The 122,961-nt window shown below is 35.5% G+C and overlaps 6 protein-coding genes across 9 annotated transcripts; 4 read left to right on the forward strand and 2 right to left on the reverse strand.

Annotated features, from left to right (window-relative positions):
• The first annotated feature begins 1,151 nt into the window (after positions 1-1,151).
• On the forward strand, positions 1,152-14,472 carry zdhhc7 (zinc finger DHHC-type palmitoyltransferase 7). The gene is made up of 8 exons (XM_048168131.1): positions 1,152-1,377; positions 2,395-2,471; positions 5,693-5,986; positions 6,074-6,198; positions 7,476-7,572; positions 8,048-8,129; positions 8,588-8,718; positions 11,028-14,472. Exons 3-8 carry the CDS (start codon positions 5,699-5,701, stop codon positions 11,205-11,207), a joined length of 903 nt encoding a protein of 300 aa, XP_048024088.1. The 5' UTR covers positions 1,152-1,377; positions 2,395-2,471; positions 5,693-5,698; the 3' UTR covers positions 11,208-14,472.
• Positions 14,473-16,265: 1,793 nt separating this feature from the next.
• nip7 (NIP7 nucleolar pre-rRNA processing protein) lies at positions 16,266-21,387 on the reverse strand. The gene is made up of 5 exons (XM_048168140.1): positions 21,248-21,387; positions 20,727-20,813; positions 20,067-20,205; positions 16,879-17,019; positions 16,266-16,772 (listed from the first exon to the last, which is right to left on the reverse strand). Exons 1-5 carry the CDS (start codon positions 21,301-21,303, stop codon positions 16,653-16,655), a joined length of 543 nt encoding a protein of 180 aa, XP_048024097.1. The 5' UTR covers positions 21,304-21,387; the 3' UTR covers positions 16,266-16,652.
• On the forward strand, positions 21,358-28,462 carry cog8 (component of oligomeric golgi complex 8). Its single transcript, XM_048168116.1, has 5 exons — positions 21,358-21,787; positions 23,256-23,463; positions 25,392-26,210; positions 26,843-27,011; positions 27,116-28,462. The coding sequence occupies exons 1-5, from the start codon at positions 21,459-21,461 to the stop codon at positions 27,514-27,516; spliced, it is 1,926 nt and encodes a 641-aa protein (XP_048024073.1). The 5' UTR covers positions 21,358-21,458; the 3' UTR covers positions 27,517-28,462.
• Positions 28,463-28,841: 379 nt separating this feature from the next.
• Positions 28,842-34,369, reverse strand: nob1 (NIN1 (RPN12) binding protein 1 homolog). Its single transcript, XM_048168125.1, has 9 exons — positions 34,254-34,369; positions 33,551-33,683; positions 33,296-33,429; positions 33,146-33,217; positions 32,827-32,964; positions 32,456-32,740; positions 29,651-29,748; positions 29,402-29,546; positions 28,842-29,224 (listed from the first exon to the last, which is right to left on the reverse strand). The coding sequence occupies exons 1-9, from the start codon at positions 34,341-34,343 to the stop codon at positions 28,943-28,945; spliced, it is 1,377 nt and encodes a 458-aa protein (XP_048024082.1). The 5' UTR covers positions 34,344-34,369; the 3' UTR covers positions 28,842-28,942.
• A 24-nt stretch (positions 34,370-34,393) lies between these two features.
• Positions 34,394-58,023, forward strand: wdr59 (WD repeat domain 59). Of its 4 annotated transcripts, XM_048168096.1 has the most exons (27): positions 34,394-34,473; positions 35,075-35,124; positions 36,106-36,241; positions 36,387-36,472; positions 37,656-37,736; positions 37,817-37,854; positions 38,737-38,825; positions 39,106-39,222; positions 39,326-39,403; positions 40,407-40,563; positions 40,672-40,751; positions 40,830-40,962; positions 42,510-42,634; positions 46,412-46,576; positions 46,662-46,763; positions 46,865-47,009; positions 47,940-48,009; positions 48,136-48,289; positions 48,771-48,827; positions 49,598-49,731; positions 49,901-49,982; positions 50,881-50,993; positions 51,985-52,135; positions 52,367-52,445; positions 54,083-54,206; positions 54,299-54,441; positions 57,385-58,023. In XM_048168096.1, the coding sequence occupies exons 1-27, from the start codon at positions 34,420-34,422 to the stop codon at positions 57,618-57,620; spliced, it is 2,979 nt and encodes a 992-aa protein (XP_048024053.1). In that variant the 5' UTR covers positions 34,394-34,419; the 3' UTR covers positions 57,621-58,023. The 4 variants fall into 4 exon arrangements, with proteins under 4 accessions (XP_048024053.1, XP_048024054.1, XP_048024055.1 ...); XM_048168097.1 differs by lacking the exon at positions 48,771-48,827; XM_048168098.1 differs by lacking the exons at positions 54,083-54,206; positions 54,299-54,441; positions 57,385-58,023 and adding an exon at positions 52,868-52,915.
• Positions 58,024-63,328: 5,305 nt separating this feature from the next.
• glg1b (golgi glycoprotein 1b) lies at positions 63,329-114,151 on the forward strand. Its single transcript, XM_048168092.1, has 26 exons — positions 63,329-63,864; positions 77,834-77,863; positions 79,841-79,927; positions 81,134-81,349; positions 84,727-84,930; positions 85,236-85,307; positions 85,579-85,765; positions 87,213-87,427; positions 88,005-88,126; positions 92,902-93,003; positions 94,380-94,533; positions 95,584-95,721; positions 95,802-95,888; positions 97,457-97,519; positions 97,603-97,716; positions 98,512-98,600; positions 98,895-99,012; positions 99,187-99,279; positions 103,415-103,552; positions 105,602-105,725; positions 105,949-106,091; positions 106,549-106,650; positions 108,330-108,437; positions 110,971-111,091; positions 111,510-111,616; positions 113,118-114,151. The coding sequence occupies exons 1-26, from the start codon at positions 63,532-63,534 to the stop codon at positions 113,283-113,285; spliced, it is 3,435 nt and encodes a 1,144-aa protein (XP_048024049.1). The 5' UTR covers positions 63,329-63,531; the 3' UTR covers positions 113,286-114,151.
• Positions 114,152-122,961: the final 8,810 nt, after the last annotated feature.

Raw genomic sequence — 122,961 nt, forward strand, 5'->3', positions numbered from 1 at the left:
TGATTATATTGTTGTCTATGGAGGAGACAGATACCTCTCAGATTTCATCAAAACTATCTTAATTTGCGTTCCGAAGATGAACGAAGGTCTTACAGGTTTGGAACGACATGAGTGTGAGTAATTAATGACAGAATTTTCATTTTTGGGTGAACTAACCCTTTAAAGTAGTCTACTGAGAGATTAGGAGGGAAATTGTGAATACTGTGTCAAAAGTTTATTTTATTAAAAGCGTGTATTCAAAAACTTAAACATGCTTAAAATTAACAAGTAAAAAAATGAAAAATTATTAGAGTTTTGAAGGAACAAACAATTTGATCTTGACACAGGACCAACCAATATTGCTGGCCTTGTGACGAATTGCTTGTGTTCCTATTCTGCTGTCGTATTAGATTCTAAATGCATAAATGTAGACCTAGATTTAGAATTGAAAGATAGCCTTCAATTCTCTGATTTAAATCACTTTTATACACAAATAACTATAAAACAACCTATTTAATCACAAAATAAATGTCTAGACTATAGGGATTCAGGAAATGTATGCTATCCCGAGACCAGTTTAGTGAAATTGTTATTTTATCATTAGGCTATCTATCTATCTATCTATCTATCTATCTATCTATCTATCTATCTATCTATCTATCTATCTATCTATCTATCTATCTATCTATCTATCTATCTATCTATCTATCTATCTATCTATCTATCTATCTATCTATCTATCTATCTATCTATCTATCTATCTATCTATCTATCTAATCTTTTATTATTATTTCCAACACTGGCTGGGCTTTAAACAATAATTTATTGCTGCATCCAAACCAATATTTATAACAAGTTGGTCTGTATCAATTGAAATGCAATACTGAAATAATAATTAACCTTTTATAATTGTTAAGCACTGGTAGACTGTGGTAGAAAATATATTTCATAATTTCATATAGGCTAGTTGAAGATGTCTCCTTGTCTTCATTTAATCCACATTACAACACATTTGGCTCTCTTGCACACTTGTTCCCATTGAGGCCCTTCTCTTAAAAATTAATCCTCGAATTGCCACTGAGACAGAAAGTGAGCAGAGGGCACCTGAGACCTCCCTGGAGGTCCTTATTAAATTAGGAGCTTCCCTGATCGCTGCAGTTCTCCGGATCCGCCGGTAGGGGTCAGAAGTGAGGCGGCGTGTGTTCGGGCCTGTCACTCATCAGACAGCAGAAGCAGCAGAAATGATCGCACTGAACCCCGGAAGTGTGTGTGACCCTCATCATTATTTCTCACCTATGAAACCCTTTAAACAGTCTGAGAAATGAAATGATCTCTTTATATGTGCCCATCGCTCACCTGAGAATCACAGCTGGTGAATAAAATCTCATTTTGGAGGCGGTAAGTAAAAGAAAAAGCTCTGTATTTCGGTAAAGAAAGTAAATCATGATGATGTTTGCATGGCTGCGATTTATCAGACGGATTTAAATGTGATTTAATAAGACTGTCAGAATAATTAAATGCATATTGCTTATATATTAGTTATAATAAAGGCAAGTTGAAGATATAAAAATCAAACCACGTATTAGATAAAGGGTGTGCCGGGAGATTAGAGATTTGTTGTTATGATGGTTGCTATAACGTTACTGGTTTATAAAATAACAACAACAAAATCACAGTATACACACTGAATTTATGTCTTTTTATTATATTCTGCTGCCCGAAACTAATATCTGAAATCAAAACACATTTCCTCATAACAGGCCAGTGACACTTTCAGTTACAGTACAGTGTGTGAATGAGAGAGAGTTTGTACGATTGTGTCTAATATTTATTAATGATTGAATGTGAATCTTTTGATATAAGTGCAGATTATTATTCATTTACAGCTGACTGAAGGAAACTGGTGGGTTTTATCAGGGTTGAAATCAACCACAGCAGTATGTTATGTCATGGTGAAACAGGTTTTTATGTCAGATGATGGGCTCAAACTTGGATCTTTTCACACACACACACACACACACACACACTCACACATATGTATATATATATATATATATATATATATATATATATATATATATATATATATAAATGTATTTATTTTTTGCTAGACTTTACTATAAATTTAGCCATAGTAAGTACAAAATATGATCAATGACATATAGTTGAACCTGTGTTTTATATTAAGAATAGGGTTCAGGTTAGGCTTTGTAAAATTGAGCTTTTGTTTAACAATGTTTTTAAATGATTATTAGCGATGATGTGAAGGAAGGCTTATTATGTGTGAATTTTGAAATATTATGGCCACACACACAGTGCTATCTGCATTGCCCCGCTTACTGACACACTTTACTTTCTTGCTGTACGTATTAATCACGTATACAATGATTTTCTGTATGTGTTTGTCTTCTACAGGCTCCAGACTGTAGATGCCTTTGAGTTCAAACCCAACAGGGTTCGAGAGGATGTCATTGTGAGGGACGCTCTGTGTGGTGAGTCATTTGTACTTGCTAAGTAAAACATCACTTGAATAAATCCCTCACCTTAAGTATTACACTTTTGTAACGTATCCCACGCTGTCAGAGAAGTAAATACATGCAGGTGAGCATCTACTGTAAAGACTGTCTGATTAGTTCATGCTTTATGGTTTCCAGTCCTTTTTCTCCTTCAGAATGAGTCCTTGTCAGTTTTTTTTTTTGGCACTGACCATACGCATCTCTCTTTTGGGCTGTTTGGCCTTTTGTTTCGTAAGCAATTTGCATCTCAAAAGTATTTATGTAAATGGGATGCTAAGTTTCAGCCCATGTTGAAGGCTGAAACTCCTACTGTGATTCTTTAACAAAAGACGTTAGTGATGTTCCAGTGATACTAGGATTGAAAATGGTTAACAGCTCCATCACTATAAGAGAGCCTCTTTTTGAAGCTTGTGCCTTTTACATACTGAAATTTTAATTATGAATATGAAGTTTCTTAGGTTTTCACTTTCACTTTATTTGTGTCTGATTCTTGTAGTTGGATTTGGGGAATTTAAAATATTTAGTGGGTTATTATATTATTTAGATACAAGCTCATGCTTGATTCAAAGTAAACTTTTGTTCAGAAGTTTGGTGTTGGTAAGTTTTTATGTGCACTAAGGCTGCATTTATTTGATCAAAAAAATAAAGTAAAAACAATAATATTGTGAAATATTATTACAATTTAAAATAACTGTTTTCTAATTTAATATATTTTAAAATGTAATTTATTCCTGTGATGCAAAGCTGAATTTTCAGCATCATTAGTCCAGTCTTCAGTGTCACATGATCCTTCAGAAATCATTCTAATATGCTGATTTGGTGCTATTCCTCATTGTTGAAAACCGTCGTGCTGCTTAAGATTTTTGTTGAAACTGTAATACTTTTTTTTTTTTTTCCTCAGGATTCTTTGATTAATAGAATCTTGCTGAATAAAAGTATTAATTTCTTTAAAAAAAATAAAAAACAAAATCTTACTGAACTTTTGAGTTAGTTCACCCAAAAATGAAAATTATCCCATAATTTACTCACCCTTGCCTCAAGCCATCTTAGGTGTATTTGACTTTCTTCTTTCAGTCGAACACAATCTGAGATATATAAAAAAAATATTCTGTCTCTTCCCAGCTTTATAATAGGAGAGAATAGTAATTGAGATTTTGAAGCCCAAAAAAGCACATCCATCCATCATAAAAGTAATCCATATGGCTCCAGGGGGTTAATAAAAGCCTTCAGAAGCAAAGAGATGCATTTTTGTAAGAAAAATATATATAATTAGAACTTTATAAACTATGAGAGAGAGTTGAGAGTTGAGTTCCGGTGAATGACGTAGGATGTAGTAGGAGTATTGTAAACTTATGTCAGATTAGACGCCTCTTCTGGTTCAAACAAATAGGGCTGGGCAACAAACTCCAAGCATTTCTCTTTAAAACTTCTCGTTTTAGACTTTTAATTCGTGACCGGTGTTTTGTTTTGCTCTATCCTCTGCGCTTCCACATTCGTCAGTACGTCATGTGTCTGGTCAAAGTTCAATGAAGCTTGTGATTATAGTCTATAAAGATATAAATAAGGATATTAACCTTACAAAAACGCATTGCTTCGCTGCAGAAGGTTTTATTAACCCCCTGAAGCCATATGGATTACTTTTATGATGGATGGATGGATGTGCTTTTTTGGGCTTCAAAATCTTTTTTACTAAACTCTCTCATTATAAAGCTTGGAAGACCTAGAATATGTTTCAGTATAACTCCGACTGTGTTTGACTGAAAATAGAAAGTCATATACAGCTAGGATGGCTTGAGGGTGAGTAAATTATGGTATAATTTTTCATTTTAGGGTGAACTAAACCTTTAAAGATAAAGTGTTTAATTTCTATGGACAGGTTTTGCGTTTTTAGAAGAGAATTTTAGTGGTGCTTGAACTCACTGCAACAATTCTATTGTGTTGCTAGGTGGTTGCTATGATATTCTAGGTGGTCGCTTGCTGACACAAGTCAATAGATCCTCTAAAGTACCTATGATATTCTGGTCTATAGATATGGCTTGAGTCCTTCCTTTAAAGGCGCTCTAAGCGATTCTGAGCGGAGTAACTTCCTGTTGACGTTCGAAGTGTTGTCAAACAAAACAGAGGTTAGCTAGACCCTCCCTCCTACTCCTCCTGGCCCTCCCCTCCGTGCTTCCTGAAACAGTCATGAACGCGCATTTAAAATGTAAGTAGCTTGCGTATTGACGCTGCTTGTCGGTTATTGGCTGGAGCATGTTTATTATGTTAAGTGGTCCAGGCTGCACCAGTTTGTTTTTATTGCAGTTTTCAGAGCTTGTGGCAACTACAGAGACTGTGTTTTTTTTACAGTGTGTTCAGGGGACAGGCAGCTAGCGCATAGTGAGGAGATGTTTGCGGTATGTGACAAAAAAAATTGGGCCTAAAAACGCGTCAAATCGCTTAGAGCGCCTTTAAGTTTATTTTAAAACTTGTTTTTTTAAATTGCCATTGAAAAAAAAAAAAAAAATCATACATTCAGACATTTAGAGAAATAATAACACACCTCTCCTCAACAAACCGCACAATTTCAGGTATTATTCGTGTCCACAGCACAAATGTGACACAGTTTAAGTTCTACGAAACCCTAACACGTGTCTGTTGGCATGTCGCTCCACAACAGCTAGAAGCTGTCTTCTCTGGACACAACAAAGCGACTGTTGCGAATCCATTTGTCCTTCCTATGAGAAGTATCACTAGTGCTTGGAGTACATCATAAAATGAACAAAGCATCAGTTTACTGTCTGGGGTTTGTCATGTCACGTCGCGCCGCATCCAGCGTAGACAACATCACTAATTGTAATGGATTCTCTTGTCTTTTGTCGCATCGTGCCACTCGTGTCCGGTGTGAACGAGCATGAGCAGTAGTAATGGTGATACTTGCCTTAGTAAATAGCAACATTAACATTTATGCATTTGGCAGACGCTTTTAACCAAAGCATTGAAGGTATATATTATATCAGGTCATGCATTCCCTTGGAATCAAACCCATTACCTTGGTGTTGCTAGTGCACTGCACATGTAGTATTGCTTTCCAATGCTGCTCTTTTATCTCTACAGTACCATTATAGATAAGCATGTGAATCAGTGTTATGTGTGGCTGGAATCGAGGTCCAGTGGGAGTCTCGCTCGTCCTGCTCACCCCTCTCTCTCTGTCTTTGCAGGAGAGAATGCAGTCTTCAGGACACCGGTTGAGGGATGTGGAGCAGCACCAGCCCCTGCTCAGCGGAGGGGAGGAGGAGGTGGCTGCCGGCCGCGTCTGGTTCATCCAGGACAGCTGCGGGATGGTGTGCGCCTTCATGACCTGGTTTCTGGTTATGTACGCAGAATTTGTGGTGAACTTTGTCATGTTGCTCCCCTCCAAAAGCTTCTGGTACTCTCTCATTAACGGCGTGGCATTTAACTTCCTGGCTGTGTTGGCGCTGACGTCGCACCTGCGAACCATGCTGACAGATCCGGTAAGAAAGGACCAACATTTTAATTGAATGTGGTAATGAACTTTTTGTGATGGATGTTATTGATGTGAAGTACATTGTGTTTATCAGGGAGCTGTTCCCAAAGGTAACGCCACTAAAGAATACATGGAGAGTCTGCAGCTGAAGCCAGGAGAGGTCATCTACAAGTGTCCAAAATGCTGCAGCATTAAACCAGAGAGAGCACACCACTGCAGGTAAGACCAATGTCTGATAAATGACTCGCAATCACGAGAGAAGCTTTTCCTTTTGCTGTCAGTATTTTTATCTGTATGCGGACAATTTTGTAGTGTTTTTTTTCCCCAGTGGAAGCCCTCTTAAAATGTCAGGCCAGACACAAAAAAAAGTTTTTGCTAGTGTGTACCTGTAAATGAATTATGCTGTGATTGGCTGATGCGTTTTGCATTTGAAATGATGTTGCTAAATACAGCGTATGCGCTGGTATGTAATCGTCGATTGTCTTTTCTTTACATGGTCAGTTTCGATGTCATAATTTATACTAGAGCTTTTTTACAATTTGATTTCGACTCACAAGCTTGTGATTCCATTCAATTTCGATTCAATTACATTCTATATCGATTCATTTTTGCTTATCAGGTACAGCACATGGCAAATTTCCTCAAGGAAAAAATATCTCTCAACTAATGCTGTAAACTATACAGGGAATCCCAGTTGGTGCATCACTATAATATTATAGATTAAAAATGAACTGATTTGTATGCTGCTTACATTAAATTTACATATAAGGAAGTTTTTATAATAATAATATTATAATAATACGTTTTCAATAACATAATTGTTTCTTCTCATTTTATATATATATATATAAAATTCATTTAATTTAAAACATTTAAATTGTTGCTGTCATAAAAACATGATAGATTTATTCAAAGTTACATTAAATATTGAAGTACAGGTTAAGTAAAAATACAATAAATATGCAATATAGTGCATATATATTGCAAAATGCTTCTCTCGAGAGTTGGACATTGAATGGCTTTTCTGAGGTAAATGTAACAAAATTACATGACATTGTTTACAAGATGTTTAATTGATGTCTTTCCGTGGTTGAAACACTGATTGAGCAATTGCATGAGACATGATGCAGATTTCGGTAAGTTGTACTGTATCTTCCAACATACCTTATGATGTTCATTCATGTTTATTTTGTGCTGTAGCTAGTAGTAAAGCGAAAGAGATTATCTGTTCACGTGCGTTCCGTGCTGCCGCTTCTTTTGAGGTGAAAAATCTAGTAGTGTATTGTGGACTGGGAGGGCTCTGTCATCAAAGTTTTTTATTATTATTATTATTATTTTTTCAATTTCAAAAGCGCAAGAAAAATTCTATTTTACATTATATATCTCTTTTGTAATCAAGACAGCTGTATTTAGAGCCAAGTATCAGTGACTGCTGAATGTTTAGCATCTTCTTTTAAAAGTGGTATGGCCTCTTCACCTGGTTTTGTTTGTTGTAGTATCTGTAAGAGATGCATCAGGAAGATGGATCACCACTGTCCTTGGGTCAACAACTGTGTGGGCGAGAACAATCAGCGATTCTTTGTCCTCTTCACTGTAAGTGTGTCTAAGACGCTGTGTCTTTTTTTTTTTTTACAGTATTTTATGGTGGAATTGCTGACAAAATCATCCAATTAAAAAGGAATGATTTTAGGCTCTAACATCTGATTGCATAAGCTGTGGGCACATAATTGTCTGAGTTCTGTATCAGTACAATTATTTGTTTATAGAGTGATCTTTGGCTGTTACTTTGCTTATGTACTTTTATTACTTGGTGTAAAGAAATGTGATCATTACTACTAATAAATGATTCAATTAGTTTTATTATTATTACTATTGTAAGGTTACATTTTACACAGTATATTGCTTTATTGCCTTTAACCAATTACTTTTGTTTCTGGTAAATTTTATAGGCATCAATATTTTGAGGTTTTCATCATAAGAATCAGCATTTTAAAGCATGGCAAAAGCATTTTATATTTGTTGAATTTTGAATAATATTTGACTTTAATGTGTTTTTCATTCTCCTCAGATGTACATAGCCTCCATTTCATTGCATGCACTGTGTCTCAGCGGTTTCCATTTCTTCACCTGTGTCAAAGTCCAGTGGAATGGTGAGTAATACAGATTTTAGATTTGCATTCTATTACTGGAGGAGAGATGATATTATGTCATATAAAGTCAAGGGAAAGACATTTATTGTGCTGTGTCATTGTCATCTCTTGCTCTCAGAAACCACTTTGTGCTAACAGTTTCTGATTTGTGTGTTAACTGCACTATTTTTGCTTACTGTATGTGGTCTATAATATTACAATTTAGAATTTATTTTTTGTAATTCTATTGTTCTATAATTTACAATACAATTATTATTGTATTGTTTTTTCATTTACTTTTTATTTGCATGTATAATAATATATTTTGTAGTTTTTATACTCTGGAATAAAATACTGTTGTTTTTTTGTAATCTGTACTACTGATCTTTTATTTCTCATACAAAGCATTTGTGAATTTGATTTCTAGCATTAGTTTTGACAGCATCATCTCATCTGTGTTGTTCTTCTCTGTTCTGTAGAGTGTAGTGATTTCTCCCCACCTGTGGCAGTCTTGCTGCTGATTTTCCTGTGTCTGGAAGCGCTGCTGTTTCTCACCTTCACTGCTGTCATGTTCGGCACTCAGATTCACTCCATCTGTAATGATGAGACGGTAAGTTGACTTACACAAACCTCCAGAAGTTCTCTCACCCAGTTACTACCATTACTTCTGATGGAACTGAACTTTTACAGCCATATTTGGTCTATTATTTATTGCAATTGATAAATAAATAAAACAAATAAACCTGCTTATTACGCTGCTATTTACCAAATAAATGAATGCATAATTATATATGTATATAAGGGGTGTGACAAGACAGTTAGCTCATGAGACACAAGAGTGAGTTCACGAGACAAGATATTTACACAGTATTTTTAAGAAATCATCAATGATATACATGACTAGAAGAACAGTGTGCAGGTGCATTGGAAATGTTTTAACTAATCATCTTGTAGTTAATGTCATTTCAGTTCTACAGACCCGATTCCAAAAAAGTTGGGACACTGTACAAATTGTAAATAAAAACAGAATGCAATGATGTGGAAGTTTCAAATTTCAATATTTTATTCAGAATATTTCTATTTCAATTGAGTCTCTTCAGACCTTGGAACTGTACATGAGCTTCTACAACTTTTGACCTCTTAACTCCTTTCCACAAAATGATCATAGAAATAAAACAGTATGAATAAAAATGAATAACAGTTTTCTCTTAGTATTATTAAGTGAAAACCATATTCAAAGTACTCTCTCAATATTCAAAGTGCAAATAGACCAAATTTTTCTTCAAGCATGATACAGAGTTAAGAGATGGTTACAATTACACTGCCCATCTTAAAATAGCTTTCATATTGGGAGATATTTGCATGTATTAGGGAGCAACTTTCAAAATGCGGGGTATTGAAATCACATTTGAATGCACGCTTGCGCTTTAATTTCACTTGCAGTTTCATGGTGTTATGTGACTCATTAGTGTTACAAGGTCTCAGGTGTGAATGGGGAGCAGGTGTGTTAAATTTGCTGTTATCGCTCTCACTCTCTCATACTGGTCACTGGAAGTTCAACATGGCACCTCATGGCAAAGAACTCTCTGAGGATCTGAAAAAAATAATTGTTGCTCTACATAAAGATGGCGTAGGCTATAAGAAGAGTGCCAAGACCCTGAAACTGAGCTGCAGCACGGTGGCCAAGACCATACAGCGGTTTAACAGGACCGGTTCCACTCAGAACAGGACTCGCCATGGTCGTCCAAAGAAGTTGAGTGCACGTGCTCAGCGTCATATCCAGAGGTTGTGTTTGGGAAATAGATGTATGAGTGCTGCCAGCATTGCTGCAGAGATTGAAGGGGTTGGGGGTCAGCCTGTCAGTGCTCAGACCATACTCCGCACACTGCATCAGATCGGTCTGCATGGCTGTCGTCCCTGAAGGAAGCCTCTTCTAAAAATGATGCACAAGAAAGTCCACAAACCGTTTGCTCAAGACAAGCAGACTAAGGAAATGGATTACTGGAACCATGTTCTGTGGTCTGATGAGACCAAGATACTTATTTGGTTTAGATGTGTCAAGGCAAGTGTGTCTTGCCTACAGTCAAGCATGGTGGTGGGAGTGTCATGGTCTGGGGCTGCATGAGTGCTGCCGGCACTGGGGAGCTACAGTTCATTGAGGGAACCATGAATGAGCAGAGCATGATCCCCTCCCTTTGGAGACTCGGCCGCAAGGCAGTATTCCAACATGATAATGACCCCAAACACACCTCCAAGACAACCACTGCCTTGCTAAAGAAGCTGAGGGTAAAGGTGATGGACTGGCCAAGCATGTCTCCAGACCTAAACCCTATTGAGCATTTGTGTGGGGCATCCTCAAACGGAAGGTGGAGGAGCGCAAGGTCTCTAACATCCACCAGCTCCATGATGTTATCATGGAGGAGTGGAAGAGGACTCCAATGGCAACCTGTGAAGCTCTGGTGAACTTCATGCCCAAGAGGGTTAAGGCAGTGCTGGAAAATAATGGTGGCCACACAAAATATTGACACTTTGGGCCCAATTTGGACATTTTCACTTAGGGGTGTACTCACTTTTGTGGCCAGTGGTTTACACATTAATGGCTGTGTGTTGAGTTATTTTGAGGAGACAGCAAATGTACACTGTTATACAAGCTGTACACTCACTACTTTACATTGTAGCAAAGTGTCATTTCTTCAGTGTTGTCACATGAAAAGATATAAAATATTTACAAAAATGTGAAGGGTGTACTCACTTCTGTGAGATACTGTGCGTATTTGTTTTTATGTATATAAATATGTACGTATATATAATGCAGAATTATTTCTCAGAAATACAATTCAAATTCACTGTATCTGAGTTTTGTAATAATGTGCTGATAGTATTAGCCTTAACTTTACATTTTTCGTTTGATGCTCACAGGAAATCGAGCGGTTGAAGAACGAAAAGCCCACATGGGAGCGGCGGGTGCGATGGGAGGGGATGAAGGCTGTTTTCGGTGGCCCACCCTCTCTGCTTTGGTTCAACCCTTTTGCTGGACTCCGGCTTCAGCGCCTGCTGATGGTTCGTGCCCGGAAGGGCGGGGCCGAGTTCTCAGTTTGAGTGAAGAATGCTGTCTGTAAAGGCATGTCCATCTGCCTTCATGCCTATTACCCCACTCACATAGGACATAGGAGTCCTTCCTTAATGCTGATGCAGGTTTGGAGATACTACAGTGAAAACCTGTGAAATAACTGATGTCGCCCTTGGAACAATGAGGCTACGTCTCGATACAGCCTGTCTGTGTCCACACATTATTACCTCGTTAGGCGGATCATACTTGTTATGCTCATATTTTCTTCATGAACATTCACACTCATGGGTTTTTGATTTGCTTTTTAAGTGGTCTATTTTTGTTATTTGGAAATTTATGGAACAGTTAAAGGATGTCAGTATCCGTTATCCAGCCTGATGAAACTACATCTTGTGATTTAAGTAGAGCTACTGTGTGATAAAAATAATGGCTAACATGCAATGGTTATTTAAAGAAATAGATCATAAACCAAATGAAATCCGCAAAAGATTTTTTGGGGGAATTTCACAAAAACTGTCAGGAAATGTCAGTGTTCATATATCACCTCAAAGTCAAAAGGGGAAAAAAAGAAGATAAAGAGGCCCATTACAATTTTTTGCATTAAAAGAAAAAATCTCATTTGCATTATTGTAATGTGAAAAATAGATGATCTATTATTTAAAAATGTAAAGTATTTATATATAGTATTTGTTGTACTGAATTTAATTTATGCTGATTTTAATGTCATTAATTCAATAATGACAATGAGATTTTTTTCATACTACATAAATAAGAATTGCTTAATTATAAAGAAAATGTCAAATTGCACAAAAATCTTAATGGCAGATAAAATAGGCTTTATTTTCTTTATGTAAAGTATCATTTATAGACTTTTTTTTCCTTTTGATGTTAGTGTGAAATATGAGCAGGACATTTCCTGAGATTTACTCTCTTAGGTGTTAAGTGCTTGCGGCTGGTTTAGTCACCTTATCTTTAGCGCGTAACCTAAATGAAGAAGTCATTTTAAAATCGTCTCGTCTTCATGTATTGTATAGATAATAATAGCCTCATTCCGTAGTCTTGAAATTAATGCCAATCCCACAAAGAACTTGAATGGATGATGTGACTATATATAATTCTTACATTGACCTTAGGTAGCTCTGTGAGATAAATAAAGACAAATCACATTATGGCATACATAATTAAAGGATGCCCTCCGTGCACACGAGGCCCACAGTGCTGAGCCAGGAACTCTAATTAACGTGTAGATCACAAATTTAACACACGGCAGTGACATTGGCGGGTACCATCCATGTAGTGGGACTTTGCGAACTCTTCGTAAGTCAAACGAATATGCTGCACAATTCACAGAGGCTGACTATCACTTTGTTTTATACTGTTTCTTGTTGCTTCGTGGTTCATTGTCCTCACTTTTATGCTTTTTACCTTTAGCTTAGAGAATCGTTTCATGGTGACCACTAAGTTTTCCTTATGGAAAATATTTTCATCATACAAAGCTGGAACTCGTTTGGCACGGTCGACACGATGTGTGTGTGTTGCTTCGATTTCAAGGGAATCTCACAAAACCTGTCAAGACCATCTTCGTGTCATTTTTATTCTTAAATGAAAAGATAAAAACAAGGAATTACATTTTGCATAAAGACTCAAATCTATTTTAGGCTATTATATTCTCAATATAATGCAAAAAACATAAAGTTAAACATATAGTTTTCAAATAATGAGAATAATGTCACAATGCCAAAAGTCTATATTTATGATAATAAGGATTTAATTTTCTTCATGTAATATGTAATTTTCTATTTTTTTCTGTTGATTTTGAAGTAAAATATGTCCTGGATATGCTCTCGACTGGCTTTGTGAGATTTGCCCTACTGTATTATTAGAACATTTATTGCTTTTATTTAAAAAATATATTCAAAATATATAAAAAATAATGGCAGTACATGAGAATTATATCACAGCACTAAAAGGTGAGTTTAGATGGGTCTAGATAGAGTTTAAGAGACTTGAAAACTACTCCATATTTACCAAGCAGAAGAGATACATATACGTGTTAACAGTCTTGGATATTATGTTTACAATACTGGCTGTTTTCAAGCATTCATACGAATATATGATGATGCTTTGGTTCTGGTATCACAGCCATCCAACAAGTCCAGTGTAGAAGATGAGGCTAAATGCATTTTTTTTTTTTATCACAAATGACTGGAGATAAAGGGATATGGAAATTTGAGCCAGTCTGACAATTGATTCTTTCATATCTATGATGCCAGATAAATGATTTATAGATCAAATAATACAACAAAACTAGTTCTAAATGTTACTGTTGCCATTAAAGTGTAATTCCAGCATTTTATTTGTTAGAAAAAGTAATGAGTTTGTGTGCCAATTTTGTTATGCATCATTTATGTAACGAATATGACAATGAAATCTTCTTTTACACATTCCCTTCGCATTATTATGAAGATAACTGGCTTTTCATACAAACCATCAGACGGTTCATGCAGTGGAATTTAGATTGGACTGAATGGTGTAATTTATTTTTTATTTTAAAGAAATGTTTCTACACAAAGTCTACCAGTCATTAATTTTCTGTAAAGGGAATATGTACTATATGCAAGCCCTGAAGATCATGTTTTGAAATTGATATGAGAGGACTTGCCTTTTATCAGCACATCACTAAGAATGTATCTCATGCTTTTTATACCTTGTTTTAATTGGGTAGAAGAGGGAGTTATTTTCTTTGCGTTAGAATAATTAGAGTTTTGCATTCTGTACTATTATTACTACTACTGCAACAGTATTTGCCTGACCTCAACTCTATTTTTAAAACATGCTTAGACTTCTAGATATTACTTGACTGTAAAAGCTGAGGGATGTTTGCTCTTAAATGACCTTCATTAACCTCAAATAGCATTAGGGATTACACTATTGCATATGTTATCAGACCTTTTGAAATTTCTTGGTTGTTGAACCAAGTTACCATTAACAAAAGCTAGAAACTTTGTCTCCAACTTTCACCTTTTCTCCACGTTAGATCTTTATAGTGCTGCAGATTTCACTGAAACGGGTCATTATAGCCCAAAATGTCTCAAAGCTTCAAGCTCATTTTAACAGTGTCTGAACTTGGAATGTTGGAAACAGGGTTTACGGTCACAAAGCAAAGATTATGAAATTATGTCTGTAATAAATGGTGTAAACAAATATTGTTCTGATACTTTCAAGTGTCATAAAGTTATGTTCTTTCTTATGTAAAGTTCTTTTACATAATAAAGTCATTAGATTTAAAAACTATTAAAGCCTAATGTGCAAATCTCAATTATTTTTAGAATTGTTTTTGCTCATTGAGGCTGCGTTTATTTAATCAAAAATACAGTAATATTGTGAAATATAACAATTTAAATAACCCTTTTCTATTTTAATATATATATATGTGTGTGTATATATATATATATATATATATATATATATATATAAAATATGTGTGTGTGTGTATGTATATATATATATATATATACACACACACATATATATATAATGTGTGTGCGTGTGTGTATATATATATATATGTGTGTGTATATATATATATATATATGTATGTATATGTGTATGTATATATATATATATATATATATATATATATATATATATATATTATATATATATGTATATGTGTGTATATATATATATTATATATATGTATATGTATGTATATATATATATGTGTGTGTGATGCAAAGCTGAATTTTCAGCATCATTACTCCAGTCTTAGGTATCACATGATCTGCAGACATCATTATAATGACCAATTTACTGAAAGGAAAAAAAAAAATCAGTGTTGAAAATAGTTAATATTTTTGTGGAAACCGTGAAACGTTCTTTTCATGATTCTTTGATGAATAGAAAGTTTAAATGCAGACACTGATGGAGAGCCTCAGGAAGAAGTTACAACTTAAAGAATGCATATGGACGTTTCTGAATGGTTAGTGGATAAAAATATATGTAGTTGCTGAGCAGTTGATTCAACTCATTGACTAGCATGTGCCGTCATGTTAATCTGTTGTGCAAATCCAGCGTTGAAGCAGTCCGGTGTAAAATGACGGCATGGTAACAACACTCTACTACAACAACTCTTCCTCTTCTCTAAAGCAGTCCATTGTGGCCTAACATGGCCTCAACCCCCTTTGTTGCGTGTTCTCTTGAGCAGGGTTTATATACATTTTGGGGTTAGTGATGTCATTAACCCGGAAAAAACTTGTAGTCCTTAAACAGCGAATTCTATAAAAGAAAATATCTCCCTTTGCATTGAACTTTGAGCGTCTTAACTTTACAGATGTTGTTTTGCTCATACAGCAACATTACACACGAAAGTTTGAAAGTGAAATCATAATCAACCACCCCTTTAAAAAACTGTCAGGGAGTCACAATATATGGGTTTTCTAAAGAAAAAATTCTTGTATCTACTTTAAAGGTGCTAAAGAGGATGTTTTGTTTTATACATTTTTGCAATATTACTTGAAACTGTCTTTACTAACTGATAAAAGACTATTTATTAGGTGCACTGAAAGGAATAATATTAATATACATCATCTGTGCACGAGGTGGGGCCTTAAAAACATCAGCCAATCGATCATCGCGTAAACGATTGGCCCTCTGGCTTGTCAATCACTGCCGTGACGTTCCTTGTGAGAGACGTGTGCGGCTGCGCGCTCCAGTAACTTTCCACACTCTACAGGCGCCGCATGCAATGTTTTTGTCAGGAGTAACAACTGCAGATTATGAGTTACCTGCAGTGAGTCTGACATAATTAATCCACTAACACGACACAGCGAATGCCGGTGGTAAACACTCGTGTTCCAATACTCGTGCACGAGTTTTGGGAGGCGTTCCCTCGAAATGAGCTGTTCTTACACATGCGCTCATTTCAAAAACTCACTAACAGTCTTTGGTTTCTCAGTCGACGAAAAGATCCTCTGTATCACCTTTAAGTTTCCACTGTCATAGAAAACCTGGAAATATACTTAATAAATCAGCTTCAGTATCAGAATTTAATTCGCAAGAAACCTTTTGCAGAAATAAGAAACATCTGAAAAAAAAATCACTTTAATTGTTCAAAAGGAATATGGATGTGTAGCAAGTCTGATTTTACTGTCAGTGTTGATTTGATCTAAATTATTCTTAAACATTTATTTTTAACTAGTTTGTGTAAGATGTAACATGGTTTGGTTTTGTATCCTGTTTTATTAAATCAGAAAATAATTCATAAATGCACAAGCCACTACATTATTTCAAACCTTTTTCATACAGAAATGGTCAATGAAAATCACATACAAAAGGATTTGTTTACACATTGAAAGCCGTCCAAAAGACTGTCCAACATTGTTGATTTGATTGAAGTTTGTCAAACTTGTGTAAAAGAACATCCAATAGCCAGAATGTAATGAACTGTCCATGAGTACTGCCGTTATATGCTCTTATGTCAGCGTGTCTTCACTTCTGATGTACTCCCCAATATCAGCCTGATGGAAAACCACAATGGACATGGGGTCGACCTTCCGACACTCCTGTGTGGTCTTCGCTGCGACTCCAAAGCCCTGAAATGAGATCAAGACAGTGAGTGCATTCAAAGGTCACTGAATACTTTTCTTAACATGACGACAGTTGTTCCACCTTGAAGATTTTTAAACAAAAATGTCTCACCAGCGGTACATCGGACATTGAATACACCACCACTCCTTGGTACTGCGATGTGTTTTCTGTGATTCTCCCCAGGCCGGATTTCATGACGTGGTTTCCATACAGGAAAGACTGCTCTGATCCAGGCTTCACCCACACCTTAAACTACAGTGGCATACATGAGGCAGATTACAGTTACACTTTATTTAACTACTGAGTAATATTAATTACCTACATGTACTTTAGGGTTAGGATTAGGATGTGGTTTAGGCTTGTTGCATATAATTAAGCACAATTTATTGTAATTACTATAGTAACTACATGTGATGTGTAACACTGTATAATAGCGTTACAAGTGTTACCGTTTATACTTGCAGCATTTATTAACCTTTGTTAATGTTGGTTAACAATAATGTTCATGTGAGTTCACAGTGCATTAACTAACTAATGTTAACAGATACAGCTTTTAATTTAAAAAAAATGTATTAGTAAAGAGTTGAGATTAACAAATTAAGTTTAAGATTAATAAATGCTGTAAGAAGTATTGTTCATTGTTACTTCATGTTAACTAATGTTGACAAATGAAACCTTATTGTGAAGTGTTACCAAAAACTTAAAGGGTTAGTTCACCCAAAAATGAAAATTCTGTCATTTATTACTTACCCTCATGCCGTTCCACACCCGTAAGACCTTCGTTAATCTTCAGAACACAAATTAAGATATTTTAGTTGAAATCCAATAGCTCCGTGAGGCCTCCATAGGCATAGAGCAATGACATTTCCTCTCTCAAGATCCATAAAGGTACTAAAAACATATTTAAATCGGTTCATGTGAGTACAGTGATTCATTATTAATATTATAAAGCGCCAAAAAAACAAAATAACGACTTACTTAGTGATGGCCGATTTCAAAACGCTGCTTCATGAAGCATCGGCGCATAAATGAATCAGTGTGTCGAATCATGATTCAGATCGCGTGTCAAACTGCCAACGGCTGAAATCACGTGACTTTGGCGCTCCCAACAGCAGATTCGACACACTGATTCATTTGTGCTCCAATGTTTCTTGAAGCATTGTTTTGAAATCGGCAATCACTATATAAATCGTTATTTAGTTTTTTTTTGTCGCTCAAAAAATATTTTCGTCGCTTTATAATATTAATATTGAACTATTGTACTCACATGAACCGATTTAAATATGTTTTTAGTACCTTTATGGATCTTGAGAGAGGACGTGTCCATTGCTCCCTATGGAGGCCTCACAGAGCTATTGGATTTCAACTAAAATATCTTAATTTGTGTTCTGAAGATTAACGAAGGTTTTACGGGTGTGGAACGACATGAGGGTAAGTAATAAATGACAGAATTTTCATTTTTGGGTGAACTAACCCTTTAACATTTATACATTTTGAAGCCTAAATAAAGTCGTCAGATATAAAAAGCTAACAGTAGGCTATAAACGGACTATAGCACACCATGGTCGCGGATCAACGTCACCACCACCAAGTTTCCTCAAACTTTATTTAAAAAACAACTTTATTTAAAAACATGCTCGCTGATTACGATCTGCGCTGTGTATGAATACTTATCCACTTTTTCATAAGAAATGCTGTGTCCTGTTTGTCATGATGACGTCTAAAGTCCCTGCCAAAGGAAGTAATCCCTTTTAGCAACTTGTTAGCAACCGCTGTTTTTAAAACACAATAAAGGTTTAAAAATAAAAAATAAAAAAAATCACAAGCGGGTTATAACTGGTGTGTTTTATGATCAAAACGTGAAAGTATTTAGAGGCTTTGTTAACCACAGACCTTATTTCAGGCGATTTAGCAAAAACCCATTCAAAAAACCTATAGACTTTTAGGGCGATGGAACCGGAAGTCCTAAAATGCTAACTCGCTTCTGGGTTTTGCATACAAAACAAGTCATCCCTGAGGTACTCTATTTGACTGAATTTGTTATTCATTATCTTGAAAGCGTTATGATCTAAAGGCTTCTGCTTAAATGCTTGAAATGTGTCTTTTAACAGATTAATATAAATCATCCCTACATGTGAGTTGTTGTTGTTTTTTCATTTTTTGATTTTATTTATGTTGATGTTTTTTGAGTCAGACAGGATACCAAAGGAAAAACAGCCAAAAGGTGTCAAAATAACAAATGTAGATATACAGTACAGTCCAAAAGTTTGGAACCACTAAGATTTTTAATGTTTTTAAAAGAAGTTTCGTCTGCTCACCAAGGCTACATTTATTTAATTAAAAATACAGTAATATTGTGAAATATTATTACAATTTAAAATAACTGTGTACTATTTAAATATATTTGACAAAGTAATTTATTCCTGTGATGCAAAGCTGAATTTTCAGCATCGTTACTCCAGTCTTCAGTGTCACATGATCCTTCAGAAATCATTCTAATATGCTGATTTGCTGCTTAATAAACATTTATGATTATTTTCAATGTTAAAAACAGTTGTGTACTTTTTTTTTTTCAGGATTCCTTGATGAATAGAAAGTTCAAAAGAACAGCATTTATCTGAAATACAAAGCTTCTGTAGCATTATACACTACCGTTCAAAAGTTTGGGGTCAGTAAGAATTTTTATTTTTATTTTTTTTAAAAGAAATTAAAGAAATGAATACTTTTATTCAGCAAGGATGCATTAAATCAATCAAAAGTGGCAGTAAAGACATTTATAATGTTACAAAAGATTACATTTCAGATAAACACTGTTCTTTTGAACTTTCTATTCATCAAATAATCCTGAAAAAAAATATTGTACACAAATATTTGGTACAATTGTACACATTAAATGTTTCTTGAGCAGCAGATCAGCATATTAGAATGATTTCTGAAGGATCATGTGACACTGAAGAATGGAGTAATGATGCTGAAAATTCAGCTTTGCATCACAGGAATAAATTACTTTGTGAAATATATTCAAATAGAAAACAGTTATTTTAAATTGTAATAATATTTCACAATATTACTGTTTTTTACTGTATTTTTAATTAAATAAATGTAGCCTTTGTGAGCAGACGAAACTTCTTTTAAAAACATTAAAAATCTTAGTGGTTCCAAACTTTTGGACTGTACTGTAAGTGAAATCAAAATTATTTATATAATGCTTATGTGAAACTTTAAAGCAGCGTCATAGTAATAAAAAGGAAAATAACAGTGTTAAAATTACAAAATATATAATCAGAATGAATATTTACCTTAGCATATGGTGCGAGGAAATCCAGAGCTGTAATGTGCAGACGAAACTTCAGTGTCTTCGTGAACTTTCCAAAACACGTGCCAACTGAAACCAGTTTATCTCGGGAGATATTGGTAGCCAACTTCAGGATTTTTTCACTAGAATGGAAAAGATGACAGTAAAGATTATTTAAATGAATGCTACATTAAAGACCCCATGAAAGCCAAACTGGACTTCAGTGGTTTTTATTCATCAAGTCACGTTTACTTATATAGTTCTTTATACAATAGATTGTTTCAAAGCAGCTTCACAGTAAAAAAATGGGAAAATAATGATTAATGATGCAAACTTCATTAAATATGAGACAAATTCAAATTCTGCTATAAAGCAGCTCTACAAAGACAAAATGTCATTATTCAGCTCAAGTTCAAGTTCAGTTCAGTTCATCAGTTTTATTTTTCCATGGTTTTATACCATGTCTGTTCATTATGTAATCCTAAAGGTTTATAAAATTAAATTCTTGCAGCCATATGCATTAAAAACACTTGTTTTTGGCATCAAAATAATGATTACTCGTCTTGCCTAGAGCAAGCTGCCTATTAAAAAGAATAGGAAATTTCAATAGGACATTTTTATGGTGATCACATTTAAAAGATAGTAAAATATAACAAGACTTTACCTCATATAATATACTCGATCATTATGAAGTCTGAAACAGTAAGTCCCATCAGGCCGATCAATAAGAAGTTTGATGTTCTCCCCAATGCTAGAAACAAAAAAATTGGGCATATTTAATTTAACTGGCATTAAAATATACTTCAGGTCTAATTTAAAATAGTCTTGGGCTCTATGGTGCAGCACATGTACACAATATTTCAACATAATGATATAAATAAGAGCTGTAAGTCACATCACAAACATTAAACCCATCAAATAAAAACCCTACAAAGATATACTATACTAGTGTGTATATATATATATATATATATATATATATATATATATATATATATATATATATATATATATATATATATACACACACACACAATAATACAAAGTGTATTATTAAAGTAAAGTCTAGAATAGTATAGCCTGTGTTTTTTTTTTTTTTTTTACACGACTTGATATAACAGTCTGGCTACACTTTTGTTAAACGATCCCTGCTCTAAATGAGTAAAACCGAAACATGTCACTTACTATTTAGAGAGTTTCTCAAACATTGTTTTTGTCTCTTCGTCTGTTAAAGGACGCATGGTGAAAAGGATAATTAGTTTTTCTTAAAGAAGCTAAAAAACACTGCAGCTCCTAGACAGTGCGCAAGCCACGTGGGTTCAGTCCGTCGCACATATGTGACGTCGTGCCTTTTAAATAAAGTTTATTGTTGAGTTTTGAATCAACACTTCCGATCATGGCTACCGTAGACGTGGAGGATGAGAGTATCCTGGCCTCGATATTTAAAGACAGCTTTCCTGAGAACTGGAGAGAGAATCCGGACTTCGCGGCGTATCTGTCGCAGTTGTGCTCGTGCGGTGTGGATGAGTTAAACCGGGAGCCGGAGCGTCTGTCGGAAGAGCGGGCTCAGATCCTGCAGCAGACCCGTGAGCTGGCCTTCACCAACTACAAGACGTTCATCAGGACCGCGGACTGCACACAACACATCTACACTGACTTCAGCACAGTGGAGAACTGTCTCTCTAAACTCTTGCACAAACTGCCCAGCTTTACTGAGAGATGCAGGTCTGTGCTTCACTCTCACTGTCAGGAAATAATGGATGGATGATGGACTGTCTAACTAGTCTGTCTGTCTGTCTGTCTGTCTGTATGCATGTATAGTATCTCACAGAAGTGAGTACACCCCTCACATTTTTGTAAATATTTTATTATATCTTTTCATGTGACAACACTGAAGAAATGACACTTTGCTACAATGTAAACTAGTGAGTGTACAGCTTGTATAACAGTGTAAATTTTATGTCTCCTCAAAATAACTCAACACACACCCATCAATGTCTAAACCACTGGCCACAAAAGTGAGTACACCCCTAAGTGAAAATGTCCAAATTGGGCCCAAAGTGTCAATATTTTGTGTGGCCACCATTATTTTCCAGCACTGCCTTAACCCTCTTGGGCATGAAGTTCACCAGAGCTTCACAGGTTGCCACTGGAGTCCTCTTCCACTCCTCCATGATGACATCAAGGAGCTGGTGGATGTTAGAGACCTTGCGCTCCTCCACCTTCCGTTTGAGGATGCCCCACAGATGCTCAATAGGGTTTGGGTCTGGAGACATGCTTGGCCAGTCCATCACCTTTACCCTCGGCTTCTTTAGCAAAGGCAGTGGTTGTCTTGGAGGTGTGTTTGGGGTCGTTATCATGTTGGAATACTGCCCTGCGTCTTCAGTATGTCACAGTACATGTTGACATTTATGGTTCCCTCAATGAACTGTAGCTCCCCAGTGCCGGCAGCACTCATGCAGCCCCAGACCATGACACTCCCACCACCATGCTTGACTGTAGGCAAGACACACTTGTCTTTGTACTCCTCACCTGGTTGCCGCCACACACGCTTGACACCATCTGAACCAGATAAGTTTATCTTGGTCTCATCAGACCACAGAACATGGTTCCAGTAATCCATGTCCTTAGTCTGCTTGTCTTCAGCAAACTGTTTGCGGGCTTTCTTGTGCATCATCTTTAGAAGAGGCTTCTTTTTGGGATGACAGCCATGCAGACCAATTTGATGTAGTGTATGCGGTGTATGGTTTGATCACTGACAGGCTGGCCCCCAACCCCTTCAACCTCTGCAGCAATTCTATTTTTCAGATCCTCGGAGAGTTCTTTGCCATGAGGTGCCATGTTGAACTTCCAGTGACCAGTATGAGAGTGAGAGCGATAATACCAAATTTAACACACCTGCTCCCCATTCACACCTGAGACCTTGTAACACTAACGAGTCGCATGACACAGGGGAGAGAAAATGAAAAATAAAGATGCATTCACGCGGCCTCGTAATTCCTGTAGTTACGAGATTCTAGATTGTAAAAAGCATTCACGTCCTCATAGAGCTCATAATTACAGCTTGTAAGCTGGGAGTTTTCTGAAAGCTCCCAGATGTACCACCTGACCGCTGTAGATTCATGAGGGGTGTACTCACTTCTGTGAGATACTGTCTGTATGTATGTAACTGGTTTCTCTCATTTATTTGCAGAGGTTTTATTAAGGAGGCTGAGGAGATCAGCGTCAGCAGGCGTATGAACAGCCTTACACTGAATCGACACACAGAGATCTTGGAGATTCTGGAGATCCCTCAGCTGATGGACACCTGCGTTCGGAACGGATACTACGAGGAGGCGCTGGAGTTGGCCGCTTATGTCAAGAGACTGGAGAAAAAACATTCATCACTTCCTGTCATTCAGGTACATATGATACTGTACTGCACCAGTAATTGAAGATGACTCTTTGTTCTTCACTATTACTGTATTTTCTGTTGAGAGAAAAAGAATTAGAAATAATGTAAAATACCTGTAATTAAAAAGAAACATTTACAAACATTATAAACACTATCATGTATTATACTTTCCCTCATTCCTCAACAAATCCTCTAAATTTAACTATATTCAGAACAAGAGTAAAAAAAATCACATTCATCACAAACAGCATCTATTATAAACACCAAGCTTAAACAAATTTATTTAAAATGAAACAAACTACCAGTGTTTGGGAATATATAACTGGTATACAAATAAACTCACTTAATCTCTAATTCTGCACAAATCCAAATGTGTGTGATTTACGCATATTTTGCATGCTTAAAGTTAAAGCCATTATGAAAAGGAAGTTGCAAAAGACTTTTATCCATTATTGTGAGTGAAACGACTTCTCAAACAAGAAAAAATGAAGGGCAAGATTTAATTTTGTCTATTGGGAATTAATTGGTTCATTGGATGGTTGTCGTTTGTTATTGGTTGATCTCATTTGAGTGACAGGTTGTCCCGCCCTTGTGCTATTAAACACATCATCAGAGATGTCCTTGCAAGAGGGAAAGGAAGTTATTTTGATTAAAGATTAAGAGGCACATGAATTTTTAAAAAAATATTGATAATGATGTGCACAGATAAATCATTCATGATAATGCAATATTCCATAATATTGCTGCTACTTTTCTAAGCGTTACTTTCTGTTTGAATGTACTAACACTTACAGTTTTCACATGGTGGACTATAAAAACAACATTTTATATTTAGGGGACAAGCACCGAAGGCACCTATTGCATCCGTTGGTCTTCTTCTTCTCCTCCTCCGCTCTGGAAGTCTATGGCAGTCCATAGAACCGCTTCCGGGAAAGTTATGAAATTTGGCACACAGATAGAGGACAGCATGAACTGTCACCATAGCAAATTCTCTTAACTCAGTCCCTCTTGTGCCACCAACTGTCCAAAGTTACACTCATGTTTATGTTAATAACTTTTGAACCATAAGGGCTAGAAACATCATTTTCCGTCATAAAAAAATACTTTTTTGAACTCCTTCTAGGCTGTTTCTGCGATTTTCACGAAAATCGGAATGGAATTCAAGTAGATTTGTCAAACCGTTTTCGACAAACGCACAAACGAATTTTATGTAGCACTTGAGGAAATAGATGTAATTCTGTATCTCCGCAACGCTTTATCATATTCAGACCAAACTTGGTACAAGCATGTCATCACAAGCATGACCTGAGGCTACATGCAGCATTTCAGCGCAGCGCCACCTACTGGTCTGGAGATTAATAAAAAAATATATATTTTTGCTTAACTTCTAAATGGTTTGCCCAAAAATCATAAAATTTGTCTCATTAGATTTGGGGCAGCATGCCAAGTCAAATGCTGATGGCATTTTGAGCATCAGCCATTTTGAATTTTGCGCTAAAATGCTGCATTTTATGAACTCATTAGCGTATCGTTACAAAACTCGGTATGGGTCATCAGCACAATGCCCTGAAAGAGCCTTAGAAGTTTCGGACCAAAAATTATTTACATGCTTATAACTTTGGGTGTGGTTGACTTATTTCCTTAGATTGCTTAATCTTTGCTGAGTTCAACGATACCAAACCTGCTAGGTTTCACCTTATGGCTAGTGCAACGTTGCGCTATAATTGAACAAAACATGAAATTGGCTCTAACTACAGTACCATTGATCTGATTGACTTCAAAATTGACATGCAGTGTCTTTGTCTCAGTTGCTATCATAGTCCATTATGACATTGTTAGTCTGCTGTTAGTTTCTTTGTTTGCTTCTGTTGTGTTTGGTCCCTTAATTGCTGCTTGCAGCTATATTATATAATAGTCATGTTTGTCTTCTTTTAGGGAATTGTGCATGAGGTTCGATTGTCAGCTCAACTCATGCTGAACCAACTTCTTCAGCAGCTGCGTAGCAATTCACAGCTCCCGGTTTGCCTGCGTGTGATTGGATACTTGCGCAGAATGGATGTTTTTACCGAAGCCGAGCTGCGCGTCAAATTCCTGCAAGCTCGTGGGAGTTGGCTGCGATCCATTCTCACCGCAATCCCAGATGAAGATCCATACTTCCACATTACAAAGACCATCGAAACCTGCCGCGTACATCTCTTCGATATTATCACCCAGTATCGTGCCATCTTCTCAGACGAGGATCCGTTGCTGCCACCCGGAGGTCAGGCTTTGAACGAGAGCGCCATTTTTCATGGCTGGGTGGTGCAGCAGGCGGCACAGTTTTTGGAGACCCTCGATCGGGACCTCCAGCGTGGGGTGGGAAGCCGCTTGGATTCTCTGCTTGGCCAGTGCATGTACTTCGGCCTTTCCTTTAGCCGGGTCGGGGCGGATTTCCGTGGACAACTCGCTCCCATATTTCAGCAGGTTGCCATGGACACGTTCCGGAAAGCTGTCCAGGAAGCGGTGGACAAGTTCCAAGAAGATATGAACTTGTACACGCTGATTTCTTTCCCATCGATACTTGGAAGCACCATTCCGCCAGCGGTCCCGAGCACCCAGCCGGGCACACTGCAGCCCCCCATGGCCCTGCTGGATTTCCCACCTCTAGCCTGCTTCCTCAATAATGTCCTGACAGCCTTCAATGACTTAAGACTGTGCTGCCCTATTGGACTTGCACAGGAAGTTAGCAGATGCGTTGAGGAAGCCCTTATCAAGGTACGCAGGGAAATGTAGGATGTTAATTATTGTACTACAGTAAGATTTTTAAATATAGAAGTCCTGTATGCTCACTAAGACTAAATCTATTTGATCAAAAATACAGTAAAAACAGTAATATTGTGAAATATTACAATTTAAAAGAACTGTTTTCTATTTGAATATATTTTAAAATGTAATTTATTCCTGTGATGTCAAAGCTGAATTTTCATCACCATTACTCCAGTCTTCAGTGTCACATGATCCTTCAGAAATCATTGTAATATGCTGATTTACTGCTCAAGAAATGTTTCTTATTATTGGCAATGTTGAAAACAGTTGTGCTGCTTAATATTTTGAATCATTTTTCAGGATTCTTTGAAATATAAAAATCTTTTCTTACTTTAAGAATGTCTTTGATTGACTGAATAAGTGATTTGATTGACTTTTGATTGACTGAATAAGTGTATTAATTTAAAAAAAAACAAAAAAACAAAAAAAAAAACGTATTGAACCCAAAACAATGAAGATTGACTGAATTCAAATTGACTATGAAAGGAAAAAGATTTAGATATATTTGCTTGGATTACCCGTACAATTATTCTCCCGTTTTGACATAATCTGATCTAACAATGCTGTTCGTTTCAAATCAGGTGACCAAGCTGATCCTGGTTTTCCATCGAGCTGAGGAATCTGCCTTCAGTAGCCGTGAACGGGAGTTATTCGTTCAGTTCTGCAGTGCATTTGCTGAGGACATGGTGCCTTTCTTGAACCGATGTCTACAAGTTCTCTTTCCTCCAGCCCAGCTTGCACTTGTACTAGGTAAACATCCACTGGATAAAATCAAGCACCAGCCAACATTATTCTCACATTACAAAAATAAAACATGATGTTGTCTTAAAATGTATTTTGCATTTGTATTGTAGGTGTCCCTCCAACCCAGGTTTATAAGTATGGCAGTCTAGGCTGCATAAATGTGAATATGGTTCTGGAGCCGCTGGAGTTTGTACTGCCCCAGAAGGAGCCTGTAACCCCTGTCCTGGATCTCTGCCCTGATCTGAGCAGCCTGACGACAGCTGAATCAGATCCCTCAACTTCAGTCAATCCATTAACTCCTCAAGAAGAAAAGCCTGTCTTTTCTGAACAAGAAAAGCCTGTGTCAGCATTGGATCCTCATCTTTCTCAAAAAGAGAACATTTCTGCTGAAGCAGTCACTACACAGCAAAACGACGAAACCCCCGAACCTGAAATCACCTTTGATGTACAGGACTTACCAGATGATTTGTCCGCAACAGTTATTCATGTTGAGGAGACGTTGTCGAAATAAAAAGCAACATTTGCTGTATAGCAGGGGTTTCCAATTCTGCTCCTGGAGAGCTAAATTCCTGCAGAGCTCCAACCACCTCCAACTATAGTTTCTGTAGACCTTGATTAGCTGGTTATGGTGTGGTTAATAAAGGTTGGAGCTAAACTATACAGGACAGTGGCCCTCCAGGAGCAGGTTTGGAAACCCCTGCTGTAAAGTGTGTGTTGAATGCTTTTAGGTGTCCTAAACAATAAAGCTTGGTTTTGATAGCAAATAACCATCTGGACATACTTAGACCAGGGTTTGGTTTGCAATATTATTGGCAACTTTATTTGGTGAAGGTAATAATGTAATATTATATATGGTTAATATTTAAATTGTGGAGAGAAAAAAAGGTGAATCAATTGAATCTTATGTTTTCTATGACTTGCAGTGGTCCCAAAAAGTATTTTGACACTTAAGTCAAACTTAAAATGTCTAAATGTTATTGCATTATAATAAACGCCACTTGCTTTTTTTTTTTTTTTTAAGATTGCACAAGCACTTTAAGCAAAACATTTCACAAAAGGCATGATATGCTGTACAAAAAGAAGACAAAATATATTGTGTAACTTTCTGTTTATTTGTGGTTATTGGAACATATTCTTAATGGACTTAAAACTGTTTTTCTACTAGGACACCTGTGAATTTGATAAGTTTAGACTTCACGCACAGACTAAAAGGCATGTGTGATTAAGTTGGTTAAACATTGCAAAAAAAAAAAATATATATATATATATATTACATACATATATATATTTCTGTGAAAAGCTTGTGCACCATTTGTCTACAAATACAATATTAAGTTTAGCTTAAGTGTTCAAAAATATTTGGGGTCTTCTGTATGTGCTTGTAATTTACTCTGTTTACCTCTTGAATGTTTTTGTTTACTCATTTTTGAGATTAAAATTGGGAGAAAAAATATATTCAGCTGTTTCTGATATTTTCATATTCATCAGAACAAATGTGTTATTTTTCCCCCCACAAAACCTGATGAACAGACTAAGAAACATCAGTTTGCATGCAATTGCTGCAATTTGACTTCTTTTAATCTAGATGAGAAAAGCTAGGTATTAAAAGTCAGGTAAATTGGCACAAAAATAAGATTTCCATATCACATTACAATAAGGTCTTGTTTGTTAGCATTAGTTAATGCATTAGCTAATATGAACTAGCAATGAACAATATATTTTGTAAAGTATTTATCGACTTGTTCATATTAGTTCACAGTGCATTAAAGGGATAGTTTACCCAAAAATATTCTGTAACAGCCTAAAACTTAAGGTTAAGAGAAAGATGAAACATGATTTAGATAAATCACTGTAAAACATTTTACTTCAATTTTCTTTTTCTGAATTCAACATTTCTGGCTTTCAGTCCAAATTCTGCAGGTAGTGTGAGAACACAATCACTTCTTAACGAATTTTTTGCGTGCTGCGTTCGGATTTGTCCGTCGTCGTCCTCCTCCTCCTCCTCCTCCTCCGGTCTGGGTGTCCCGCAGGTGTAAGTTGGCTGACCTGCTGTAGATGTCATGCTCAGAGAACGGTGAGCTGCCAGCCAGGTAATCTGGGTCAAACACATCAGTCTTCTGGCGAGCTTTTTTAGACAACCTCTGCTGGGGGAAACGTTGATCTTCCACCAGGTGGGGGTTGCTGGCATGTTTTCCTCCTTGTGGCAAAGGCAAAGAGTACTGCAGAGGACCAGAGAAGAGACAAGCCATAAGTACACATCATTAACATTAATTTATATGACGCTACTAATAATACAATAGCTTTGCTTTGATCTGTAAATGAAAACCAAATGAACATGATTTCTAATGCATTTAGCTCATAAACAACATTAAATTTACTGTCAAAACATAACTCACTCTCTTCCCCTTTGGATTCAGCACTTTGGGATTCCTGGAAAAATGCATCTGCATGGTTCCATCCCCATTTATGGTGACTGCAACCTTCCTCAAGGTGTCATGCCCACAATTTGGACAGAAAGATTTGTTCATGTTTGTTGTTGTCCTGAAAAGAAATGGAAACAATAATAAAATGATATTATTATAAATGTGTGTAATTATTGCTGCTACAAAATAGTTATTATTTACCGAGGTGAATCCATCACTCACTTGAAGCAGGCATGACAGCGCAGAATGAAGTTCCTGGTGTTTTTAATGAGCATGCCATTAACAGACAGCACATTCAGTCCAATCTGAATCAGAACGTTCTGTCAGGAAAACAAGAAGATTTAGGATTTTGTGACAAAATAATAGACATAACTTGTATAAAATAGATCTAATACATTTCTATGGTTAGGCTTTATTTTAAGGTGTCTATATTACAGTGTAATTATATATTTAAAGGGCTGGTTGATTATGATTTCACTTTTTTTAACTTTAGTCTGTGTGTGATGTTGCTGTTTGAGCATAAACAACATCTGCAAAGTTATGACACTCAAAGTTAAATGCAAAGAGATATTTTCTTTTAAAGAATTCTGTTTAAGGACTACAACAAGCTTCTTCCTGGGTTGGTGACATCACTAACCCTAAGATTTACATAAGCCCTGCCCCCGAGAACACGCAACAAAGGGATGAGGCCATGTTATTGCAATACAGTACGCAACACAAATGCAATAGCATGTCATAAAAGCAAGATGACAACATAAGTTATAACCATAATTAAATAAACTATACCTGTTCTATCTTCATGTAGCATATATTCTCTGGCTCTGAAGGCATCTTACAACAGTTCCCACACAAGCGATTTATAGATTATCAAGACAGAATATGCTTTTTTTTAAACGTTCCCTAGAAAAAAACATTACTTGTGTGCATCTTGAGACAAAACAATGGGTCTGACATATTTTAAGATACGTCAGTGCAAGTTTCTTTCAGTTAAAAATGCTCAAACAAACATTTTAGTCTCTGATTAGCTTAAGCCTTGTCTGTGAAAACAGGGGCATATGTAATTACTGAAAGGTTAAGATTAAGGTTTGTTATAAGGTTAGTTGCATGTAATTATGCATAATTTATATTTACTACTTTAGTAACTACATGTAACGTGTAACAAGGACACTGTAAAATAAAATAAGGTTAACACTTAACAATAAGTCCCATTTGTTAAAGAGTTAGTTGAGCCAAAAATGAAAATAATGTCATTTATTACTCACCCTCATGCCGTTCCACACCCGTAAGACCTTCGTTAATCTTCAGAACACAGATTAAGATATTTTTGTTGAAATATTAATATAAATTAATATTATAAAGCGACAAGAATATTTATAAATCTAAATGACAAAGCATGTCGAATCAGCGGTTCGGAGCGCCAAAGTCACGTGATTTCAGCAGTTTGGCAGTTTGACACGCGATCCGAATCATGATTCGACACACTGATTCATAACTCTCCGAAGCTTCATAAAGCAGTGTTTTGAAATCGGCCATCACTATATAAGTTGTTATTTTGTTTTTTTGCCGCACCAAAAATATTCTCGTTGCTTTATAATATTAATATTGAATCACTGTACTCACATGAACCGATTTAAATATGTTTTTAGTACCTTTATGGATCTTGAGAGAGGAAATGTCATTGCTCCCTATGCAGGCCTGACTGAGCCATCAGATTTCAACAAAAATATCTTAATTTGCGTTCCGAAGATGAACGAAAGTCTTACGGGTGTGGAACGGCATGAGGGTAATAAATGACAGAATTTTCATTTTTGGGTGAATTAACCCTTTAACGTAAGTTGATACATTAATTAAAGGGATAGTTCACCCAAAAATGAAAATTCTGTCATCATTTACTCTCCCCAAGTTGTTCCAAATCTGTATAAATATCTTTGTTCTGCTGAACACAAAAGAAGGTATTTTGAAGAATGTTTGTAACCAGGCTGCTTTGGGGCACCATTGATTTCCATAGTAGGGAAAAAAAAATAATACTGCCCCAGAACTGTTCAGTTTCTCACATACTTCAAAATATCTTCCTTTGTGTTCAACAGAACAAAGAAATTTATACAGGTTTGGAACAACCTGAGGGTTAGTAAATGATGACAGAATTTTTATTTTTGGGTGAACTATCCCTTTAACATTAACTAAGAATAATGCATTTGTTACAGTATTTATTAATCGGTTAACATTTGTTAAAAAATACAACTTTTCATTGTTAGTTTATGTTAGCTCAGGTCCATTAAATAATGTTAACATATACAACTTTTGATTTTAATGTTAGTAAATGTTGAAATTAGCATTAACTAAAATTAATAACTAAGATTAATAAATGCAGATGTGTATTTCATTGTTAGTTTATGTTCAACTATTGTAGTTAATTAATGTTAACAAATGGAACCTTATTGTAAAGAATACTTGTTTTCATAATCTATTAACTTTCTTAGCTTTTTTGGTAACACTTTAGTTTAGGGTCCAATTCTCACTATTAACTAGCTCCTTATTAGCATGCATATTACTAGGATAATTAGCTGTTTATTAGTACTTACAAAGTACATATTAATATCTTAGGTAACACTTTATTTTACACTTAATTATTGTATTAACAGTAAATTATGCATAATTACAAGTAACTAACCCTACACCAAACCCTAACCCTAACTGTAACTTTATAGTAAATACATGTAGTTAATTAATAGTACTCAGCACTGTAAAATAAAGTGTAATCATATCTTATTCTGCATGACCATATTATAAATCTCTTAATCCTACCCAATACCGAAAATTAACAACTACCTTATTAACTATTAATAAGCAGTAATTAGGAGTTTTAGTTAATAGTTATTCAATAGCGAGAACTGGAACTAAAACTAAAGTGTGACCGCTTTTTTTTCTGTCGATGTAAACAAGGCCCATGTTTAAGAAAATATAATGTTATAAAATCTGTGAAAAATTTGATTATATCCAATACGTCTAATCAATGATCACAAGTACCTGCATGGCAAAGTCAGTAGTCACGCAGCCCACTTTGACATCTGCTGAGAGTCCCCCGTTTCCAGCATCCATCTGGACTTGCTTTATGTTGCTGGGAGTAATCCAACCTCCACCATCCTCCTCTCCTTCCTCCTCCTCCTCAGCACTATCATCACTGCTTTGTTCTCCTTCTTCCTCATGTTGGTCTCCTTTAGTGCCATCATGTTCTTCAGATTCAGCTGCCCAGCTGTCAGTGGACAGATCAACAGACTCTAGTTTGTTTGTAACTGTGATGGCGTCAACCGCCTACAGAAGGAAAGAGAGAAGGAAAATACTTAAGTTTAAATATGTAATTTTGTCAAACATGATTGAAATGTTGTCTGTTTCCTAACCAGCATTTCCAGAAGATCAGCCTCAATGCTGGGCAGAGGACTCCTCCAAAACTGAAAGCTGTTGAATTGTGAACCGTCAGGGTCTCGTGGCTCATTCATTCTAGGTGGGCTTTGGACAACAGTACCTGGTTTACTTGACTTTTTTGGGAAAAAGCTTAAATTAGTAGGCGCCCTCAAGTTTAGCTAGATTTGCATTATCAATACACATTGTCAACCGGTGAGGCATTTCAACGGTTTGCTTTTTTTCTTTAAAGACATCTGTGGGATATCCCTTTTAATAACATTCAAATACAGATTGCATTTGCAAGTACTGGCTTACTTTTGATGGTAAATGGAAACCAGCAATGCCAACAGGAGTCTCAGGATGTCTTTGTGTACTGCATATTTGGACCTAAAATACAAACAGAAAACTGTGTCTTAAACCAGAACAAATGTGAATTCAAATCTGAAGTAATTAAAACATCAGTACCTTTTTCTCAGGTTCGTTCTTCAAATGGTCAGTTCCTACATTCTCTATTTCCAGTTGATAAGTCAGAGCCAAGACCTTGATGTCTGTTGCTGAAAGACTGGGATAGTCTCCCGTCTTTTTAGCAAATTCTGTCACTGTGATATAATAAGTAAATAAAAAATGATATGCATAAATCACCACCCATAACACACTTCCAGGACCCAAATAAAGACTTTTAAAGTAAGACGCATCAATAATAGTAACAGTTGTTATTACCAAATCGTACATGCTCTGGAAATGGTTCTTTGAAATTGAGCTTGTATGGTAAAAAAGCCAAGCTCCTTTTAGTTGGTTTATCCCTAATTTCATCAACAACATCCTTCAAGGTATAAATGTTCTTTCCAAATTCCTAAAACAAAGTAAAACACAAACAAACATGTGATAACAGATAAAAATGCATGGTTTCTTTTTGCGTCTGGTATGCATAACATACGCACACACACACACACACACACACACACACACACACACACACACAGCAATAAATGAATACATTCTATTAATACATTTATGTAGGCTATATCACTTAGAAACTTCATGTATTACTTGTTCAACTGGGAGCTGTTGTTATTGTCAGCATTCTCTATGGTGCTGAATGAGTGAATTAATTAGTGCGTCATGGTAAATTGTGCTCCAAAACATTTTAAAATACACTAATGTACTCCTATGGAACACTGTGCAAAAACCTGGCAGTACCATACGATATTTTGTAAGTGTGTCGCCTTTGTATAATCAAATAAACCACACTCGTGCCTACAATGCGTCAAATATTTATTCTTGAACAGCCAGTTCTTACTACACTAGCACGCACATGCCAGTTTCGTCATTTATCCAGTGTCCCAGTCATTAAACTGACATTTATGGACAGCAGTATTAAAATAATTTTAAAAAGAAGGCAACGTCACCAACAGTAACTCACTTGCAGAGAAGCCCTTTTAATAAATGCGCCAGTATCTGCCACAACATGCTCCGCCATGGTCGCCTCCATCTTGACAGAGAAGCGTCGCATCGAACATGAACTCTCGCGATAAGATACTATTGTCCCGTTAGTATCACGTAATTTGTTGACATTCTGGTGGGTGAAGATGGCGGCCCGCTGGAGTAGTGAGAATGTGGTGGTGGAGTTTCGAGATGCACAGGTACACAGTCATTACACATGCACGCATGCATTAGGTGCTTTAGAAGTGTAGTTTTCACAAACATTAAAGCAATAAATATGCCCAGCTGTCATGTCAATGCTGAGCGACGTATTTTAAAGTTTGAATTGAATGGCATTCTTTGTTTATTACGGTGTGATACCCTTACAAACTTATCATGGTAAACAGTGTACTTTCAGTTGTTATTATTATTCATTACAGTTATTACAATAAACGTGTTGTCAAAAAGACTTAAAATAAAATCATAGAATAACTACTCAGTATTAGTTATGAGTTCCCTTGAGTTACAGTAGTAACTGTTGTTCAACATAAGCAGGTGTTTAGTCATTTTATAAAGATCCAACATACATACAATGAGAATTACAGAGTGAAGTATTGCCATACAAAGTATTTAGATACATAAGTTACACATAAAATGTTTGAATGTTATTAGAATTACATTAGATATAAACTATTGGACTTAGTGTCATTTATTTTAAAACACTGCAATTACACTAGACAAGAACAATACAATAACTTTAGAGGGGAGATTTGTGGATTTGTAGTTTATGTGTTGTGTCATGACAGACTTTTCTGTTTTCAGGCTACTGCAATGTCAGTGGACTGTCTCGGCCAGCATGCTGTTCTCTCTGGGTGTGTACGGCTTTGTCTAATGTCACATTATCATGTGGAATTATTAACACACCCTTATGAACCAGTAGTAGCATAGTTTTATATGCTGCATCCCTTTTCTATGGAAGCCAGTTTCCGCCGCGTACAATCCCGCTATTGTTAATCATAAAAAACATAACATAAAAACATAATTCTGACCTAAAAAGTTGAAATTATGACATAAAAAGTGATAATCATAACAATATCATAATCATTTTTTTCACATATGAAAATGTTATCTTGTTAAATGTTACCACATAAGGAAAAAATAATGCTTTTGAAAATCATAATTATGACATCAAATGTCAATATTATGACAAAAAGTCAAAATTATGACATAAAACTTTTAATTTCATAATTACTTAGTATGTCATAATTTCATAATTTTATCTCATTAGTTCGACTTTTATCTCATAATTATGATTTAGTATGTCATTGTCATGTTGTGATGACAGTCATAATTATGAGAAAAAAGTCAAAATTATGGCATACTAAATCATAATTATGAGATAAAAGTCGAAATTATGACATACAAAGTCATAATTATGAGATTGAAATGTCAAAATTATGAAATAAAAAGTTTTGCCATAATTTCAACTTTTTATCATAATAATGAGATTTTAAGTCTTAATTTCTCATAATTATGAATTGTATTTCAAAAGTATGAATTTTTTTTTTTTTTTTTTTTTTTTTTTTTTATTTAATAGGGACAGTGTGTGTTAATGAACTGACATGATAATACATGAATGTAAACACACTGGATTGTAGCCGAAAGCTAATTTCCATCCGTTGTCCCCAGTTTTATGTCATAATTATAATTTACACAAGCATAATTTTTTTCTTATGTGGCAGAAATGGGTTTCCAAACTTTTCATTTCTGTATTTAAGTTTGTAAATGCCTTTCTACATGTATTGTTACACCATGCTGTATTTACTCTTTCTCTTGTCATTTTTTTTTAATAGGAGGCGATTCTTATATGTTGTAAATTTGGAGACGCCGTCCGAAGCTCCACGCAAAATCAGCCGCCAAAGCAAATGGGATGTTGGGACAGTTCAGTGGAATCCACACAAAACCGAGGCACATTTATTTGCTGCATCTGTACGTAAATTAGTTATTATCTATTGCTGATTAATGACAGTGTCATAATGATCATGAGTCATATTTATTGTTTCACATGTCTACTGAGTATTTATTTTATGAATTTTATATATTATAAATATACATTTTTCTTATCTTGGCAAAGAGTAACCAGCGTGTTGACCTGTACGTTTGGCGTGATGGATCCGGTGAAGCGCATACGTCTTTGCAAGGCCATACACGTGTTATAAGGTAACAAAGGTGACGTCATGCTGAAATGCTACTTATAAAATCTGAAGGTTTTGTCTCATCCAAACAATGACGAGACACTGTATATCCTCGCCAAAAGTAAACTATACTATAGTTCCGCTCTAAACTGCTAAATTATGGACAATTGATTAGTTCACTTTCAAATTAAAATGTCCTGATAATTTAATCACCCCCATGTCATCCAAGATGTTCATGTCCTTCTTTCTTCAGTCAAAAAGAAATTAAGTTTTTTGATGAAAACATTCCAGGATTTTTCTCCATATAGTGGACTTCAATGGAGCCCAAATGGTTGAAGGTCAAAATTACAGTTTTGGTGCAGCTTCAAAGTGTTCTACACGATCCCAGATGAGAAATAAGGGTCTTATGTAGAGAAACCATCACACATTTTCTAAAAAAAAATACAAAATTATATACGTTTTAACCATAAATGCTCATCTTGAACTAGCTCTCTTCTTCTCTATTTGAATTCCAGCAGTGTAGACGCTGCTAAGTGTATTACTGCCCTCAACAGGTCAAAGTTTGAACTAAATTGTCATATTCAATATGCTAGTGCAAGTATATAACAATTAGTTCAAACTTTGACCTGTAGAGGGCAGTAATACACTTAGCAGTGTCTACGATGCTGGAATTAAAATAGAGAAGAAGAGGAGAGCTAGTTCAAGATGAGCATTTATGGTTAAAACGTATACAATTTTAATGTTTTTTTAGAAAATGAGTGATGGTTTCTCTAGATAAGAGCCTTATTTCTCGTCTGGGATCGTGTTGAACGCTTTAAAGTCGCACTGAAACTGTAATTTTGACCTTCAACCGTTTGGGCTCCATTGAAGTCCACTATATGGAGAAAAATCCTGGAATATTTTCATCAAAAACCTTAATTTCTTTTCGACTGAAGAAAGAAGAACATGGACATCTTGGATGATATGGGGGTGAGTAAATTATCAGGAAATTTTAATTTGAAAGTGAACTAATCCTTTAAGCAATTATAAACATTAAAATCATGAATGCTTTTAAACAATGTTTATTGAGAGAAGGGCAATATAAATAAATTGACTTGATTGCACTATGTGCAATATGTAAGTAATGCATTCTAATATAACAAATAATACATGAATATAAGTTTTTATGTAGTTTGATGTTTAAACCAAAACTTTTCATGCTGTGTCAGTGATTTGGACTGGTCGTGGTTTGAACCAGAGTTGCTTGTCACGAGTTCTGTGGACACATACATCTACATATGGGACACAAGGTGAGCGTGACGAAAAAGAATACATGATAGAGAGTTTGTGGAACATTCCATGTTTTATGCTTTTCTTTCTTGATTTCTAGGGACACGCGAAAACCAACCGTGGCCTTGTCTGCCGTGGGTGAGTACAAAGACTATATGAGTCTAGATATAATTTATTGATCAGTTTATTTAATCTCTAAAATCGACAGGGATTGACATTAACTTTTTTTTTCTCACCAGCAACTGTGGCTATTGGTTTTCCCAAGTTACTGCCACTCAGCATTTTCACTGGCCACAATTTTGACATTGATAACATGGGGAAAACTGCCATATAGATATTTTTTAATATTATCTCTCATAATTTGGCAGCAGGTATATTAGGCTGCTGTCACTTTAAGATCTGACACACGGATCCATCATACTGTTACACATGCATTTTCACTCTCAACTGTTCATGTTCACTTAAAACATAACTGACTGTGTTTACATGAATACTCTCCCAGACCGGCATTTTGACATTATTTTGAGTGTATTTGACAGTTTAAGCACAATAATCAGCAAAGAAGAAGTCAATTTAGTACTGAGAGGCGGGTTTATGTATGCGCACTTTGGGAATAAGTAAAATTATGCACAATATGTGCAATCCCACGCAGAAATTCAAGCCCTGTAACTAATAATATTCATCCGAAGCAAATGAAACAAGTGAGTGAGGGGAGGCGGGTTTGTGTGTCAACTCACTGTCGGAGAGATGAGAGAGCGAGAAAGGCAGCTGGTATTGTGTATCTATTTTGCAGGAAAAGAGTATTGGAAGCGTTTCAGATATTTCAGTATCGAAGTATCGAAAAATCTATATTTTTGATATCCTCACCAAAGTGGCTAGGAGGAGTGAATGCGTAACACGCCACTGCTAAAATCCATCCGCATTTGGCGGGTTGGCGGGTGCTAATGTCAAGCCTTGGATGTCAGCACTTTTATTTATTCTTTTGACTTTTCATTTACTTGCGGTTTCTCTCTGTTTTAGCCGGAGCCTCTCAGGTGAAGTGGAACAGGCGGAATCACTATTGTTTGGCATCAAGTCATGATGGTGATGTCAGAATCTGGGACAAGAGGGTGATTATGTCATTCTGTTACTTACTACATCATGTTTACATCATCATTATTGGTGTTGTTTATCAATCAGATGTCTGTTTGCCTGTCAGTCTGTCTACTTAACATTTAAAAGTTTGGGGTCAGTAAGATTTTGTTACAAATGTTACAAAAAAAAATAGTGCACCCATAGCTATTTATATTAAAAAACAAATATGTTTTGATCAAGATGATTAGTATAAATTAGTATATAAAAGCTTATCTGTTGCACATATTGTTTTTGACTGATTGTAGTGTGTTTCAGAAACCCAACACTGCAGTGGAGTACGTAGCCGCCCACCTGTCAAAGATTCATGGTCTGGACTGGCACCCTGATAACGAGTACATCCTGGCTACTTCCAGTCAGGACAACTCTGTTCGGGTGATTATAATCGCAATTATTGATCATATTGTTCACATTCTATTGTTTTTGCTGCAGTTTAACTTATACCTGATTCTGTGTCTATACTGATTTACTCCAAAAGTTCTGGGATTACAGACAACCCCGGAAGTACCTCGATATCTTGTCGTGTCAGGTGCCTGTGTGGAAGGCCAGATACACGGTACAATACAAATGAATATCTAACTGTGCAAGTTTAAATATAATAATGTTTTTATCAATTTAAAATGTAGATAAATGAGTTTTAACCAAATTTGTTGATGTTGTGACAATTACACTACCGACTGAAAGTTATAATTAAGGAATAATTAAGATTTTGTAATGTTTTAGAAAGAAGTCTCTTATGCTCACAAAGGCTGCATTTATTTGATCAAAAATACAGTAAAAGCAGTGAAATATTATTACAATTTAAAATAACTGTTTGCTATTTTAATATATTTTAAAATGCAAATTTTCATCATCATTACTCTAATCTTCAGTGTCACATGATCCTTTAGAAATCATTCTAATGTGCTGATTTGCTGCTCAGATACATTCCTAATTATTATCAATGCTGAAAAAACTTATTAATGTGGCTTATTTTTATGGAAACTGTGATACACTACCATTCAAAAGTTTGAAAAAAATAAAGAAATTAAGACTTTTTATGCAGCAAAGATGCAATAAATTGATCAAAAGTGACAGTAAAGACATTTATAATGTTACAAAAGATTTCTATTACAAATGAATTCTGTTCTGTTGAGCTTTCTATTCATCAAATAATCCTGAAAAAATGTATCATGATTTCCATGAAAATATTAAGCAGCAAAAACTGTTATCAACATTGATAATAATAAGAACCATTAATAATAATTAAGCAGCAAATCAGCATATAAGAATGATTTCTGAAGGATCATGTGACACTGAAGACTGGACTAATGGCTAAAGAAAATTCAGTTTTGCCATTGTAGTATTTTTGATCAAATAATGCTGCCTTGGTGAGCATAAAAGGCTTCTTTTGAAAAAAAAAAAAAAAAAAAAAAAATCTTAATTATTCACATTTTTGACTGGTAGTGTACTTTTTTCCCTTATTCTTAGACCATTGAAATGTCATGTATAATTCCAGTAAAGATGAATTTTCATGTTGTAAAGTACTCACTGCATCCTCTTCCATTCCTTCCATTCAGCCCTTCTCTAATGGACTGGTTACAGTGATGGTTCCTCAGCTACGGCGAGAGAACAGCCTCCTCCTATGGAGCACATTGGAACTGAATAGCCCCGTTCACGCGTTTGTGGGCCATGATGATGTTGTGCTTGAGTTTCAGTGGAGGCCGCAGAAAGAAGGTGAGAGGAGCAACCAGTAGATGGTGAAAATTCTGGGAATGAGTGCTTCATTTTTACTTAAAGAACAGACAAGTATTATTGTCTTGCACTATCCATTCTGTACTTTAGGTTCCAAAGACTGCCAGCTGGTCACATGGTCCAGAGATCAAACCCTGAGGATATGGAGAGTAGATCCTCAACTCCAGAAGGTGATGCTCATGAACTCAATCCTTTCTCTACATCTGGTGGCTTTATGTTTGAGACTGAAGGTTTCATGCATTCTGTAGCTGTGCTGTGCCAACGACATCATGGACGAGTTGATGGAGGGTTTGACTCTCACCACAGAGACAGAGAAAACTCTGAGGTCCCAAGACACCGAACCTCCACTTAGTCCAGGATTTACAGCTGACAACTCACAAGGTGAAAAAGACGATTTGCATTATGGTTCATAATATACACTATATTGCCAAAAGTATTGGGGCACCCCTCCAAATCATTGAATTCAGGTGTTCCAATCACTTCCTGCACAAAGTCCTGACCTCAACCCGATAGAACACCTTTAGGATGAATTAGAGCGGAGACTGTGAGCCAGGCCTTCTCACCAACATCACTGCCTGACCTCACAAATGCGCTTCTAGAAGAATGGTCAAAAATTCCCATAAACACACTCCTAAACCTTGTGGAAAGCCTTCCCAGAAGAGTCGAGGCTGTTATAGCTGCAAAGGGTGGGACAACTCCATATTAAACCCTACGGATTAAGAATGGGATGTCATTAAAGTTCATGTGCACGTAAAGGCAGGCGTCCCAAAACTTTTGGCAATACAGTATAATTATTTCGGTTCAGTTCATAAGTATTTTCAAAAATATCCTGAAGAAATGAGTGTAATTGTGAGTACTGTCTGAATGCCTGTCTTACTATTTTATATTTAACATTTACATTATGTTCTGGTTATTTACATCTATTATATTTTATTTTATAGAATAGAATAGAATAGAATAGAATAGAATAGAATAGAATAGAATAGAATAGAATAGAATAGAATAGAACAAAATCTGCTCAGGAAGTAGATTGGGGATCTGATTTGGTGGATTTTTATGAATGAAATGAGTTGAGAATTCTATTTTATATAAAATATGAAAATGTCTCTGTCTGTCTGTCTTATATCTGTTTTAGTCTGTTTACTTATATCTATTATATTCTATAATATAATATGATAGACATACTGTACACTACCATTCAAAAGTTGGGGGTGAGTTGTTGTTTTTTTTAAAGTAAATAATAAAAAATAATAACAAATAATGTTTTTATTCAGCAAGGATGCATTAAATTGATAAAAAGTAACAGTAAAGAGATATATAATAACACATGTATCACAATTTACACAAAAATATTAAACAGCACCACTGTTTCCAACATTGATAATAATCATAAATGTTTCTTGAGCAGCAAAATCAGCATATAAGAATGATTTCTGAAGGATCATGTGAGACTGAAGACTGGACTAATGATACTGAAAATTCAGCTTTGCCATCACAGTAATAAATTACATTTGTATTAAAATAAAATGTATTAAAATAACAAACAGTTTATTTTAAATTGTTAAAATATTACACAATATTACTGGTTATTACTGTATTTTTATCAAATAAATGCAGCCTACGTGAGCATAAGACTCTAAAACATTAAAAAATTGTACCAACCTCAAAATTTTTAATGGTGTGTAGAATATAATATAAAAGATGCACAAAAATTAAATTGTGGATTTTGATTTGGTAGATTTCTGATTAATATTAAAAATGTATAATGCATTGAATATTTTTGTCATTTTAATTGTTTACTAAATCTCCTTATTCATGTATTGAATTTTCATTTTTGACCCCATTCTCCATTTATGGTGATGTGAAAAATGGTAGATGTTCAAGTCAAATCCTAGCTTTAATAAATGTAAATTACTGTCTGTTCACAGATCAGTTTGACGGCCCTCAGTCTAGCCTGTCATCCAGCAGTAAGAATGATGTACCAGGTTTGCCTCAGACTCTGCAGCAGGAGTTTTCTCTAGTCAACTTACAGATTCGCAATGTCAATGTGGAGGTCAGTCTCTGTCATTTCTGAAAATCTGATGCAAGATTGAATGTAGTAACTATTACATTAGCTGTCTGATATTTGGAGTGTCATTTTGCTGAATTGTAATAAATAGGATGCAATTATAACGGTTTTATATACATGAATAAGAAATATATATAGGTGCTGGTCATATAATTAGAATATCGTGAAAAAGTTCATTTTTTTATTGTAAATTATTTTTAAAAATTAAACTTTCATATATTCTAGATTCCCTAAAATATTAGAATATTTCCTAAGATCAATCAAAACATGGATTTTCAAAACAGAAAAGTTCAAGTTCTTTAAAGTATGTTCATTTGTGCACTCAATACTTGGTCGGCAGCACATATTACAGCAAATGACTTGCTCTAGCACAAATTACAGCATCAGTGAAGTGTGGCATGGAAGTGATCAGCCTATATTGTTGAATCGACTGTTTCTCATCTTTCTCTTGAAAATATCCCATAGATTCAGGGGTCAGGCATGTTGGCTGGCCAATAAAACACAGTAATATCATGGTCAGCAAACCACTTGGAAGTGGTTTTTGCACTGTGGGCAGGTGCTAAAGTCCTGCTGGAAAAGGAAATCAGCATCTCCATAAAGCTTGTCAGCAGATGGAAGCATAAAGCGCTCCAAAATCTCCTGGAAGATGGCTGCATTGACTTTGCACTTGATAAAACACAATGGACCAACACCAGCAGATGTCACGGCCCCCCAAATCATTACTGACTTCAGAAACTTCACACTAGACTTCAAGCAGTTTGGATTCTGTGCCTCTCCAGTCTTCCTTCAGACTCTGGGACCATGATTTCAACATGAAATGCAAAATTTACTTTTATCTGAAAAGAGGACTTTCGACCACTGTTCACTGTCCAGTTCTTTTTCTCCTTAGCCCAGGTAAGATGCTTCTGACGTTGTTTCTGTTTCAGAAGTGGCTTGGTAGTCCTTTTCCTGAAGATGTCTAAGTGTGGTGACTCTTGATGCGCTGACTCCGGCTTCATTTGACTCATTGTGAAGCTCTCCCAAGTGTTTGAATCGGCTTTACTTGACAGTATTCTCAAGCTCGTGGTCATCCCTGTTGCTTGTGCACCTTTGCCTACCCAATTTCTTCCTTCTAGTCAACTTTGCATTTAATATGCTTTGATACATCACTCTGTAAACAGCCACCACATTCAGTAATGACCATCTGTGACTTACTCTCTTTGGGGAGGGTGTCAGTGATTGTCTCCTGGACCATTGCCAAGTCAGCAGTCTTCCCCATTAGTGTGGTTTCAAAGAACAAGAGATACCCGAAATTTATACTGTAGGGATGGTCATTTAATGAAACTCAAATGTAAATATTCTAATATTTTGAGATACTGGACTACTGGATATTTTGGACTTTCATGAGCTGTACGCTCTAATCATCAAAATTAAAAAAAAAAAAAAACTTTTGAAATGTTTTACTTTACATGTAGGGAATCTAGAATATATGAAAGTTTCATTTTTAAAAATAATTTACAATTAAAGCTGCAAGCAGCGTTGAGAGGGCCCTCGCACCCGGGCTCACCGCCACCCGTTGGCCTCAGGAAAACAGTGAACAGTGGGCATCATGCATTTAAGTGAGTGAATACAGGAGAATTATGCCAAAGTCATTTCGAAATGCCACACTTCCTGCGGCCAACAGGTGGCGCTTTTACCGTAACTGAATTTTGCCATGTTGATGTCTTCAGGCCAGGACTATCATTGAACACGTGAAGTTTGAAGCAGATCGGACATTGTATGCCTGAGTTACAACAACTTCCTGTTTCTTTCGTGGCGTTAATCGCATACATTAGCACTCAGCCAAGTGTTGCATGATTTAACGTGTTTCTAGCATGTCTGGTACTTCGTGGCATGATGAAATGTGAATCTGGTAGTGAATTACAGTATAAAGCATGCCACTCCCTGTTGCCAGCAGGTGGCGCTATTACTAACTGAATATTATCATATAGACGTCTTGAGGCTAGGACTCTTATCACACATGTGAAGTTTGGAGCAGATCGGACATAGTATGCCTGAGTTACAACAGTTTCCTCTTTCATGGCGAAACATCAGACTTTGTCAGGCCGCCACGGACACGCCCTTCACCGAAAACTCAAGATCTTTGATATTTATCATCGCTAAGGTCTTAAGATTAGACTGACAACATATGATGTTGATCTGGTTAAATCTCGATGAGGAGTTAATCACAGTGTAAAACATGTAATTTCCTGTTGCCTGCAGGTGGCGCTATGACTGTAACTGAATATTGTTATGAAGATGTCTTCAGGTCAGGACTCTAATAAAGCATGTGAAGTTTGGGGCAGATCCGACATTGTATACCCGAGTTACAACAACTTCCTGTTTCATGGTGAAACATCGAACTTTGCCAGGCCGCCACGGACACGCCTTTCAGCGAAAACTCTAGATCTTCGCAATTTAACGTCTCAAAGGCCTTTAGATTATACTGACCAAATATGATGTTGATCTGATAAAAGCTCTAAGAGGAGTTCATTAAAGTACAACGTCTGGAAATGGCAAAAACTGCACAAATTTTGCAAAGAAAATTCAAAATATCTCACTTCTAGTTGGTTTTCAGATTTCACTCCAAGAGACTTTTTTGTAGGTATTGGGCTGCTAGATGTGTGTACCAAATTTCTTACCTGTACGTGAAACGTAGTGTCAGGGGCACTTCGTTGAAATTTTTTAGGTGGCGCTATCGAGCCATTTTGCCACACTTAATTCTGAAACCCATATCAGACGTAAATTTTCACCACTTCTGACGCATTTGCAAAGTTTCATGAGTTTTCGAGTATGTTTCGGCCCTCAAAAAAGCGATTCACCTTACATGGCGAAACATCAGACTTTGTCAGTCCGTCACGGACACGCCCTTCAACGAAAACTCAAGATCTTTGCAATTTAACATCTCAAAGGCCTTAAGATTAGACTGGCCATATATGATGTACTTCTGGTTTAATCTCTATGAGGAGTTAATCACAGTGTAAAACATGTCATTTCCTGTTGCCCCCAGGTGGCGCTATGACTGTAACTGAATATTGTCATATAGATGTCTTCGGGTCAGGACTCTAATAAAACGTGAAGTTTGGGGCAGATCAGACATTGTATGCCCGAGTTACAACAACTTCCTGTTTCATCGCGAAACATCAAACTTTGCCAGGCCGCCACGGACACGCCCTTTGGTGAAAACTCTAGATCTTCGCAATTTAACGTCTCAAAGGCCTTTAGATTAGACTGACCAAATATGACATTGATCTGATTAAAGCTCTAGGAGGAGTTCGTCAAAGTACAACATGTGGAAATGGCAAAAACTGCCAAAATTTTGTAGAGAAAATTCAAAATATCTCACTTCCTGTTGGGTTTACAAACTTTGCACATAGGGGCTTTTTTGTAGGTATTGGGCTGTTACATCTGTCTACCGAATTTCATAACTGTACGTGAAACATAGCACGAAGGGCGCTTAATTGAAATTTTGTAGGTGGCGCTATCGAGCTGTTTTGCCACACCTAATTCTGAAACCCATATCAGATGTAAATTTTCACCACTTCTGACGCGTGTGCAAAGTTTCATGAGATTTTGAGAACGTTTAGGCCCTCAAAAATGCGATTCATTTTGGAGAAGAATAATAATTGGCTGAGCAATTCCAATAGGGTCCTCACACCATCGGTCTTTTTCACGATATTCTAATTATATGACCAGCACCTGTGTATATATATAAATAAGAAATTAACATTATAGTTCTTGTAGATGGATGCCGTCAACCGCAGCTGCTTTGTGTCAGCTGACTGCGGAGCCAACCGAGTCCGTCTCGTGGTGAAGTTCCCTGCCCAATATCCCAACAATGCAGCTCCATCTTTCCAATTTGTCTCTCCGACAAACATCTCGTCTTCCATGAAGACCAAGATACAAAAGGTTGAAGCTAACACCCATCAAGATTGTGTTGACCTTCAGTCGATGTTTTGAACAATGCCATGTTAAAGCAGCATCTCTTTTGTAGATCCTGACTGATACGTCACTTCAGAAGGTGAAGAGAAACCAGAACTGCTTAGAGCCGTGTGTTAGACAGCTGGTGTCCTGCTTAGAGTCAGATGGAGTCATGGTGAGTGAATTTTACTTCTATACTCATCATTTCCAAATTGTTGAACTGTTGATGAATTTTTTAAATCGCTGTTTCTCCTTTGTCTCCAATTCGATGTCTAGGAGGATGGCACAAACCCTTATGTGCTCACAAACCCAGTGACTCCTGCTCTTCCTGCTTTCCCTAGAGTAAGCAACACTTATGGCTCATACCAGGACTCCAACATCCCTTTTCCCCGAACCTCAGGGGCTCGCTTCTGCGGGACAGGTGGGTTGCAATAACAACAGACCTTTTCCTTTCCATCTATGCATATTAATATGGGTCCACTGTTTATTAATTGTTCATATATATACAGTATATACAGCTCTAGAAAAATTTAAGAGACCACTAGAAAACTAGTAGTTTCTCTGGATTTACTATTTATATATGTGTTTGACTAAAATTAACATTTTTGTTTTATTCTATAAACTACTGACTACATTTCTTTGAAATTCCCCAAAAAATATAGTCATTTTAAGCATTTATTTTTTTAAAGAATTTCTGAAGGATTATGTGACACTAAAGACTGGAGTAATGGCTGAAGAAAATTCAGCTTTGCATCAAAGAAATAAATTATATTTTAAAATGTATTAAAATAGAAAACCATTATTTTAAATTGTAATAATATTTCACAATATTACTGATTTTTTCTGTATTTTTGATCAAATAAATGCAGTCTTGATGAGCATAAGAGTTTTCTTTCAAAAACATTAAAAATAGTAATTAATAGTAAAAATAGTTTCCAGACTTTTGACTGGTACTACAGTCAATTCATTCATTAAAACAGTTTATTCACTATAGTTTAAAAAATGGTAATAAAATATGACAAGATCTCAGAGTTAAACTGTGTCAGAAAAAAATAATCTTAATTATGTCAGTAACACTTAAAAGTGTCTGAATAATTTATATGTGTCTGATAATTTTTACATTTTTATAAATTTTACTGGTAGTCCACTGTATGAAGAATTTTTGGGTATAATATGTCACAGTTTACTTTATTTTGCTATCCTCACTTACATAAATGAATTAAAGTGTCCTGCACCCACTAGTAATATATATCAAAAATATAAAAAATGTCTGAATAATTTTGGTTTGATTGTATATATAAATATTTCATGTAAATTCAACACATAAATTACAACTTAATTTCCCCATTAGGTTCCTTAGTTTATTTCACACGGCCCATGACTATGCATCGTGTGGCCCCTCCGACTGAACCTACTCCCAGGTGAATATTTAATCCTGTTTGCTTGTTTTATCTTAAACATAATGTTATATTATTATTAGATTGCAATGTAAGACAAGTTAGCATGTGTAAGATGAATATGATCATAAGATCTTTGTTTATGTGCAGGTCACTGTCGGCTCTCTCAGCGTATCACAGCGGGGTGCATACGCCCATGAAAATGCGAACAGAGTCTCAGACCACCCTGAGGCTGTACAGCGGGAGCCCAACACGCACAGACAAAGATCAAGTGTCCATATCATCCTTCTACTACAAAGAACGGGTGAGACTTGTCACAAAGGACTAAAATTAGCTTGTCTTGGAAATTTTATTTTAGCTCAACAAGACTTTTTTTAGCATCAGGTGGTTTAGGTTTGTATGGTTAACAATGGCTTTTGTTTTGTTTTGTTTTGTTTTGTTTTGTTTTGTTTTGTTTTGTTTTGTTTTGTTTTGTTTTGTTTTGTTTTGTGAAATGGTCGTATGTTTTCCTGTCTGTAGAATTGTTTACACTTTATTTCTAAAATGTGTTTTGCTTTGGATATTTTCACTTCCATAACCCCACTATTTAGCTCCATAACATGTTTTTCTTGTTTTGGTTTAGTTCTGAGTTATTCTTGCTTTTCACTTCCCCTCATTCCACCCGCTTGATCCGTATGTTTAAAAGCACCATTTTCACAGTTGTTTTCTGTTCTGTCTTTTTCCTGTTGAGTTTTGGTGGCATGTGTCCCTCACTCATATTGCTGTGGTCTGTTTTATCCAATCAGAAGCCCCCTCTGTCTGCTCCCCGCCGCTGGTCAGTGCAGACTATACATGACTGTCCGGTATTGACCTCCGCCCCTCCCTCCCACTTATTCACTCTTTCATCTACTTCTTGCTCTAATGCCAAATGGCTTTTTTGCTGTCATGCATTTAATGTATGGCACATCACAGCTTACCATTTTGCACTATATTTTCTGCTTTGAAAAAAATCATTACTAATTTGGTGTTACAGATCATGAAAATGATCTGTGATACTGTCCGTGATGCTGCATGTGACACTGTAACCCATCAGTTTGTCACAAAATAAACAGCCATTTTACAGCCAATAAGAAAAAAAACAGAAAAAAAACATTTAATTATCAGGGATGACTTTAACTAACTTACTAACTGACTGACTAACTGACTAACTAACTAACTACATTTGATGTTTATTGATTTAATTTAATATATATATTATATAATTTAATCTATCATGACTGCTGCTAAATATTTTCATCTGGTAGATATTTTCCGTTTACCGAACATTGGCAAGTGAGGCAAATAACCCAGATGATATTTCAAATTGTGCTTATAATAATTTTTTAGTATGTTTACCAGATATGAAACATTTTGAAAATTGATTTAATAAATTTTATTAATTCTAATTGTAACATTACATCCATAATAATTTAATATATATAATGATTAATAATAGTGATTTAAAGGGGTTTTCTCTTACCGTCCACCCTGCATATTTAAAACTTTAATTTTTGCATTTCTTCAGTTAATCTAAAGTATTTAATAATAAGTAGTAGTGATTGATCCTGTGGTTTGTCATCATCACGGTGATCAGAAATCCCGCCGCTGGAAAGGCAAGCGAGAGGGAGGAGACTACAGCAGCAGACCCATCAAACTGGCTGGCAAAGTCATCATCCAGGAGATCTCATGTCTGCTTCCTGTGCACAAAGCCCTCGGGGAGACATACGTGTATGTTCTGTTTTCTTAGATAGCAAAGCATTCCAGGTCAATCATATTCAGATGATATCTCTCTTGTTAGAAACAGACATAAATTACAGCATCAACTGTCAATACCGTGACATTCTTTTGCTCAAATGTCATCTTGATCCGTGGCATTTTTTCATTTTTTTCCCTTTAGGCTAAATGTTAATGACATACAGGACACGTGTCAGAAGAATGGGGCGGCAGCCTTAGCAGTGGGCCGCAGGGATTTAGCTAAGGTATCTGATAAACACTACTAAAGTTTGGAATAATTATGTTTTTTTTATATATATATATATTTCTGAAAGAAGTTCATTGCTCATTTATTTGTTAGAAAATACAATAAACATATACATTTTATAAAAAGATACAGTAATATTATCAAATATTATTACAATTTAAAATAACTATTTTCTATTTGAATATATTATAAAATGTAATTTATTCCTGTGATGGCAAAGCTGAGTTTTCAGCATCATTACTCCAGTCTTCAGTGTCACATGATCCTTCAGAAATCATTCTAATATGCTGATTTGCTGATCAAGAAACATTTCTTATTATAATCAATGTTGGAAACAATTTTTCTGCTTAAGATTTTTGTGAAAACTGTGAAACACTACCATTGAAAAGTTAAAAATATATATATATTTTTTTTTTATTCAGCAAGGATGCATTAAATTGATCAAAAGTGGCAGTAAAGACATCAAAGAATCCTGAAAAAAAAAAAAAATCACGATTTCCAAAAAAACAAAAAAACTGTTTTCAACATTGATAATGATAAGAAATGTTTCTTGAGCAGCAAATCAGCATATTAAAATGATTTCTGAAGGATCATGTGACACTGAAGACTGGAGCAATGATGCTGAAAATTTAGCTTTCCCATCACAAGAATAAATTACATTTTAAAATATATACAAATAGAAAATACATATTTTAAATTGTAATAATATTTCAGAATATTTACTGTATTTTTGATCAAATGAATGCAGCTTTGATGAGCTTCTTTCATAAACATTTAAAAAAAAATGTAATTATTCCAAACTTTTGACCTGTAAGTGTATGTGTAAACATGATTTCCGTACAAGCCATATTTACTGATTAATTCCCATAATTTTTCCATGGTCAATCTTCTTTTAGGTATGGGCACTTGCCTCAGCAGCCACAAATGTTGACCTTAGTCCTGACCCTGACCCTGATGCTGGAACTCCCTGGGCCAAACATCCATTTGGGCGACACCTGCTGGAGACATTGTGAGTTGCAGCTTGTAAACTGGTGACACCAGCATGTATGCATTATATAGAGGTTTAAAGGTGCCCAAGAATGCTTTTTCACAAGATGTAATATAAGTCTAAGGTGTCCCCTGAATGTGTCTGTGAAGTTTCAGCTCAAAATACCCCATAGATTTTTTTAAATTAATTTTTTTAACTGCCTATTTTGGGGCATCATTAACTATGCACTGATTTTTTCAGCGCGCCACCCCTTTAATTCGCGTGCTCCCTGCCCCACGAGCTCTCGATTATATTACAGCACATTTACAAAGTTCACACAGCTAATATAACCCTCAAATGGATCTTTACAAGATGTTCGTCATGCATGCTGTATGCATGCTTCGAATTATGTGAGTAAAGTATTTATTTGGATGTTTATATTTGATTCTCTATGAGTTTGAGGCTGTGCTCCGTGGCTAACGGCTAATGCTACACTGTTGGAGAGATTTATAAAGAATGAAGTTGTGTTTATGAATTATACAGACTGCAAGTGTTTAAAAATGAAAATAGGGACGGATCTCTTGTCTCCGTGAATACAGTAAGAAACGATGGTAACTTTAACCTCATTTAACAGTACATTAGCAACATGCTAACGAAACATTTAGAAAGACAATTTACAAATATCACTAAAAATATCATGCTATCATGGATCATGTCAGTTATTATCGCTCCATCATAATGTTGGGAACATGTGCTGGCATATGCAAATATTGGGGCGTACACCCCAACTGTTACGTAACAGTCAGTGTTATGTTGAGATCCGCGTGTTTTCCGGAAGTCTTTTAAACAAATGAGATTTACATAAGAAAGAGAAAGCAATGGAGTTTGAAACTCAATGTATGTCTTTTCCATGTACTGAACTCTTGTTATTCAACTATGCCAAGGTAAATTCAAATTTTGAATCTAGGGCACCTTTAATTTATGAACGTGTCCTCGAATTCACATGAGCTTTGACTGTCTCTTTCCTCCACAGGCTTGAACACTACAGTCAGATGAGTGATGTTCAGAGTCTGGCCATGTTTTGTAGTGTGTTCCGAGGTCATGGCAGTCCTCAGGAATATTTCACTCTATACGGACATCAGCAACCACGACCGGCGATCTTCACGGCCCACCACTCTCGCTATGTATGTTTGTAAACCTAATTTATCAATGCATGAATTCTGTACTAATTTGACTTTGAGAGAAAGTTACACAGTAATTGTGTCTTTCAGTTAAAATATGAATGAGTTGTGTATTTCTCTCTAAAATGTGTGAAATATATATTTTTGTATATCATAGAGGTTGTTTTCAGCTTAATGTCTGTGTACCGCATCTTTGTTTATTTCTTTGATTTGGTAATATTATTGCTCCTTTAGCCCAGTATGACCTCCAGTTCTGTCACTTCCGGATCGTGTTCAAGTACCTCAGACTCTGCAAACACTCCGTGGAACATGGGTGAGAGATCATGGGTTTATTCATAGAGGTTATATTTTAATGTTCAGTGTTTATGAAAGAAGCAAAATGTACATCATGTGTAGTTCCATCACACTGATTTTTTTTTTTTTTTTTTTTTTTTTTGTGATTATTTTTCTGTGTGTATGTTTGACTTCAGAGTTGGTTGTTGCTTGGTTTAATGGTTATTGATTGACTGAAAAGTTTATGATATAAGAAAAATCACTTCTGTCATGTAACTAAATGCTGGTCAACACATCATATTTATCAATGTGCAAAACATCTTTATTAGGCGTGTAATTATTAAAATCAATTAATTAATTAAATATATATGTATATAATATATATATATATTGCCAAAAGTTTTGGGACGCCTGCCTTTACGTGCACATGAACTTTAATGACATCTCATTCTTAATCTGTAGGGTTTAATATGGAGTTGGCCCACCCTTTGCAACTATAACAGCTTCAACTCTTCTGGGAAGGCTTTCCACAAGGTTTAGGAGTGTGTTTATGGGAATTTTTGACCATTCTTCTAGAAGCGCATTACCAGGTCAGGCAGTGATGTTGGCGAGAAGGTCTGGCTCACAGTCTCCGCTCTAATTCATCCTAAAGGTGTTCTATCGGGTTGAGGTCAGGACTCTGCACAGGCCAGTCAAGTTCCTCCACACCAAACTCGCTCATCCATGTCTTTATGAACCTTGCTTTGTGCACTGGTGTGTAGTCAAGTTGGAACAGGAAGGGGCCATCCCCAATCTGTTCCCACAAAGCTGGGAGCATGAAATTGTCCAAAATGTCTTGGTATGGTGAAGCATTAAGTGTTGCTTTCACTGGAACTAAGGGGCCAAGCCCAACCCCTGAAAAACAACCCCACACCATAATCCCCCCTCCACCAAACTTCACACTTGGCACAATGCAGTCAGGCAAGTACCGTTCTCCTGGCAACCGCCAAACCCAGACTCATCCATCGGATTGCCAGACAGAGAAGTGTGATTCGTCACTCCAGAGAACACATCTCCACTGCTCTAGAGTCCAGTAGTGGCGTGCTTTACACCACTGCATCCGACGCTTTGCATTGCACTTGGTGATGTAAGGCTTGGATGCAGCTGCCAAGGAAACCCATTCCATGAAGCTCTCTATGCACTGTTCTTGAGCTAATCTGAAGGCCACATGAAGTTTGGAGGTCTGTAGCTATTGACTCTGCAGAAAGTTGGCGACTTCTGTGCACTGTGCGCCTCAGCATGCGCTGAACCCGCTCTGTGATTTTATGTGGCCTACCACTTTGTGGCTGAGTTGCTGTTGTTCCCAATTGTTTCCACTTTGTTATGATGCCACTAACAGCTGACCGTGGAATATTTAGTAGTGAGGAAATTTCACGAATGGACTTATTGCACAGGTGGCAACCTATCACGATACCATGCTTGAATTCACAGAGCTCCTGAGAGCGACCCATTCTTTCACAAATGTTTGTAGAAGCAGTCTGCATGCCTAGGTGCTTGAATTTATACACCTGTGACCATGGAAGTGATTGGAACACCTGAATTCAATGATTTGGAGGGGTTTCCCAATACTTTTGGCAATATAGTGTATATATATATATATATAAAATATGTATTTATATATTTTTTTTCTTCTTCCAGTTGGACGTGAATCAGATCATGCTCCTCCATGGGGAGAATCGTCCCCGGATGACTATCGCTATTCAAACCAGATCTACACGGACCCCCGAGAACGAGAAAAAGAGCAACATGACATGAACAAAAGGTAAACGTCCTGTTCAATGAATGACACTTACATCACATTAACGGCTTCACACGTTCAAAACTGGACTTTAAAGAGTTCCTTCTGATCCACAGATTATTGGACCCTTCCAACTCATGGCAGTTTGACGATTTCAAGAAGTGTTACGGTGAGATCTTGCACCGTTGGGGCATGAAGGACAAGAGGGCAGAGGTGCTCAAATTTGTTTCCTGCCCTCCAGAGCCACACAAAGGCATAGGTAAGTTAAAGGAATAGTTTAAAACGGCTTCTGGGTCATACAGTACTATCAGACTACCACAGAAAATGATTTCATCTCATCCCTCAGTTTGATAAAACAAGCAAAAAGTGTGTTTACCATAATGCATTTACAATAGAGGTCCAGATGTTTTAGAAGAGGGTGTAGAAGCATAAATGTGCAGCTTGTATTGTTGTTAAGGTGCTTATAATAATTTTTCAATTTGTTTAAATCAACCATTTGGTGGTGAGACTGCTGTTCTAGACAGTTATATTTAAACTTCTGCTTATTTGTTAGCAACATAATTCCTGTGAGTATGTATTTCCTAATTTAAACAGTCCCTTTTCTTATGGAAGCTTGTTTCTGCCAGGGAATAAAAATAAAAAAAGATAATGAGGGTCATGCGCAACAAACTTCCGTATTCTGTAAAACAGGTCGCATTGCTTCCGGTTTGGATCTTTTGTATGTGCTTTGTAAAATATAGAGTTGTTTTACTCAAGATGCCTTCAAAAAGTGAGCAAAGATGAGCATAACCAATGTCCCTCGCATATGCAGATTGATATCTAAAAATATATATATTTTTCTTCTTCTTACTTACATTTAGATATTTAAATTGAATAAAACAGCAAAAATAAAAAGAACTTGCTTGGTCCATAGATATTGCCATCAGTTCATACTGCCGTTAACACTTTCTCAGACAAATGGATGCGAAGAGACCAGTTTTCCTGTTTGTTCATATGACATTCAGCATAAAGCCTATTGAAAGGCGACTTGAAACATTTTATCTCAGTTATTTTTTTCTTGCAATTGCAAGGTTATATCTAAGAATTCAGATTTTTTTCACATTTGAAAGATTCTGTCTCACAATTCTGACTTTTTTTCTTGCAATTGAAAGTTTATCTCATAATTTAGCCTTTTTTTTTTTGCAAAAATGAGATTTTACATCTTGCAATTTGGACTATATAACTCACAATTGCAAGTTAATTTCTCACAATTTTCAAAAAAAAAGTCAGAATTGTGAGATATGAAATTGCAATATGTAAGAAATAAACTTGAAAAGTCACTTAACTAACTAAACTAATAAACTCAAAAAGTCAAACATCGCAATTCTGGCTTTTTTTCTCAGTTGCAATGGCAAGTTATAGGCCTGGTTTCAGAGACAGGGCTTAGGCTAAGCCAGGATTAGGCCTTAGTTCAATTAGGGTATTTAAGTAGCTTTTATAAACATACCCTAGAAAAAAACATTACTGGTGTGCATCTTGAGATCAAACAATTGCACTGACATATTTTAAGACATGTCAATGCAAGTTGCTTTCAATTAAAACAGCTCAAAAATGCATTTTAGTCTTGGACTAGCTTGAAAATTCTGTCATGTATTACTCACCCTCATGCCGTTCCACACCCGTAAGACCTTCATTAATCTTCGGAACACAAATTAAGATATTTTAGTTGAAATCCGATGACTCAGTGAGGCCTGCATAGGGAGCAAAGACATTTCCTCTCTCAAGATCCATAAAGGTACTAAAAACATATTTAAATCGGTTCATGTGAGTACAGTGGCTCAATATTATAAAGTGACAAGAATATTTTTGGTGCGCTAAAAAAACAAAATAACGACTTATTTAGTGATGGCCGATTTCAAAACACTGCTTCATGAAGCATCGGATCATAAATGAATCAGTGTATCGAATCATGATTCAGATCGTGTGTCAAACTGCCAACGGCTGAAATCACGTGACTTTGGCGCTCCGAACAGCAGATTCGATACACTGATTCATTTGTGTTCCGATGCTTCCTGAAGCAGTTTTGAAATCGGCCATTACTATATAAGTCATTATTTTGTTTTTTTTGGTGCACCAAAAATATTCTCGTCGCTTAATAATATTAATATTGAACCACTGTACTCACATGAACTGATTTAAATATGTTTTTAGTACCTTTATGGATCTTGAGAGAGATGTCATTGCTCCCTATGCAGGCCTCACTGAGCCATCGGATTTCAACTAAAATATCTTAATTTGTGTTCTGAAGATGAACGCAGGTCTTACGGGTGTGGAACGGCATGAGGGTGAGTAATAAATGACAGAATTTTCAGTTTTGGGTGAACTAACCCTTTAAGCCTTGTCTGAAACCGGGGGATAAAGTCAGAATTGTGAGATAAAAAGTCACAATTACCTTTTTTATTCTTTATTCCATGACAGAAACAAGTTTCTGTACTTTCTGGTATTCAAGTTGCCATGTTTACCAGTTTTGCACAGTCATGACAGTTCAAATTGGTTATTAATTTGCACAGACAAACTATTCAAATGTTTGTGATCAATAAGATTTTTGTTGTTTGAAACAAATGAATACTTTTATCCAGCAAGGATGCATTAAATTGATCAAAAGTGACAGTAAAGACATTTATAGTGTTACAAAAGATTTCTATTTCAAATAAATGCTGTACTTTTGCTTACTTTCAATTCATCAAAGAATCCTGAAAAATAAATTTCACACAAATTTCCACAAAAACATGAAGCAGCACAAACTGTTTTCAACATTGATAATAAGAAATGTTTCTTGAGTATACAAGAATTATTTCTGAAGGATCATGTGACAATAAAAATTCAGCTTTTCCATCACAGGAGTAAATTACATTTTAAAATTGAAATAGAAAACAGTTAATTTGAATTAATAAAATGTCATAATATTACTGTTTTTACTGTATTTTATCATATAAATGCAGCCTTGATGAGCATGATGAAAAAATCTTTAAAAATCTTACTGAGCAGAAACTAATTGACAAGTCCAAGCTATTTTCTGTGATAATCAAACCCAGAACATTCCTTTAGGGAGCAAAGCATTTGTCTCAAATTTCTGGGATGTCAGTCAACATTTTAACTCTTTAACAAATGTTTAACACTCACATTTCTGAGCCTATAATCATTTCTTTGCTCTCATACGCAGAGTTCGGCGTTTACTGCTGCCACTGTCGAAGTCAGGCCCGCGGAACCCAGTGCGCTGTCTGCAAGCGCTTCACCTTCCAGTGCGCCATCTGTCACGTGGCCGTACGCGGCTCCTCCAACTTCTGCCTGAGCTGTGGCCACGGAGGACACACCAGCCACATGATGGACTGGTTCCGCTCTCAAGAGGTCTGTCCCACCGGCTGCGGCTGTCACTGCCTCTTGCAAAGCACTTTTTGAACATTAAAAAGACTTGATCAAGATATGCCTCAGAAGTCTTGGTACTGTAGAAACTTCTTGGTGGAGAGATGTTGAAGAATGAGGACTAATGAGGAGCCGCAAACATCAACCTCATAATAGGTCAAACCAACCTAGTTATTGAGTGAAATTGTTATACAGTGCTGTTTTTTTGCACTTTTATACTTGTTGATTTGAGTAGAGCATATTTTTGCTCTATAAGGTGCCAAGGGAATTGATCTGTGAAACATTTGATGAAAAGGAAAAGGGAAAAGTTGCTGATTTTTAAGGTTATGAAACAAAAATATTTTTTCAAATGTATGTTTTGATCACTCTTTTCAGTTAAAGGGATAGTTCACCCAAAAATGAAAATTTGATGTTTATCTGCTTACCCCCAGCGCATCCAAGATGTAGGTGACTTTTTTTCTTCAGTAGAACACAAATGATGATTTTTAACTCCAACTGTTGCCGTCTGTCAGTCAAATAATGCTAGTGGATGGGAACTTCTACTATAAGAGTAAATAAAACTTGCATTGACAAGTAGAAGTTCCCATCCACTCGCATTATTTGACTGACAGACGGCAGCGGTTGGAGTTAAAAATCATCATTTGTGTTCTACTGAAGAAACAAAGACACCTACATCTTGGATGCGCTGGGGGTAAGCAGATAAACATCAAATTTTCATTTTTGGGTGAACTATCCCTTTAAGTAAAAAAAAAAAAAAAATTCCCTTCAAAGGAGAATTGTTGTATTCTTTGAAGGATTATCTACCATGTACAGTATGTGTGCCATAAAAATATTAATAAATTTGTCAATACAGTGATCATTGCTTCATATTCCACTTGATTTGTTGTAGTAATGTTGCTGGAAACATTTCTTTAACTCTTTTATAAAACAAATAAAAGTGTAATAAATGTCATCACTACCTCATAAATAAATGGCATAATATTACATTTAAAAAAAAACTTAAATAAAGCAAGATTGTAACAAACTTGTGAAGTTCTGTACTCAATTTCTGTATTAATTGTGGTCATGTGTGACAGCGGTGTTTGAATAGCTTTTCTACCTGCAAATGTTTATTTTACATTATATTAATCCACATTTCTGTAGAAATCAATAGTCACATAACTTATTAAAAAGTTTTCAACCTCCTGCATATAGCAGGACCACAGGCGCTGCTGATGCAGTTCTACTCAGCCGTCATTGAGTCTGTCCTCTGTACTTCAATAACTGTCTGGTTTGGCTCAGCTACAAAATCAGACATCAGAAGACTACAGAGGACGGTTCGGAATGCTGAGAGGATTATTGGTGCTCCCCTACCCACCCTCCAAGAACTGTATACATCCAGAGTGAGGAAAAGGGTTCAGAAAATCACTCTGGATCCCTCACATCCAACCTACCTTCTCTTTGAACTGTTGCCATCTGGTTGGTGCTTCAGAGTACCAGAACAGTAGGCACAAGAAAAGTTTCTTCCCCCAGGCAATCCTCCTCATGAACAGTTAAATGTAAATATGTGCAATACCACTTATATTTTTTGACAATACCCTACCTCTTCATATATACACACCAATCAAGCATATATATACCCACTTTTGCTGCCAAAACAGCCCTGGGGTGCGTTTCCCGAAAGCATCGTTGGTGAACCATGTTCGTAAGTCCCATTGAACTCTATTGGTAACGACGGAACTTGCGACCATAGTTCGCTTTGGGAAACGCACCCCTGACCAGTCGAGGCGTGGACTCCACTAGACCCCTGAAGGTGTGCTGTGGTATCTGACCCAAAGATGTTAGCAGCAGATCCTTTAAGTTCTGGAAGTTGCGAGCCTCCATGGATCGGACTTGTTTGTTCAGCACATCCCACAGATGCTCGATTGGATTGAGATCTGGGGAATTTGGAGGCCAAGTCAACACCTAAAACTTGTTGTTGTGCTCCTCAAACTATTCCTGAACCATTTCTGCTTTGCGGGAGGAGCATTATCCTGCTGAAAGAGGTCCACAGCCACCAGGGAATACTGTTTCCATGAAAAGGTGTACATGGTCTACAACAATGCTTAGGTAGGTGGTATGTGTGTCAAAGTAACATCCACATGGATGGCAGGACCCAAGGTTTCCCAGCAGAACATTGCCCAAAGCATCACACTGCCTCCGGCGGCTTGCCTTCTTCCCATAGTGCATCCTGGTTCCACGTGTTCCCCAGGTAAGCGACGCACACGCACTCGGCCATCCACGTGATGTAAAAAGAAAACGTGATTCATCAGACCAGACCACCTTCTTCCATTGCTCCGTGGTCCAGTTCTAATGCCCACTGTTGGCGCTTTCGGCAGTGGACAGGGGTCAGCATGGGCACCCTGACTGGTCTGTGGCTATGCATCCCCCATACACAACAAACTGTGATGCACTTTGTATTCTGACACCTTTCTATCAGAACCAGCATTAACTTCTTGAGCAATTTGAGCTCCAGTAGCTTGTCTGTTGGATCGGACGACACGGGCCAGCCTTCACTCCCCACATGCATCAGTGAGCCTTGGCCGCCCATGACCCTGTCGCCGGTTCACCACTGTTCCTTCTTGGACCACTTTTGATACTGACCACTGCAGACCGGGAACACCCCACAAGAGCTGCAGTTTTGGAGATGCTTTGACCCAGTCGTCTAACCATCACAATTTGGCCCTTGTCAAACTCACTCAAATCCTTACGCTTGCCCATTTTTCCTGCTTCTAACACATAAACTCTGCGGACGTACTTGGCAATAAAGCTCTTTCTCTGTCTGTATTATCCAAAAGGAATTTTCCTCTTTGGGTTTGAGAAAAAAAAAAAAAATTTTTTTTTTCTTTTTCTAGTCTTCAAGCATGACTTAAATGTTAAGGACCTTCATTTACCATCTTGAAGTGCACTTATTGTATAAAGATTTTTACAGACGCACATTACTTTAATCTTATATCGATCATTATGTGGCTTATTATAACCTTCATTCAACAGAGAAGGTTTTTATATTATGCTGTCTTGTGCTTCTTATTCATGCTAGCTGTTATTGATGTCAGCTTGTTTAGTGTCAGTGAAGTGGATTAATATGGACTCTGTCATTGATTTACGGTTGGTGAGCCAGCTGACCTGCCTGCCACCCTTTTCAAACAACGTCATACTGCAGAACATGAATTCCACAGCAATACTAAACATCAAGACAGACTTAAGATAATACTGTTGTCAAGATACACACATATCAGATGGGGATAGATTATATGAAATTAGATTATATGAAGCATTATTCGGAAACTATTTTAAACATGTTCACAGTATATATGATACAGTGGAGATGACTGAAGAGTAACTAAAATAGATACTTAAAGGAAATAATTAAAGTTAGTGACTGAATAGCAAGGGTACACTGTAATCACTGCAAAGACCAAGGCAAGACAAAAATTGTCAGCAAAAAAGGCAAAGACATGAGGGAAGAGAGCACCTGGGGCCTGATGTAAAACGTTGCGTACGCACAAAATGGGCATAGAAATGCGCGTACTCAGTTTTCCATGCACATATCATGATTTATAAAAAATAAACTACGTACGGACTCTTTTACTGGAGTGAGCGAAGTAATGAAGTAAACAGAATGATTTAAACTCTGTTTTACATCTGATATACACATTTAGATTAAATATGGCACTCTCATTAATGGAGTTAAGCAGTAACATTTTATGAAATCATTACCCAGAAGTTACAATATTTTTTATATTAATTAGTTTCTATTGAAAATATTTGTAGTGAATGCGCTGCTTTTGAACACTTTTCCTGTGGCATGCTGTGTTTTAATGTTTTAACTACAGCGAGGATTGCTTGGCACATGATAATTCCGCTTTAAATTGTGTTCTAAATAGCAGAACTAATGTTCTGAGAAAATATTTTAGCGCGAATAATGATCAATGATGCGCACTTGACTCCGTCTAAGAGGCTTACTCAACAACATCTTCCTGGATCAACATCTTTGTTGATCCTGGAACAACATTCCAATCAACCAATCAGATTTGAGGGACAAGTTTACCATTTATGTCAAGTTTAGGCTTGCAACCAGGGTTAGGTGCTTCTACATCAGTGTTATTCACGTGTCTTTCCCCTCTGATTTTAGGGATAAGTTATGGGTAGGATTAGGTTTAGGGGTAGGAACAGGGTCACTGTGATTTTGCCAATTTTGCCAAGTAAGACATGTTCCTGGATCAACATACACGATCCCAGACGAGGAATAAGGGTCTTATCTAAAGAAACCATTGCTCATTTTCTAAAAAAAATTTAAAATTATATACGTTTTAACCATAAATGCTCATCTTGAACTAGCTCTCTTCTTCTTCTCTATTTGAATTCCGGCAGTGTAGACGCTGCTAAGTGTATTACTGCCCTCCACAGGTTAAAGTTTGAACTAATTGTTATATACTTGCACTAGCATACTGTATATAACAATTTAGTTCAAACTTTGACCTGTGGAGGGCAGACAGTAATACACTTAGCAGTGTCTACAATGCCGGAATTCTAATAGAGAAGAAGAAGAAGAGAGCTAGTTCAAGATGAGCATTTATGGTTAAAATGTATAAAATTTTAATTTTTTTTTTAGAATATGAGTGATGGTTTCTCTAGATAAGACCCTTATTTCTCGTCTGGGATTGTGTAGAACGCTTTGAAGCTGCAATTTCAACCGTTTGGAGGCCACTATGGAGAAAAATCCTGGAATGTTTTCATCAAAAACCTTAATTTCTTTTCGACTGAAGAAAGAAAGACATGAACATGTTGGATGACATGGGGGTGAGTAAATTATCAGGAAATTTTAATTTGAAAGTGAACTAATCCTTTAATTGTCATTCTGAGATTTGATTCAGAGGCGGAAAGAAGTAGTTCCACACACAAGAGACACTCCGTTGTTGTTTCTTAATAATTCACACACGTGTTGTATAAAAGCAATATAACTAGTCCTGCTCTATATCATCACGGCTATGATTCCTCTAGCCTAATCACAGCCGTGCTGATATAGAGCCATATGACACTCCTACTCATGTGAGTATATTTACTGATTATATTATATTATATTAAACCAGTGTTTCTCAACCAGGGGTCCGTGGACCTCTAGTGGTCCTTGATGTAGCCTAATGCCAGAGGGTCCATAAAATATCTGAATATGAATATTTGTATATTCTGACATTTGACATGTTCCCATAAAAGAAGATAATATATGTATAATATAACAGACGATATGACTGAATATTTGGACAAGTCAACTAACGTAGTAGTAAATTATACTTGATTGCATTTGGCCGTCACGAAGACATTAATGATACCAATGAGCCCATATTATTCTGGGGTCCTTGAGGACGGTTCTAAATAGGACGGGGGTCCATTACTCAAAAAAGGTTGAGATTCACTGTATTAAACAATTATATTAATCAAACAAACTCGACCACAGACAGCACTGAATGTTATGGTTCACATAATTTCAGTAGTAAAAAATAAGCTATCTATCTTTTTTATAGAGTCTATGTGCTAAATCCTCTGCAGTAAGCAGTGAAGCGAGTCCTACATAACTCGTCAAGTTTTCTGAGGCGGACTCGATTTTCTGATCCCACTATGTCGAAGGCCTACCTGATACATCAATGGACGTTGCTTGGTAACCTTCCTGGAGTGTCTGTTACTTAACGTAATTAATATTCATGATCCATGCCTTCCTCATATAAGAATCTTTTATTGGACAGCTTTTCGAGGCTGATTTACGAACGTGTGTTATATAGCCAATCAGTAAAGCTTACTGGGCTTACGTCACATTACGTAATTCATATTCATAAGCAAATCCTTCGCCGTAGTAGGGTCCGCTGGTCAGCGCTGTGTCTTCAGCAGCAGGAGGAGTGAGTGGAGCTTGATTCAGCTGTTGTGGCCGAAGATGGCGGCGTGTAGACGTGTTCAGCTGCTGCTGCTCCTCATGTCTCTCTGCCTTCTCACCGTACAGGCTCTTAAACCTCTTCCAGGTTTCGGGAATGTGCATCCTCCGGCTGTCGCCATGAACCAGCAGCTCAGAGCCGCGCTACCGAATCCCGGGAATAACGCCGCCGTTGCTGCTGCCGCCGCCGCGTCCTCCGGTTTTCAGTCTAGAAGATCCACCGGCTGGAAGCTGGCAGAAGAGCAGGCCTGCCGGGACGACGTGACCCGGCTGTGTCCAAAACACACCTGGACAAATAACCTGTCAGTACTGGAATGCCTGCAGGACAAAAAGGAGGTGAGCAGGAATCCTGTTGATGATGCTTATTTTTGTATATAAAAATTATACAAAATAATAATAATTTTATACAATACATTTTATATAAATAATTAAGTTTTTTTTTTTTAATAATAATTGTTTGTAGTATTTTGTTAAATAATCATATAATATAATAATATTAAATAATATTTACAGTTATATCAAATATTATATTCAAGCTTACCAGATCTAAACTCCTAATTAAACTTTTTTTTTTTTTTTTTTCAAATATTACCAATTTAATTTTGTGGCTGATATTAAAAGGCTACACAAAAGTACAGTTGTCTGTCTTCCCTGTGTTGACCAAGGAGGTCCATAACATCTGATAAAAGCTTTGTGTTAGCATTCCCATTTATCTCAAGTACAGTTTCTCAGTTGTTCTGCCAGGTTGTTTTCAGCCAATCATTTTAGCTGTAAATACCACATACTACATGACTAATTATTGTGGAGCAGCAGGAAAATGATATCCTGACCACAGTGATTGCCTCTCCCAAGCAAACTTTTTCACGAAGTCTTTAATTGCAGGTGCATAATCTTGACTCTGACCATAATATCTAAGTAAATGTTTATATATAAGTATGTAAACTTTCTTATTTTTCTTTGCCTTTATTCAGCTGCACAAACAGACCTTTAATGTGGATCGGACTAATTTAAGAACAAGCTTAAAATCTACTAACTAGATTTGTCTTTTGTAGTTTGCCGTGCCGTGCTTGTTGGCACATTGACCTAGTTGTGTGGATGAGGAAATGGTTATAGGATAACTTTTGTCTTGCCACAGCTGATGCCCTATGATAAGTTTTATTTTTCAGAATAAAATTAGTTGGGAATGATGAAAAGTCTTGATGCTTACATATTTTGTACAATAATAATAATAATAATAATCCAATAAAAGTGAATATAAAACATCTGTTTTCTGAAGCCATACAATAGTTTTGTGTGCTGAACAGACTAAACAAATCGTTTTTCATTGAAAATCGGCTACAAAAACATGGTTTTTGACATTTGTCATTAACAGCAAACGTCTCGATGCACCATATTTATGCAAATTAATTTTAATTCAAGAACTACGTTCACAGTGAATAATATTTAAAACTGTATTTTTGTTTTTACACAAACTTCTCACTTGTAATATAGTCCACTTTTAGTCACTTTTAATGTACTTTACTGTTTCTTTTTGGAGTTTAAAAGTCCCCAGTCACTAAAAAGGCAGAAGCATTCTTCATAATTTTATTTGAGTTCCACAAAAAGTAGAAAATGCGACTTTTATCTGTGCAGTAGTTCTTGGTGTGATCGAAGACATATGCATATTAAACATTAGCTTTATTAAACATTTGTTTTAAGCTACTCCTCCGTCACTGCTTGGCTCTGATGGTGCACCACTTTTCATCTGGCAATCACAAGGGCCAAGGTTCATTTGCAGCTAGACACAAATTCATTTAGGCCGAGAAACATCTTACAGCAGCAGTTTTCTGTACTAGACTTTAACAACCTCTTGAGCTTCTGTTTAAATGTCTCTTATATCGGAGTCTCACCCACAGTATGTTAAAATCCAGCTCTCATTACAGTCACAGCTTTAAACTCATATAGATGGCACTATGCCTCTCTCTCTCTCTCTCTCTCTCTCTCTCTCTCTTCAGTAATTCACAGACTCAAGCTCTCATTAGTGTTGAAGCGAGGTCTTGCTCTCTGGTCCGTGATAACTAATTTCAACACCTGAGGGACATTTCAGATAGTGGTCTGTCTGAAACATGACTATTATGTGTGTCCCATTTAGGGTGTCAAATCTTTTACGTTGGCTTTGAAATGCAATTGGATGTACGCTTCAAGTTCATTTCTTTTTAATCATCCATTCTTGCCTCTGAAAATTGAAATGTGGGTGGCTTAGTTTCTTGCTCTGATGTATTCAGTGGTAATATGCTTGTATTAATTGGTCTAAAAATGCTGTGTATGTATGAGCAATATTGGTGTGTAGTAGCTTGTATGTATATACAGTGTATATATGTGTGTGTGTGTGTGTGTGTATATATATATATATATATATATATATATATAAAAATAGTATTTATTTGAAATTATTAACTTTTTTCTGGATTATAATTTTTTTTTTACCTTTTACACAAAGTACCTTTGTGATCTATTATACATTATATTATGTATAATAATTCTATTCTATGTATACAAAAGAACCACTACAAGCATCCATGCCAACAGCAGTCCATTGGTTTTGTCATTGGCAGCAGATAGAAAATGATAATTATGCTAGCATGAATGAAACATCAAAACAAGCTGCAAACTCATCTCACAGTCTCTCCTCCTGCACCGCATGCCAAGTTCATTTGCCCGCGAACGGTTGGTTCAGCAGTCCTGACCGTGGCTCTAATTATTGGGATAATTGCTTTGCAGAGGCTCGGTAACAGCTGTGGCCTTCTGAAGAGGTAAATAGTGTCCATAAATCTCTTTCTACCATCTCCCTGAGGTCAGATCCCTCCGGTCGGCCTTTTTGTGAACAAACCCTAGCAAACCCTTGAAGGCGGGAGGTAAGGTGGTCGTGGCACAGCTGCAGCACGTCTGTCTCAATGTAATTTGCATTTTTAGCAGGTTCCTTTACTGGTGGGACAGCGTGGTTGGTTTGTTGTAAACAAAGCAGCTAGCGTGACTGATATGAGAACCTCCCGCGGGGATTTGGGGCTGAGGGGAGACATCCTGATAAAGTAAATGAAGGAGCTTCGCTCTTAATCAGACGTTTGTTTGATATAACAGAATCGAATGAATAAGGCAGCTAACCGATTGTGTTTTTGCTTCTTTTTTTTTTCGAATGAGCTATCTCATTTTTGTGTGTGTGTGTGTTTATTGGCTGAAGGCTGTTGTTAGTATGGAAATGTCAGTGTGAAACACTAATAAATCTAAAATGAAGTGGAATGAACTCCTTCAGTGTTTTGCTGAGGGGGAGATCACATGTCTTGTGGCTTTGACAGCTCATAGTGTGATGGTTTTGATGTGACCAAGCCTGGTGTCTCTTGGTGTTGGTAGATGGTTACTTCCTTAAATGCAAAGCAATGTGTTAACTCAAAAGAAAGGATATGCAAAGTTACAAATCCAAAAAAACAAAGAAAAAAATAAATATATTTTGTATAATAAAAAGATGCCATTTTTTATGACCATTATGATTTTTAATGTCAGTTAACCCTTAAATGCATACCTCGGGTCTTTAGTGACCCGGGACATCATTCACTACCCTCCTCCTCGTTCATTTTTTAAAGTTAGACATCAACCTTCTTGGTATTCCTCAATCAATTCATTATAAAGAATATAACAAGAAAAAAAATTATAAAAGAATTCATTTTTTAAATTCATTTTTTGTAAAAATTATATAGGGTCACTAACGACCCGAAGTGTGTATGAGTGTACTTATATTTTTTCTGCACAACAATAATTGAATATTAGATGATGGAATAAGTGCAATTCACCTTTATTCCACAAGGTGGCAATGTCTGATACACAATGTTGAAGTGACGACTCATTCAGACAGAAAACGAAATAAAAAGAAAAACATGAAATGGCTCAGCAGTTTACTGCAGAACAAGTACTGAACGCAATCAAATATGACTGTAACTGTTACTGGATGGATCTGGTGAAGCTGTTAGCGATTGAAAGATTGATTTTGAAGATGCTGAAAATTATATAGTTTTGAGAATACGTTTGAGATCGTGAATGGGCTCATATTTGTGACCTCAAACATAAAACTAGCCTATTATTTGCTGAATTTACTGGGAAATGAGCTCTGACGAGGACAGTGGTGATGGCATAAAACATCTGCTCAAACTGAGCCTTTTCAAGCTCCAAAAGGTAACAAAATATGATTTATTTTATTCTTCTGTAATTGTTACTCTAATATCAGAGGAGTTTTATATTATCGCGACAGGTAGAGATCCTTCCGTGTTAGATATAGATCCGGGTCGATAAAGACCCGAATATGTAAGAATGATTGGCGAAACAGTCATGCATTTAAGGGTTAAAATGTTTGATTTCTCTAATTTCTTATTAATGTTTCTGGACATTTACATTTATTGTATTTCTTATTATTCTCAATGATGATTCTTAAAGGGTTAGTTCACCCAAAAATGAAAATTCTGTCATTTATTACTCACCCTCATGTCGTTCCACACCCGTAAGCCTTTGTTCATCTTCGGAACACAAATTAGGATATTTTTGATGAAACTCGAGAGGTTTTCTTTTCTGTCGTTCTCCTACGCTATTTATGTTGTAGACACAGTGCAGCGCTTCCAGGTTCTATAGCAGTTTACAAAGTTATTTTTGTTTTGTTTTTGCACACAAAAAGTATTCTCGTCGTTTCGTAACATCAAGGTTGAACCACTGTAGTCACGCGGACTATTTTAACAATGTCTTTAATACTTTTCTGGACCTACATTGCTTTCTCTTGGGGATCAGAAACCTCTCGGATTTCATCAAAAATATCTTAATTTATGTTCCGAAGATGAATGAAGGTCTTACGAGTTTGGAACGACATGAGGGTGAGTAATTAATGACAGAAATTTCATTTTTGGGTGAACTAATCCTTTACATTCTCGTTATTGTAATTTAATTTTTTAATATTTAAATCAGGCAATATAACAAATACTATCGTAATGTAATTTTAAAATATTTTACTTTATAATTCATAGAAGTTTTGCATTATGGTAATAAGATTTGGGTGGAAAAATTTGATTAATTGTAATGCAAAATAATGCCAATAATGGTTCTAAAAATAGCCTTAATTCTTTAAGCAAAATACAATGTCTTTTTTCTTTTTTTTGGATTTTCAAGATGAAATGTGATTTAGAAATGATCTTGACAGGTTTCATAAGTTTCACTAATTGGTAAGGGTCAGTGTTGAATAATTGCTTTCATTTTGACTAATGGTGCAGAAATCCTGTAATGGCTTGAACAAAGGCAAGTCTCTGACAGCTATTGTCAGAGGAAAAGCTATCAGATATCATAGTTTTGATTGCAACTGTCAGAATCAAATGTGTTGCAGTCACAAAAGTGAGCTCGCAGGACTACAATCATGTGGTTGTTCTTCAGCCAATCTTTTTTTGTTTGTCATCTTCAGTCAAAGGCATGACATGTTTTTGACCTCTCAACTGATGTTTGGCCAGCTTTTGTTGCTTTTTGATGACAGTGGAACAATTTTTAAAATTGCCAGCCAATCTTTGTCTTGCCTGGTATGAGGGAAAAACAAGGTTGCTGCTATTCTCTACAGAAGCTTTGATCCATTAATTCAGCAGTCTCAAAACATTATTAAAATAGAAGTTATGGGCCTTTTTTAGGGGTTAGATTTTTTTTCCTTAATCTGATGTGAAGCTGATTATTCATTTTGACTTCTAATTCTTTGAACAAAGTTGTCACCTAAAAATAAACATCCTGCTTGCTGTTTCCATCTTGTTAGCTTTGTCACATAAAAGATTTAGCACGAATGGCAATGAGGAATGTCTGTTCTTGTTTACCTCTGTAGTGTAAAAACAGGTGTAAAGCTTGTAGCACTCAGATTTTTATTTAATGTCTTGTAGTGATGTGATTAAGTATAGGTGCAGTATGAGTATGACAGACTATCTTATCTATCTATCTATCTATCTATCTATCTATCTATCTATCTATCTATCTATCTATCTATCTATCTATCTATCTATCTATCTATCTATCTATCTATCTATCTATCTATCGATCATACAGTGCTCATTAGGGTGATGCGAAAATTAGTACACCCTACTGAAAGTCTCTGGAGCAAAGCTAAATTTTAGACTACAAATGTCTAATATAACAAGAATTAAACCACAGGTGAGTCTAATTATTCATTACACAGGTGTCCAGCAGACAGTTGACTATAAAAGGGTGTTAAAACCCCTTCCCCATTTCATGCTGTCAGCAATGGCACCACATGGAAGAGAAATGTCACAAGACCTGAGAAAGAAAATATTTTTTTTACACCAGAAAGGTGAAGGCTACAAAGCTTTACTGATCAGTCAGAATACTGTAGCAAAAGTGGTACAAACATTTAAAAAAGATGGAACTGCAACCATCTCACAGAGACGTCCAGGCCGTCCATGGAAGTTAACACCTCGACAGGAGCGTCTTCTGATGAGAAGGCTTGAAGAAAATCGGCATGCAAGTTCACTGCAGTTTTCTAAAGAAGTAGAAAGCCAAACTGGGGTGACTATTTCCCATGACACAATATGGCGTACACTGCAGAGGAATGGCATGCATGGGTGCCGTCCACGAAAGAAGCCTCTCCTAAAGCCCAGGCACAAAAAAGCCCACCTAGAGTTTGCCAGGGCCCATGCTGACAAAGATGAACTTCTTAATTATTGCCCTGATAGTGGAAATGGGGATTTTCAATGTTTTAGCTTTTTTCTTATAGCCATTTTCTATTTTGTGAAGCTCAACAATCTTTTGCTGCACATCAGAACTATATTCTTTGGTTTTTCTCATTGTGATGAATGATTACGGGAATTTGGCCTTTGTGTTTCCTCATGTTTATACTACTGTGGAACAGGAAGTCATGGCTGGACAATATCATGTTTATGATCACCCTGGAGTGCTAAAAATAATGTAAATATGAATGGGAATATACTTCAGAGATATTTTACTCATAAAAAATTCTAGGGGTGCCAATGTGACCAACATGTTTTGGAGAAAAACATTTATTTCATAATGTGATTTTTTTTTTTTTTTTTTTTTTTTTTTTTTTTTTTTCTCCAGTTTTAATTCTTTTCCTTCAATGAAAGGTTAGATTTTTGCTAATTTTATGAATTAAAGATCAAAAGGATTAACGATGAAGATTTATTTTTACAGTCAACTTTGATCATATTTACCAAGGGTGCCAATAATTGTGACCACCACTGTATATATATATATATATATATATAATATATATTTCTCTCTCTCTCTCTCTCTCATATATATATATATATGAGATAGAGAGAGAACGAGAGAGAGAGAGAGAGAGCTTAACGATACTTGGTTTTGACAAAAACAGAAAATAGTTGTATGATTTTTTTTTTAGGATAATCATTTTATTGTTCTATGATTAATGAAACAGTCTGGCTGATTTACTGCCATGCACGATTTTATTTTTGTTTTTATTTCATTTGCAGGGTCTTTATATCTCATTGTTATCTGTTGCTATTTGCAGTGGCAGGTTTAAAGTTTTTTTTGGTCTGATTTTTAGTTTATTACCCATTCAGCTGTGAGATTTTTCTTTGCTGCCTAAGAATATTCATAAACATTCAGCTGGTCTTGTTTAATGTATTACAGAGCCTTCATTTGTACGTTTTTTATGTAATGTTTTCTTTTTCCCCCACAAAGTAAATAAAGTTAGTAAGGGAGCTGCTGTTTCTCACTCAGAATAAAGATAGGCACCCTGTAGAATCCCTTACTCTCTTTCCCTGTGTCATCTCCACATTCACTCTTGCATTTGAGGATGGATGTTTTATTCACTGAAACTGCATCTCACTGAACAGAAACCGGACTCTGCTGCATTGACTTCTCTCCACTTTCCACACCTTTCAGAGTCATGCTGCGATCACTGCACTTGGCAGGTTGTTAAGTGGTTGTGCTACAACATATAATGTTAAACATTACCACTCTTCCCACAATGCATCTCCTGTGACACTACCCACAGTCTGTATAGATTCACAAAAACAGTTTCAAATAGTGCCGCTTCATTAATTAGGTTCAACATTTAAAGAGTAAATATAAAGGTTCAGCACAAGTTAAGCTCAAATGACAATTTATGGCATAATGTTTATAACCTCTTAAGAAAAGGTTCTCTTTAAAAAAAAAAAAAAAGGCAACAATGTTACAGTGGGAAATTACTGTTAAAATACTCAGTTTCAATAGTATAGCCATAAGATCTAAACATCATTCATGTTTTATCCTCAATTTATCCTTTTTTTTTTTTTTTTTAAGGAAACAGGGGATGAGTGGATATTTAATTTTGTTTTAATCATTACAGTAACTGCGAGTTTTTTGCTGACAATTTGCGTAATAATTTGAATTCCATAAATCCAATGCAAATAATCATTGCTCTGCTCTCCTACAGGTGAAAATTTAAGTCACATCTGATCAGACAATCACTTATCATAAATCAGCATTTCATTTGCAAGTGCAGGAGGTGGTTTTCTGGGAGGTGAGAAGGTACCGGCGATAGTTATGCTAATATGGTAGCAATGCGTTTGGGTTTCTCTTAGGGAGAGATTTCATGGCTGGTGTCATGGAGTCACTCATCTGTGCGTGAAAGAGGTGAGCAAGCGCTTAATGCGTTCTGCCGCAAGCAAATCCCTGACTGAGTGAAACTTCACCTTTTTATCAGGTCTCAACCTGACTGAAGCTGCACCTGTTGACGACGGTTCATCCATGGCTTGTTTCGTCTACTCTTTATTACTTATGACAAACCTGAACCCGGTGCTGCAGAGGGGCTGTCGGTGTCACACAGCGGAGAGATTTCTGTCCATCACAACTGCTTTATTTTACCAGCGAAAGCAGTAAGAAGTGAATCAAGCATTATAAACCTTGTCAGAAAATAAAGACGTGAATATTTTAGGTGAGCATGCTCAAAAGAGATCGGTTTACCATCCATCCTGTCATAAGAGATTCAGTCAGGGCAAGATAGGGGTTGTTTATTGAGTGAACAGTAGTACAATTTAGTACTTAAATTATTGCCTAGTGAGATTTATTATGAAATTGATCATTATATATCCAAGTGGTCATTAATCTACATAAAACAGAACCCAAACTGTTGCCATAAACTGTTTAATCGTTTATAGAAAGCACTTTTTGTGCTTGTCACTGCATGCCCTGCAGACATCTTTTTTTCAAACCATTGGTCAGTAGTTTTTTCCATTATGTTGCTTCATAAGTTGTTGTTGTTGTTGTTGTAGCTGTAAAGGCTCCGCCCTCTTCTGAAAAGGGGGTGGGGAGCAGCAGCTCATTTGCATTTAAAGAGATACACACAGAAACAGCCTGTTTTTGTTGCCACCCAAATAGGGGCTTTCAAAACATCCTATAATAAATAATCCGAGCTGAAACTTCACAGACACATTCTGGGGACACCTGAGACTTATATTACATCTTGTAAAAAGGGGCATAATAGGTCCTTTAATAATAATAATAATAATTATATATATATATATATATATATATATATATATATATATATATATATATATATATATATATATATAATATAATATAATATATATATATAATTAATAAAAAATAAAAAATTATATTAAAAATTAAAAAATTTGATATATATTAATTAATTAATAAAAAATTATATTAAAAATTTAAAAATTTGATTTTATACATAATATATATATATATATATATATATATATATTTTTTTTTATTTTTTTTATTTTTTTTTGAACGTCAAAGAATCCCAAAATAAGCATCGGTTTTCACATTGGTAATAATTAGAAATGTTTTTTGAGCAGCAAATCAGAACGTTAGAATAATTTCTGAATGTGACACTGAATGAATCATGTGACACTGAAGACTGGAGTAATGATGCTGAAAATTCAGCTTTGACATCACAGGAATTAATTACATTTTAAAATCTATTTAAAAAAACTTTTCACTATATTACACTTTTTGTGTTTTTTATTGAATAAATGCAGCCTTGTTGAGCAAAAGAGATTTCTTACAAAAACATAAATCAGTAACACTTTACAATAAGGATTATTAGTTAAACATTAGTTAATGTATTAACTAACATGAACTAACCATGAGCAATACATTTGTTACTGTATTTACTAATCTTCGTTAACATTAGTTCATGAAAATACAGTTGTTTATTGTTTGTTCATGTTAGTTCACAGTGCATTAACTAATGTTAACAAGATTTTAATAATGTATTAGTAAATGTTGAACATTAACATTAACAAAGATTAATAAATGCTGTATAAGTGCAGTTCATTATTAGTTCATGTTAACTACTGTAGTTAACTAATCAACCTTATTGTAAAGTGTTACCCATAAATCTTATCGTCTCTCAACTTTTGTTTGGTAGTGTGTAGGTGATACCTTATTTTTCTTCCTTCTAAGCAAAGAATCAGCCAAGTTAAAAATTATCTCACTAGTACTTAAGAAGGAAGTTTGGAAAAAGACTTTGTCCCTATTGTAAAACATTTCTTTTCCCTTTTAAAATTTAAATGAAAAACAAAGAAGCACATTCCAGGTAACAGAACAGAGTGCTCACACAAATACGCATGGGAAGTGGTTGAAAGCAGCAGGTACCGGATTGACCCAGTACTCTATACTACCGGTACTAAGTATTGACTTGGTACTGAACTGCCGGTACTTTTGACAACCCTAGTCAGACAAGTTAATAAAGAGCTGAAGAGTTGGACTTTGGTTGTTATTTTTCTTTTTATTTCTTTTGAAAGTTATAAGAAAGTTCTAATTGGAGCATAACCAACACTCATTGATGAACCAACTACCAGCAGAAATAATTTAAAACAATACATTTGCGTTCACAAATGCTTACACTCTACAAGATATTGTAATAAGAAGGGTTTGTCAGCCTAGACTGCAGTTATTATTCAAACCACATTGCCCGATGTGGATTATGGAGAAAATGGTCCAGTGGTCTGTAATATTTCCTCCTGCTGCTTAATGAAACAGGCTGACTTACAAGGTTTAGAAGATAACTGATATTCATTGCATAGAGACCATTGACATTTCAGCTGTTCCACCCACCCGACAACCTCTCATTGCTATGTGATCCAAAACACATGCTTTGTTATTTTTTAATTTTTTTTTATTGATCACAGGATACATGAAACAAATTAATTGAAAAAGAAAAAGTCACTGAAGATTGATGTCACTAATAAAAACTAGTGATTGTACTGTAGTTCGAACAAGCGAATCCCAGCAGACTTCTTATGAGTGATGATACAAACTCAGTCGATAATTCTTTTTTGTTGAACCGGCTCATTGAACCAAACGGTCCAAATTCAACCTTTATCATATTATTACAGAAAAGCAAGCAATGTATAATCTCGGAGAATCAATAGATGATCCATGTACACCCCGGCTGCACTGTAATCACAGAGCCCTGACGTACAGATAGAAATATCCTGTTCTGGCTGCCGACGAGGAACCGGATGATTGATCCGGGTGTGGTGACTGAGCTCAGATATCGGTCTGTTCCTATTTAGGGCCTGTGCTGCGTTATGTGGCTCTGCTGCAATATCGTCTTCTGATCCCCTTCAAGAACGTTGACGATGAATCTGTTAGTTGTTTTATAATATCTATTCTATTCACAATAAACTTTATAATATACACTACATCTTTTGTGTCCACGCTGGCAGGTTTGTATTGATGTCCGTGTCTTTGAGGGCAACTGAAGGATGACACGTTATTGTCAAGCCATTGTTAGAGCATTGTATGTTAATGCACATTGATTTTTGCCTCTTTGACTCTGTTGTTGTCGTCCCCTGACAATTGCTAATTGCATTTTCATGCTCTATGAGTCACTCAGCAGTTGTTTACTGTGCTAGGTTAGAGACTGTGGTTATTGACAGTTAGCAGACAGTGGTCTTACCCAGCTAGAATGAGAAAAACCAGACAGGCTGCTGAAGTAATGAATATTGTTGAGGGAGGAAAACTAAAGGTTTAAGAGGTTCCAAGGCCTTCTGTTTATGTCCTTGAATTATTAAGAGACCAAATTCCATATGCTTAGCAGCATCTTTAATGGTTTAACTTTTATTTATAATGCTATTGTTGGCATTCGTGTGTTTGTGTTTTTGTTTGTTACATTTGTAAAACAAATGTGTCTGCATTGGAAGATACTATATGTAATACTCAACATATAATGGCCCTATTTTAGCGATCTAAGCGCATGGTCTGAAGTGCATGGTGCAGGTGCACTTAAGGCACGTCCAAATCTATTTTTGCTAGTTTAACGATGGAAAAAATTGTCAGTGCGTCAGGCACATGGTCAAAAAGTGTTGTACCTAGTCTCTTAATGAGTCATGTGTGTGGTTTGGGCGTAACGTGCAATAAACCAATAGGAGTGTCCCATTCCCTTTAAAAGGCAGGTGCGCTTGCACCATGGGGGATTGCTATTTACATGGTGGAATATAGACACCCTCAACCTGATAAGTCAGTTTAAATACATGTGTGTATTGCCATGATTGGTCAAATAACTAGCCTATTTCATTCGTCATTGCTGCAAATAGGTAATTCTGATACATGCAAGTGTAACAGAGGCCAGCTAGTAATTAAACCTCACTCCTCTGATCTCAAGAGATGCTCTAGCGACTGATGCTAGAGGTTGCAGCCTTTAGCCTCCTTGATAGAGCGTCTAACTCCCACGCCAGAGACCCAGGTTCAAGACCTGCACATAGCGGGGTGAGTAGGATATTGGTGCCGTGACCCGGATGGTAGTGAGGTTTAGGGGGGTGAGTGTAACGGAGGCCAGTTAGTAGTTGCTGTGCAAGTAAACCTCACTCCTGGGTAGAGGGGTTACACAATGACTATCCATTATGACATGTAGGCATTTTTATCTTTATGTACACAATAATAATCTTTTACATTTGTAATCCTTTTATTTTAAAGGTCCCGTTCTTCGTGATCCCATGTTTCAAACTTTAGTTAGTGTGTAATGTTGTTGTTAGAGTATAAATAAAATCTGTAAAATTTTAAAGCTCAAAGTTCAATGCCAAGCGAGATATTTTATTTAACAGAAGTCGCCTACATCGAACGGCCAGTTTGGACTACATCCCTCTACTTCCTTCTTTAATGACGTCACTAAAACAGTTTTTTGACTTCCCTCCGCCCACAGGAATACACAAGAGTTGCGTTTGTAGAGTGTGTTTGTCGCCATGTCGTCGAAACGCTGTTATTTTCATCCCGCAGTCCAATCACTGGGTCTGATTCCGGCTCAAATTGATAGGGTAAAATTAAAGACATGTTTACAATAACACTGAGCGCATGCATCTCCACGTTATGGTAAGAGGCGTGACCTTTCCGGGCAAGATGCGCTAAGCTGCTGTCGAATCACAACACAGGAACCGCTGGCACAATCGGAACTCGTTACGCATTTCTGAAGGAGGGACTTCATAGAACAAGGAAGTCATCAGCCCGTTTTTATGACAGTGGAAACAGCGGTATACAGATAAGTAAATTATGTGAAAAATACTGTGTTTTTTTACACGCGAAACATGAACACATGTTATATTGCACACTATAAACACAATCAAAGCTTAAAAAAAAACACGAAAAACGGGACCTTTAATATTTGGCATGTTTGTGTTTTGCTGCGCATCCATGTGTGTGTAACAAGCAGACTGTACACACGTTGTGCAGCTGCCTATAGGCGCATATTAGTAACACGTCCTTTAAATAACAAACAAAAAAATAAATAAATACTGCGCCACTGACTTTAGACCAGGTTTTTGTTGGTCAATGGCACAGTCAAAATAGCAACACGCCAACAATGTGCCTGAACACACCTCATTTTCAGACCAGCACACCCATGGGCGAACAGATGGGCACGAGTGCATTTGCTATTTAAACAACCTGGATGCTGGACGTTGAAAATAACTGTGTCGGGCGTACATTGTAACATTGCGCCGGGTGTATGATAGGGCCCTAAGTGTCTATTTTGTGTCATAAATTTGGGATTTTAAAAATGTGTCAGTATTGAATTGGATTGTCATTTAATTTTATTTTATTTTATTTTTTTATATATATATATATATATATATATATATATATATATATATATATATATATATATATATATATTTTAATATTTATATATTTTTTTTTTTGTCTCTATTTGCCAAGTATTGGAAATTGTACAGAATGAATAAGGAGAAGGAAATGAAGGGGAAAGTAAAAGACACATTTTTTAAAAACAAAATCTCTCTCTCTTTTACAGGACACAGAGATTGCTACGGATTGCAACCATGTAAGTACTCAAAAAAGCCTGCCTTTAATAATAATTACCATCAGCATTCTACTCCAGTATGACTCATCTCCTTCACAGCTTCACACATCTCTTTATTGATGTTCCTCCCTCTTTCACCTGTTTACAAGACCCTCTGTGCGCACTTTATTCTTTCAGACAATTCTTTGTAGCTTTATGAGAGAATGCCTCAGTAGGATTTAGAGACCAGTAACATCAGCAAGTAATTTCAGAAGAATAATGGCCTAATCACTGTCTAATGATGACTGCAGCCCGCAATTAATTTGGTGGGGTCCCGAGAGAGGTATCTGTTTCTGATCTCCTTCCCTCACGTTCGTGGCTTTGATGTTCTCATTAAGACCGCAGTGCCGAGGCCTGGTCCACAAATCAGAAATGAGGAAAATTTAGGCATATGATTCAGGCCTGAGTCACCCATCTCATTATGCAAGGCTCATAGTTGAGCAATAATTATGATAAAGGCCTCATTCTGCTGTTTTTGAAACTTAAATTTTTCTGCACTTTTAGTTAGTGCCACTATTAATGTGCAATATTATTACTTAGAGGCTTGAGCTTTGGTGCGTGATACAGTAACTACAAGGCCATTTACTTCAACTAAGATCTTTTGGTTTTGAATAGAGCATTTCATTTTTTCTCTCTAAACTCAAATCAGTTACTTTCTATTGAGCATTTTTTTCTGCGCAAAGCATTGCATCTTTTCAACTACATTGCCAGGCTTGGCCTCAGTACAGCATTAAACTTAATGACTCTTTTTGCAAGGACAGGCTTAAAAGATTAGTTCACTTCAGAATTAAAATTTCCTGATAATTTACTCACCCCCATGTCATCCAAGATGTTTAGGTCTTTCTTTCTTTAGTCGAAAAAGAAATGAAGGTTTTTGAGGAAAATATTCCAGGATTTTTCTCTATATATTGGCTACCAACGGGTTGAAGGTCCAAATTGCAGTTTCAGTGCAGCTTCAAAGGGCTCTACATGATCCCAGCCGAGGAACAAGGATCTTGTCTAGTGAAATGATTGGTCATTTTTGAAAAAAATAAATACAAATGTATATACTTTTTAACCACAAATGCTCGTCTTGCACTTGCTCTGCGATCCGCCATGCATTACATAATCACGTTTGGAAAGGACACGCGTGACGTAGGCGAAAGTACCGAGCAAGTATTTATAAAGTGAACGTGCAAAGACTAAGTTAAACGGCCTTTACAATAAAAGGTAAAACAACGATGTCGGACGATTTTGAAGTTTGAGGAGAAAATGAGATGGAGTTTTTCGCCCTACTGCGGTACTTCCGCCTACATCACGCGTGACCTTTCCAACGTGAAACATTTTTATTTATTTTCTGAAAATGACCAATCGTTTCGCTAGATTAGAGTCTTATTCCTTATCTGGGATCGTGTAGAACCCTTTGAAGCTGCATTGAAACTGTAATTTGGACCTTTAACCCATTGGTAGCTGTTGAAGTCCATTGTAATAAAAACCATAATTTCTTTTCGACTGAAGAAAGAAAAACATAAACATCTTGGATGACATGGGGGTGAGTAAATTATCAGGAAATTTTAATTCTAAAGTCAACTAATCCTTTAAAGGACTAGTTCACCTTGAAATTAAAACTGTCATTATTTACTCACCCTAATGTCATTCCGAACTGGTATGACTGTGGAATGTCAAAGGTACAAATTGGGAACCAAAGCCTTAAAGCTTCAAAAAGGTAATAGTAAAAGTCACGCATACAACTTGTACGCTCTATTTCAAGTCTTCTGAAGTCATACGATAGATTTGTGTGACATCTTTATTTGCTGGTAATCATTCCCACCAGTGGGTTAAAACAGTCTGAATCATGAATGAACAATGTGAACTGACTCGAATGAATTTACAAACATCACTACACTACATGAATTATATTAAAATGCATATTTCTAATGTTTCATATTTCTAATAATGTTACCTTTCCTCTTTTTCTAGCTGTTGTGGAACTACAAACTGAACCTGACCACAGATCCGAAATTTGAGTCTGTGGCGCTGGAAGTGTGTACGAGCACCATGTTAGAGGTCAGTTTCTGTCATTGTTTTGCTGAGTCTTTTAATTTTTGGTCCTTTTCTCTTTAATTACCCAACTATTTAGTCATGTTCACACCGTGTGTTTGTGAGAGTGTTGTGATCTCAATTAGGGTTGCACAATATGGCTTAGTGCAATTTTTCAAATCACGAGCGCTGTAATTTAATTCTAAAATAAATCTATGCATTGCAGTTTTCAGAGTGAAACACGGTACTGTTAATTTACAGTAGTGGCCAAATGTGATGTCCGGTTTAGGAAAATCGACATCTTCACCCTTTATTCAAATATTATTACAAATTTGTTAAAGATTTTGTAAGCATTTTGCATTGTTGTGCTTGGCATCAGTTGTTTTATTTGTGATAATGCAATGAAACATGCTAAATAAATTTGTGGATATAATTTTTGGCCAGGCTGTCATACAAAGAAAAACAGAGGGAATACCAAAACAAGAGGGAACTAACGAAACATTAATAACTGATTATGTAGTCAATGTATGCTTTTTCCTGAGAGCTTTTTGTTTTTTCTTTGCATTTTTTTCATAGTAAAATAAAAGGTTGCCTTTTTTGCCAAATAATTTTGTCAGATAAATACCTTAACCACATATATATAAATATTTCAAGTTTTTCCCAAATCTCTCAAAGGAGGGCTCAGACTCAAAGTCTTGAGTAATTGAGTAAAGCTTTTTTATTATTATTTTTTATGCAGATGCACTCTCCAACAAAACTAATCCAATCAGAATGTTTAATCCAAATATAGCCATTTTTTATATATATATATATATATATATATATATATATATATATATATATATATATATATATAGTGAAATATATATTGATATATAATATATATCATCAGTTTTTTTCAATATTGTGCAGCCTTCATCTCAGTGCAGAGGAATTGCCGTCTACATTTGTAATGCAGTGCGGTTTTTTTATATTAGACTGCGCTCTAAGCTGCCATAATGTAATTAAAATGAATCTCAATGGACAAAAGATTCTCACTAACATCTTCACGAGTGTGTGTGTGTGTGTGTGTCTATGTGTATTTTGATGCACATTTGTGGTTGAATTCACAATTTAATTACCGTTAGTGAAATTGACTTGGTATTAAATAGGGAATGAAAATTCTTCATATCTGTAGCATTGATGCTTGACTGCTCCATCTCACGGATAATGAAAAAAACATTAATCTGTTAGCTGAAAGAGTGCGCAGATGAGGAGCGAGGGAAAGGCTTTCTGATGTCCTGCCTGGTGGACCACCGTGCTAACATCACAGAACGCCAGTGTCATCAGTACATCACCAAGATGACCAGCATCATCTTCAGCGACTATCGGCTCATATGCGGCTTTATGGATAATTGCAGAGAAGACATCAACACCCTGCAGTGTGGAAGCATCACTGTTGGAGAAAAAGTAAGCTTGCGTTCCAATAATAGTGAAGAATGCTTTGACTCCTAGCCCACTTAAAGCCGCAAAGCTCTAGAATATCCCTTTGGGAAACCATAGGATGTTGGCTTGGTACCAGATGGCTCTGTGATGTAGTGACTCTGCCATTCCCAATGTGTCCACATTCCTCCGGGCATGATTAAATATGGGCACCCAATCACCACACTTGCCTTGTTCCCCGGGCACACTCTACTGAAATTAAAAAAGTTAACTTTAGACTTGTCTGCTCGTTGACTTAAAATAGCCTAAATAAGCGCAGACTGCCACACATACACGATGAAGAACGAAAATTATATTTTTTGTGTGGGTGTACACATATTTTAAATGTCTTTTTAGCTCATGGGCTATGCAGTATTTAGATACTATTGCAGTATATGAGTAACTGACAGCTTTCATTCTGTAAACAGCCTTTAAATATCTTTAGTTATTTTGTCGTTGAGTTGCGTGCTTTAAGTTATGACACTTAATTATTGAGTGGATGTTTGAATATCATTATCAACACTGTTTTTACTTGTATATATTTTTTCTCCCCCGGCCTCAAAAAGTGTTCAGTGGTTAAAGGCAGGGCCGTCACTTAAATTCATGGGCCAATGATCTAAAATTGTCAATTTTTTTGGTGTGTTTTATTTCATATTATATATATTAGTGCTGTCAAAATTAACGCGTTAACGCATGCGATTAAATTTTTCAGTTTAACACATTAAAAATATTTCAAGCAATTAATGCAGCATCCTTTTCTTTCCATTATACTTTAGCTTGCATTACATTAATATGATCACACTATCATTCATTCAACTGCAATTAAACCATTCAAGCACGATAAGATGCAAAAAATAACTTAAATCTGTACTGGCATGTTGTTTGTGAATCTCCTGTCTGTGTGACACACACGTCTCATGCACACAGAAAGCCGCTTCAGACAGAGCGCCGGCCTCATTGACTTCTCTTTTGCGCTTAAGCGGACAAAAACACACAAAAGTATGTCAAAATGCCCGCTTTGTCAAGTATCCTCATAAGCACAGTCTTAAATTAGTTTTAATTGACTGTAAAGAGTTGTGAGGACATCAGATGTGCGTCAGATCTGCATCATGTGTGTCAGATCTTAAATAATAAACCTGCTGCTGTGATGTCTGTTATTAATGTTAATCAAAGAACAAAAGACAGAGAAAATCACTCACTGCTCTTGACTGAATAACTTTTGTAGCTTTAATAAGGATTAACCTATTTATAATTTATGCAGTGAAGACCGTGAAGTGTTTGATAACTTTATTCAAATATTTAAAATATAGTGTCTTTATGTTGTTTGTACATTAATTTGGAGATTAAATGTGAAATGACAATATAAAATGTATTAAAAAGTTTAATGTTAGGTGTAATTTAATTTTGATTAATTACAGAAAAATGTGTGATTAATTAGTTTTAATCAATTGACAGCACTAATATATATATATATATATATATATATATATATATATATATATATATATATATATATATATATATATGTGTGTGTGTGTGTGTGTGTGTGTGTGTGTGTGTGTGTGTGTGTGTGTGTGTGTGTATGTGTATATATATATATATATATATATATATATATATATATATATATATATATATATATATATATATATATATATATAGTACAGTCCAAAAGTTTGGAACCACTAAGATTTTTAATGTTTTTAAAAGAAGTTTCGTCTGCTCACCAAGGCTACATTTATTTAATTAAAAATACAGTAAAAACAGTAATATTGTGAAATATTATTACAATTTAAAATAACTGTTTTCTATTTGAATATATTTCACAAAGTAATTTATTCCTGTGATGCAAAGCTGAATTTTCAGCATCATTACTCCAGTCTTCAGTGTCACATGATCCTTCAGAAATCATTCTAATATGCTGATCTGCTGCTCAAGAAACATTTAATGTGTACAATTGTACAAAATATTTGTGTACAATATATTTCTTCAGGATTATTTGATGAATAGAAAGTTCAAAAGAACAGTGTTTATCTGAAATCTAATCTTTTGTAACATTATAAATGTCTTTACTGCCTTTTGATTGATTTAATGCATCCTTGCTGAATAAAAGTATTTGTTTCTTTCATTTCTTTTCAAAAAAATAAAAATAAAAATTCTTACTGACCCCAAACTTTTGAACGGTAGTGTATAATGCTACAGAAGCTTTGTATTTCAGATAAATGCTGTTCTTTTGAACTTTCTATTCATCAAGGAATCCTGAAAAAAAAAAAAAGTACACAACTGTTTTCAACATTGAAAATAATCATAAATGTTTATTGAGCAGCAAATCAGCATATTAGAATGATTTCTGAAGGATCATGTGACACTGAAGACTGGAGTAACGATGCTGAAAATTCAGCTTTGCATCACAGGAATAAATTACTTTGTCAAATATATTTAAGTAGTACACAGTTATTTTAAATTGTAATAATATTTCACAATATTACTGTTTTTTTTTTTACTGTATTTTTAATTAAATAAATGTAGCCTTGGTGAGCAGACGAAACTTCTTTTAAAAACATTAAAAATCTTAGTGGTTCCAAACTTTTGGACTGTACTGTATATAATATTAGTTTTATTATATTGCATTTTATTAGTTTTTTTATTTATTTTATTTTATTTTATTTTATTTTTTATTTTCTCTCTCCCACTGTTGTTGTTAAATAAAACTGTTAATAATTTGAACTAAAGTTGATATAAAAAAATATATATAAATATTACAACTTAAACTTAAGAACTTACATTAGATAACTTACATAAAATGAAGTACTAAAATTACTAGAACTAAAAAAAGCTAAATAGAAATATTAAAAAATACATAAACTATTCAAAATAACAAAAGAAAAAGAAAAATAATGTAAATAAAAATAAATTAAAAAAGCGTTATATGTACATATTATAAATAATATTTTTATTAAAACAAAATAAAAAAATGAAATGCAGAATATTAATAAATACTATAATAGTAACTAAATAATACTAAAATAACACTACTCTTTCTCTCCTATATAATAAAGCCAAAACGCTCATAAATGAAATTATTTAAATAAAATAATTATATTAAATCATTTTTTTCACTTCTTCTGCACTTTTCTTAAAGTATGTTTAATTTATTCCTGTCTTTTTGTCTCATAATTAAAAACATCATTGTTAGTCTCTTTGGTTTTCTATTAAAAAAAATCTAACTAGTTGACATTTTTCTTCCCTCCCTTTTGTCCCTTCAATCTAACATATCTGTTGTCCCCCAAAAAAACCCTAAGCCAAGCTGTCCTGAGTCCCCAAGCCAAATAATTAGTCCTTTTTTTTTTTTTTCTTCCTGTTAGGACCTGCATTCCCAGGGTGAGGTGATTGCGTGTCTGGAGAGGGCTCTGGTCAGGGAGGCAGAGCAGCAGGAAAAGGCTCATCAAATCAAGAGCGACTGCAAAAAGTCCATCATGAGAGTGGCCGAACTGTCTGCGGATGATTTCCACCTCGACCGCTACCTCTACTTCTCCTGCCGAGACGACCGGGAGCGCTTTTGTGAAAATGTACGTGTCAGCTTCTCTAATATCATCTCATCCATCAACCTAATCAGCTGCAACCTAATTTGCATCCTTGTACTACTCACAACAAGTGTGTATTTTGCTGGTTCAGTACCATGAAGGGGGTGGGCTGACATGATCGACAGCTGTCCCTCATGTGCTATGAGTCAGAATGACAGGATTAGACCACATAGCTGCTTTGTGTAGGAGATGTGGGCCGATGTGTTGATGTGTGCACATATCAGATGTGTTGAATATCTCTTGGTTGACCTATCAATGCTTAACATTTTATGGATGTTTTTCTTTTGCAGACCCAAGTGGGAGAGGGCAGAGTGTACAAATGCCTGTTCAACCATAAATTTGAGGAAGCAATGTCAGAAAAGGTGCGGCACATCTATAGTTATCGATATTATGGGAATTAAACGTATGATTATGCAATGTAAACACACATTTTATGGAAATATTAGCAGTTTTTTGTTTCGTTTCTCAACCAGTTTAGTGCAGCAGTTTGTGCATAAAATGTCAGTGTGGGAAGGTAGTGTCTGAACTGAAGTCATAGTCAAGAAGAATCCACAAGAATGTCGGTGGTCAGTTCAGTGTATGTCTTTGTCCTGTCTGAGTGTTTGTGTACTTAATAAGCATCTCTGTCCACAGTGCAGAAACGCCCTGACCACTCGGCAAAAGCTCATTGCTCAAGATTATAAAGTCAGTTATTCCCTTGCAAAGGCTTGTAAGGCTGACCTACGCAAATACCGTTGTAACCCGGACACCAGCATGCCCCGCGCCCGAGAGGCCAGACTCTCCTACCTCCTCCTCTGCCTGGAATCTGCTGTTCACAGAGGTCTGTTTATATACAGCTTTTTACCCAAACTTAGGGTTTGATTGTAATAGAATACTAAAATTGTACTCATGATACTTTTTTTTTCTTTTTTCTTTTTTTTTTTTTTTTGTGGTACCATTTTATTACCAGTTATTATTAAAGATTTTATTTTAAAGTTTGTTTGATCTAGATTTTTTCCTTGTGCATGTTTATTTATTTATACTGTTGAATGGCTATAATTTGTGGCTAAAATTGAGGGAAAAAAATTATTTTCAATTTTAATTTGGAGATTGAATGTGAAATTATTACAATATAAAAATATATTAAAAACTTTAACGTTAGGTGCGATTTAATCGTGATTAATAACAGAAAAATACGCAGTTAATTACTTCATTTTTTTAATTGACAGCACTAATTATTATTATTATTATTATTATTATTATTATTATCATCATATGATTTATTTTATATTTAGATTTATATTAGTACCATATCTGTTATAATCCACATTTAAAGATGAAGTTTTTTTCAGTGTTATTTGATATTGGATATTTCATTGTGCATGTTAATTTTTTATTCTAAATTGGTTATTGCTCATTATTATTATTATTTAGATTATTATCATGATTATTATTTACATTCATATTAGTACTATAACAGTTATCGGCCAGTATTAAATTTTTTTTTTTTTTTTTTTTTTTTTTTTTTTTTTACTTTTCAGTATTTTATGTTGGATATTTAATTGTGCATGGTAATTTGTTGATTAAAATTCATTATTATCATCATATGATATTTTCATTTAGATTATTTTTAAAATAACACTAATAAATATAAAAATAAATACAATGATTAAATCTAATATTTACCAAACCTTAAGATGAATATCATACTGTACATTTATAATGTTGTGATGCCTAAATTTACTTGTAGCATTTAAAAAAAAATCATTTTAGTTTTTATTGTTTTTTTGTTTTTGTTTTTTGGAGAAAATAGTATGGAAATATAATATCTGTCATTACAAAAAAAATAATAAATAATTATCAGCATCAGCCAGAATATTAAATATAAATGAGTTATTAAATATTAGTAATTAAATATTCAGTGAACATTAATATAGCTGCACTGCTATTATTTTTGTAGTGTACATGTAAATATTCTGTTTGCATGGAAGAAAACAGATGACTGTATATAGTATACAAGTGTGAAAATGTGCAGTATACAGCTCAAGAGTTATCACATATCTGCACAAAATGCATTCTTAGAGCATACTTTTGCATTTTTAAAAAACATTAAATGCAGTATACTTTGTAGTATGTCCTCAGCAATGCGCTAATATTCTATTCCAGGCATATAGTTTCTTTTCATTCATGCATGTTCCTCTGTTCAACGCTATTTATTGATTTGCTGCAACCTAATAAGTTTGTTCATTGTTATGTTCCTTCCCGTGGTTTGACCGCTGTCATCTCAGGCCGTACGGTGACCGGAGACTGTCAGGGTGAGATGCTGGACTACAGACGCATGCTAATGGAGGATTTCTCCCTGAGCCCTGAGATCGTGTTGCATTGTCGAGGGGAGATCGAGGCGCACTGCTCAGGACTGCACCGCAAGGGCCGAACCCTCCACTGCCTCATGAGAGTCGCCCGCGGGGACAAGGGCACAGTGGACAACCTCTGTCAGACAGCAGTAAGAACCGTTGGGATTGTGGGAAAGGGTATTGGATATTTAATAGTACTTTGTATATTTTAAAGTAATAATTTCAATAAGTTTAATTCTACTTTTCAGTATGCTGACCAAAGCTGCATTTATTTGATCAAAATACAGTGAACACACTAATATTGTGAAATATTATAACAAAATTAAAAATAACTGTTTTGTATTTGCATATATTTTAAAATGAAATTTATTTCTGTGATGCTCCAGTCTTCAGTGTCACATGATCTTTCAGAAATCCTTCTAATATGCTGATTTGCAGCTCAAAAACTGTTTGTTATAGGGGAAAACCGATGAAAAGAAAGTTCAAAAGAACAGCATTTATTCTTTTGTAACATTTATAAATGTCTTTACTGTCACTTTTGATCAATTTAATGTTTCTTTGCTGAATAAAAGTATTGATTTCTTCCAAACTTGACCCCAAACGATAGTGTAGTCTTATAAGCATGAATTGGTTTTTATTTATTATTATTTACTTGGACTACTTCTTTTTATATTATATTGTGTCTTCTGTTTTTCATCTGTGACTTTAATTATTTGTCTACTGTAGCTTCAGACTCTTATCCAGTCAGCAGACCCCGGCACTGATTACCGGATTGATCGTGCTTTGAATGAAGCCTGTGAGTCTGTGATCCAGACAGCCTGCAAACACATCCGTAGCGGAGATCCTATGTGAGTCATCTTAACATAGTGTAAATACTTTCAAGAAATGGTGGTGTATTATCATCAGTGTTCATGACTCCAGGGGAAACTGCTAAACTGTAGTCTGTCACAGGATTTATTTGGTGAGATAAGATTCCTGTAGAGATTATTCCACTTGACTTCATGCTTTGTTTAAAGCTTCAATACTGTCCGGTTATTGAGTTTCCTCTCAAAGTGGTGAGTTTCCTCTCTAATATGGTGCCTTGCTTTCGCAGGCACCATATTAAATTGGAGTGGATTTAGCGGAGAGAGTCAAATCCAATTAAGTGTGTGCAGAGTGTAAATGTGTCACTCACTTTTTCTAACAGGAGGAAAGATGGTACAGGCATTCAAGTTGTAAAATACAACACAGTCCAGTTACACATTGTCTGCATTAAAGGGATAGCTCACCCAAAAATGAAAATTCTGTCATCATTTACTCACCCTCAAGTAGTTCCAAACCTGTATATATTTCTTTGTTCTGCTGCACACAAAGGAAGATATTTGGAAGAATGATTGTAACCAAGCAGATCTTGCCCCCCATTGACTACCATAGTAGGGAAAAAAGTACTATTTTTACTATTTTACTATTTTTTGGGGGGCAAGATCTGCTTTGTTACAAATTCTTTGTACAGCAGAACAAAGAAATGTATACAGGTTTGGTAAGTAAATGATGACAAAATTTTCATTTTTGGGTGAACTATCCCTATACTTGTGGCAAAGTTCTTTTTCATTCTTTGCGGATAAAAAAAAGAGTTCAAAATACCTTTTCAGTGATATACAGTACTCTTAGTAAACATCCCAACACGGCCCATGCTGCTGTTAGCAGCGTTAAGATGAGTATGTATAAACCCGATTCCAAAAAAGTTGGGACACTGTACAAATTGTGAATAAAAACAGAATGCAATGATGTGGAAGTTTCAAATTTCAATATTTTATTCAGAATACAACATGGATGACATATCAAATGTTTAAACTGAGAAAATGTATCATTTTAAGGGAAAAATAAGTTGATTTTTAAATTTCATGGCATCAACACATCTCAAAAAAGTTGGGACAAGGCCATGTTTACCACTGTGTGGCATCCCCTCTTCTTTTTATAACAGTTTGCAAACGTCTGGGGACTGAGGAGACAAGTTGCTCAAGTTTAGGAATAGGAATGTTGTCCCATTCTTGTCTAATACAGGCTTCTAGTTGCTCAACTTAGTCTTAGGTCTTCTTTGTCGCATCTTCCTCTTTATGATGCGCCAAATGTTTTCTATGGGTAAAAGATCTGGACTGCAGGCTGGCCATTTCAGTACCCAGATCCTTCTTCTACGCAGCCATGATGTTGTAATTGATGCAGTATGTGGTCTGGCATTGTCATGTTGGAAAATGCAAGGTCTTCCCTGAAAGAGACGACGTCTGGATGGGAGCATATGTTGTTCTAGAACTTGGATATACCTTTCAGCATTGATGGTGCCTTTCCAGATGTGTAAGCTGCCCATGCCACACGCACTCATGCAACCCCATACCATCAGAGATGCAGGCTTCTGAACTGAGCGCTGATAACAACTTGGGTTGTCCTTGTCCTCTTTAGTCCGGATGACATGGCATCCCAGTTTTCCAAAAAGAACTTAAAATTGTGATTCGTCTGACCACAGAACAGTTTTCCACTTTGCCACAGTCCATTTTAAATGAGCCTTGGCCCAGAGAAAATGCCTGCGCTTCTGGATCATGTTTAGATATGGCTTCTTTTTTGACCTATAGAGTTTTAGCCGGCAACCGCGAATGGCACGGTGGATTGTGTTCACCGACAATGTTTTCTGGAAGTATTCCTGCGCCCATGTTGTGATTTCCATTACAGTAGCATTCCTGTATGTGATGCAGTGCCGTCTAAAGGGCCCGAAGATAATGGGCATCCAGTATGGTTTTCCGGCCTTGACCCTTACGCACAGAGATTGTTCCAGATTCTCTGAATCTTTGGATGATATTATGTACTGTAGATGATGATAACTTCAAACTCTTTGCAATTTTTCTCTGAGAAACTCCTTTCTGATATTGCTCCACTATTTTTCGCCACAGCATTGGGGGAATTGGTGATCCTCTTCCCATCTTGACTTCTGAGAGACACTGCCACTCTGAGAGGCTCTTTTTATACCCAATCATGTTGCCAATTGACCTAATAAGTTGCAAATTGGTCCTCCAGCTGTTCCTTATATGTACATTTAACTTTTCCAGCCTCTTATTGCTACCTGTCCCAACTTTTTTGGAATGTGTAGCTCTCATGAAATCCAAAACGAGCCAATATTTGGCATGACATTTCAAAATGTCTTACTTTCAACATTTGATACGTTATCTATATTCTATTGTGAATAAAATATAAGTTTATGAGATTTGTAAATTATTGCATTCCTTTTTTATTCACAATTTGTACAGTGTCCCAACTTTTTTGGAATCAGGTTTGTAAATATGTGCTGTGCGCATTCCTCTCAACAAAATAAACAGAAAACAAAAATGACAGCGGTGAGAAAAGAGCAGTTAACGGCACAATATGTAAAATTTTTGCACTAAAATATCCAAAAACCAGGCCAGTGTTATGTATTTTGTTCTACTTACAATACTTACAATATCCCAAATGTTTCCAACTACTTGTAAATTGTGAGAAAATCACAATTTTAACCAAGACCACATGTAGTGGAGTTGCCTTTCAATGGCGTCATATCTTCGTTACCCTCAGAAAGTCCATTTAAGACAAGTCAATTCACTCGGCGGCCATCTTTGAAACGCCTCTCGGGCATTCAAGTGCAGCTCCTATCTCTTTGAATGGGAAAACATCAAATTTTCCAAAGCTGTTTGCAAAGCTTTCGATTAAATTTCATATTTGAAATCACCAATGAAATATGACAACAACTGTCTCATAAATTTTGTTTCTAAATGCTCGAATCATGACAAAAAAATTTGTTTTTCAGGCTAGATCAAGCTAATGCGCATGCTCAGTCCTAAAAGCACGTCTCTTGTGCCTCAATTCGGAGGCGCGCATCTGACTGTTTCTATAAGAACCGGAGCTTCTAACCACTGTCATACTACAGTAACATTAAAGGTTCTCTAAGCTATCCTGAGCGGAGTAACTTCCTGTTGACGTTCGAAGTGTTGTCAAACAAAACAGAGGCTAGCTAGACCCTCCCTCCGCCTCCTCCTCCCCTCCCATCCGTGCTTCCTGAAACAGTCATGAACGCGCATTTAAAATCATTCTTGTCGGTTATTGGCTGGAGCATGTTTATTATGATTCGTGGTCCAGGCTGCACCAGGTAGTTTTTGTTGCCGTTTTTGCTTGTGGCGACTACAGAGACCGGGTTTTTTTTACACTGTGTTCAGGGGACAGGCAGCTAGCGGATAGTGAGGAGGTGTTTGCTGTATGTGACAAAAAAAATGTTTTGGCCTAAAAACGCGTGACATTGCTTAGAGGACCTTTAATAATTTCATCCATGAACATGATTTCTGCCCGAGTCCTATCCTGATTCTTTTCCACTGACTGTGAGGTGAAAACGACATCTCCCTAGAATCCGCACTCAAACTCGGCTTCATCAAGCTACGCCTTTGTTTTGAATAGGTGACTTCTAAGGGCGAAATTGTACATATTGTAGCTTTAAGAAAGCATCTTATCACAGCAATGTTTGCACGAGCCCTGCAGTTCAGCACTCCAATTAGGTCACGTCATGTTTATTTAAATAGCACTTTATACAACAGATTGCTTAAAAGGAAGCAGCTTTACAGTATTAAACATGAAAAAAACGAAGAAGATTTCCATGTCAAAGAACAAACTTTTCTGGAAAGTTCCTTTGGCAAGCTGTTTTGAACATCTGATTTTGTTTGAAATTACATCACACTAGTTCGTTCTTCAATTTCACCTTTTAGAAGAGACTTGTAACCACATCCATCCATCCATCCATCACAAAAAACAAAATGTCTAGTGAGCCCCGTTACACAGAGTTCGCATTGGAAGAGACTGATAACCAAAACTATTAATTTTTGTATGTATTTATTTGTTTGTAAAAAGAAAATGTCTGCATTAGAAAATAAAAAAGGTTCTGTTATATGCCTTTTTTGAGTATTATATATATATATATATATATATATATATATGTGTGTGTGTGTGTGTGTGTGTGTGTGTGTGTGTGTGTGTGTATATATATATATGTCTCTTCTTCCAGTGCATTTTTTTTAAATATCATAAAAAATAAATAATGAAAAAATAAATAACGAAAAAAATAAATAGAGGTTTTGGTATATGCCTTTTTAATGAATTTATTTAGTTATTCAGTTTTTTAACTTTATTTTTAGAATAATTGTGTTGTTTTATTTTTTTGTGTGAAAAAAATTAAAGTGTGCTTTGGAAAAGTCTGTAATACCCAAAGACATATAACCAAAACTATTCCATTATTATTTTTTCTTTCATTCGTTCATTTATTCATTCATTCATTAATTAATTCAGTTTTTAAATGTATTTTATGATATTTATAAGAATAATTAAAAAAAATAATAAACCAATAAAAAGTCAATATTAATTTGAGGATTTTAAATGTATCAGTATCAGCCGAGATTGGATTGTACATTTGTAATCTAATTCTCACTTAAATTTAATCTTTAAAACAATAAAAATTCAATAACACTGTTAACATTTTTTTTATGCTGTACATTATAATGTTGTTCCTAAATTCACTCGAAGTATTCAAAGCATTTTTAGTGTTTTATCTTTAATTTATGTTGTTTGTGTGTGTGTGTAGGATTCTGTCTTGTTTAATGGAGCACCTTTACACAGAGAAGATGGTTCAGGACTGTGAACACCGCCTGCTGGAGCTGCAGTACTTCATTTCAAGAGACTGGAAGTAATCAACCTAGCCTTTCCATTTCCCTTTTCTTTACCTGACCTTACCTGATGACTCATACAAAATGAGACTCTTGAAACCCCCTCTTATGCTTTTAAGTTGATGTTTCGAGTGTGTTTGTGCAATAGCCTGCCGTTCAAATCTATTCAGTCAGTCCGAGGTCTTCATTGTATGCGTTTAATAGCTTAGCACTCATCTGCAGTTTGATTTGCCTGTATGATGCGACCTTCACTGTGTTTCTCTCATCCATTCAATTTGAGAAGGATGCCCACACAGTGCCATTATAATAAAACCATTAGATGGTCATAACTTCATTCACATCCCATTAGATTCAAGTGGTTTTTAATTAGAGCATTTTGAAACCGCAATTTGGTTTGATGGTCCATTGTGACACACTGGCAGTGTGACAGCTTTGCTTGTTAGAGCCATAGAGAGACTGCTGTTTTGTTCTCTTTTGTGGCCGAATCATGACAAAAAGTGTTTAGCTTGATGTGTACTCCTTTTATTAGATGTTGATTCATGCAACTAGCACTGAATGCATTTGTGAGATTTGTGCACATACACTGTAGTTTAAAAGTTTGGGTGTTTCAATGTCTCATGTTCCTTCAGAAATCATTCTAATATGCTGATTTGCTGCTCAAGAAGCATTTTCATGATTAACAATTGAGTATTTTGAATGGTAGTGTACTTTATGCTATATACACAATTGTGCTTTCATTTTGATAGCAGTGGCTGAGGTTAAAGAGGATAAAGAGGTTATATCAGTAAGCACTGTTTCTGAAGTCTTGAGTTTTGTTCCAGGAATGTACTCTTCACAATACTCCTCATTTAAATAATTCCCACCCAAGGCATACGCAAAATAAAGGGGCGAGGCCTGGTAGAGTTGCATTAGTAGCGTGTTGTCGCCATATCCAAGGGACAAAACGCACTTGAAGCAGTTGACCAGTCACAACACACTGATCCAGCCGACCAATCAGGCCACAGAAGGATCTTTTTCAGAAGGATAGGCTTCATAGAGACAGGAATTAAATAGGGGTGCATTTCCCAAAAGCATTGTTGGCAAACTACGGTCGCAAGTTCCATTGAATTGTGTTGGTAATGACGGAACTTGCAACCATAGTTGGTTTCGGGAAACGCACCCAAGAGCGTTACTGACAGACTGGGAAGAGAGGTGCTGCAACAATGTAAAATATGTGGGAAAACAAGGTGTTTTTTGAACATTCAAGAATGAAAACCTATTCTAGTAATCCACAAAAACAAAATCAAGACTTTGTAAAAGGGCTTAATAGGTCCTCTTTAAAACTACCTGGGTTAGGCATGTGACTGAATTTTTTTTTTTTTTTTTTTGGTTTTATCTACTGTGTTTTTTCCTCCAGGCTTGATCCTATCTTATACCGTAAATGTCAGAATGATGCATCCAGACTGTGCTACACACCAGGCTGGAATGAAAGCACTGATCTCATGCCTCCTGGCGCTGTGTTTTCCTGCTTGCACCGCCATGCTTACCGGACAGAAGAGCAGGGCAGAAGGGTGAGATGCACTTTTTTTAGTTTGTCAGTTCTCATTAAAGGGTTAGTTCACTCAAAAATTTAAATTCTTGCATTTACTCACCCTTGTGTCATTCCAAATGCTTAAGACTTTTGTTCATCTTCAGAACACAGACGAAGGTATTTTTAATGAAATCTAGAGATTTTTGTCCTTCTGTTGACTAGTCTATATTTAGCCAAAACTCTGAGATCATAAAAAAATCAGAGATCATAAAAATAATCCATATGAATCAAGCAGTTTAATCCAAGTCTTCTGAAGAGACACAATAGTTTTATATAATGAACAGATTTAATTTAGGCTTTTTAATCAGTGAACACTGTTTACAGCATTCAAATTTGGTCATGCATGCTTGCCTGACACTCGAGAACCAATGAGGTTTGTTCTCGTGTGTTACGCAGCGCATTTAAACTTCCGCAAAGACCGGTGAGATTTGTTCTTGTGCGTCAAGCAAATATGGCTGAGTTTCTGTTTATGTTTGCTTATCAAAGTTCATATGTGAATAAAAGCCTGAATTAAAACTGTTCATCATATAAAGTGATTTTGATTCTTCAGAAGACTTGGTTTAAACCCCTCGAATCATATGGATTTATTTTATCATCTCTTTATGAACATTTTGAAGCGTCAGATTTGTGGGTGAATAGACTTTCAATGGAGGGACAGAAATCATTAAAAATATCTTAATTTGGTGAAGATGAATGATAATCTTATGGGTTTGGAATGACACAAGGGTGAGTAAATCATGACAGAATTTTCATTTTTGGGCGAACTAACCTTTTAAGACACTGAAGAGACAATCAGAATGAAATCTGGTCCACTTTACAGTTTATTCTGACTAGAAACTACCCACTTAGAGAGAGCGTTTGACCAGTAATCAACTGTGTTTGATTACTTCATATGAGACAAAAAGCATGTAGAAAAGAGAGCATGCGGTTTTGGATTCAGCCATTGAATTTGCACATCAAAACATAATGGACTGGAATTCTGTCATAATATTCAACTAATGTGGAAAAAATCACTGACTCCCATGTGCAGCTCACCAGGGACTGTAAGGTGGAAGTCCAGAGAATTCTTCACCAGAGAGCTCTGGATGTGAAGTTGGACCCTGAGCTCCAGAAACGTTGCATGACTGACCTGGGCAAATGGTGCAGCGAGAAGACAGACACTGGACAGGTAGAAAATGCACTTTGGGATGAAACTCTTCAGTCTTGCAGGAGTATCAGTACAGGATGAGCATCTTTTTTCTGCCTCAGGAACTGGAGTGTCTTCAGGACCATCTAGAGGACCTGGTGTCAAACTGCAGAGATGTGGTGGGAAACCTGACAGAACTGGAATCTGAGGTACGTTTCATATTTTACTCCACTGCAGGTACACAAACCTGTGTAAAAGAAATAGCTTGCAAGGTAGGTACTGTTTTTCAATTAATTCAGCTTTTAACTGCTTAACATACAAACTCCATTTGAAGTTTTGTAGCTCATTTTAGCATTAAGTGTGCTATATATTAGTTTAAAATAAATTTTATGCTTTACTTTTTTTTTTTTTTTTTTTTAATTTTGAAATTTGCATGAATTGTGATTGGACTTGAACATTGCCATGCAAGCATTCATATTTCAGCATCTAGTTAAATTAGTTAAATGGATTACTTTTATTATTATTTTTTAAATTAGATTAATACTTTTATTTAGCTAGGATGCATTAAGTTGATCAAAAGTGACAGTAAAGACATTTATAATTTAACAAAAGGTTTCTATTTTAAATTAATGCTGTTTTTTGAACTTTCTATTCCTCAAAGAATCCTGAATTTTTGTCATGAAATTTATTGCAATTTCCACAAAAATATCAAGCAGCAAATACTGTTTCAACATTGATAATAATAAGAAATGTTTCTTGAGCAGCAAATCAGCATATTAGAATGATTTCTGAAGGATCATGTGACACTGAAGACTGGAGTAATGATGCTGAAAATTCAGCTTTGCATCACAGGAATAAATTACATTTTAAAATATATTCAAATAGAAAACAGTTATTTTAAATTAAAATATTTCTTCACAATATTACTTACAGGGTTAGTTCACCCAAAAATGAAAATTATGTCATTAATGACTCACACTCATGTCGTTCCAAACCCGTAAGACCTCCGTTCATCTTCGGAACACAGTTTAAGATATTTTAGATTTAGTCCGAGAGCTTTCTGTCCCTCCATTGAAAATATATGTACGGTATACTGTCCATGTCCAGAAAGGTAATAAAAACATCATCAAAGTAGTCCATGTGACATCAGTGGGTTAGTTAGAAGTTTTTGAAGCATCGAAAATACATTTTGGTCCAAAAATAACAAAAACTACGACTTTATTCAGCATTGTCTTCTCTTCCGGAATCCTTTCCATTGAATTGATTCCATTGAATCCTTTCATCTGTCGGCGTTGGTAATGCACTTTTACGTTGCCGTGGTTGTTTTTGGCGATTAGGACATCTGCGACATGCACACTTACGCACCATTTTAAAAAATATAGCAATACCAAAATACAAACAACGTAGAATAGCTTGAGTACAGCGTGCGTCTCCCTCAGACTGTAAATGAAGCTCGGGCGCACCGGATAACACGTCATCAGCGTCACTGCAGAGTTTTTGTTATTTTTGGACCAAAATGTATTTTCGATGCTTCAAGAAATTCTAACTAACCTACTGATGTCACATGGACTACTTTGATGATGTTTTTATTACCTTTCTGGACATGGACAGTATACCGTACATACATTTTCAATGGAGGGACAGAAAGCTCTCGGACTAAATCTAAAATATCTTAAACTTTGTTCCCTCAACCTTGGTGAGCATAAGAGACTTATTTCAAAAACATTAAATTATTATTATTTTTTTTTTTATGGCCATACTGTTGTTGTGTTTACAGGACATTCAGATTGAAGCCCTGCTGATCCGAGCCTGTGAACAGGTCATCCAGAACCACTGCCATGTAAGTACTGACAGCACACATCTAAATATATATCCCTGTATTTATTAAATCTGAATTTCTCAATTCTGTCTCCTTCCTCCCAGGACGTAGCTGATAATCAGATAGACACAGGAAATCTTCTGGAATGCCTGGTGCAGAACAAACATCAGAGAGAAATGAATGATAAATGTGCTGTGGGCGTCACTCATTTCCAGCTGGTAAGCCAGTCACACAACCAATTTCCCTATGGTACATTTGAATGATGACAGTAAATGTTTTCCCAAATGTCATCCTGTCCCAGCAGAGATCCTACTGAATGGTTTTGGGTTGGTTTGGGGTATTGATGCATATGTTGACCATTCTAATTAATCAGCTGACATTTGGAGATTGACATATTTTCTGAGTGAATTATGTGTATATATTGTGAAAATTAACTATCACTATATTTTTTAATATATATATATATATATATATATATATATATATATATATATATATATATATATATATATATATATATATATATATATATATATATATATATGCACATCGGTTTATACCAACATTACACTACCGTTCAAAAGTTTGGGGTTGGTAAGATTTTTTTCATTGTTTTAGAAAGAAGTCTCTTCTGCTCACCAAGGCTGCATTTATTTGATCAAAAATACAGTAAAACAGTAATATTGTGAAATATTATTACAATTTGAAATATCTGTTTTCTATTTTAATATATTTTAAAATGTTATGTATTCCTGTGATGGCAAAGCTGAATTTTCAGCATCATTACTCCAGTCTTCAGTGTCACATGATCCTTCAGAAATCATTCTAATATGCTGATCTGCTGCTCAATGAACATTTCTTAATATTACCAATGTTGAAAACCATTTTGCTGCTTAATAGTTTTGAACGGTAGTGTATATCATACTGAAATGAGGTGTACTACCCAACAGTCTTTGTGAGTTTTGAGATATGGGATGTATTTTTATTCAAGTTTATAATCATCTACCCTGCAGGTTCAGATGAAGGACTTCCGCTTCTCCTACAAGTTCAAAATGGCCTGTAAGGAGGACGTACTCAAACTCTGTCCAAACATTAAGAAGAAGTGAGTTCACATATCCCAGAGATACATTACTGATATGATTCGTGGCTGTTCTGCAGGCTTTGAAGCATTCTGGATTTTGTCTTTCAGTTTTCATACATGGTGATTTATATTTATTATATAACATCTTTCCATAGAGACTTAAATCATCAGTGCCTGTATATGTGTCTCCTCTAATTTTGCCACTGTTGCACTTGCTTGCTTTCTCTCTCCCTGACACAAATGTATCCTCTTGAACCACAAACTTTTTATCCTAGTGTCTCTTTCATGTGTCATTTCGTGTTTCTTCCACCTCAGGGCAGATGTTGTCATCTGTTTGAGCACCACAGTGAGGAACGACACACTACAAGAAGTGAAAGATCAGCGTGTGTCTCTGAAATGTCGGAAACAGCTGAGGGTGGAAGAGCTGGAGATGGTAAATTCACTTTACTCAAGTTAAATCAGACACTATGTCATTCAGACCCTTATTTCTGTACAACAAAATTAAACTGTGATTTTATTCAATCAAAGACCTAAAAGCACCATTAAAAGTTCATTACACTGAAGCTCTGCTTTCAGATGTCACACTCTCTGTCCTCTTCGTTTACAGTCAGAGGACATTCGACTAGAACCTGAGCTGCATGACGCTTGTAAGAAGGATATCAACAAGCTCTGTTCCTCTTTTGCTTATGGAAATGCTCAGGTAAAGGATTACTTTGATCTTTTAATTTTCTAGATTGCTTTATTCACCCACCTACAGCTGCTCACATGATGAAACTAGTGAAAAAAGCTTCATATAACAAGATTCCCTCAGTCATGGAACACCTGGAAATAGTAGAGAATTTTAAAATTGAGATTTCCAGGTTATAGAAATGTCTATAGAAAAGGTAAATCCTCCATTGAACCACATTTAAATGTCAGTTTTCTGTGTGTTTATGTACGTATACTAGGATTTGTATTAAAATGAATGAAACAATTACATTCCATAATTCCAGAACTTTCAATAAACGATTGTTCTTCAGGTTTTAATATACATGAATATACATTTAATATACAGTACAGTCCAAAAGTTTGGAACCACTAAGATTTTTAATGTTTTTAAAAAGTTTCGTCTGCTCACCAAGGCTACATTTATTTAATTAAAAATACAGTAAAAAACAGTAATATTGTGAAATATTATTACAATTTAAAATAACTGTTTTCTATTTGAATATATTTCACAAAGTAATTTATTCCTGTGATGGCAAAGCTGAATTTTCAGCATCATTACTCCAGTCTTCAGTGTCACATGATCCTTCAGAAACCATTCTAATATGATGATCTGCTGCTCAAGAAACATTTAATGTGTACAATTTTTTTTCAGGATTATTTGATGAATAGAAAGTTCAAAAGAACAGTGTTTATCTGAAATCTAATCTTTTGTAACATTATAAATGTCTTTACTGCCACTTTTGATTGATTTAATGCATCCTTGCTGAATAAAAGTATTCATTTCTTTAATTTCTTTTCAAAAAAATAAAAATAAAAATTCTTACTGACCCCAAACTTTTGAACGGTAGTGTATAATGCTACAGAAGCTTTGTATTTCAGATAAATGCTGTTCTTTTGAACTTTCTATTCATCAAGGAATCCTGAAAAAAAAAGTACACAACTGTTTTCAACATTGAAAATAATCATAAATGTTTATTGAGCAGCAGATCAGCATATTAGAATGATTTCTGAAGGATCATGTGACACTGAAGACTGGAGTAATGATGCTGAAAATTCAGCTTTGCATCACAGGAATAAATTACTTTGTCAAATATATTCAAATAGAAAACAGTTATTTTAAATTGTAATAATATTTCACAATATTACTGTTTTTTACTGTATTTTTAATTAAATAAATGTAGCCTTGGTGAGCAGACGAAACTTCTTTTAAAAACATTAAAAATATTAGTGGTTCCAAACTTTTGGACTGTACTGTATATTTAAAAAAAGTTACCCAATAAAATATCTTAGAAAAAGACAATTTATGGTCACACTTTAGGGTCCAATTTTCACTGTTAGCTAACTAATAACTATGACTTTTGCCTCAATAAACTCCTAATTACTGCTATTTAATAGTTAGTAAGGTAGTTGTTAAGTTTCGGTATTGGGTAAGGTTAAGGCATGTAGAAAAAGGTCATGCAGAATAAGGCATTAATATGTGCTTTATAAGTACTAATAAACAGCCGATATCCTGGTAATATGCATGCTAATAAGCCGCTAGTTAATAGAGAGAATGAACCCTAAACTAAAGTGTTACCAAATTAATAATTATTTTATTAATTTCCATCATTTTTTAAATTCTAGACATCAAATTTAAAATTTCCTATCATATATGCATTTTGACTGTGGGAATAAAAATGTGGAGGGAAAAAAATTAAAATAAGAAAAAAAATGTCAGCTTACATCTTGATTTTTATCTGTTTTAGTTTATTTTAAGACTTGTTTTGTCTTATTTTAAATTATTAAGTCCCCCCTAAAAGTTTGTTGAAGCCCCCTAATTGAAAACCACTGATTTAAATCCATTGATTTTAAAGGTGCTAAAGAGGATGTTTTGTTTTATACATTTTTGCAATATTACTTGAAACTGTCTTTACTAACTGATAAAAGACTATTTATTAGGTGCACTGAAAGGAATAATATTAATATACATCATCTGTGCACGAGGTGGGGCCTTAAAAACATCAGCCAATCGTTTGGCCCTCTGGCTTGTCAATCACTGCCATGACGTTCCTTGTGAGAGACGTGCGCGGCTGCGCGCTCCAGTAACTTTCCACACTCCACAGGCGCCGCATGCAATGTTTTTGTCAGGAGACAGGAGTAACAACTGCAGATTATGAGTTACCTGCAGTGAGTCCGACATAATGAATCCACTAACACGACACAGCGAATGCTGGTGGTAAACACTCGTGTTCAAATACTCGTGCACGAGTTTTGGGAGGCGTTCCTTTGAAATGAGCTGTGAAGGAGGGGGGCTGTTCTTACGCATGCGCTCATTTCAAAAACTCAGTAACAGTCTTTGGATTCTCAGTCGACGAAAAAATCCTCTCTATCACCTTTAAGTATTTCATTTCATTTTTCATTTCATTTCATTTCATTTATTTATTTATTTAAACAGGGACAGTGTAAAATATACATTAACCTTAAGAAGGAGAGATGCATTTTACCAGGTTGTAGCACTTGTGCTAATTTACACCTGTAGTCCCTGGACAGGCTGATGTCAACAAATCAAGTTAATAATACATTTATCCCAAAACAGCATTAAAACGATCACACCCTTCATTCATTCCTCAGCATGCATTTATAAATATGCTCTCACATACACATCAATTACTAAACATAATGTGAACATAATTATTGTCTAACATACAGTACAAATGGAAATCTTCCCCATTAATCTCCATAAAATGATTAAATATACTTATTGAGTGATCATGAAAGAATAGGAAAAGTCATGGAAATCCACTGGTTAAATGTAGGAACCCTGTGGAAAACCCTACATTACAAACAGATGGTTTTACGCATGTACAGTATGTAAACATGCAAAGTACAAATTGCATGTTGTACTAAATGGGATTTTTCTTGCTCTTTGTAAATACATTTTCAATGTGCTACACTCTTAACTTTCTCACCTATTCCATTGAAACTAAGCTATAAAAATGATTCAGCCATAAATCATGTTGACACAACTGCGAGGATATATGACCACACACATTAACATAATTACACTTATTCAGTAGTCAGCAACCCGGCAGGGTCCTTTTTAGTCATGTAACAGCAATGGTTAGCCAATCATAATGGGTCTTTAAAAAAAATATTATTAATGTGGGGGAAAAAATGTGTAATATAAAATACTGATGCATTTAATCATGCCCTCTGACCTAAATGTAAATTTCATAAGAAATGTTTCTACCTTCAGCACAATTTCAGCTTTAACTACCACCTAAAAAATGCAAAAAAATGTGTCGGTTTAACATTTTAATTCAGTGTGATTATTATTTGATAAAGTTAATGCATTTAGTCATGTCCCCGGTGACCATAAACAAGAAACCTTGACTAACCTTAAAGGTGCAGTAAGCGATTTCAGAGAAACACTGTTGATATTTGAAATCAACCCAAACAAACACACCCCTCCCTTCATTACCCCGTCCCCCAAAGTGCACGAACATACAATGCTAGATGAGATGATGAACAAACGACAAAGAAGAACAAAAAATTAACGTACAGTACATGAGAAAATACAAGCATGAGTTCATAGTTCGTCGCCAGCAGCATACCAGCTCTCAAAACTGTCCTGTTACTACAGCTAACATTTCAAGAACAGCATATCTTGGTTTTGAGAAACAGAAAAATCAATGTTACTGACTTATGGAGCAGAAACAACACAACCATTTTCAGGCCTTCCTGCTTAGGTCTCTCCAGTGCTGGAAAGCTTTTCTAATATTAATGCGGGTCCTAAAGCTCTTGCTTGATCATAACCCATTGTTTTTTTCATTGATATTCCTCTGACCTTTTCTCTTTTGTAATCTCTTTTTCTACCTTCTTTCTTCAGATCTCCCTCTTGCTCATTCTCTCTCCTCCCCCATCATGAGTGGACACGCTCCCTACTGTTGATTGGCTACAATGCCTGTTGTGGTGCTCGGTTCAATTTACTTTTGACAGCATTTAACAGAAATCGCTTACTGCACCTTTAACTTGACAACATAAGTGGAAAGAATAAAATGCTGGAGAAGTGTAGAATAGAGCCCTATTAACAAACTCCTTTCATCATTTTGTTCTTTTCTCATTGGTATCTCTTTTCTTCCTCTCAGATCATCGAGTGTCTCAAAGAGAACAAGAGGCAGCTTTCCCAGGTGTGTCATCAGAAGGTCTTTAAGCTTCAGGAAACTGAAATGATGGATCCAGAGCTGGACTATCAGCTCATGAGAGTGTGCAAGCAGATGATCAAGGTGAGCTGTTTTAACAGGTAACTAACTTGGGGCAGGTTCTTTGGTTCCCTTCAGTCATGCCCTGACATTTCTAGCTTCATTAAAGCTTTCCTGTCAAACAGCGATCTGATGGTTATAAACGTACTCCGTATTGTCAAAGATCAATGGTAATTGCTTAACTTCCACGTTTTAATTACTTAAGCTCAATAAGATCAACATGGGGCCGAAGTGTAGCGGTTGATGGATCGAACCTGATTTGGAAAAGAGTGTTAAACACTCAACTCATCACCTTGTCTTTTGAGTAAAACATATGGAATGAACAAATACAGTACTGTTCAAAAGTTTTATTTTATTTTTAAACAAATAAATATTTTTTGAAACAAATATTACTTTTATTCAGCAAGGATACATTAAGTTGATCAAAAATGACAGTAAAGACATTTATAATGTTACAATAGATTTCTATTTCTAATAAATGCTGTTCTTTTGAACGTTCTATTCATCAAAGAATCAGTGGTTTAGACAAACACAAATATTAAATAGCAACTGTATTTCAACATTGATGATAATAAATGAATCTTGAGCACCAAATCAGCATATTAGAATGATTTCTGAAGGATCATGTGACACTGAAGAATGGAGTAATGATGCTGAAAATTCAGCTTTGCATCACAGGAATAAATTAGTTTAAAATGTATTCAAATAGAAAAGTTATTTTCAATTCTAATTATATTTCACATTATTACTGTATTTTAATGCTGTATTTTTAATGCATGTAAATGCAGACTTCTTTCAAATGTTTGAAAAGTAGTGTAGTTTTAAAGGTGCCCTAGATTCAAAAATTGAATTTACCTCGGCATAGTTGAATAACAAGAGTCCAGTACATAGAAATGACATACAGTGAGTCTCAAACTCCATTGTTTCCTCCTTCTTATATAAATCTCATTTGTTTAAAAGACCTCAGAAGAACAGGCGAATCTCAACATAACACCGACTGTTACGTAACAGTCAGGATCATTAATATGTACGCCCCCAAAATTTGCATATGCCAGCCCATGTTCAAAGCATTACACAAGGGCAGCCAGTATTAACGTCTGGATGTGCACAGCTGAATCATCAGACTAGGTAAGCAAGCAAGAACAATAGCGAAAAATGGCAGATGGAGCGATAATAACTGATATGATCCATGATGATATGATATTTTTAGTGATATTTGTAAATTGTCTTTCTAAAAGTTTTGTTAGCATGTTGCTAATGTACTGTTAAATGTGGTTAAAGTTACCATCGTTTCTTACTGTATTCACGGAGACAAGAGCCGTTGCTATTTTCATTATTAAACACTTGCAGTCTGTATAATGCATAAACACAACTTCATTCTTTATAAATCTCTCCAACAGTGTAGCATTAGCCGTTAGCCACGGAGCACCATCAAACTCATTCAGAATCAAATGTAAACATCCAAATAAACACCATACTTACGCGATTAGACATGCTGCATGACGAACACTTTGTAAAGATCCATTTTGAGGGTTATATTAGCTGTTTGAACTTTTTTTAATGTTGTTTAAGGCAAGCGCGAGCTCTTGGGGAATGGAGCACGAGAATTAAAGGGGCCGCACACCCTGAATCGGTGCATAGTTAATGATGCCCCAAAATAGGCAGTTAAAAAAATTAATTAAAAAAATCTATGGGGTATTTTGAGCTGAAACTTCACAGACACATTCAGGGGACACAGACTTATATTACATCTTTTAAAAACATGTTCTTCGGCACCTTTAAAAAGGTATCACTAGTTTTATGTCACATTACATCACAGAAGCTAAGGGTTTATAATCACAAAATTGCTGGTTCATTTGCTAAAGTTATAGCTAAGCCATTAGCTATAACTCTTTTTCCCTTGAGTGCAGATATTCTGAATCTGCATTAAGGACGAGTCATTTTGTCTAAAGGCACATGCTAAATGACTACATACTTGCATAGTCTATGAGCTTCTGTGTTTCCCATTTGGATCTGTCCAGTCAGTATTCTGTCTCTCCTTTGTCTTTCTCAACCTTTTTCTCCTTGGTTTAGCGTTTTTGCACAGAGTCGGATGCTAAGAACGTCCTTCAGTGTCTAAAACTGAACAAGAACAGCGAGCTAATGGATCCAAAGTGTAAACAGATGATCACCAAGAGACAAATCACTCAGAACACAGGTGAAGATCTAACACATCTCCACTAATATAAACTTTCATTTCCACTTAGCTAGTTGGTCAAGTTGTTTAATTTTGAAAACTCTCTGTTTTGAGGCTAGTTTCTGTCTTTACCTCCTGACCTTGAGATCAGAACTGTTTTTTTTTTTTTTTCTTGAAGTATCTTTGAATTATTTCAACTTCTTCTGTAATGCTAGAGTTTTAACTTCATTGTTGGTGTATTCAGACTACAGATTGAACCCAGTGTTGAGGAAGGCTTGTAAGCCAGACATTCCCAAATTCTGTCAGAACATTCTCAACAAAGCCAGTGATGCCAATGAACTGGAGGGTCAAGTCATATCCTGCCTCAAACTCAAGTATGCAGACCAGGTATGCATGTTAATGAATATTAGCAGCAAATAAGTAAATAATACAGTCAGCTTATTATGATAGCATAATTATAGTCTTGTATCATTACTGATGGATTTATTTTATTGTTAACTAAAACTAAAAAAAAGCACTTTTAGTAATTTAAACAAATCTGAAATTAAATATAAATGTTAGATGAAACACTTAAACTTAAAAAAAAAATACAAATAAATTAAATAAAAAAAGAAATGCTGCCTAATTGGGCTAAAAATAAATTAAGTTACAGCTATGTAGAAATATAAAGAAAAAAATAATAATGACAAAAGCACATAACAGGTTATGAGGGCACATGGATTTAAAAAAAAAAATATGTACTCATAAATCATTCTTAATAAACACTGCAATTTTCCATAATAGGAATTACCCATTTTGATTTAATGGATTATAAATAAGTTACAAAAATAGTCTTTGTTCTCAGCGGTTGTCTGGAGAATGTGAGGATCAGATCAGAGTGATTCTTCAGGAGTCAGCACTCGACTACCGGCTCGATCCACAGCTCCAGGCTCACTGCAATAATGAGGTGAGTGGAAACATGGGCTCTGCAGTTTAGGATTGCATTGACTGCTAATGAAAAAATTAATTAAAAAAAAAATGTCTGACCCCAAACGTTTTTAAAGGCAATGTACATTTTGTGCTTTTCTATTATTTAGAAATGTATCTCTCTTTCCTCACTCTGTTTACATGGTTGAGTCTAAATTTAATGGTTAGATGTACTATTGCATAAAAATGTTTAATAGTTATAATTTATTCATCAGTTGCTCATTTCATTTAAATTTTATTTTTAATAAAGGTGCTAAAGAGGATGTTTTGTTTTATACATTTTTGCAATATTACTTGAAACTGTCTTTACTAACTGATAAAAGACTATTTATTAGGTGCACTGAAAGGAATAATATTAATATACATCATCTGTGCACGAGGTGGGGCCTTAAAAACATCAGCCAATCGTTTACGCGATGATCGCGTAAACGATTGGCCCTCTGGCTTGTCAATCACTGCCATGACGTTCCTTGTGAGAGACGTGCGCGGCTGCGCGCTCCAGTAACTTTCCACACTCCACAGGCGCTGCATGCAATGTTTTTGTCAGGAGACAGGAGTAACAACTGCAGATTATGAGTTACCTGCGGTGAGTCCGACATAATGAATCCACTAACACGATACAGTGCCGGTGGTAAACACTCGTGTTTTCCAATACTCATGCACGAGTTTTGGGAGGCGTTCCCTCGAAATGAGCTGTTCTTACACATGCGCTCATTTCAAAAACTCACTAACAGTCTTTGGTTTCTCAGTCGATGAAAAGATCCTCTTTAGCACCTTTAAGTTTTAATTTAATTCTGTCTTTATAGGACAGGACAGTGTATAATGACAGGAACTTAATTAAAGGTGCAATAGGACATTTTCGGAGAGGCTAGCAATAGCAAGCTAGCTTTCAAATCCCTTCAGAGTGTCTCCAAAGCCATACCTCCTCCAAAACACATGAATGTGCACACACACACAGCTGCTTGCATGAACGCAGTGTAACCTCGTGGTTCTGATTGGGTATGAACTGTAAAATATGTCTACTGTTTGTGTGCTGTGCTCCGTAACTGACGTCTGTCTACATAAACTCTGCATAGCATGAAACGCGCTGATGACGTGTGATGTCTGCATGAACAGGGTGCGCGAGGGGATGTAAAAACATACGTTTTTAAACCAGTATATCAAAATGTTTCTGCAGAGAATCACCTATTGCACCTTTAATATTGTATCTGGAAATGACCGTCCGAATCTGAACTGCTCCATGCTATGTCACAAGAATTTGTGCTTACCGCTGCACCAAGGCTAATGGGTTTTAATGAAAGCTTTTGAAAACTGTTATTGTATTAGGACTGTTTGATCTGCTATTCAGCAGAGAGTGTTGCAGATTATAATGGCTTGTTTGTAACGCAATGGGACAGGGACCCTCCTCCTGCAGGCTGTCTGAGAAAAGCCCTTTATTTATGGTCTCCATGAGCCGTAGGCCCTCATGGAGCAATCAAGCAGAAACTGTGTGAAATGGGTCTCTTGATGGGTCAGTAAAGAAAATTGACTGTTATATTCTGCTGGCAGGTGGCCAACAGACAAAGACAAGACACATTTTTGAGGAAGAAAATGGAGATTTTTATATCTTAAGTCACTTCATAACATGTGTCTGTTTGTGTGTGTGTGTGTGTGTGTAAGATCACGCGGCTATGCGCAGAGGAAGCTGCCGCACAGGAACAGACTGGTCAAGTGGAGGAGTGTCTGAAGAACAACCTACTGAAAATTAAACAAGAGGAGTGCAAGACGGTACAGAACACATCCTCAAATATGCTTCATCTGCTACACACTGGTTTCCTCTGTATCAGTTGCTATGGAAACACCATTAGTGTCTTTAAACCCACATCTGCTTTCTTGATCAGTAGAGATTCCCACATACAAATAGGTGGTTGTTTTATGTTTGTATATATGTGTGTGTGTGTGTGTGTGTATATATATATATATGGAGCAATCAAACAGAATATATATATATATATATATATATATATATATATATATATATATATATATATATATATATATATATATAGAGAGAGAGAGAGCATTTTTAGATTTTGACTGACTGCATGGGTCATATTAGATATGTTAAAATATGTATACTTCAGTTCACATATACACTGCTCAAAAAAATTAAAGGAACACTTTTTTTAATCAGATTCAGTTAAACTCCATGGATATTGATCTGGTCAGTTAAGTAGCAGAGGGGGCTGTTAATCAGTTTCAGCTGCTTTGGTGTTAATGAAATGAACAACAGGTGCACTAAATGTGCAACAATAAGACAACCCCCAAAACAGGAATGGTTTTACAGGTGGAGGCCACTGACATTTTTTTTCTCTACTCATCTTTTCTGACTGTTTTTTACTAGTTTTGCATTTGGCTAGGGTCAGTGTAACTACTGGTAGCATGAGGTGATACCTCGACCCTACAGAGGTTGCACAGGCAGTCCAGCTCCTCCAGGATGGCATATCAATACGTGCCATTGCCAGAAGGTTTTTTGTGTCTCCCAGCACAGTCTCAAGAGCATGGAGAAGATTCTAGGAGACAGGCAGTTACTCTAGGAGAGATGGACAGGGCCGTAGAAGGTCCTTAACCCATCAGCAGGACCGGTATCTGCTCCTTTGTGCAAGGAGGAACAGGATGAGCACTGCCAGAGCCCTACAAAATGATCTCCAGCAGGCCACTAGTGTGAATGTCTCTGACCAAACAATCAGAAACAGACTTTTTGACGGTGGCCTGAAGGCCCTGACTGCACCGTAGAGCTCGATTGACATTTGCCATTGAGCACCAGAATTGGCAGGTCCGCCACTGGCACCCTGTGCTTTTCACAGATGAGAGCAGGTTCACCCTGAGCACATGTGACAGATGTGAAAGGGTCTGGAGAAGCCCGTGGAGAACATTATGCTGCCTGTAACATCATTCAGCATGACCGGTTTGGTGGTGGGTCAGTGATGGTCTGGGGAGACATATCCATGGAGGGACGCACAAACCTCTACAGGCTAGACAATGGTACCCTGACTGCCATTAGGTATCGAAATGAAATCCTTGGACCCATTGTCAGACCCTACGCTGGTGCAGTGGGTCCTGGGTTCCTCCTGGTGCATGACAATGCCTGGCCTCATGTGGCGAGAGTATTCAGGCAGTTCCTGGAGGATGAAGGAATTGATATCACTGAATGGCCTCCATGCTCTCCTGACCTAAATCCAGTAGAACACCTCTGGAACATTATGTTTCGGTCCATCCAACGCCGCCACGTTTCACCATAGACTGTCCAGGAGCTCAGTGATGCCCTGGTCCAGATCTGGGAGGAAATACACCAAGACACCATCCGGCGTCTCATTAGGAGCATGCCCCGACATTGTCAGGCATGCATACAAGCATGTGGAGGCCATACAAACTACTGAGTACCATTTTGAGTTGCTGCAATGAAATTTAAGCAAAATGGACTAGCCTGCTGCATAATTTTTTCACTTTGATTTTCAGGGTGTCTTAGAATTCAGTCCTCTGTAGGTTGATCATTTTCATTTCCATCAAACGATGTGGCATCCTTTCGTTCCTAACACATTAGCCAGTCCATATCAGTATAGATATCCAGCATGATATTTTTTCCCCATTGAGATCTGATGTGTTTTCAAAGTGTTCCTTTAATTTTTTTGAGCATATAGAATGATTTTATATATATATATATATATCTCATTCTATCATTCATTAAATTGAATATAAGTGACATTTATGTTATAAAAGATTTCTATTTCAAATAAATGTTGTTTATTTCTATTAATCAAAGAAGAAAAAAGTATCACGGTCAACTGTTTTCATTGATAATAGTAATAATAAATGCAAATCAGCATATTAGAATGATTTCTGAAGGATCATGTGACACTGAAGACTGGAGTAACGATGCTGAAAATTCAGCTTTGCCAACACAGAAATAAATAACATTTTTAAATATATTCAAATAGTTATTTTTCAAATAGTTATTAAAACAGTTATTTTAATTTTATTTTCATTTATTTTTATTTTATTTTAATGTTTCACAATATTACTGTTTTTACTGTTTTTAATCAAATAAGTGCAGCACTGGTGAGCATAAGAGACTTCTTTCAAAACATTTAAAAATCTTACTGACTTTTTTTTTTTTTTTTTTTTTTTTTTTTTTTTTTTAGAATTAAACAAGCTTTTTTTCGCTGCTCTTTTGTGCGCAACAGTCTGCTCACACATCTATAACAGACGTACAGGTTTAGTGTCTGCATTTCGCTCATTTCATCCTCTTCTTCATGTGTAGGAGGTGTTGAACATGCTCAAAGAAAGCAAAGCAGACATATTTGTGGATCCGGTCTTGCACACAGCCTGTGCTCTGGATTTGAAACACCACTGTGCAGCCATCAACCCTGGAAGGGGCAGACGTGAGTATTCACTATATTGTATGTATATATTTTGTAAATTCACAATATACACCAATACTTTTAAAGATGTTATTTTCTTGCTTCACATATCTGCATATTAAACCCCAAAATATCTTCTGATTGTCATGTGTTCAGTAGTTTCTCATTCATTCACATCCTATATAATTTCACACTGAATTTTCCTTATTCACAGTTAAATGCATCATAAATGCAATTCCATGTTGTTTAATTCATGATGCCTAGTTAAGATAGCTGGGTTGAGGGTCTATTTTAGAGACCTTGTTTCTGTGTTGGTAGAAAGAGAGGAAGAAATATGTGGAACTTGACAGATGGTGTGATTATAGTGTGTTGTTGTTTTTTTCTTCTTAACTCTGCAATTTGGGGCTTCTAACTCCCTGTGTTTGTACCCTTTTCCCAGAAATGTCCTGTTTGATGGAAGCTCTGCAGGACAAGCAGGTGCGTCTACAGCCTGAATGTAAGAGAAGATTACAGGACCGCATAGACATGTGGGGCTATGCAGCGAAGGTCAGTAAACAAACACATTTAACTAGATGTCCAGATGGAGAACTAAATAATTTTTTTATAACTTTTCTTAAACATAATTACTACATACAAGCCCAACCTCAAGCACTAAAAGATGCCCCTTTGCATTAAAAAATATGTATTTATGTATGTATATATATTTATATACATATACATAAATAAATATAAAATATTTAATTATGTATATATATATATATACACACACACACACATACACACACACACACACGTGTATGTGTGTGTATATATATATATATATATATATATATATATATATAACTTTTATGTTAGATGTGATTAATCGATTTCACTGCACCAATTATTAATGTAATAATAATAGTAAGAAATTTTTAAAATAAATTATTTATATTATTAATAAAATATAAATTCTATTTTTATATTGTTATAATAAAATGAATTATTAATTTAATATTTATATATATATGTATTTATGTATATATATTTATATACATATACATAAATAAATATAAAATATTTAATTATGTATGTGTGTGTGTATATATATGTGTATATATATATATATATATATATATATATATATATATATATACACACACACACACACACACACACACACACACACACACACACACACACACACACACACACACACACACACACACACACGTATATATATATATAAACTTTTATGTTAGATGTGATTAATCGTGATTAATTGATTTCACTGCACCAATTATTAATGTAATAATATTAAGAAATTTTTAAAATAAATTATTTATATTATTAATAAAATATAAATTCTATTTTTATATTGTTATAATAAAATGAATTATTAATTTAATGTGTGTGTGTGTGTGTGTGTGTGTATATATATATATATATATATATATATATATATATATATATACATTATATTAATAATAATAAATATTATGAGATTAATTGTAATTAATTGATTTCACAGCAACAATTATTATTAATGTGATAATAATCACAATAATAGTAAGAAATTTTATAAAAATAAATATTAAAAAATAAATGTAAAAATAAATGATTTCTATTATAAAAAATCTATTATAAAAATATCTACGTTATAACAAATTATAATACAATTAATTAATTTAATATGAAAAAATATTATTTTTAAATATCTTTATATATATATATATATATATATATATATATATATATATATATATATATATATATATAATAGTATTAATAATGAATATTAATAATTTAATAAATAATATTAAAATTGTTATTATTAGAACAAAAAAATATTCTATTACTATACATTTTCTTTGTTGTTATATTAGTATTAGTATTAGTATTAATAATAATAAACATATGCATTATATATAAACTATTATTATTAATGTTTATTTCTTAACAAATTTTCACTTTGAGAATGTTGGCTAAAGGATGTTATGTCAGGTTAAGCTAAATTCTATGGACAAAGTCATTTCCTTATTATGAGTTATAGTCTGTGATTTCCTAGGTGGCTCCAGCTGAAGGTTTCTCGGACCTCGCTGTGCAAGTCATGACTTCACCTTCCAAGAACTACATCTTATTCGTGATTGCGCTGGCTGTGTCCATCCTCTTCCTTGTGGGGCTGCTGTGTGGCCGCATCACCAAACGTGTAACCAGAGAGCTGAAAGACAGGTAGAGCGAGGATGCCGCCCATCCGCCCCCTCCTGTTTCACACATCATTTCCTGCCCTCGCTGTTCTTTGTACTTATACCTGCGAAGACTTTGGGAGCTGTTAGTGGACCTTCTGTGGGCTGGTGCCATGTTTGGAACCCTCTCTAGCCCACCCAGCCACTGAATCCAAACGTTAAACTTTTGAAATGCTTCTCGAACAGGATCAAGATCGTTTTGGGACATTATGCCTTGATTATATATGGTTTTTGTTTTTGTTTTGAGAGTGGCAGCCTTACTTCTTGACTGTAATATGGTCATGTGTCAATGCAGTATTTTTATTGTTGTATCTTTTCCAGTTTTTCAGAATGTGTGGTCATAGATAGGGCTTCAATCAGCAGCTTACATGAAAGTTCAGAAGCAATCTTTATATTTTGTCACTAGTTTTTTTTTTTTTTTTTTTTTTTTAATCTAGTCCACTTTGGGTGGGATTGATTTTTGGGTGTCTACTGAATGTTTTGGCACTGGGGAGGTAAGATGGCTTTTCTAGTCCAGTATGATGAACTACAATGATTGTGACACATGAAACGGTGGTCTTTATCAGGTAAAAGACTTTTTATTTCACATTAAACATCAAGCATTAAACTTACAAAGATTATGACATTTGAATACACCTAGTAAACACCAAACACCCCCACCGCATTAAAATTTAGTACATTGTGACATTATTTTGATAAGTTTCCCCTCAGAATGCCCATTACGTCGGCACAGTTTTGTCATTCCCACAATTCTCAATAGTTTTTCTCATTGCTCATTTTTACTACTTTATGGTCTTTAAAAATGTCACTGTAATACAAATTGGTTTAAATATGCAAAGGTAGTACAACAAATACAGCAAAAGTAAATAAAAACACAAAGTCGTAAAATGCTTAGTTTTCTTTGAACAAAATTTATTTTTATTTTGGTGGGAAAGATCATCCCCTTGGAATTATAAGGTTCTTTCTGACATTTTGGCCAAAATTGAGTTATTCACATATTCTTATTCTGTGACAAATTATTTACATTATGTGATGTTTTTTTTTTTAATTTGTGTACATTTTGGGACTTTTTATTTGGAAAACAAAAAGGTTCTGTCTACAAAGTCGAATGGAATGCAAAACGCTCAATATCTCAAAACTGCTCAGAGTGCAGATAGAACCTAATTCCAAGGGGACAAAATGACAAACCTGGTGTTGGAGTGTTTTTTTGAGATTCACATATCTGAGTGTTCTGACGCAACGTCCAGTTCGCGCAATTATAATGATGAATATACAAAGAGTACGATATTCGAATAGACCTTTAGAGAAGGTTCCGTGTTAAAGATGCTTTGATTGTCCAGGGCCAAGTTTCCTGCGGACCAAACTTGCAAGGTTGAACTTGACTGTATACCCTGTTAGATGTAGTTACTTTGAATGTTCACAGGACGAGTGCACTTTTTTGATGTTTTGTTATGTTTGGCTTAAGCCTTATTTATTGTTTACAACAAATGTGCTGATCTTGGTTTAATATGTGAGTGTGTGCGCGCGCATGCGTGTGTGTGTGTGTGTGTGTGTGTGTGTGTGCATAGAGAGAAATATGTTCTAATGTTGCCTTTTCTCTTTCTCTGTCACACCAGTGAAAGGAAACATCCATTAGTCCCCATTGATGGTGGCTCTGAATTTTTTCAAAGCTGTACCCACAAACATCTCTAGGATGAAAAGGAATGACTTACTTGTCTTTGTCTATTTGTTACTGAGTTACTTTGATTATAACTGTGATGATTATATGCATAATATTGGCTGAAGACATAGGGTTTTTCTAAAAGATCCATGCATGCTTTTCCCCCCAAACTCATTCTGTGTCCTCTCATACATGAAAAGAAAAATGTGCTTTGTGCAATAATAGAATATATGAAGAGTTCAGATGCAAAAGCCTCTAAGTGCCATATGAAATTTCCTTGTAAAATTAGCATTTTTATCAAGCTTGTATGTTTAGGTTCAGTAATTTCACTTTAATGGCAATTAATAGGTCCTTTTCATTGCCATTAAAGTGAAATAACTGAACATAAACATACAAGCTTGATAAAAATACTCATTTTAGAAGAAAATTTCAGACGGCACTTAGAGGCTTTTGCATCTGAACTCTTCATATATATATATATATATATATATATAAAATATGGTGAAATATTACCTTGACAAATCAAAATTCCACCCCAAATTAAAAAATAAATAAAACATATTTTTGGATTATTATTTTGAGGGGTTTTGTGAGATTCACCTATTCATTTTATTTAATTTTCTTAACAGAATCTGTACCACTATAGAAAATATACTGTGCATTATGTATATTGTCTCTTAAAGAGTGTGCAAAGCTCTATGAAATCCATTTGTCTACTATCCTTGGACAGTGCACCCAAAACTTCTGTCATAATTTACTGACCCTCATGTCATTCTAAACCTCTATGTATTTCTTTCTTTTGCGAAACACAGAATAATATATTTTGAAGAATGTTGGTTCCCAATAAGTATGATGATGATGACAGAATTTTCATTTTTGGGTGGACTATCCCTTCAACAGATTTAAAAATCTCAAATGTTGACTCCCAGATTTCTGTTATAATGCTTTTTTCTTTTTCTTTTCTTTTTTTTTTTTTTTTTTTTTTTTTTTTGAGCTCGGGAGGCCACAGGAGTACTGCTTTTACCTCTAGCATTGATGATCTCAATGTTCTTCTGTAAATAATAGATCTAATGTGCAAATGACAGTGTCTGAGATTTCTGGTTGATTGAAATTTGGACTGTAAAATTTTACTGATCATATGATCACATTTGAATATATATTGTAGATAAGTAAATGTTATTCTAAATATATTTCTCCTAATTCATGCTTTTAGAGACTGATCATGATGATGTTTTTTTTTTACTATTTTACATATAAATTTATAATGGTAACTTGGATGTCATTGGAGTGTAAAAAAACACAAAGCTGACTGTGATGGTTCATTGATCACTTTCTTTTGAAACTCAAAGTGAGCCAATGTTCTGTTCGATTTGAACTCTGCACTAGTTTGGAAATCAAGTGATTCTTAAAGAGTTTTGGAGAATGTGCATGGAATATTGAGCCTTTCCAACTATTACAACTAGAATACTTGCTTTCTCTTTGAAGAATTTTTTTTATTTTTTTTTTTTGCCTGGAAGATTTGAATACCTTTTCTTATGACAAAATTTAGAAGTCCATATGTTGAATGACCGTTGTTTCTTTTTGTGTGTGTGTGTGTCTCATTTTGAAAGCATCTTTTAAAGGCACAAGCAAGAGCAAAACCTGATTCCATTACTCTGAAAAGTGACATTGCCAGTCACAATTTCCCAACAGTCAGTGCAGAGCCAAAGATGATCCTGCTTTGTTTAAAATGCTCCTCTAAGCGGCTCTAACATCTGCTCATTATTGTTTTTCATTCAGTTTCTTATTAACTTCAAATTGACTAAACATTGTAACAAGTTATGGCTGTGATATTTTCTCAGTTTCTTCATCTTGCCATGTAACATTGTGACAAATCAGATTTTTGTTGGTTTCCCTAATTCTGTACAGATGATGAATTCAGTTTAATAAAATGCTGTAGATTTTCTTACCATTCCGTTTTGTCTCTAGTTTTGTTTTATTCATATGGTATACTGAATATTAATTCGGTTATTCAGCTAAAGCTACACATATTTCAAAATTATAACACCACTTTCTCACTGGCTGTCTTTTTAATTCATTTGGTGACACTTTACAGTAAGGTCCCATTAAAGGTGCAATATGTAATATTTTTGCAGTAAAATATCCAAAAAACACTAGGCCAGTGTTACATATTTTGTTCACTTGAGTACTTACAATACACCAAATGTTTCCAAATATTTGTAAATCGTGAGAAAATTGCAATTTTAACCAAGGCTCCGGGACGTGTGAGGAGTCGCCTGTCAATTGCGTCATACCTGCGTTACCCTCGGTTTCCGGTTTTATTTTGTAGAAACCATGGAAACACCAAAGACGCTTTAAAATATTATACATTTTAATAGACAAGGGAACATCTGTTTTGATACATTTATAGACAGAAATCTAATTATTGTTACATAGCTCAACATCTTTAGTCGTATTGTTTAAATCTATTTTTCTTGATTTTCCAAGAGTACCGTGCTTTACCATGCCTCAGAGAAAAACACTATTTTGTCAAGTAGCTAAAATAGCATAATCAGATGCAGCTTTATTTTTATTAACAGTAATACATAATTTTCTCCATCATACAATACGTTTTAAAATTAATTGCATGCCATTTATCAACACATCCAATATTTAATATGATAGTCTAAAATCGATCTATCTTACTGCAGTGTGTCTCAAACAAGTGTCTCACAGCAGCCACCAAGCGAACGCACAGAGTAATGTTATAACATTTTCAACACTCTCAAATGTATCTAATATGAGCTGCGTTACCTCATACTCATGACTGGAAAAGCGGAAGCGGCGCCGGCGACTGTGTCATAATAAAAGTTCCGCTGCTCGCGGCGTGTGTTGCGCAATCGCTCCAGCGGCCTCGTTCATCTCCCACAACACTCGGTCCTGCTCTGCTTCATACCACAGTAACGTTAATAATCGCATCCATGAACATGATTTCTTCCCGACTCAAATCCCTATTCTTTTGCACCGTCCGTTGAGAGGGAGACCACATGTCCCAAGATTCCGCTCTAAAACTTGGCATCATCAAACTACGCCTTTGTTTTGAATAGGCTTCTAGCGACCTCTAGCGGACAGAAAATGTTACATATTGTACCTTTAATGAATACATTCACTTACAATGAGAAATACATTTGTTACAGTTTTTATTAATCTTTGTTATAGTTAATAAAAATACAGTTGTCCATTGTTAGCTCACGTCCATTAAAGAACAAATTAATCAGAAATGAGAAGTTAAGGATGTCTCATTAGCAGTACAGTCTTAAAGATACAGCCAGCAGAATGCCAAAAAACATGACATTTCAGTTCATATAGTTAAAGATGACCTATTTCAAATTCTTATTACTAATACAACTGTAGAAGGCCTGAGGATTGCTGTCACTTGGGCTGCTGCCATCAATGATTATGATAATGAAATACTCTATGCATAAAATAATGAGGCACTTGTCTTAGTCAAAGCCAGTCTTCCTCTGCATTAAGAGGCTTATGTAACCCAGGAGGATCTGGATAATGAGAGTCCCAGTACTCAAAATGGCATAACATGAATATCAGAATGTCTTAGTATGTGGTTTGTCTCCTTTTGCTTTAATAGTAGCAGCACTGGACCAGCATGATTTGAAAATGATCCATCATGAGCTTCAACTGAAGCAAGACCATCTGATTATCTGTACAAAAAGTTACATGATCAATTGTTATTCGATTAGTGACTTGGAAATAGAGAATAGCTATGCTACTTTACGTCAGTGTTTGTTCGTTTTAAATGTTTCAGAATTCTAAAACGTTCGTTGTTGAATTCCAGACTTTTTTGATCAAACATACAAATCTCAGTGGTGAAATACTTACTTATTTAGTATTTTAAACACTATTATTAAACATATTTCGACATACGCACCATTGAAAGCTGTCAATGTGTGTGAAGTCATATGAAGTCGATCATAATAAACAAGTGTAGCATTTACTGCCACCTAGTGGTGTTTGGACTGAAATGCTTTTATAAAATGTGGCCAAGGTTTGTGATGGACCAACGGGCAAAGATTAATGACATCAATCCAGAATGGCTTAGATATAAATAACTAGTGGACAGCCATAAACGTCAAATAATTTATTACCTACTAGTCATCCGTCTTCCATCCATCCATCCAGAATTACCAGGAGGTCAATACTATCTCTCCTGCAGGCATATTCTGTCTTTTTTCTTCTTTTCAGCCTTTCCAGCTAAAGATCATGGATGTAGGCTATTCAGCCCATATAATGAAACATGGCATTTTGCAAACTTTTTATTATCTGTGAAGAAGTGTGGGCTAGTTAGAAGAATATGCCTATATCCATGTTTAGTGTGTAACCTGCAATGTCTTGTGATGTTAAAATGACAATTAAAGGATTAGTTCACTTTCAAATAAAAATTTCCTGATAATTTACTCACCCCCATGTCATCCAAGATGTCCATGTCTTTCTTTCTTCAGTCGAAAAGAAATTAAGGTTTTTAATGAAAACATTCCAGGATTTTTCTCCATATAGTGGACTTCAATGGACCCCAAATGGTTGAAGGTCAAAATTACAGTTTCAGTGTGTGACTAAAGCGTTCTACACGATCCCAGATGAGAAATAAGGGTTTTATCTAGAGAAACCATCACTCTTTAAAATTTTACACGTTTTAACCATAAATGCTCATCTTGAACTAGCTCTCTTCTTCTTCTCTATTTGAATTCCAGCAGTGTAGACACTGCTAAGTGTATTACTGCCCTCCACAGGTTAAAGTCTGAACTAAATTGTCATATTCAATATGCTAGTGCAAGTATATAACAATTAGTTCAAACTTTGACCTGTAGAGGGCAGTAATACACTTAGCAATGTCTACACTGCCAGAATTCAAATAGAGAAGAAAAAGAGAGCTAGTTCAAGATGAGCATTTATGGTTAAAACATATATAATTTTTTATTTTTTTTAGAAAATGAGTGATGGTTTCTCTAGATGAGACCCTTATTCCTCGTCTCGGATCGTGTAGAACGCTTTAAAGCTGCAATGAAACTGTAATTTTGACCTTCAACCATTTGGGGTCCATTGAAGTCCACTATATGGAGAAAAATCCTGGAATGTTTTCATCAAAAACCTTAATTTCTTTTCGAAGAAAGAAGGACATGGACATCTTGGATGACATGGGGTTGAGTAAATTATCAGGAAATTTTAATTTTAAAGTGAACTAGTCCTTTAAAAATATTTATCTCAGACTGCAGAGACAAGTTTGCTGTCTCAGGACACATAATTATTTCAGTGATATCAGTCCAGTCAGGTAATAAGGACATTTTAAGTGTGAAGATAAACTCTGGCCTCCCTAGAGTTCTCAAGTCACAATTAGGCCTACTTACAAACATTTAAATCTGGTTAAGGACACACAGAGAAGCCATAGCAGGGGTGTTCAGGTTCCTCTCCATTTTATATGGTGTCAATACATTGATCAATTTAACAAATCAATCAGTCAGTTAAAATAAAGGTTTGTTTATGTGATTTCAGTTAGTTTGTGGTTGGCAAACTAACCCATCTGGCTCAGCAGGATGTTAAATGATTACCCTGATGATGGAGGGTAGTGCACCAGTGTATTACTTTTCATGGCACTTTTTGGAGTTTGACGGTCATGATCTTCCCATTCCTTGACCATTTTTTGTGCCCAATGGAGGAAAGATAGTCACACGGGTTTATTAAGACAACATGAGGGTGAGTAATTGATAGAATTCTCATTTTTAGATGATCTATTCCTTTATTTTATTTGCAGGGCTGTTGGCATGTTTAGATTATTGTTGTTTGTTCCTCTCTACATCAAAATGATCAGTTATTGGATTGTTATCCTTGTGTTTCATGTTATCATGTGGTAATAATGACTAGTATGAAGGTTTTTTTTTAATATACTAAGTTATTAGTGCTCATGTGCCATTCAGATTCACTTTTCATATGAGTAATTGCAGTTAATAATCTTTAGTAATTCACTTTTATGGACCTTATTTGATTGATACAGCTACGCCTGTTTGACCGTCACGTATTTCTTCTTTGGTCCAGCAGATGGCAGTCTGTGCTCACTTGCATTTCTTGTCAGCGTTTTCATATAAAACAGCAGCTCATGTAATTCCTCACTCTGTCAGTGAGCTTTTACTGTAGCTCATCATATAGTTTATCTTAGATAGGCCTACATAAAAAAAGCTGCAATAACAGCGACCGTTTTCTTATCCGGCCTCAATTAATTCCATTATAAATCTTCCCGGTTTGTGACAATCCTTGTCATTTCTCGAATTTCGGTTTAGGATTTCAATTGCTGTAATCTGATTTTGCCATATTTATTGGTGCTTGACTAAATCTATTATCCAAAAAAAACCCCAAACAAACTAAGCTATTAAGCTGCTATGCTATTAGCTAATTTAGTCTAAAATAAACATATTCCCTTTCATTTTACAATGATTTTATTCCTCTGTATTCTCGTGCTTTTTAATATTTAAATGATTTGAGCATATATGTCTTTGGAGATATTGAATTTGAAGTATGGACACATTTACATTGTTGATATTTATCAGCAACCATGAAAAAAGCGTGTAAATATGCTTAGTATTTGTTCGTAATATTAATATTGCTTAATTACAGTAGCCTATGTGTAAAATGGACAATGTTAGGCTATATAAAGTGTGTGTGTGTGTGTGTGTGTGTGTGTGTGTGTGTGTGTGTGTGTGTGTGTGTGTGTGTGTGTGTGTGAGGGGCAGATAAACACATCGGGCTGCTCTGGGCTTTTGTCCTGGGGTCATGCACTTGACCTTTTGTCTGAACTGCGGAACAGCTGCTGCACCACGAGCTCTTCTGACACTGTCTGATCCAGATATCAGGACTTCAAATCATTGACAAGAGGGTTTGACATGCTTAAAGTTCAGAAACTGTACACTTCATTATAAACTTGAGATTAAATCTAGTGACACGTGAATGTTCTTAATGTGACGCATTAGAGGATTTTTTTGAGGCTCCGTTTTAAAGATTTTCAAATGTTGTCAAATTCACCTGATATTTTCTCTTTTTTGTTCTTTCGTTGTAACGAATTTCTTTGTGTTTCTTTCTAACGAATGAATGTTGCGAAGATGCAATGAACACAAATCTGAGACGATAAATTTACGATTGTTTAAAACCGTCGGTGAATCAAATAATCTTCAGCTTTTTTATTCGTCTACATTAGAAACCATTCAATAAATAACAGTGACGAACATTTAGATTTCACGGCATAAAATGGTTTTATTAATGAGGTGAATTATGAATATTTTCTAACTGGTAGGCTAGCCTACCTCTGTTTTTGTTGACGCATAAAGAAATAGCCTACTGTTAGCATACAAAATATTTTGTGTAGGCAATAGTTAGGCTATAGCCTAACAAATATAAGCGTATTAGTTATAATAGCCTAGCTAAAATAATGATAATTGTAATTTTTTGTTAATATAGTTTGAATTATAATTATCTGAATCATTTGTAAAACAGAATGGGATTTAATGTCATTTAAAAACGAATCTTTTTAAGTTTAAAAAATAAACTTTAAGGCTAATTTTTATTTCAACTGTTATTTTTGTAGTCATTATTTGTCATAATTATAACAATAAGTAGCCTATTATTCAAAGCAGAAGTGCATCACGTCTTAAAGATTTACCTACAGTTTGAATGTTAAAATGTTAATTGTCGAATCAAAAGCTGGATATCAAATTATAATATGCCATGAGTCATAATTATACGCTGCATTTTACTTCAGAAGAGGCTGTATTATATTTCAGCACGTGGTACAGAGGTTAAACAGTATGAACATTTAAAATAAGATGAATTTTTACAGGTAGCCTATGAGAAGAGAATTTCCGAAGCTAATTAACATTTAGGCTATAAATTTCCGCATCAGGACTGTCGTTTGTTCATTAAAATTCCTAATTTTCTCAAGCTTATCTTCTAACAGATATACTTACGTT

This window comes from Megalobrama amblycephala, linkage group LG19 (genome assembly GCF_018812025.1).
Source record: "Megalobrama amblycephala isolate DHTTF-2021 linkage group LG19, ASM1881202v1, whole genome shotgun sequence".
Classification (NCBI taxonomy): Eukaryota; Metazoa; Chordata; class Actinopteri; order Cypriniformes; family Xenocyprididae; genus Megalobrama; species Megalobrama amblycephala.

What these genes read in the sequence shown, in the direction of transcription:
- cog8 (XM_048168116.1), top strand. Translation starts at nt 21,459, where the DNA reads ATGGCTACCGTAGACGTGGAGGATGAGAGTATCCTGGCCTCGATATTT. An exon ending in AGCTTTACTGAGAGATGCAG is followed by an intron (nt 21,788 to 23,255) that starts GTCTGTGCTTCA and finishes ATTTATTTGCAG; the next exon opens with AGGTTTTATTAAGGAGGCTG. An exon ending in CATCACTTCCTGTCATTCAG is followed by an intron (nt 23,464 to 25,391) that starts GTACATATGATA and finishes GTCTTCTTTTAG; the next exon opens with GGAATTGTGCATGAGGTTCG.
- zdhhc7 (XM_048168131.1), top strand. Translation starts at nt 5,699, where the DNA reads ATGCAGTCTTCAGGACACCGGTTGAGGGATGTGGAGCAGCACCAGCCC. An exon ending in GAACCATGCTGACAGATCCG is followed by an intron (nt 5,987 to 6,073) that starts GTAAGAAAGGAC and finishes TGTGTTTATCAG; the next exon opens with GGAGCTGTTCCCAAAGGTAA. An exon ending in CCATCTGTAATGATGAGACG is followed by an intron (nt 8,719 to 11,027) that starts GTAAGTTGACTT and finishes TGATGCTCACAG; the next exon opens with GAAATCGAGCGGTTGAAGAA.
- glg1b (XM_048168092.1), top strand. Translation starts at nt 63,532, where the DNA reads ATGGCGGCGTGTAGACGTGTTCAGCTGCTGCTGCTCCTCATGTCTCTC. An exon ending in TTCATTTCAAGAGACTGGAA is followed by an intron (nt 93,004 to 94,379) that starts GTAATCAACCTA and finishes TTTTTCCTCCAG; the next exon opens with GCTTGATCCTATCTTATACC. An exon ending in GGGTGGAAGAGCTGGAGATG is followed by an intron (nt 99,013 to 99,186) that starts GTAAATTCACTT and finishes CTTCGTTTACAG; the next exon opens with TCAGAGGACATTCGACTAGA.
- nip7 (XM_048168140.1), bottom strand. Translation starts at nt 21,303, where the DNA reads ATGCGTCCTTTAACAGACGAAGAGACAAAAACAATGTTTGAGAAACTC. An exon ending in TCCTCGCACCATATGCTAAG is followed by an intron (nt 17,020 to 20,066) that starts GTAAATATTCAT and finishes ATGCCACTGTAG; the next exon opens with TTTAAGGTGTGGGTGAAGCC. An exon ending in CAATGTCCGATGTACCGCTG is followed by an intron (nt 16,773 to 16,878) that starts GTGAGACATTTT and finishes ATCTCATTTCAG; the next exon opens with GGCTTTGGAGTCGCAGCGAA.
- wdr59 (XM_048168096.1), top strand. Translation starts at nt 34,420, where the DNA reads ATGGCGGCCCGCTGGAGTAGTGAGAATGTGGTGGTGGAGTTTCGAGAT. An exon ending in CGGCCCACCACTCTCGCTAT is followed by an intron (nt 52,136 to 52,366) that starts GTATGTTTGTAA and finishes TTGCTCCTTTAG; the next exon opens with CCCAGTATGACCTCCAGTTC. An exon ending in AGAGCCACACAAAGGCATAG is followed by an intron (nt 54,442 to 57,384) that starts GTAAGTTAAAGG and finishes TCTCATACGCAG; the next exon opens with AGTTCGGCGTTTACTGCTGC.
- nob1 (XM_048168125.1), bottom strand. Translation starts at nt 34,343, where the DNA reads ATGCGACGCTTCTCTGTCAAGATGGAGGCGACCATGGCGGAGCATGTT. An exon ending in CTACTGACTTTGCCATGCAG is followed by an intron (nt 29,749 to 32,455) that starts GTACTTGTGATC and finishes TTTTCCTGACAG; the next exon opens with AACGTTCTGATTCAGATTGG. An exon ending in CGCTGTCATGCCTGCTTCAA is followed by an intron (nt 29,547 to 29,650) that starts GTGAGTGATGGA and finishes ATTTCTTTTCAG; the next exon opens with GACAACAACAAACATGAACA.